General features: G+C 44.6%; 4 protein-coding genes across 8 annotated transcripts in view; 3 read left to right on the forward strand and 1 right to left on the reverse strand.

Annotated features, from left to right (window-relative positions):
- The first annotated feature begins 9,004 nt into the window (after window positions 1–9,004).
- On the forward strand, window positions 9,005–81,863 carry Slc1a1 (solute carrier family 1 member 1). 2 transcript variants are annotated; one of them, XM_021634247.2, is made up of 12 exons: window positions 9,005–9,344; window positions 46,573–46,713; window positions 61,110–61,202; window positions 62,820–62,934; window positions 64,326–64,368; window positions 65,764–65,853; window positions 69,399–69,583; window positions 70,561–70,668; window positions 72,645–72,767; window positions 73,344–73,538; window positions 78,243–78,377; window positions 80,019–81,863. In XM_021634247.2, exons 1-12 carry the CDS (start codon window positions 9,254–9,256, stop codon window positions 80,263–80,265), a joined length of 1,566 nt encoding a protein of 521 aa, XP_021489922.1. In that variant the 5' UTR covers window positions 9,005–9,253; the 3' UTR covers window positions 80,266–81,863. The 2 variants fall into 2 exon arrangements, with proteins under 2 accessions (XP_021489922.1, XP_021489923.1); XM_021634248.2 differs by lacking the exon at window positions 9,005–9,344 and adding an exon at window positions 20,509–20,587.
- Window positions 81,864–91,154: 9,291 nt separating this feature from the next.
- Spata6l (spermatogenesis associated 6 like) lies at window positions 91,155–131,353 on the reverse strand. 2 transcript variants are annotated; one of them, XM_060388103.1, is made up of 13 exons: window positions 131,167–131,351; window positions 127,120–127,257; window positions 123,796–123,844; window positions 118,800–118,841; window positions 113,842–113,966; window positions 110,570–110,647; window positions 109,208–109,441; window positions 106,739–106,841; window positions 104,112–104,146; window positions 103,181–103,362; window positions 95,986–96,031; window positions 95,192–95,293; window positions 91,156–91,965 (listed from the first exon to the last, which is right to left on the reverse strand). In XM_060388103.1, exons 1-12 carry the CDS (start codon window positions 131,203–131,205, stop codon window positions 95,204–95,206), a joined length of 1,161 nt encoding a protein of 386 aa, XP_060244086.1. In that variant the 5' UTR covers window positions 131,206–131,351; the 3' UTR covers window positions 91,156–91,965; window positions 95,192–95,203. The 2 variants fall into 2 exon arrangements, with proteins under 2 accessions (XP_060244095.1, XP_060244086.1); XM_060388112.1 differs by lacking the exon at window positions 95,986–96,031 and having other exon boundaries at window positions 91,155–91,965; window positions 131,167–131,353.
- Window positions 127,323–130,394, forward strand: Plpp6 (phospholipid phosphatase 6). Its single transcript, XM_021634258.2, has one exon. The coding sequence runs from the start codon at window positions 127,338–127,340 to the stop codon at window positions 128,451–128,453; it is 1,116 nt and encodes a 371-aa protein (XP_021489933.2). The 5' UTR covers window positions 127,323–127,337; the 3' UTR covers window positions 128,454–130,394.
- A 9,053-nt stretch (window positions 131,354–140,406) lies between the features above and the next one.
- Cdc37l1 (cell division cycle 37 like 1, HSP90 cochaperone) overlaps window positions 140,407–144,179 on the forward strand; it is a 31,939-nt gene continuing 28,166 nt past the window's right edge. For 2 of the 3 annotated variants that reach the window (XM_021634252.2, XM_060388123.1), the window contains exon 1: window positions 140,407–140,710. In XM_021634252.2, coding sequence (XP_021489927.1) covers window positions 140,579–140,710 — 132 coding nt within the window. In that variant the 5' untranslated portion in view covers window positions 140,407–140,578. The remainder of the gene's footprint in view (window positions 140,711–144,179) is intronic. The other variant, XM_021634253.2, reaches the window with a different exon arrangement.

Genomic DNA, 144,179 nt, shown 5'->3' on the forward strand with positions numbered 1-144,179 from the left:
CATGGGTGCTAGGGATGGAACTCAGGTTCTCACATGTTTATAAATATGGTTTACAGACTGTTCCATCTCCCCAGCCACCCGACCCATCCCTGCCTCAGTTAATCTAAAATCTGAGGTTACAGAAGAACTAGGCTATGTCCTGGAGGAAACAGACTGACGCCTTCAAGTTGGTTTTATTTTCCAACATTCTCTTGAGAAGGCACTTAGAGGTGTGGGGATGACATGGGTTAGAGGGAACAATTCTGTTGCCACCGTCTCAGTTTTTCTGCCGGAGAGCATGGGAAATGGAGCAGCAGAGGCCGCCACCATCACCGAGATTTATCACACCATCACCACACCTATCCACAGCCATCACAGCCAAAGTCACTCTCACCACCTCCACAGATGAGTAAACACCAGGGCTGCCTGAGGCAAGTGGAACCATTCTGTGTGAAGGTGACTGTCACAGAGGGCTTCAGTACACAGCTGTCAGCCAGTAATGATACCTGACACAGTGAATGTGAGTGAGGTCCTTCGCTGTCCAACAAGGGTTTATGAGAATGCCATCTGCACATCAAGCACGGGGTGAAGGTATAAAGCCGGGGAAGCCTGGATGTTGGTGAGCGCAGTCCCTTCGGCAAGCTCTCTGGAAGTTTCGAATACAGGTGAACATACTCCCTATGGCTCAGTACCTTCACAGGTAGCCATACACCCAACACATACACACAGCAAAGGCATGGGTAAGATGGTTCGGGCAGACCTAATTCCAACAGTTAGCCACTACCACAAAATAGTCCAAAGGTCTGTCAAGTCCATGAGGGGAGATAAATTGCAGCCTATTTATACAATGGAAACTCTTGATGTATTAAAAAAAAATCACATGTATATACTGTGGACTGAAAGAAACCAGACACAAGGATAGAGAGAATTAATATCTGTTAATAGTAAGTAGGAAAATAGAAGTGTACCTAAAGGGTTATTCTGGCCATGTGCCTAGAACAGGAAGTCCAACCCCCACCGAGATACCATCGCCAGCTTCAACTGCAGAAAACATTCAGTAACGTGCACGTATCATTGACCGAGCCAAGAGAAACATTTCTATCCTACCTTCTTCAGCCTCCCCCTTTCATCTGATCAGAGGAGGCAAGAAGGAAGGAATGAGGAGGAGAGAAAAGAGGAAGAGATGTAACCAGTAGAACACTTCGTGATTTTTAGTCTTCCGTGATTCTTGTTTCTTCACTCTTCCCAGTGACTCTGTGCTGTGCTGCTAACCTGTTTGTCTTTCCACAGCTCACTTTTAAGGTGTAAGAGAAGCAAGGAAGACTTGTGAAATGCAGACCTTGTGCTGTATTTTATAAATGAGCATAAATACAAGGGAAGTAGGACAGGGAAGCCTGGCGTGAACATGAGACCTCCACTTGATGGCATAAGAAAGTTCATGTGCTATTGTGCGCAAGGCCATCCTGGAAGCATCAAAGCTGCGTGTCAGAGAACTGTGTGTGACCAGAGGCAGATTTTTGGAGGGGTGAACTTGAAAGATTTAGACAGAAGGACTCAGTCTCCTAGCTTCCCATCCAATACCATTTTTCCATTTCCTTGTGAGCAAGCTAAAATGAGCAAATGAAAGCCCTGGTTTTATCTGGGGAGACATATTTAGTTGACTCTGTTTCTCACCTATTCTTCCAGCCCAGGGTGACCTCATTGCTGTGGTGGCTGATCAAGTATAAGCAGAATGCTGTACGGGGCTCCAGGAAGTATCTCGAGGGATGGGCACTGTATCAGTCCCCACTTCTCCATTCCTGTTTTCTGGCTTGTGGACAGATGCCTGGTACCCTGTCATCCACTTTGAACCACAAGGCTGCTTGCCTCAGCTGTAGAGCTGAAATAAAGAAAGAGCCATGGAGGCTGACAGGAAGCTTCCCTGTGGACCCCAGGCTGCCTGCCTTTAAACTTCTTTTCCTCAGAGAAATATGGAACCTGTGTATTCACAGTTATTCAAATGATCCTAGTTAGCTAACCTAGGCAAGAAGAACAACTTCCTGTCCAGCTATTAAAACAGGCAGAAATGAAATGATATGTTGGCTTAACCCAAATCATGAGAGTGAAATAAGCTAGTCCTGAGAGCACGCATTTGTAGACCCAGTGCTGAGGAAGCAGAGGCAGGAATATCTTATCGGCTTGCTGGTCAGCATACCTAGCCCACCTAGCTTTAGGGTCTTCCGAGAGACTCTGTCACAAAAACAAAAACAAAAACAAAACCCAAGATAGAGAGTAGCTGAGAATGACACCTGACATCAACCTCTGGCCTCCGGCATGTATGTGCATGCATGCCTGTGCTAACACATGCACACATACATACACACACCTACCCCTAAGTAAAATAAAATCATCTAAGTTAAACTAAATAAATTATAAGCATTATTAACAGAGACTTAAAACCAACTATTCCTTATTATCTTTGTTATCTTCTATGGTTTGCACGCCCTTAAGATGGCTTCCATTTGCCCCATCTTCCCAGGAAGTGGCTAGATAAAAGCTTGAGACTGGACATCTCTTCCTGACACCACATTTTTCCCCTTGCTGCTGCTGACCTGAGAATAGCAGGTGGGGAACAATTAATGGGGAATTTGGCGGAGGCTACATATCCGGGCCATTTTTGTTCTATGTTTTCCTTCCTTCCTTCCTTCCTTCCTTCCTTCCTTCCTTCCTTCCTTCCTTCCTTCCTTCTTTCCTTTTCTTTCTTTTCCTCCAGAGAGCTTGCTGGTCAGCATTTGTGCCAGAGCAGCACCGAGCTGGGTGAATGCTCCTCCTTGTGATAATTGTTCATGAGAGCAAAATGCTGGGAGGAAGCCAAATGTCCATCATCAGGGAGAGTGTTAAATACAGCTCGGGGACAGCCACACACTGTTGGATTCTGCAGTCAAGGGAAGGAACCAGGAAGAGGCTTCCAGAACAATGTCTGCACAGAGCAGTGTTGAGCAGAGAAAGGAATGAGGAAGAGCCCTTCACTGTGAGGGAGCAGCGGAGCTGTATTGTTCAGAGAAGAGAGGCGGGCACGGGGTGGGGCTCATAAAATGCCACCTGTGTAAAATAAACGTCGAGGGAGGGGATTATGTGGATGGAGGCCTCTGTTTGCGTTTTTTGGAGACAGAGCAACTGGACGAGCCGCACGCTTGTGCAAACTGAACCCATCTCGGCCTGCGGCGGGAGGGAAGGCCTCAGAACACCGGTGAAAGGAGGAGAAAAACTCTGCGTTCTCCCAGAGTTTTGACTGAGCTAAGCAGAGGGCTGCTGTTGTTGTTGTGTTTTTTGTTTTGTTTTGTTTTGTTTTTTTACATACTTTCCGCAAGATAGCTCAGGGCTAAAAGCTGGTGGGTAACCATGCCTGCCCACCACAGCTCCATGCCAGGTCCCCCACAGTGGAAGGAGACGTCTCTCACAGACTCTCTGACTTCCACACGGTGGCTCGCTCATGCCACGCCCCTGCCAATTAAGCAGATAAGTAAGTAAATGTCTTTCTAAAAGCGTTCATTGAATTTTTAGAAATACATTTCCAAACTTTAAAAAGCAAATAGAAAAGCGATGATCCTAACCTCATGTCAGACTGAGGGCATAATTACCCAGGAGAATGATGTCAAACACCCCCTAAACACAACACTGTGCACGCCCTCATGTGTAGGTCTTGGGGTCACAGGAACCAACGGGAAATCGAGTTTCAGCCAAGTGGGCACGTTACTAGAACTGATGTGGCTTACTAAAAGGAAAGCTTTGTGGACACAGAGGGGAGGGGAGGTAAAGTGCATGCTGCCCAGCATGAGGACCTGAGTGCAAGTCTCCAAAAGCACATAAAAAAGCCAGGCATGGCAATGTCTACCTGCGGTTCCAACGCTGTGGGTGCAGAGCCACGAGGCGCCCTTCTGAAGAAGTCAGGAGACAAGGACAGTCTCGTCAGAATGAGCCCTGTCACCAAGAGTGTAGCTGCAGGCATGCGCTTGTTTAAGACTCAGGAAGTAAGACGAAAGGGCTCCTTTTGGCTAAATATGGGGCAACTTGAGCACATGAAATATGAATTCTGGCTAAATACGAATTTTCGCATTCGTCTACCTATGACAGGTGCTCACAATGGGACATTTAAAAGGCCCTCAGCAGTCCCTATGCAAAGCTGTTAGTGCACCTGTTTCTTATTGAGAAAAACCAGCCTGTCCCGCCATTTCTATGGGAAACCTACTCCAGGGCGACCAAAGAGTCAATTCCAGGGAATGTATTTAGAGTGAATGGAAGAATCCAAGTGGGGCAGCACATGACTGTAATCCCAGCAACTCACTGAGGCCTGAGGATCTGTCATTGGAGGCCAGTAGCATCACATAGTGAGACTGTCAAAAAAAAAAAAAAAAAAAGCCACACGTAAAATCCTTGGCACTGTGCAAAAAGAAGGAATGATAAAATCAGGATGGGTTCATTGGAATGGTCTCAACCTGAAGATAAAATGCTCAAACAAATGAGAAGATGGGGGGGGGGGGCAGGAATCACAGGAAAACCAGCCGGCATCAGAGTTCTCTTGTTGAACTGCGGGTAGCTGACCAACAAACCTCTAACTTACCTGCTTACAGAAAACCCGGGGGACAGAGAATCACGTGGGCTGTCACCGTGCAGAAGCAGTCCCGAATGAGGGGGAATCGTGTAGGGCAGATAACCCAGGTGAGCCCAAGATCGGTTTGCAGTACGAAGGAGACTTTGAGACATTAATGAGCGGGGTGTGACCGCAAGGCACACACCTGTAATCCCAGCTCTTGGGAGGTGCAGGCAGAAGGAACAGGAGTTCAAGGCCATCTTTAGTGAGCATGAGGCCACTTTGTGTTCCATAAGAGCTTGCTTCAAAAAAAGAAAAAAAAAAAGTGCAACAAAAAATATTCACAGACGGTGAAGGGCACGGCTTTATCAAGAGTCTGGCGTACGTCCGTTTGGTCATTCTCTGTGGCTCTGGCAGACTTGCCCTGCAGAGGGCTGAAACGCGAGGCTGTGCAGATGTGTTTTGTCCTGTCTGTCTCTCCTAGTTAGGACCCAGGGACTCACCCCAGCCAGTGCTGGGCACAGAGCTGAAAGTGTCTGCACACGGAGGCAGCACACACATGTCCCCAGACCCCGAGTCACCGTGTCCTGCTAGGAATCCACGGAGTCCCCCAGTGCCAGCATGCAGGCATCAAGAACAAGATGGGTGGGAAATGAAAGACTGCGAGCTGTCCTCAGATTCACTACCCTGTCTGACTGGCTGTGAGTTGATGGGTGCCCTTGGGATTGGAAGGAGTAGCCAGCAGGCAGCTTCCCAGGTAGGGAACAGGGTACAGAATGGTCTCTCTCTTTTCTCTAACACACAGCCTCTTCCTGGACAAAGCTACTATCCCTTCCCCCTCTCCCTTTCTTCTTCCTACTGGGTCATTTGTGGTGAGGGTTTTTTTTGTTGTTGTTCGATTTTGTTTTGTTTTTTTCTCACTCCCCCTGTCTGGTTCACTTGCTGGAACATATTGAGAACTCTGTGGCACAGATCTTCTAGGCTAGGCTCTTGATAACCAGTGGGGAGACAAAAGAATGTGAGTGCCCCTGCTAATCATAGCACTGTTTTCCATTAGTGATCATGCATACACACACACACACACACACACACACACACACACACACACACACACGGTGGCCTGCTTAGAATTCTCCTGCAGCAAATTATGGTTCCCCCAAGTTGGTGAAGACCAGCCAGCTGGGCAAAGAGCATGTGCTTGGAAAGGGAGGTGCAGGAGGAAAAACACAATGCAATGAGCATGTCACAGTTCTTCCATGTGTCACTGGGCTTGTGCTGTACATGTGTCATGTATTATTTTCAAGAACACAAGCGACAAATGATCATATCCTCATTGTACAAACGCATCATGCCATGTTCTGTTAACTTGTTTTTGACATATCTAAGCACAGCCTTCTAGCCGCCATGGTGTTTTACACCTGGAACCTCAAAACCTGGGAGGTGAGGGTGGAAGAATGAGGAGTTCAGGGTCATCCTTGGTTACATAGTGAGTTAGAGGCCAGCCTGGGCTACATAAGACACTGTCTCAACATAGTATTATTCCCATGTGAGTCCCACACAATTTGATATTCTGAATGTTCTGAGACAGTCTTGCTAGGTGACCTAGGCTGACCTCAGATCTGAGGTCTTCCTGAGCTGGTGTCCTTTAGCTCTAGGTTCACACCTGTGTGTATAAGGCAACATTCTGCTACGGTGCTCTCATTCTCTGCCTGGTACTCTGCCATCATCCCACCTCTCCAACTGAGGCTTCTGCCAGTCTGGGTCCTAGTCATGCTGATTTCACAACTTCGCCCAAATCTTTGGATGTTTTTTTAGTAGAAATACCCAGGGCTGGAGAGATGGCTCAGTGGTTAGCACTGACTGCTCTTCTAGAGGACCCAGGTTCAGTTCCAGAGCACCCACATGGTAGCTCACACCTCTTCTGTAACTCCAGTTCCAGGGGACCTGATGCTTTCACAAAGACATACATGCAGGCAAAACACCAACACACATAAAAGTAAATAATAAATTATTAAAAAGAAAAGAAATAGGTGCAGGATTTGTTTCAGGTGAAGAATATAAGCAGGTTTTTTTTTTTGAAAAAATGTTTTTCTTAACTTATGTGAATTATACATAATAATGGGTTTGTTATAACATTTTCATACATGTAAATAATGTATTCCTATTGAATTCACATCCCTGCCACCCTCCCTTGTTTCTCTCATAATCCCACCAACACTGATCCTGGCCTCTTTCCAGTTACACTTGCTTCTATTTTCATGTCTTATCCAATGAGATCCACTGGGCTTGCTTACAGAGTAGCAACTGTTCTCTGATTTGGTCCCTGCCCAGTAGGAAGGAATTCATATCTGGTACCATAAATCCAGGCAAAAGCCACACATGGGAGGTCATAGGCCCTACTACCAAGCTCTGCTGTTGCTTTTTGACATAGATGTTTGTCAACAGCTAAATAGCTACGTTGGTGCCCACAGGTTAGTGCTGTGGTCAGCTCTGTTCAGACATCCTTCTGCAGCAGTCCTCCGTGATGACAGAAACTCAAAACTGGTCAAGAAGTTCTGATAAAATACATTACGAATTGCATAATCATCCTCAAGAAAATCTTAGTATTTTCTAGATATAAAAGTACAGGGTACAATACTTCCCGTTTCCCCAGTGTTTTCCTAATGATAAAATGTTAAAATTATACAAGTCCTAACTATGCATTTTATGACAAGACTTTTGTCCAATGGGTAAACAAGTAGGGGCTTAAATTTGAATTTCTTTGACCTCTAGTAAAATTGAAACTTTTTCGTTTTAGATAGACAGACAGACAGATAGATAAATGATAGATAATGATGATGATGTGATAGATAGATGATGATAGATTGAAAGATAGATAAGATAGATAGATAGATAGATAATATATAGCTACCTAGATGAATCATAGATGATGATGATGATGGATAGATAAATAGAAGATAGATAGTGATGATGAAGATGATAGCTAATGATGATGGACAGAGAGATTGATAGCTAGATTAGAGAGAGATGATGGATAGATGATAAACAATGATGGATAGACTGATAGATGATAGCTAGAGATAGATATTGATAGACAGATGTTAGATAGCTAGATAGACAGATAGATGATAGATATAGATAGATAGACAGACAGACAAATGTCATGCACAGCTATTACCTTACCTTGTCTTGAGAGAAGGAAGCAGAAGATAAAGGAGGTTAAGCTCAAACTCACACATCTTGTAGGTAGCAAATTTCAAAGTTTGGTTTTTATCTCCTAGATGAAATGAAATTGTTCTTCAGTTTTTCCCAGGAAGCAATGAAGCCAATGGGGCAGAGTTCTGTGGGATCGAAGATTTCAAGGGCATCTAACAATGATAAGCTCCTTTCAGACAATTCAACTTCAAAAAACACTGTTTGGAGAATCCCAGTGGTCATTAAAGTTTCTGCTTTATAATCCCAAGGTAACTTGGGTCCAGATCAAGATTAAAAGATAAGGAAGACCACAGTGTCCTCAGGTCCTGCGGCCACGGGAGGCTACCTGACCAGCTGAAGGTCACTCACGTGCTTGTGACCTCTTCCATCACCGCCGCAGGCTTCCTCCATCATCGCTGCATGAAACCATGAGACCGTGTCCCCTTATGAAGGTGAACTGCAGCCATCAAGTCACTCCCAAAGAGGCCAGGGAGAATTGGCCTTTGGTTTCTGACTGTCTTTTTCATTTCTATCCCAGTTGGTACAAAAGACTGGGCTGTCACCTGCTGCTTAACTGTGTGTGACAAAGTCGAAGTCTCTTTTCTTTAATCACTCACTAAAATTCCATGAGTCAGCAGTAAAAACAAAAAAAGGAAAAACAGTAACAATAAGGGATACCACCTGGAGGAGGAGGAGGAAGAGGAGGAGGAGGTACCATCCATCACATTAGAGAAATATAACTAACTAAAACCTGGATAAAGTCTCAAGAATTAAGGGGCGGTGTTGACATTTACTGCAGAATAGCCAACTCTAAAGCCTCTTTCTCTTTGTAAAGTATTTGGCCTTGGGGAAGGGATGGGCCTGCCCACCTTCTCACACTAGCCAGGCCAGGGTTCTCATCCTAATTACTCAGTGATGACCACACAGCTAGACCCTAAGAGTGCAATTGCTAAATTGTGCAAGAGATGACCACATCCACACGCAAGGTGTAGAATCAAACTTGGGTCCCGGTAGATCCTGTCTGAGCCGAGAGTCAGAGAATTAAACAATTCCGCGGGGACAATCCGAGACCCGCTGGGAAATTTCCCCAACCCTGCTCTAAAGTCACACCGTGTGTCTCTTCCTGTGGCTCCGGGGCCTGAGGCTCGGGGATGGTACCCTTATCAAATCCCTTGCACGTGACCAGGGCTTTGCGTCCCAAGGAGGTTGGCGTGGACTCACAGTGGGTCAGAAGCTCCTCCGGTGGGAAGGTGGGAGCCCAGGGGGACCGATCGCCCCACGCACACCTCCCCGCCGGGACGCTCCGCCCTCGGCCTCGCTGGTTGGCCTCGGCGCTGCAGCGAGCGGCGGCGGGAGGAGCCGGGCGCGCCCGCCACGCAAAACCACAGCGCTCGGTCCCCAGCGGCGGTGGCAGCGTTGACAGCGGCCCGGGTGCCAGGTCCCCGCGCCGCGCCGCATCCCGCATCATCAGCCACGCTCCCCGAGTCCCCGCCGGCGCCGGTGCCCACCATGGGGAAGCCCACGAGCTCTGGATGCGACTGGCGCCGCTTCCTGCGGAATCACTGGCTGCTGCTCTCCACCGTGGCCGCCGTGGTGCTAGGTGAGCCGCGCGTGGGGGTCGAGGCGCGCGCCCGGGTCCAGGCCGTGTGCGGAGCCTGGTGGGCACGGCGTGGCGCCAGCTGTCCGCCTTCCCCGGGCCTGGGTCCCCAAGCTCGGGGACAACCCCCGAGGGCTCCGGTTTCGCGCGAGGTAACAATGCTTTGGGGGGAGACCCTCATTTTGGTGCTCCGCGAGCTGCTCTCCCTTGCTCTCTCCACAAGGAGGAGAGGGGCTTGCAGGCTGGACAGGGGGTCTTTTGAAAACAAGGTTTAAATTGATATTCATCCTTAACTGTTCCCACGCGCGCTCACACCACCGCCGCCACCACCTTCGTCCAGACCGAGACTGTAGGAATTACAGTTCTCCGTTGGATTTGAAGAGACGTCTGGGCCTGCCGGATGGCGGAGCCCCTGGGAATGTTGGAGCCCCGGGCAGGGGGTGGGTACCTTCTTGTAGGATACCTTTCCTGTCAGATTCTTGCCTGACCTTCCGAGCCAGCAGTGGTGGCTCGCGCGGGAGGCTACAGGGTACCAGAGCTGAGAGAATTCAGCCCGTTTCTCCTCCTGGGCTACCTGCTCACCACGTTTTTCTTCTATTAAAAATAATATAAGCCGCTTTTATTTGTTTTCACACTCCAGTGTATTCAAGTGGTCCATGCTTGACAGATCGCTGGGCCGCGACTGGGTGCGTGTCTGAGCCGTTGCTCAGAGGTTTGGGTTACTTATGCTTGGAATCTCATTTTCTGCTCGGGGCGTCTGCGTAACTTGAGCTCGGCAATGCACGTCAGGGTGGGAGTCCAGTGGCTCTTCGTCCCCCAGGTGGGGGCTGCTCAGCAGGGGAGGGCAGGTGCACCTGCGAGGAGGGAAAGTGGGTTCCTAGGCAGGCTCCACCCTCTGTCTAAGCACCTCAGCTGCCTGCGCTGGAAGGGGATGGGGCAGCAGGTTCCCCTCTCTGGGGACTGCACCTTGCTCATGAGTCCCCGAAGGCTTGCTGTTGCCTGCTCCCCTCTCCAAGATCTTCCCGGCCAAAAATAAAATGCCTTCGGAAGTTAATGGACTCCTTGGGGTTCTATGGGCTCCTCCAGAACCACATGCAAAGGGAAGTCAGGCTTCTAGTAAATAAATAACATCCTGGAATTGCCTTAACAGAGGACGTTTGTGGGAGGAAAAGAGGGAAGTAGAACCCGCTAGTGTTCGCCTTCTCCGGTGCCAAGTGGTTTAGGACATTTTGGGGGAAGGCTTGTCGTTCCTCACCACATTTAAATAACAGGCCCTAACAAGAGAGTGAATAAATTCAAAGACATGGCCTTGTTTGCTTTCCCAATGATGAATGCAGAATTTCTTTTTAAATCTGTTTCGAAAGCCTTGGGGTTGACCAAAGCTTGGGTGGCCTTCCCCGTTCTGTGTGTGTACAGCCCTGGGCCCTGCAGAGATCCCAATTGGTCGCGGAGTGTTTCCCACCAGCAGTCGGAAAGAGTGTTGGTGCCCCTCAGTTCAGATACCGGCTCCCCAGGGGCTGCCCTGGAAAGGAAGCCTAGCAGTTACTCGCTGGCCTTTGGACCAGTTGCTTAAGTAATATCTTCAGGCCAAGAAAGGGTTCCCTTATTTTGCAGGCCTGGCCCTGGTCTCATGTGGCTCTCTTTCCCCACCTTTAGTGCAGGTGGAGCCACGAGAACTCGATTCTGGTGTTGCGCTTTAGCCATAAATCCACCCTTTAAAACTGCCAGTGCCCAGCTGAGGTCTTCCCAGGCTTGCTCCTCGGGAGGAGCGTGGGACAGATCGAGGCCTGCTGCCATCTGGGATGAGAAGCCTCCAGCTCAGAATATCATCAGGGTGTCCAGACAGGTGCTTGCTGGGTTCCTCCTCTTTGCTTCCTGGAGAACCTTTGGTCTGAGTGAAAACTGGCACCTCCCTTTGCTCAGTACACTGGCTAGCCTGTTTAACAAGCGGTGGAATCCCAGTCGCTAGTCCTGAGTATCTGCTAGCCCTTTCTAGGTTGCTATAACCGATTTTTCTATAACTGTCATAATTGATCCAGCAACACTATTAGAGCTCTCACAAAGTCTTCTTTTGGGAGTTTTTGACATGTAGATATTAAAAAAAAAATGTTAAGTGTAGTTAACCCCTTGGCAAATTCTTTAGACGACGTCTATGCAAGTATTTGGTCCCCCAAAATAAACCAGCAGATATGACTGTGTAAAATATTTTAGTTAGTGAAACTAAGGGCAAAGTTTTCTCCCACCCCTGCCCCAAGCAAGGTGGCATCAGTCTGTAATCCCAACATCGGGGGTGGAGGGGGGAGGGCTAGAAAGAGGAAGATGAAGAGTTCAAGGTCAGCCTCAACTACAAGGTGAGAGGCTAGCCTGAGCTACATGGGACTGTTCCAGAAGAGAGAGAGAGAGAGAGAGAGTGTGTGTGTGTGTGTGTGTGCGCGCGCGCGCGCGCGCGCGCGCTTGTACACACACTTAAAGCTTCTGATTTTCTGAGATACAGCTCTGAGGGGAAAAATAAAATTAAAGATCACTTTCATTAGAGTTTTAACAGGCCAAGGAGATGCTTTGAGATAAATGTTTGACAAATTCTTATTTGCAAGGTTGGAATTAAATAGGTAACTATCTTTGATAATTTCTGTGAAACTCTACAAGATTCTGAAAATAATATTTTTGCCTGAGAGGATCATTTTAATTGGGTTCATTGTAACTCCAGTAGGCATTCCCTGTTCTCATAGCACAGTAGAATAAGCTCAGCAGCTACAGTCAGGAGCCCTGGGCTGGAGTCCTGAATTCTACCTGGTGCTGCTTTCTAGACGCATTGCTTATTCTCTGGGGCCCTTAGTTTCCTCATCCTAAAAAACTGATCATGTGTGAGCAGAGTTGATTAAGATAACGTGGAAATACCCAGTTTTGGGCTGGCATAAAACAGGCATTCATTAAATGCTACATTGGGGAAAATCTGAATTGAAATAGGAGAAAATTAATATTTTGTTTGGGAATTGAGTCTCCGTTCTGCCTACTGTCCAGTTTATAATTTGAAATCTATAGTGATTCAAGGATTTTTACAGCATGCTATATCAGACCCAATGCCAGTCTCTATAGCATTGTTCACCTTTAGAAGAGGGAACAGAAAGAGTTAATGACTTTGCTTTACAGGTTATGGACTAATTCTCAGCTTGCTTAACAGGAAGAAAGTCAGCGGGAAGAAATGCAGTGTTCTTAGTGGAAATTATATCCAAGCAGAATTCCAGTGTGAGAAAATTCATCCACCAACGTAGGACAGCTTATAGTATTGGGGAGATACTTGTGGATTCCACATCCCCCTCACTGCAGAAATTATCCTTCCTTCTCTGGGCTTTTTTGTGGAGAAATCTTCAGTGCTCAGCCTGGGCACTCTCAGAAAAGGCCACAGATGCTGCTTGTACCAGGGAGCTATCAAGCTTGAACTGTAAAGCAATTCCTATGGAGCTCGGAGGAAGCTGTCCTCTCTCTATCTACAAACTCTGAGCTAATTCTTCCAAGTTCAGAGTAACATCCTTATCCAATGTTGTGTCTTCTGCCCTGGGGTGGCCCTGGGTCTGCCTGACAGTGTTCATTTGCATCCGGCCTTTCCTTTCCGTTGTTCCATTTTGTCATGATTCTTTGACTGGCCCCCCGCTCCAGAACAGGAGCCAGCCATAACTCACTGTATTCTAGACCCTGCTCTGCCTCTCACTGGCCTTGGTTCAGCAGGATTTAAGAGTTTACCTGCCTGTCATGGTGGTGCATGCCTTTGATCCCAGCACATAGGAGGCAGAGGCAAGTGGCGCTCTGTGAATTTGAGGCCAGCCTGGCCTGATTGAGGCCAACTTGAGAACAAGTCTGGGCATCAATACTCCTTGGATACATAGCAGGGAGGGAGTGGAGTAGGGTGGGCTAGGTGAATTCTTGTCCAAGGAAGGGGAAAGAGGGCCTCCTCCAGGCAGCCTTCAGTTAGAAGTAAAAGGGAGTGGGGGCCAGCAAGTTAACCTACTATGGCCTGGTGGAATTTGGTCAAGGATCAAGAATTTCAGAAGGGGGTTTGATGTGGACACTGGGGTGGGAGAAGAGCCTCCCGAGACCTCTGGGTGAAGCTAGGCAGCAAGCAGCAGACAGGTGCTGCTGGAGATGGGTTGTGAGTGGAGTGGAGGGTTAGTTAGATTCACTCAGGAAGAGGTTAAAGCTCTGGGGACAAAGGAACCCTTTTGAACAGGGAGAAGAAGAGACTCTGGGTTGAGGAGTGCAGAGAGGAGATACCAACCGGAAACCAGAAGAGCTGAAAGCCAAACAGTGGCAAGGGAGGATGCTCAGCAGGGAGTGGGGGAGGGAAGGGAACCTCCTGAGACTTCCTTTGGAGGCACTGGGATGGGAGAAAGCAGTGATTAATGTTAGAGCCAGAGAACCTTTTCTTATCTTCTTTTGTGGAGTTCCGAGTCTGCTTTAATTCCAAAAGAGGCAATCTTAAAAGTGGAGATGAGAAAGAGAGAGAAGGAAGAAGAGAGGGAGACAGGGAAGGGAGAGAGAGAGCATGCCTATGAATTATGCTGGGAAGAATAAGGCCCAGGACAACTGGTTGCTTGCCCACGGATTGGAGGGCCTGGTGAGGGCTTGCCCTGCACAGGGCACAGGGCTGTATGTTTAGTCTCCTTCTAGATCTGCCTTTTCTGGTGGCAGAGCCTGGCTGCCTCTTACTCTTGTCACATCTGTGGGTAGCTCGCATCATACTGCGGAGGGTGGCACTCACAGGGTCCGGAGGCCACGGTCGAAGCCTCTGCTGTGGCTGGCCGATGCTGTCAAAGTGTCCTCTCTTAGAGACGCAGAACAGATGATATCATTCGGGGCCTTAAAATAGCCTATAGCTGCTGCTGCCCAAGGACAGAGAGGTCACCTATCTAGCACGGCATCCCAAACCTTCCCCTGTCTACGTCCACCTCACAGCCTCGTTCTTCAGCCTTCATCTGAGTAATTGCATACCTTCATTTGAGTAATGCTCCTTCCAAGAGATACAAAGCACCCTCCTTCCTGTTCTGCCTTCGATAAGACCTAAGCTTCGTGTCACTGTCAGTTACACACTCTCTAAGCACTGTTTATTCCAACCCCTTTCATCTTTCAAGCAAGCAGTCTCGTGTATCCCAGGCTGGCCTCCATTCACTATGTAGCCAAGGATGACCTTGAACTTCTGATCCTCCTGCTTTCATCTCTGAGTGCTGGGATTACAGGTATGTGCCTCCACTCCTGGTTTATGCAGCGCTGGGGATGGCACCCACGGCTTCCTGCATGTCAGGCAAGCGTTCTACCAATTAAGGCACATCCCCAGCCCAGGGCATGAGTTTCTGAGCATCGCTTTTGAGTACTAGAATGCTAGAAGAGCCATGCGGTTCACAGATTCCCCTCTTTGGACACAGTGTCTATACATGCTTGCTGCTACCCTGACAGTCCGCACAGAGAGGGCTTCTCACAAAGGCCTTCCATTCTGGGAGGGCACATTTCTAGGAAACTGAGGCACTGATCCAGGGCAGGACTGTGACCCCTCCCCGGGTGGTTTGGCTCCGCAGACTCTCTGCTACCATCCGCTATACTTTCCTTCTGATTTACAAAGACTGACAGAGTATCAAGTATCAAGTCTTCTGATTTCTCTGCCTCCACATCAACCATAGGCCCCTGATGGGGGAGTCTGTGCTGCCCTTCCCGGTGCCCAAAAGACTGTCTCATGGATTTGTAGGCTCTGTACATTTATTGGATTTTTGAGTTATTTATGACTCTGAGTCTTGGGCCCACAGACACAGTCCTTGTTTGTTAAATGGATAAATGAGAACATTGACACCAGCTTCTGTTTCCGCCATTAATTTTGGCCTGCTCCATCCCCTGTGATCTACAGAAGTAACTCAGTGCAATGCTTAATTAGTCTGTATATACATCAGGCATGCTCATTTTTCTTTCCTAAAACTAGACTACAGACCTCTTGAGGATGCTCCTGTAATGCCTAGAAGGACCTCAAAACCAAAATAAGAGCATAAAATAATGCAACTGACTCTTAAAAAATCTTCATAAAGAAGTATATCTGATATACTTTTGGGGCCTTTGTTGGGAAATAAGGGCTTATATTGACTAAAAGAGCAAAGAAGACTTTATTCACTTGCTGGTTCATGTGTAGGTGGTCAATTGTCTTACCTAATGCGGTGTTCATTGAGAAACAATTGGGAATACTGGAATTGATTATTGATGTCTGCCAAGGACTTGAGAGCTGGACATAGCAGTAGGTACGCTGCCCAGTTGTCCCTGGGTTAGAGAACCTCTGAGGAGCCTTCTAGTTTTAAGAACCTTTAGGTCTATGGCCATCCAGTCACTCCTTAGTTCACCCTCTGGGATCAGAGGAGGTCCCGTGGAGGGTGCCAAGGGAGTCCTGGGGAGTATTACAGGAAGATGAAATGATGTTGGTGTCCCACCCAGGCTTCTGTGACTTGGAGGCAATAATAATAGTTGTAAGTGAGGCTGTTGCCAGGGTAATGTTCTGTGTCAGTGTCAGACGACTTCTGACAGTAATCAGAGGTTTAAAATATTCCTGAAACGCAGAATATTTCAACTCGCAAAATAAAAACATTATCTGATCTTTCTTTAAAGTGATAGGAATAGCCTAGTTCCTATATCTTCAAAATCACTATCACTACAATAGATAGTTTGATGTAGAGAAAACAAAAAAAGGCAAACTTTCTCATCTTTAATAAAGGATTTACACTTTTTAAAAAAGATTTGAGGCTTTTTTTTTTCCCTCTATGTGGCCTTGGCTGTCCTGGACTCGCTTTGTAGACCAGACTGGCCTCAAACTCATAGCAATCTGCCTGCCTCTGCTTCCTTGAGTGCTGGGATTACACGTGCCTCCATGTCTGGCTTAGAATTTGAGCTTTTAATGAAGAATAAACCCCCCTCAGTTTATGTATTTCTAGAAACTGGAGAAAACAAAATTGCTGGTTTCTGAGTACATTTTATCTGTAATAGTATATTTAACCCACAGCTAAAGAGCATTAACAAAATAATGATTATTACAATGGATTGTGTGAGCTAGGTGCTTTGGCTCATGCCTGTATTCCCAGCACTTGAAGGCAGAGGCAGGCAGATCTATCTGAGTTCGATGCCAGCCTGGTCTACAAAGTCCAAAAAGAGTCTATGACAGCCAAAGCTACACAAAGAAACCCTGTCTCAAAAAACAAACAAACAAAAACCAATGGATTTTGTGTTATTTTCTGGAAGTTTTGAGGTTGGTAGTGTGTTGGTTACATTGTCTCATTGACTTTGTAGACGGCTAAGCGCATATACACCGGCTTTCATGTACTGATGGATGCCACTTGTGTTACCCTTTCCTGAGGATCCATCTGTCTAGCATCTCTCCTCATCTGTTCTCAATATCTGCTTAAGTAGGTATGAAAGAGATTTGGTCTAAGTTCTCAAGAGCTGAAACAAGAAAATTGGGTTTTAGACCTCAAATTGCCCCCATAAAATAGAAGGAGAAAGACATTATCATACCCTTTCTACAAATCCAGGTCCCTTAAACCAAACAAGAAAACAAAAGAAAGAAAGGAAGGAAGGAAAGAAGGAAGAAAGACAAATTTGGGGTGGTGGTGGGGTCTTGCAAACGAAATTCAAGAATACAGTAAGATCATACAACCATAACCAAGCTGGTTTCATGCCAGGGATTAGAGATTGTCTAACATGTGCAAAACCAATGCATTTAATACAGACTTAAGGACAGAAATTACACGATCATGTCAATTGATGCAGGAAAATGCCTGTGACAAACTTTAGCATCCCTTTATAAAAAAAACCTCAAAGAAACTAGGAGTAAAAGGAACATCCATCAGTATAATAAAGGCCATCACACCAAACTGGTACCCAACATTATATATAAGGGGAGGAGAGTGAGAGCATTTGCTTTAAATCTGAAATGGGCCAAGGACATCTACTCTCTCCACTCATTCAATTTAGAATTCAAATTCGTATCTAGAACATTCAGAGGTGGGAATAAAGGGGTACAAATGGGAAATGAAGAAGTCAATCATCATACTTACAGATGACATCCTACACTTAGAACACCCTAAGGACTCCCAGAAAATCCTTATAATGCTAATAAGCACTTTGACCAAAGTAGTATAATACAAAAAAAAAAAAAAATCAAGTTCAAACAAACAAACCAACAAACAAAAACCCAGCAGTTTCTCTATGTACCAATAGAATAGTGAGCTTGCCAAGAAAGAACTCGAGGAAATTTCATTCACAATAGCTTTTTAAAAAAACCCAAGAATAAACCCAACCAAGGAGGTGAAAGATCTCCACAATGAAGATGGAAAGGCCTCCCGTACATACAGAGTGAAATCATTAACATTGTGAAGATGAGTATGTTACCAAAAGCAATGACAGATTTGAAGCAATCCCACCAAGACCCCAGTCTCATTCTTTGTGGAACTAGAATAACAATCATAAAATTCAGATGGAAGCACAAAAGATCCCAAATACCCCTTAACAGAGGACAGTGGTAGATGCATCAAAATATTCTATTTAAAAATATGTAAGACAGCCATAATAGTAAAACTGTCGTGGTACTTGTACAAACAGATATATAGATCAGTTATATGGATGGACTAGAGAACCCAGAAACAAACCCAGACAATCACATCTGCCTAGTATTTGACAAAGTTTGTCAAAACATACATAGAAGAAAAGACAGTTCAATAAATGATACTGAGAAAACACGATTTCCATGTGTAGAAGAATAAAACCATCTTTACAAAAATTAATCCAAAGTGATTCAAAGATCATAGTGTAAGACCTGAAACTTGAACCTGCTAGAGGCAAACACACATAACATACTCCACTATACAGGGATAAACAAGGGATTTCTCTCTAAGGAGGAACCCAGCAACAGAGTGAAGAAACCCAAGAATTGACAAATAGAATTACAAGGAATTAAAAGCCCCCCCCAACAAAGAAAATACCACTGGCCTACAATTTGGGAGTGGGGTGGATCTTTGTCAATGTTACATCAAACAGTAGTTCAATGTCTAAGAGATATAAAGAACTCCAGTGGCCAGAGAGATGTCTCAGTAGGAATGCTTGCTACTTTTGCAAAAGACTCAAATTTGGTTCCTAGAGCCCTTGTCAAGCAGCTCTCAATTTCCTGTAACTCCATCTCCAGGGAATCTGATGCCCTCTTATGGCCCACACGGGCACCCATACATGTGCACATATTCATGCTCATACACGTAATTAAAAATAATTCTTTTTTAAAATTTAGATGTTAGAAAGTGACCAGTCATCCCATCAGTGAGTGGGCTAATGATCTGAATAGACAGTGAGGATGCAGGAAAAGAGGCACCCTTCTCACTGCTAATGTGAACTCGTGCAATCCCTATGAAAGTGAGAGTGGAGACTGCTCAAAAACCAAAAAATAGAACTACCCTATGGCCCAGATATGTATTCACATATGATATTTAGACACACACACACACACACACACATACACATACACACGTGATTTCAAGTCAGCACACCACAAAGAAACATGCACATCTGTGTTTACCACTGTGCTACTGACAATAGCTAAGACATAGAATCAGCCTACATGTTCATTAACACATGAACGGATGAAGAAACTGTAAATCATATATGCACTAGGATTTTCTTCAGGCATAAAGAAAAATGGAGTCATGGCATTTGGGAAAATGGATGAAACTGGAAATCATCATGTTAAGCAAAATAAGAAAAACAACCCTTTTTTCTCTGATATGTGGAACCTCCTAGATTTAAGGCTGCATGAATGTGTGTTTGTGTGTGTGTATGTGTGTGTGTCAAACTAGAAGCTAGGTCATGAAAAGTGTGCAAGAGATTGTTAGAGACATTGCAATAGAGAGGGCATTGGAGTATTTGTGTTAAGGAAGCTGGAGAACCAACTGGGCAATGAAGGGAGCAAACTGTAGAGAAGATTCAAGGTGGGGGAAGTGAACGGGAAGGAATGGCGATCCGTACTTATGAAGATGCCGCAATGAAGCTCATCAGCATGTAAGCAAAAATCAGGAAATGTATCTTACAAATGAATCGCGTACCACATCCTGCACGTAGCTGTATCCTTTTAGCCTTAACAGCTGCCTTTTAAGAGTGCTTTGACTGTAAACTGTTACGAGTTGACATCGGTTAAGTATCTCGTTAAACGCTGTTTAATCTAAACCACAGTGGTGTGTTGTTGGCTTTGTTTTGCTTTAACTTTAACACAACTGTAGAATCAAAGTTACCCGCCTTTCAGAAATTTGAGCACTGGGCATAATAAATACAGCAAGCGCCACACGAAGGCATGCCGTGGAGAAAATTGTGCATGTTAATACAGAGTATGCTAACATTCAGAGACTAGCTAAGGTGGGCACAAAGCCTAGGAAGGTGTGAGAAGCGGTGTTGGAAATCGGCTGAGGGCTGCACGTGAGTGTGTGTGTTCATGCACACGCATGCACTCCTGATCCAGATAAAGTGTCTCCCTTTAATTACTTGGGAGGAGCTGTGATTACCTTTAGCGGAGCTGAGGCTGAAAATAGCTGTTCGAGAGAGCGGCAGCACGCTGGCTGCCAGGGAGGCAGTGTTTGCCTGAGGAGCTTCAAATCTTCCCAGTGTCACTGGAGACCTAGGGCGGCTTCAACTGTGGGGACTCAAGCACTTAGAAGGAAATGTAGATGCCATCCAGTGACCATTTAGCACCCCCCTCCCCCCCAGCAGTGGTGTCTGTTGAAGCAGCAAATGCTTTCAATGGCCGTTTGTATTTTGCACCTGACAGAAGACAGCATTGGCAACAGGGACTACGAACCCACAATTCGCTTCAGAGCCCTGAGTTTAGCGGGGTGTGCAGCTGTGGAGGGGGGTGTCCATTCAGCTGGCTGAGGGAACAGCCTTAAGTACTACAGAGAGTGCTCTGTTGTCCTTAGCACACTCCACAGTGGACACCTCTGTTGTTGGAAGGGAAGTGTTTCTGTGACTCACTTCTTTCCAGAAAGGCTGCCCAATTGATTTAGAAAGTACCTGCCTTTCCATTACCTCAGGGGGGAATCCATCCTTCCAGCCAAGGCTTCTGCACTCACACACCCAAGGGGTGGGGCTTTGGTCCCAGCTCACAGATGCTTCACTCAGCCCGCCCTGAATGGTTCCTCCCTGCCCCAGTCTGAGCTCCAGGGAGCGGCCTCTCCTCAACCCAGCACTGAGGGGTAAGGTTCTCCAACAGCTTGCTTAGCCTGAGGCGGTGGCTCCTGCACTCTCCCTCCCATCCCGCTTCTTATTCCCATAGACCCCAAGTCCAGAGGCATGATAACGTTTGCCGAGTGCTCTATGCTTCCAGGAAGGGTCTTGACACCAGCTTCTGCATGTTGGGTGCCTTCGGGGAACAGAGCTAGGAAAGCATCCCAGAGGTGGCCCACCGTTTGCTTGTTCTTAAAACTGTGCTGAGAGAATCGACCGGGTTCAGCGTTCAGGGGCTTAAAGCTATAGCATGCATTCAGTCAAGGGGAAAATCCTCAGGGGAGAGAGCTTAGGTGAGTCAAATTATTTTTCTACTACTGTGCTACTGCTTGGAAGTTATTTGGTTACTTATAATTCAGCAAAGCCAACAACCATGAGCAAAGGTACCTTACCCGAACCGTCCAACTGCAGGAAATCTGACCTTCCCTCTCCACCCACCTAGAAAACAGACTGGTTTTGCTCGCTTTTTGTTGCATGTCTCTAACACTGATTTTCCGAGTCACTTAGCCACCTTGCAGGTTTCGGGTGGGATTTCTGGAGTTCTGAGACTTTCGGAGACTTCTCCTTTGAGAAGCTGTTGTCTGTGGCTGGCCAAACGGATGCTAATATTTTACTGGGGGTTCCATTTGCCAGAAGTATGGTTAGTCAGTTGAGGGGGACACCAATTTGTGGTGAGGAAACGGGAACTCTTAAGTCTTGGGTCGTGGGGGCTAAGGACCGAGGTGGGGTTTGCAGCTGAGACTGTTTGATTCTAAAGTTTAAGTTAGCCGGTCAGCTAAGTTTCTTCCCTCTTTGGAAACCCGGATGTGTCTGATGGGTAATTGAGGACACTGTTTACAGACCCCTTCTTGACTTCCTCTTGGTTTGTGGCTGCTCTGTCTCTGGGCTCTTCATCTTGCCCTTTCATTTGGAGGGCTCCACAGTGGTTAGCCCCTTCTCCTACAGAAGCTCTGTCTTAAACGGTGAACTTTGCCAGCCGGTACAATCTTCCTCTGGGAGTTCTGTACTTCGAGGCGCCGATACCCAGATGTTTCATCCGCCACTGTCCTGCCTATTGACGGTGGCTCTGATTCCCGTTTTATCACAGGGACTGCTCTGTCAGAGGTCATCGCCCCTCTTTACGTAAGCCCTTAGAGCCACTAATTGATAGTCTCACATAATCAGCATTCACATCACCACTTTCTAGCCTGCCCTGTGGCAGAAGTCACTGATTGATGACAGCACCTTTTACTCAGCTATTTTAGACCGTGTTCCAGGCAGCCACTGTTGATCAAACAGAATCGGCGTCTGAGATAAAGGGGGGGAGGGAGAGTATAGTCTGTGGCTAGGAAAATCGATTCATTTAGCAGCCAACGAGGAAAGCAATTTATATTGAACCAGAATGGATTTCACTGGCGAGAGATGCAGGGTCAGATGGCTGTGGTTTACTACCTCAGTCTGTTGGTAGCAATACGTGTGCAAGTATTTCTCATCTAAGCCTTTGTGAGGTAGGTCTGGAGGGATGTTTCAGCAGCCCTTGACTTCAGAGAAAAACTGGAATGAGGGTGGAGGTGGGGTTCTTAGCACCACATTTGCAGCAGCTGTGAGCAGGTGTCGAAAGGTTCCTGTAGCATTAACAATATCAAGGTCATACAGAAGTTGAAGATCAGGGTCAGAGGCTTTGGTTCTCTCGCACCCGATTTTCAGATTGCGTGGAATGGCTGTCTGCTTGTCTCATTCTGTTTTCAGTTGCTGTAACAAGAACAACAACAACAAAAATTCAAAACTGGGTAAAAAAATAAACTTTATTTGAGCAAAAAAAAAGCTCTGGAAGTGGAGAGATCCAAGTGCCCAGGGCCATGAGGTGCACGTCAGCTTATGGTGAGAAAGCAAGATAAGCAGGCATGTCTGAGAGTAATGAAATAGAGCAGTGATTCTCAACCAATGGGTCACAAACCTTTTGGGCTGGGGCATTCTAACAACCCTTTCACAGGGGTCGCCTAAGACCATCTACATGGATGATATTTGCGGAACAATTCACAACAGTAACGGCATTACAGTTCTGAGGGAGCAATGAAAATAGTTTGTGCTTGGGGGTCATCACCATGTAAGGAACTGCAATAAGGGGTCACAGCGTCAGGAAGATCAAGAACTACTGCAGTAGACAGAATAACCTCAGCACGTGAGGGCCGGTTCCTGCGGCAACAGATCAAGATAAGAGAGTGAGAACCCACATGGGGAGAAAGGGACTAATCTTTTAATGACCTAGTCACTGCGTAGAGGCCCCTCCTCCTGACACTGCCACCATAGTAATGAGTTTTGGGGGGACAGACTGAATCCAGCTCATAGCAATATGGGCTGTTACATTTGGCACCTCCATCCCCTGAGGGGCTGGAATGTTTCCTTTGCTGCGCATGTCATTCAGAGGAAATGTAGTCTTGCCCCTGCTGCATGAGACACCTAAAATGTTTTTGATGCATTACAAAACCTTCCTTATCAAAGAATAAAACACATCCACCCTTAATGAGTCTCCCCACCCTGGCCCTGTTAGAGAGCAGTGGAGGCACTGTTACCTAGGCCTGGGTTCTAGTTTTCTAGGTCTGGCTTTGAGGGTCCCAGTGACCGAGCCCAGTTACTTACAGCTCCGCAGCCATTGTGGTGGGAGCTCAGCACGGCTCTGGGCTGTCTGCCGCACAGTTTTGAGGATTCTCGGGCCATGACGGAGCTCGGTAGTGAAGAGCATTGTCATCATTTAGTGATGTCTGCCACCGAGTGGGATTGGGGATCGTGGTGTTAAGAGTCCGTGTCAACACACACACACACACACACACACACACACACACACGAAATTAGACCGAGACAAGAACCAGTCTGGTCTCTGGAAAAAAAAAGTGGATTATTTCGCTGACTTCCAATACTTGGGCCTTAAGCTCAGGCCGGAGCAGCTGCCATTGCATAGAGACTATTCAAAAGTGAGGGTTGGCTGCTTCTACCACACCTTGGAATGAATTTACTTCTAGGTTCCCCTTGTCCGAGAGTCCTGCCTCTTGTCTGCTTCTGCTCCCTCTCAGTCTGGAGATAGTCTCTGTGATAGTGGTGGAATTTGCCTGTCTGTGCTGCCTGTTACAGATGACTGTGAGCAAACTCTGTAGAAGCACTAGATTTAGTTGTTAAAGCAGGTTCTCAGCCTGTGGGCTTCGACCCCCGTAGAGGTCATACATCAGTGCCTATCAGATACATTACATTACGATTCATGTGGTAGCAACATTACTGTTATGAAGTAGCAAAAGAATTGTACAGTTGGGGTCGTCACAACACGAGGAGCTGGATTAAATGGTCACAGTGTTAGGAAGGGTGATAATCAGGGCATTAAAGACTCAGGAAATCAGTTTTGTTTTGTTTTTTTTTTTTTTACCGGTAGGAGTTATTATCAACCAGGAGATGTAACAGGCTGGCTCCGCTTCTGCTTCCTCCCAGGGGGGTGGGTGGTGGGTGGATGGGGATTCCTTTCTGTTTCTTGGTTGGTTGGTTGGTTTTGTTTGTTTTTAAGGAGGGGAAGCTTTATTTTTGAGATAGGGTCTCAGTATGCAGCCTTGACTGTCCTGGAACTCACTGTGTAGTCCAGGTTGGCCTTGAACTCACAGAAACCCACCTGCTGCTGCCTCGGAGGTATGTACCACCACTCCCAGAGAATTCCCGAGATTTCATTAGACTGCAGAGATTCTGAATTCTTTCGAGTGATGGAGTTTGGGGACGTAGTGCTAGTTCAGGAACTACAGAACATATCCACATCTCCATTGGAGCATTATTAATTACATTGAACATTAGTGTTCTCTAATGATACCCTGTTCACTTGTTACTTACATTGGTTGGAGCGGTCATGATGGTTAGGTCTAGTGGTCCTTTTTCCTAACTCACATCTGACCCACATCTAGAACTCCGGAGTTACTAAAGCAGAGTTCATTCCTGACTCTTACAGTCACGCGGGTCCTGCCCAAGGCCCTGTGAGGTAAGGGAAAGGGTGGGAAGGCCACCTTTAAGCTGGCCCGCCTGTGCCGTTCTTCCAGTGACGATTACTGGCTATTGATAGACAGATTCATTGGCTAGCCTTTCGACGTGGGGTGGGCGCCTTCACCTTTGCTTTAGGAAATCCTGCAGATGCTTAAAGTACATCTTAACTCACTTAAAAATAAAAGTAACTGTTTCTGGGCTCCTGGTGGGACTGGAAAAGAATAGAGTTACAGCTTCCCACAGGAGGATGGGTATATAGTTGGCCAGCTGGCTGCTCAGGTCATAATGGCGGAAAAGAGAGTTTAAGGTGACAAGGTTTGTAAGCAGAGGTGAGAGCAGGCTGAGGAAGGTTAGGGAGCCCCGGACAGCTAGACTCAGACTTGTGAGTTTGGAATTCCTCAGAGTGGGGAATGCCAGAACTGTGGCATTTCTGGGAAGTCCAAGCTGACTGGTCACTTCCTTTCCTTGAAGCCGACCCGACCTCAGATTGTTCCTGCGTAAACTCTCCAGTTGGAGATGGCCTTGGGTTTTATTTGTAGGCAGAGAGGCTTCTTGAGATTCCAGACACATTAAATCAGTTAGAAGAAAAAGTGGGGAAAACCCTAGAACTCATTGGTACAGGAGACAACTTCCTGAACAGAACACCAACAGCACAGGCTCTAAGAGCAACAATCAATAAATGGGACCTCATGAAACTGAAAAGCTTCTGTAAAGCAAAGGACATTGTCATCAAAACAAAATGACTGCCTACAGATTGGGAAAGAATCTTCACCAACCCTTTATCTGACAGAGGGCTAATATCCAGTTTATATAAAGAACTAAAGAAGCTGAAAAGCAGCAAACCAAGTAATCCAGTTAAAAAATGGAGTACAGAGCTAAACAAAGAACTCTCTGTAGAGTAATATCAAATGGCAGAGAAAGACTTAAAGAAATGCTCAACCTCATTAGCCATTAGGGAAATGCAAATCAAAACAACCCTGAGATTTCACCTTACACTCATCAGAATGGCCAAGATCAAAAACTCAAGTGACAACACATGCTGGAGAGGTTGTGGAGAAAGGGGAACCCTCCTCCACTGCTGGTGGGAATGTAAACTTGTACAACCACTCTGGAAATCAATCTGACGCTTTCTCAGACAACTAGGAATAGTGTTTCCTCAAGATCCAGCCATACCACTCCTACGCATATATCCAAAAGGGGCTTAAGTACACAATAAGGACATTTGCTCAACCATGTTTGTAGCAGCTTTATTTGTAATAGCCAGAAAGCTGGGAACAGCCCAGATGCCCCTCTACTGAAGAATGGATGCAGACATTGTGGTACATCTACACAATGGAGTATTACTCAGCAATGAAAAATAAGGAAATCATGCAATTTGCAGGTAAATGGTGGGACCTGGAAAGGATCATCCTGAGTGAGCTGGTCCCAGAAGCAGAAAGACACACACAGTATATACTCACTCATATAGACATATAACATAGGATAAACCTACTACAATCTGTACATCTAAAGAAACTAATCAAGAGAGAGGACCCTGACTAAAACGCTCAATCCCCATCCCAAAAGGCAAAGAGGATGGACATCAGAAGAAGAAGAAAACAGGAAACAACCTAGGAACCTGCCACAGAGGGCCTCTGAAAGGCTCTGCCCTGCAGACTATCAAAGCAGACGCTGAAACTTATGGCCAACTGTTGGGCAGAGTGCATGGAATCTTATGTAAGAACTGGGAAATAGTAAGATCTGGAGAGGACAGGAACCCCACAAGGAGAGCAACAGAACCAGAAAATTTGAACACAGGGGTCTTCCCAGTGACTCATACTCCAACCAAGTACTAGGCATGGAGATAACCTAGAACCCCTGCACAGATGTAGCCCATGGCAGTTTAGTGTCCAAGTGGGTTACATAGTAATGGGAAGAAGGACTGCCTCTGACATAATCTGATTGGCCTGCTCTTTGATCACCTCCCTCTGAGGGGGGAGCAGCCTTACCAGAAAATGACAATGCAGCCACTCCTGATGTGATCTGATAGACTAAGATCAGAAGGAAGGAGAGGAGGACCTCCTCTCTCAGTGAATTTGGGGAGGGGCATGCGTGAAAAAGGGGGAGGAAGGGTGGGGTCGGGAGGGGAGGAGGGAGGGGCTTATGGGGGGATACAAAGTGAATAAAGTATAATTAAACTGCCTGCTGTCTCTTCAAGATGCTCTGCAGTGTCCTGCTTCTATATCCTTGTTCACAAAGATGCTCCTCTTAGGAAAACCTTTATCCTATCGATGCCTGAAGACATCTTCCCATTCCTCCTTAAGGGTTACCCTGTCCCTGAAACCTGTCCCAGACCTGTCTCTGAGCTGCAGAGTCTTGCTGAGTCTTATTTGCATTGGTCACCCACTCTGAGCAGTCTCTGTCTTTCTGTCCCGAACAGTGTGCCCATCCCTCTACTCCACTGCCCAGGACTGAGCTTCACACACTGTAGGTCTCTGACCCCTGCTACACTGAACTGAACCAGGGGTGTCTCATAATTATATAATTTGCTACTTAATGCCGGTACCCAGGCGGGCACTTTTTCATCCACCTTGTCCACCATCAAACCTGATCACAGCAGGCCAGTTTGTGGTGACTGGAAAGGTAGAGCGTGAGGTTGGGACTGCCAGGCGGGCTGTATCAGTTAGGGACCTGACAAGAAATTGATGGCATATTTACTCTGACAGCTTCCACCAAACAGCATTCCATCATGGGGTTATTTAGAGTCAGGCTTCATTAAGGGAACTAGGAAGGCATGGGAGCCCTCAAGGACCAACAGCTGTGGCATACTGTAATCTCCCCGGGGCCTGAACTGGAGGCTATGGCAGAGGGACTGAGTGCTGCTGCCAGAACCCTAACAAGGAAGGGAATGAAGGAGCAAACAAACACCAATTCCTGTTTCCACCATTGGGATCTACAGCTGGTATTGCTCCCTGACTAAATCCAGCCAAAACCAGAAAGCTAGGAACCATGGGAAGCTTAGCTGGCCAGGACACAGAGCTGGACAAAGAGGGGCAGAGAGTGAGCCTGCAAGACAGGTGGAGACTAAGCCACACAGAAGTGAGTGGCAGTAGGTACCATGTTTTAAGCATTTTTCAGGACACATTATCAAAGGGAAATAAGCATCAAAAAGAGAAGGTCCATGAGTGGCCGGGAAGTTATTTCCATAACACTTTTGATATAATGAGTGGCTGTCCTTAATGGCCACTGTGGGGGGAGGAGGTGATAATGGCTTCCACACTTCCATAGATCAATATCAACATGGCCTATTCTTTCCTTGACCTGCCCCATATATTTCTTTGCCCCATTTCTCAAAGGCCTTGCACCTACCTCACCAGCCTCTCTTTATTGCAACTAGGGCATATGTGTTTGGCCAAGGAGTTACTCAGAGTACCAAAGACACTGTCCGCCTTGCTTCTCACCTGTAATTTAGGACTCTTGGTTGGAAATGCCAGGAAATCCAGTTCCAGCAGGTTTCAGTCAGAAAGGGAGGGGGCTGAGAGAATATACGGCCCTCCTAACTTAGGCATCCCAAAAATGTGTTGCCGTACAGCTGTATCCCAGGACTCAAACCATCCCGGGATACAGCTGGACCCGTTCTTTCCTTGCATGTCATCTGGGCATCTCTGCACTCCTGTACCAGACTCCCTGGTTAGCAAGCTATTTCCCAATATTCGGCGCTTTCTTTTGCCGTGGCTGCACAACTAAGAAAAATGCTCTGACCCCTGTAGGTTCAAACAACACACCGGAGGGAGGCTCCCCTGAAGCTCCCTCAACCCTAATCAGGCCATAGATTTTTTTCCTCCTCAACTAAGTCCTGAGACAAAAGGAATGTGATGATTTGCTTGGTCAGATGGAGCCACTCCTTCATCCTACCCTGGTCCTCCCGGAGCTGTGGGACCCGGTGCACCTGGGACTCAGAGAGAGTTAGGAGGTGTACTGTTTTTGTTGTTTTACCTTTCCCCCTTTTCACATCTTATATTAATCATATAAGGTTAATGGATTTCCTCTTGACAATTTGAGTACATGCACATGACCCGTTTTGACCAGTTCGTCCCTGTTATCATCCACCTCCTTCCCTGGCTCCTTCCCCCTTCCCTAGTACTTTCTTTCTCCTTTACGCGTCTTTGGTTTGTTTGTGTTTGTTTGCTTTTTCTAGATTCTACATATGAAAGAAAATGCGGGATACTTGTTTGAGTCTGACTTACTTTGCTTAGCAGGATAATCTCCAGTTCTGTCTGCTTGCCTGCAAGTTGCATAAGTGTCCATGATAGCTCCGCTGTGTGTGTACATAGCATGTCCATTCATGCGCCGACAGGTCGATTCTCTGATGTGACCATTGGGAATGATGTCGTGATAAGGGATGAGTTAAGTTTGATTTTCCTTCAGGCATCTATCAAGAAGGGGTGCACCAGGTCACGAGGTTGCTCTGTTTTCAGCTTCTGGAAGGACCTCACGCTGGTTTCCAGAGTGGCTGCACTGACTCACATTCCCACCGGCAGTGGTTAGGGGTTTGTTTTCTTTCTTGGGTTTCACTGTGGCATGTTTGTGCATAGGTGTCACTATACTTTCTGTTTTCCTGTTGAAACTTTTCCTGTTTTCCTGGCTAAGGTGGAAGTGAAGGATCTCAATGTAGTTGTGATTTGTATTTTTCCTGTGGCAGAGGTCATTGCACACTTTTCCACATATTTATTAGTCATATGTATTTCTTTTGAGAATGATCTGTTGAACTCATTTGCCCGTTTATTATTAATTGTATTGTTTGGGTATTTTGTTATCTAATTGTTTTGAGTTCTAGGTTTTAATCTCCTGTCAGGTCTTATCCTATTCTTTACTCTGTTCTTGCTGTGGAAATTGCTTCTTTTGCTGTGCAAAAGCTTTTTAATTTGATGTAACCTGATTGTCAACTCTTGCTATTATTTCCTTAAGCTGTTAGAGTCCTTTTCAGGAAATCCTTTCCTGTGGCATGTCTTGAAGAGCTTCCCTTTTATTTTCCTCTAGTAGTTCCAAAGTTTCAGGTCCTATATTGAGAACTTTGATCTATTTTGAATTGATTGTATGTGTGTGTGTGTGTGTGTGTGTGTGTGTGTGTGTGAGAGAGAGAGAGAGAGAGAGAGAGAGATAGCTCTCTAGTTTTAGTGGATACCCAGCACTGCTTATTAAAGAAGCTGCCTCCAACATACTTTTGAAATCTTTGTCAGGAATCACATGGTTGTAACTGTATAGGGTTATTTCTGTGTCACCCGTGCCATTGATCTAGAAATCTGGTTTTGAGCCAGTGACACTATGGCTCTGTAGTATAATTTGGGATCAGGCACTGTCATACTGCCAGCATTGTCCCTATTGCTCTGAATTGCTTTAGCTCTTCATGGTCTTTTGTACTTACACATGAATCTTAGGATTATTTTGTTCTATTTGTGCAAAGAATGGATTGCATTGAATCTGTACATAATTCATTCATATAGATATTTTTATGATGTTAAATATGCTGATTTATAATCATGGGAGTTCTTTCCATTTTCTAGTGTCTTTGGCTTCTTTCTTCCATGTTTTTCCCATAGAAATCTTTCACCTTCTTGGTTAAATTTATTCCTAGATTTTTGTTTGTTTGTTTTGAGACAGGGTCTCTAGGTCATCCTGGCTGTCCTGGAGCTCACTATAAAGACCTGGCCTGGAACTCAGGGATCCTCCTGCTTCTGTCTCCTGGGTGCTGGGATTAAAGGTGTGTGCCACTATGTCTAGTATCCTAGATTTTTTTTAAAGCTATTGTAAATGAATTTTCTTTCCTAATTCATTTTTTAGGGAGTTTGCTATTGGTGTATAAGAAACTGGGAGGTCTAATATTAATAGCTAAAACTATAGATGCTGAATGGCAACCATCTTGACTTTCATCTGCTGTGTGCCTAGACTTATTGCCTGGCAATGATTAGTAAAAGCTCATAAGTTAAATTCTACTGAATTCTTAATGTCAGAAAAGCCATTGAAGTTACTGTTTAGCTTTTTTAACCACATCTTAATCTGCTTTCCAGAGGCTAGATGATTAGTAAATAAAGCTTCAATTTTTTTTTGTTGTTGTTCTGGAAGCTGCAAATTCCAAGATTTAGGAACTGCTTTCACAAGGCTGTTCTTGTTCATTGGAAATTTCTGTAGAATCTCAAGGTAGCATTGGCATTATATGGCAGATGCGTGCTCATAAGAGACAGACCCAAACTAGTGTTTATAATAGATCCATTCTCAAGGCAACCCTTTAACCCCGTAATCCATGAATAGATTAGTTCTTGAGGGCTGGATTCTAATGGCTTGATTGTCTCTTAGGGCCTATCTCTTTAACTTCTCAGAATGGGGATTAAACATAAAGAGTTTGGGTGGGATGTTAAAACTGTGAGAGCATATAGTTTGAACTTGACTAATTTTAGATGGAAGCCATATCAAAGTTTGGGACAGCATATCATAAAACATTCAGGCTGTAATAACAAATTTGTCATAAGCAAAGTAACATATAAACAAACTTGCCCCTCATATTTCTGGAAGTAGATTTGATATCTGGTGATGAACTCATTTTTTTGGTTCATGGATGGCACCATCTATTGTGTTCTCTTATGGTAGAAGGTGCAAGACAGCTCTCTGGGATCTTTTTTTCTAGGACACTAATTGCATTCATGAGTATCTGCTCCAATGACCTGGCCACCTTCCAAAGGTGTCACCTGCTATGCAGTCACATTGATGATTAGTTTTTCAACACACTGAATTTACAGCATCAAAAACATTTAGATTATATCAGAGGAGGAGGAAAAGTGAGCAAAGACTACAATGGAAATTTGACTCTGAAAATTTCCACACATTAAAAAATACTATAGTGCTAATATGTCTTCAGTGGAAATTCTGAATGTTTTCCACACAGGAGTAAGACAAAGATGCACATTTTCACATCTTTTGAGTGGAATGCATGCAGTGGAAGCCTTAAACAATGCAAGAGGGCAAGAAAAAGAAATAAAAGGCATAGGCAGACATAACATACAGACACTCACAAACACGCACACAGAGATAGAGATAGAGAGAGATAGGCAGGTCGTCCTCACTCATAGATGGCACAATTTTCTATGTAGAAAACTTCAAGAAATTATAAAGTAACCCTTATTACCAAATTTGCTGGTTGTGAGGCCACCAAACTAAAAGAAAAAATGTTATTCCTGTGTTATAATAATGTACAATTATAAATGGAAATGGACAATTTTAGATATATAAACTCCCAAAAGCAAAAGATTGAACACGCAGCTGACTCTAAAAAATTCCACAGGTTAAAACACCATGCACCTAAGATATTGTTAGCATTTAGGGAGCATTGGGTTGAACAGCACAGAACAGGGATGAAAGAAGTCAAGGGCCTGTGAGTAAAAGGAGACCCACACTTGTTCATGGACTGGATGACTCCAAACAAGAGAGGTGTCAGTTCTCCCATAAACCTGATTTACAGGTTTAATACGGTTTTCATCAAAACATCACCAGGACTCTTCTCCGCCAGATCAGATAAGCTGGTTCTAAAATTTATGCCAAAGTCAAAGGAATGAGGCCTAAATTACTTTTAGAAACTAGGAAGAAAACTGGGGAAATCATACTGTTATTCTAACACGGTTATTTAAACCAGTGTAACAATAATGAAGGGCCAGACACAGAATAATGAAGAAGAAGAGTGACTCCAGAAATAAACTCACAAAAATGTGTCCAGCTGATTCTTGACAAAGGTGTATTCAAAGGAGAAAGGAATTCTTTTCAATACAGGATATTGGAATAGCTGGATATTATGACATTATAGGTCAAAAAGTATATAAAAGCCCTTGACCCCAAAATTATATTTTGTAATAATAATAAAAATAACATATTAAGTCCAAATGGATCACAGATAGAAAGGAAAAGAACAAAATGTAAACTTTAAAAAAAAAAAAAAAGCATAGGAGAAAAATGGCCTGCAGTTTGGTAAAGACTTAAACACCAAAGCATGATTCTTAAAAAACAAAACGAAACAAAACAAACAAACAAACAAACAAAACCTTTTCTTTATGAAAGACACAAAAATGAACAAATAAGCGATGACCATAATGATTATTGCAGGTCACCTGCCCAATCTGTCTGTACTTGTATCCAGAATATATAAAGAGCTTTCAAATGCAATAGCAAGCAGCTACCCAACTTCCAAGTAGAGATACTTCAACAAAGAGTATGTAACAAAGGCAAATGAAGACATGAAAAGATGTTCAGCATCAGATCCACTGGGGAAATGAAAATTCCCATCTTAAGATCCCAGCAAATACCTATTAGAATGTCTAAAATAAAACACAAAGCACCAAGTGCCGGAGAGGAAGTGGAGCAACCAGAACTCCTACACATTGGTAGGCACTTGAGTGGGTTTTTCTAAACTTAAAGTTGCACTTACTATGCCCGCAAATTCTAGTCTTGGACACAGACCCAAGAGAAAGAGATACTTGTAGTCATATCAAAACTGGTACATAAATGCTGACAGTCCCATTCATAACTGTTTAAAGTAGAAAACTACTCCTGTCCTTCAGTGAGTGAAAAGATAAACAAATTATAGTGTATATCATGCCGTCTATGTGCTATACTCAAAGAGACAAGCCATCCCTGAGAACAAAAGCCACATCCCTGAGGTTTCCTGAGCAACTTGCAGGCAGCTGCAGTAGTCTCCTTTTCCCTAGCAAACATTTATTGCTTACTTAAACTAGGAAGGGACCTTGGGAGTCGTGCACATTCTGAGCTTCCTAAATCTCTGTAAATTTTATGGTCTTCCTGGGCCTCATAAATTTCTTTAGCTCCCTGAGTTTTATTACTTATTTATTTACTTATTGTTGTTGGGTCAAGGTTTTCCTGCGTAGCCCAGGCTGTCCTGGAACTCACTCCATAAACAAAGCTGGCCTCCAATTCAGAGATCTGCCTGCCTCTGCCTCCCAAGTCCTGGTATCAGAGGCATGCACCACTACTGCCTGGCCAGCATCTTGAATTTTATGAACCTCCCTCTCTTTCTAGGAGGAAATGTTTTGATTGGGAGAGTATAGCTATCACGAGGAGGTTGAGGCTCTTCAAGCACCCACATATTGAGTTTATAGTAGCTGCATGGCGATCAGGAGAGCAGGAGCAATGAGAAAGGGCACCATGCCACAGACAGAACTGAGACAATGGAGCAAAGTTGGGGGAGAGCCTGGGGTAAGCCAAGAGGCTTGCATGCTATTCTGTGTTGGGAACTGAAAGGGCTGTGTGTAGACAAGTGACTCAGCTAACTGTTGGGGTCTAGGTCAGATGAACAGGAAGTCTGATTTCCTGGAGCAATGGAAAGGATCTGCTATTTCTTGGGCACCGTCTCTGTGGCAGCCATCTACAGACCTCTCTGTTTGCTTAGAGTGTGTAGTGGAGGAGACCTCAGCCCTTTCCAACTCCAGCCACCTGCCAATGGAGTGTGTGTGTGTGTCTTCTTTCAGATGAGGGAGCTATTGTCACTCTGCTTGCATTTTCACTTCCAGCATGGGTTTCTACTTTCCCTGAGGAGAAGGAAAAGTGTGACAGGGGAGACAGAGAAAAGGAAGTTTCTGACTTCTTATCAACATCTAGTGCTCAACCCTACAGGGTCAGGGGTCATTTCTTCCTGACCTGTGACATGATGAAGATACAAGGAGGCCGCCATTTACCTTCCGCCTAAAGCTAGGAAATACAAGTTCGGTAGAGTTTGGGCACAGTTGTGTGCCTCCAATTTTTACCACATTTGCCAGGTTTCCTGCTCACCTTGGGTCTTCAGCTTCGTCTCTAAGCCTGGTCCTTGCATGCATGTCTGTTAGTCTTAAGGCTCCTTTGAGCCGAACTGAAATAAAGAGAAGTTGAGTGTCTTCCTGCTCTCAATGGAAAATTCTGTTCTGCCATCCACTGAGAATATGTCTTTAGGCCTCAAAATTTATACCCAAACTATCTCCATAATTTGAATGGTTTTCTGGGAAGTAGGAAGAAGAGTAAAAGATCTGCGTGTTCTAAGATATGAATAGTGGGCAATATTGACTTAGACTGTAAAGCGCTTCGTATGTGCATTTTCTCCTTCAGTTTTCATCTTTCCTGAATAACTTTGATGAGGTTTTCAGATGAAAACATCCAAAAGGGAAAAGATTAATGACAAAGCCAAGTGATAGGAATGGAATTAAAAGTCAGATTCTTGAATCCTCTTCCCATTATCTGATCGTTTTTATTTGTACCGGGAACTCCAGTATTTCGGAAGTGCTGTTCTGTGTGCTTTTGCTCTTGTCTCCTGTCACTCTTCAATCATAGCAAGCACTGATTAAGCCCTCTTCTGGGCTAGTGACAGGGCTGTACATAGGTCACTCTTTCATTAATGACAAATAATTTTTTAGAGCATTTTTTTCCCCAGTGCTTTGCAAGCTAACATTCTTCTTACAGTCATCCTGGATTTTTGTCGGTTGTTTTGATTCACTTTTACACTCTGGAAGTGAAAATGAATCTTAAGCACTCCCCTTGCAGGTTAGGAACCACCATCTGTAATCACACTTTTCTTAAACTCATGAGTCTCCTTTAAGCTGTTAATAAATGCGTCTGGCTTCCATCAGGGTTTCAAACTATTATTTCCAGATGGCAAGGCTTTTCAGATCTGATAAGCTCTCATACATCGTACCAAGTGGAATGAAATGCCACAGCTTTTGCAATCATTGTGTTGTTAAGATGATGATGAAAAGAATAAACAAGTTTCCTTATGTTGCTGCGATTCCTCCCACCTCAGGAAAGGCCATAGATTTGTTAAGTAATCAAGACGTGAGTGGATCACACTCGGAGTTAGCATCTGCCTTTCTTTTTTCCATTTTGATCAATTTGTTTCATTTTCATGTGTGTGTGTGTGTGTGTGTGTGTGTGTGTGTGTGAATGTGTGTATGTATCATTTTAATTGGACATATTTCAGGTAAATTACCACTTATGTATACAGCTCAATAGGTTTCTATGCGTGTAGCATCGAGAGTATCTGATTTCCTATTTTCAGTTGTGCTCTCGAAAGAAAACCTGTGCCTGTTAACGGTGCCACCTCATGGCGATGAGCGCTCTACCTTCTGTCTCTGTGCTTCTCTGTTCTGGATGTTTAACGTTGATAAGGCCACATAGTAATAGCGTTGTGTGTTTGCCTTCTTTCTTTGTATAAGGTTTTCAGGACTCAGCCAGCCTGGAGTGTATGCCGATTGGTGCTTTATAGCTTCTTCTGGCCGAATAGCATCCCCCTGTGGGGTACCCGCCCTACTTTGTTTAGAAGTTGATGGGCATTCAGATTGCTTTCACTTTTCAGCTGTTATTACTACTATTGCTGTGCGCATTTCCTGTGGGAGTCTGTGTGGAAGTATGTCTTCTGTTTTCTGGGCTATGCATCTTATACACCTAGGAGAGGACCCGATGGGTTATATGGTAACTATGATGAACTCTTTATGGAGGAACTGCCAGTATCCCACAGGGCCTGCCTCACTCTGCGTTCCCGCCCACAGTATGGAAGGGCTCCGATTTTCCCACATCCTTACACATTTACTAATTTGGGTTTGTTGTTGTTGTTGTTTTATTATCACCAATATAATGAGTGTGAAATAGTAACTTAACTAATCATTTGTTTTCGTGTAGCTATCGGTCATTTCATATCTTATATAGAGAGATAAAAATTCAAAATCTTTGCTTGTCTTGAAGTGGGTTATCTTCTTTTAAAAAAAAAGCAGACAAATCTCTATTGTGTAGAATATAGATATATATTAAACCCGGCAAAATGGTGCTATTCTCTTGCTTGCTTGTGTGCCTCTTTAGTGCCCCTGGCATAAAGCACATTATTACACTGTCTCAAAACTCCACGAGTGTCCAGACAGCGTCCCATCTATGTATTCTTTGAAATTTGCAAGCTGCATGTTCAAGTAGCCACCTCCCAGGTGGTCCTTATACTCCAGTCCGCATTTAAGCTTTAGCACTGGCTCTCTCTCACTGAGCGCTGTGGGCTGAGCGCTGTGGGCTGAGCGCTGTGGGCTGAGCGCTGTGGGCTGAGCGCTGTGGGCTGAGCGCTGTGGGCTGAGCGCTGTGGGCTGAGCGCTGTGGGCTGAGCGCTGTGGGCTGAGCGCTGTGGGCAGCTAGCAGCTTCCCATCCCTTGTGACTGGAGCAGGCGCTGCGTGCCCCGGAGAAATGAGCTTGGCTTTTTATTTTTCGTCCCCCCCCCACCCCCCACTGCTAAACCTTTATCAGGTACACGGCTTGCATATCTGCCTTTGTCGAATCAGTTAAAATTGTAAAACTTTTCACAGAGCGTGTGCTATTCGGCCACCACGGAAAGCCAAGTCCTACCATGTCTTTACCTGTTAATTTTTGGAAGACCAACAGAATTCATGCTTGAAAATAGGAACTGGGGTGAGCGGGAAGATGTGCGTTCGTGGAGGGGTTCACGTGGAGTTCTTGCGCCGAGCCTTCCCACCGCCACCTTGAGGAAGGCTGTCTCTCCTCATGGTGGAAGGTGGTTATCAGTGCTGAATATACATGCTGTGGCAGGAGAGCTTGTGGGTTCCATGTCTGGCAAAACCTGGACCTGGTGTGAGTTCCAGCCCCAGGTGTGGTGAGAGCAGAGGAAAAGACTCATGGACCCAGGATTGCACAGAATGCAATTTTCTGGAGACTCACTGACAGAAACAGTTCTGGGCACTGCAGGAAGAGGAGATCCCTGGAAAATGAGTTGTCATGTGACTTCATCCAAGCTGAACAGCCCTGAATTGTCTCAAGCTATTATTGGCGAAGTTGGGCCCCTTCCTGGCACAGTAACTCCAGAGCCTGGGGTATCACTCCACATGGCACACTAGATCCCACCATTGGCCTGCAAATTCCATGATCTACTTGTTTTTTATTGCTGAGTAGTATCCGTTGTGTAACTGTACCACAATTTCTGTATCCATTCCTCAACTGAGGGACATCTAGGATGTTTCCAGCTTCTGGCTATTACGAATAAAGCTGCTACTAACATGGCTGAGCAAATGGCCTTATTGTATGGTTGATTATATTTTGGTTATATGCCTAGGAATGATATAGCTGGATCTTGAGATAGCACTATTCCCAATTTTCTGAGAAAGAGCCAGATTGTTATACTCCCACCAGCAATGGAGGAGGGTTCCCCTTTCTCCACAACCTCTCCAGCATGTGTTGTCACTTGAGTTTTTGATCTTAGCCATTCTGATGGATGTAAGGTGAAATCTCAGGGTTATTTATATTTGCATTTCCCTGATGATTGCTTTCACTTTTCAGCTGTTATTACTACTATTGCTGTGAGCATTTCCTGTGGGAGTCTGTGTGGAAGTATGTCTTCTGTTTTCTGGGCTATGCATCTTATACACCTAGGAGAGGACCCGATGGGTTATATGGTAACTTTATGGAGGAACTGCCAGTATCCCACAGGGCATTGAACATTTCTCTAAGTGTTTCTCTGCCATTGGATATTCCTCTATTGAGAATTCTCTGTTTACCTGTGTACCCCATTTTTTAAGTGGATTATTTGATTTGTTGTTTTTTAACTTCTTTAGTTCTTTATATATTCTGGATATTAGCCCTCTGTCAGATGTAGGGTTGGTGAGGATCCTTTCCCAATCTGTAGGCTGATGTTTTGTTCCGACGACAGTGTCCTTTAACAGTGATGGAGAACTCTGAAAGAAAAACTAATCAGGATGATTCAAGGACATCGTGGTGGTTACAACTCAAGATGGCTGCCAGAAGTCAAACTGGATCTACATAGTTATCAGTTTTAGGCAGGGGTGAAGGGAGACATTGTTTCCACTTCAGAATTGCCAGGAAGAATGTTTATAGGACAGTTCTTGTCATATGGACGTGACTGTTGTAGTGTGACCTGAAGCACGAGATGGCTCAGTCAACCTTCCTTCATCTAGTCCCTCTGTCACTGGAGACTAGCAGACAAGCCTGGAGCCCCACAAGGAGGCATGATAGGGAAGGACACACTGCACCCTATGAAGGAAGCTGATGGGGAGGAGGCGAGGGAGCAGATACTACCTTATTTGGGTCTTTTACAGAGGGGCTAGCCAACTTGTTCACATGTTGACTAAGCCATATTCACAGTTCTCTTGCCTGAAGTCTGGAGCAGGATCCTTCTGTTCAGCTAGTGTAGCTTTTTGTCAGTAGTGGCAAAGATGTCCCTTATGCATGTTCTGGCTAGGTTAGGCTCACATCTCTGCCATTCCTGCCCTGGTCCTACTAAATTTGGACCTGCCTTTTAACAGGATCCCCAGGTGATTTTTGCACACACCAAAGTTTGAGCAATAGACTTTTGGTTGGGTGTGTGGGTGTATTACCTGAACAGAGGCCAAGGAGGACATCAGGTGTCTTGCGAATCACTTTCCTCCCTATTTCTTTGAAGCAAAGGTCTCTCACCTTGAACTTGACACTAGGCTGGGAGATGGACCACCGCATGGGTATTACAAGCTCATGTGGCCACACCCAGCTTTTTATGTGGGCGCTAGCATCTGAACTTAAGTACGCATGCTTGTGCGTAGATCTGTGCTCTGCTCTCCCTCCATCTGTGTGCTGCCTGTGTGGTTGGATCGGTACCTTCTAAATCAATCCTCTTCATTTTCCATAGCTTCCATGTATTTGGTCTAGTGTACTCTTGGTGCAATCTTAATTCTGACTATAGGCTATTTTAACTGCTGGATAAGTAAAAATCATCTCGATCAACTGGGATGGAGTTCTCTCCAGTTTGTCCAATGCTCCATAAGAACCCATTCCACTGGTCTACGTCAGTGATTGGTCCTACTGACTGGAGCTCCTTGAAGGAAGATGTGTATATGAGCAATGCTCATATCTGTACAGCCATGCCTGGGCCTGAAAGAGATCACAGGATTTAGTTTGGTCATTGAACCACAAAGAAAAATATTTCAGAAGACACCAAAAAGCATATCAAGTGACTCTTCTGTTTCCAACAAGAGCCTGAAAATATTATGTCAGGAATAGCCAGTGGTATAGAGAGTGATGTCACACTCAATGAACCTCATAGATCTTTTATGTGTCCTACTTTCAATTCTGGATTTTCTTTCTTACGTAAGGGCCAAAAGTAAATGTTTCTCCACTTGATTAATTTTATAGATTAAGTAAATCTTAACTTATATGTAGTCTGTAGTTAATAAATAAAACTTTATGTTTAAGTTTTATATTAAGACTATTTTGAAAAAGAATTCATATGATTTTTCATGCTGCCCATTATTTAAGGTACAAATTATACTAGGCACACATATTTAAACATTTATTAAAATTTATGTATGTAACAGTAAATTTATAGCTTAATTAAATTAATTTAGACACACTGAAGATATCTTACATTCACTTCTCTCAATCCTAGTTCTGTTGTTTTTGAGGTCTGTGGCCATGACACCCGTCAGGGCCATAACTGTGTTTGAGGATCTCATGAGAAAGTTTCTGAGGAAAGCACAGCCCACAAAAGCCAGCATCAGTTACCTCTGCATGCTGTTGGAGCCAGGTACTTTTGATTCGGTTACATTACTTTTCACTCATTATATATTTTAATGCTACTAATGACTTTCTAAAGTTGACAATCTATTGTGTCCATTGTTACAGATGAGGTCCAGGGAGCACATCGTTAGGGATTAAAGTTGGTAGAAGGAAGCAACTATGTTTGAAAGTAATGTCTATTGAGGGGCAGACAAAGAGATGAATCAGAGAAAGATTTGACAGAATGAGTCAGAGATAGTACTCTCATGAAAAGCACAGGAAAAAGAGGTGACTTAAGAGAGCAGCACAGATAGTAGAGAAGAAAGAAGACAAGACTGTACAGGAAGACAGGCAGACAGAAGAGAGTGCAGTACAGGAAAACAGTAGGGTTCATGGAGCCAGTACAATTGAGTTTGGGCAGTCCAGTTAGCGGAGTTCAGAGGCAGTTTTCCAGCAGAGCCATTCAGTGAGAAGCTGAGAGAAACCAGGTTGAATGAGTCAGCTTGGAGAGGAGTTTGAGCCAGAACAGCTAAATTGAACCAGCCAGCCAGAATTCAGAAAGAGCTGGGAAGGGTGATCTTATTTAGCAGTAAGCCTCAGAGATGACAATTACCTTAGGTGAATAAAAGTTACATTTAAATTTGGTGCCCCACTGATTGGAGAAGAAGAAAGCCCACCAATGTTGCGAAAAGAAGAGGACTTCTGACAGAAACATCACAGAGAATAGGAGAATAAAAGATACAGTTACATTGATAGAATAATGCTCTTGTTTTTAAGGACTTGAAAAAAAAAACTTTGCAAATGGAAGCCAAGATTCCTGTGAAGACCTTGTAGTGGTGGGACCACTCATGTCTTGAGGAGTGAGAAAAATAAGGAAAAGGTGCAGATACACTGCAGCCTAAGGCAAGGGAGAGAACTGGCCCTGTGTACCCTGTGCTATTGCAAGATACTGTGTGTGCATTATCTTGCAATAACAGAAGGTCCTTCTATGCTTGTCACTAATGTTCACCTCAGAATAGCTCCAGAAGGAAAAAAAAAAAGACACATTATATTAGTGCCCAGTGTGACAGCATGACTCAGTAAGTATTCCGATGATAATTATTTCCCTTTGTCAATAATACTTAGTACAAGCTCAAGTTAATTTTTGTACCAGTGAACTATTATTATGAATGTAGTGACCTATTAACAACTGTTGCAGGTATGGGCACGCATGTGTTCAGAATCTGTTTTTGTCAAATCCTTTCAAAGGAATGCTGTTTGGTTCCTAAGTCTGAGCTCAATGCAATTCAGCTTCTACCCTGGGTTAGTTTTGTAACTGTGCAAAGTAGAAACCCCTGAAATTGAAAGAGAAGGAACAGTAGGCTGAAATGATGCTAGCTGCATCCTCTACCCCATTTTTGTTGTTCTTGTTGCTTCATTGCTTGTCCAGAAAATGGACCATGAGGAAGTGGCATTCCCTGCATCTTCTCTTTCAAACTTAAGTCTTCAAATTTAAGAATCCTTAGCTGAGGTCTTGATTGGTTTCTCCTGTGTTTCTTCCCTGTGTAACGTGTGTGTGTGTGTGTGTGTATGTGTGTGTGTATGTGTATGTATGTATGTATGTGAATAAGAGCTGGACAAGGCATGGGAAGTTTTCTTTACAACTGACATTCTGGGATCCTATTTTAAATGGAGGAAATCAAAGCTTGGGTGAATTCCCAGGCTCCTGGGCAGTAGAAGGGCTCTTTGGAGTCAGCGTATCCAACTGTTGCCCCAGCCTAAGGGAGCAGTTACATTAAAGATGTTAAAGTTCACAGTTGCTGGGGCTAGAATTTGAGCTTGTTTAAGAACTACAGGCATTCTTTCTAATCTACCTTTGGACCTACGTAGGGGTTGCCTTGCACATGTTTGGGAAGGAAACTCCAGAGTAATGTCTGAGTCCATTTCTGGGGCAGTATGTATCTGGTTAACTTTTTCATCTTTGAGGATTGCTGTTGGCCTGGCTGAAGGTCTCTCTCACTAGAGAGGTCCTTACTCTTCCCCCTCCTTTGTTGGGAAAGCGTCCCTCCCAGTTGAGCTTGGCTGTAACACCCGCAGGTTGGAAGTTCTTCACAGTATCCTTGGCATTGGAGACTTTGTGTACCTTCACCCCAGCCCAAGGTTCCTGATACTTAATGTGGACACTCGTGGGCATGGAAACGGTAAATAAGAAACAAGCCAAACATCACAGACAATGTAGGCAACACTTCCTTTTGACTACTGTTCTTTAGCAGCTGGGAGCCAGTGCTGATCGGAGAGTTGGTCAGGTTGCTCAGTAAACAGAGGAAGAGGCAAGCATTTCATTCGAATGTGTGAGTCTGGAACTTTCTGTTACTTACGGACATGAGTTCAGAACACGCCTTCCTTCTCATTCACTAACACCCTAGCCTTGTATTTCGTAGATTCTCAGGGTACAGTTGTCCCAGGAATTGCTGAGTTCTCCTTACAGCTGGCACCGTTGCCCTGAACAGACATCCACGGTTACTGTAGGCCTTGTGAGGCACTTGCTGGGCTGCTGTTCTCCTGAGTCTGATGTTTCCAAATTTGCTGGTCATCAAAATACAGCATACCCACTCTCAAGTTATACCTTTTAACTGAGATTACTCTCCAGCCCCTTTTAGGTCAGGATGCCAAGATCACAGCTGTGAACCTCTGACTGCTCCCTCAGAACTTGGTGACATTTCTATTATTTGCAAAGAAAGGGGAAATATTAGGGTGCTGTGGCATTCAACTTCAAACGAGCTTGATAGAGATCTTAATTACCAAATATAACGCTGTACTTACTAGTCATTCATTACTTTCAATTATTTTCAGCTATTCCATATAGCAGCTCTTCTGTTTCTCCCATAAAAACCCATATCTGACCAAAGACTGAAAAAGAAAAAGTGCAGTTTTTTTTTTTTTTCTGTCCTGCCTGCAGCCATCTGGGGCAGAGATAATTGCGGACATAGGTCTTCACTGTTAATGCAAATGTGAAAGTTGAACATGGAGGGAGTGCTGCTCCTCCACACAGCACTTTTGTGGCTGCTATTGTTATTGGTTTCGACAATAGACACCTTTATTTTTATAAGCCAAGATTCCTTTTACACAAAAGCCCCAAATTTACCTGAAGCAAATTGTTGGTATTCTACGAAACAGCTGAGCACAGGCAATTCACAAAGCAAGAAGTGAGGGTACCATGCCTTTTACATTTATTTAAAATGTTTTGGTGTCTTAACTATTCATGAGCCTCCAATAGTAGGTTTTAACGTATGAACTATAATGATTGTATTGATAATCCAGTTCTCTTTTGTAGACACGATTTGCGAGATAGGCAGAATTTGCAGAAGAATAAACTGTAGCTAAGACTAGGGTTCTTCAAAATCCATCTTGCAATATTCATCCACTGGGGCTAGAGGTGGGTGAAGGATGGGAACCCACATTTTAGTGAAGATTCTATTGTTCCTTATCATTCAGTTCCCTGTGGTGACTAACCATACCCAAATGACTCGGGTTTTCCTAAGCTGCTTGAGTTTGTGAATTTGCATTTTCAGTGATCTCCTTTTTAAGCCTCCCTGTGATTTAGTCATTTTTTTTTTTCTTCCTTCAACTTAACATGTCACTCACCAGGGTGACTCAGGAAGAAAGAGATGAGAGTCACCCAACTCATGAATTTCTTGATTTTGAAACAGGTGTGTGTGTTGAGGTGAAGGTAAGGCAGAGCAGTTAGACGTTACTTGAAGTATTTGGAACTAGATAATAAGAAAATCTCATTATTTTATGAATGTAAGCGATCAAAGTCGTTCTTAAATCCGGCCTCCACACAGTGGGTGGTTTTCACATAGACATCTCAAGGCAAGATTTCAGAGAATCTATAACATCTCTTGTTTTGTTTTGTTTTTTTTTTCCTTCTCTTAAAAATTATAATTTATAACTAACCTACGATTTATTTCTGGAGTTTTCCATGCAATATTTTAAGACTTGAGCTTCGTGTGGTTTACTGAAACTTTAGCAGACAAGGGGCCTGGGGCTGCTGGACATGCATAAAATCCTTGGATTAATGAGAATCACGAGGGGCCTTCCTAGCCAGAAGATGCATTTGGTTGCCAGGGGAACCAAGCAACCTAGGGAGGGGGAAAGGGTTGGTAAACCAATAGTCAATGATGTAATCAATCATGCCTGCATAATGAAGCTTTCATAAAGAGCTTGAGGTTTTAACACTTTCAGATAAATGAACCAATTGAGTTTTGGGAAAGAGTGTGCCACAGGGCAGGGAAGTTCTGTACTCTTCTGACCTTCACAGGACTGTGCATCATGTCCCCTGGCCATTTAACCCTTAACGTTTGCTTCAGTTTTGGAATCTGTTTTGGCAGATGAACTGAACCCAAAGAGAGGGGCACAGGAAACATGGCCTGTGCTTGTGGTTGGCACCTAAAGTAGCACAGCTTTGCATTTAACCTGGGGGATCTGAAAATTTCTTAATAACAACCATGCCCTGTGTGACTATAATTACAAAGCTCAAAATATAAGGAGATCAGGATCAGAAACTTCATAAGAGGACTCTTGAGGCTGGGGAGATGGCCCAGAAGTAAAGGCATTTATTGCTTTTTCAGAAGACCTGAGTTCAGTTCTCTGAGTACACAAGGGGAAGCTCAGAACAGCCTGTAAGTCCAGCTCTGGGGATCTGGTGTCCTCTTCTGGCCTCTACAGACACTGCACTCGTGTGTAATGCCCCACACACATGTGCGCGCACGCGCACACACACACACACACACACACACATAATTAAAAACAAAACTACAATATTTAAACAAATATACCTGTTACAGTCTAAGAAGAGCTGCACAAACCACTCAGACTCCGGTCTCAGTCAGATATGGATGGCTTATTGAGTGAATGTACACCCAAGATAAAGCTGATTGCAATTAGGGACACAGTGGACTCAGGAGCCAAACTGTGACCTCGGCCTGTTCTTAGGGCAGTCTCTTTATAGGAAAACCAAGTGCAAAAGACAGGGGCAGTAATATACTGTAATTCCTTTTGGCCAGCTAGACAATGTACTGTCAGCTAACCTTTAAGCAGATTGATCCCAAGGGAGGTAAGTGAGGTGGTGGTTAGGGTCTTCCAGAGTACAACCAGAGCACAGCCAAGTGCAGAGAAAACATAGAACAGCCAGAGTGTAGCCAAGTATGGAGACAGCAGAGCACGAGTTATGACACCATCGAGTCACAGGAAAATATAATAGACCGCTCCAGCAGGGCCTGTTAGTGTCAGTGATGAATAACTACTTCTAGGAAGTAAGTTGATTTTTTTAACTTAATTTCACCTTATAGACAAAATGGAAGCTGAATGCAAAAATGGCTACAACTGTGTCAGTTGCTACAAAGAACAGGCCTCAACAATACTCTTGATTTGATAGATTTAGATGTCATGACTTAGAAATAGCTGGAATAATGAAAAGTACTAGACAACATCAGTGCTCCAAAATGTGATGCTTGTCAAAGTAACAGTAAATTCGTTAGACTTGGTACTGCACACCTGTGGTCTCATAACTACGGCAGCAAGACTGCAAGGTGGAAACCACCTGGAATGCATTAGAGAGACTGTCTGAAAACAAAACGAAAGGTTTTTTCCCATTAAAATCCAAAGAGCTGCATAAGCAGAGATGAATTTACCGTAAAAAAAAATCTTTTAAAATATTTATTTATTTATTTACTTGTGTGTGTGTGTGCATGCAGCACATGCTTGCAGGTGTCTGAGGAGGTGAGGTGAAGTCGGATCTCTTGGAACTGGAGTTACAGGCGGTGGTGAGACACTCCCGTGTGGGTGCGGAGAACTGATCCTGAGTCTTCTGCAAGTATTCTTAGCCACTGAGCCATCTCTCCAGCCCCCCAAATTTATTTTTTAAAAGGACTTATGAAAAAAATAAAAAAATACACTTCAACTATAAAATAGGTAGCTGGTCTCTGCTTTGGATGGAGGATAAGGTGACCTGTGAAAAGAGTTCTCGTGGGTTGCAAAAGAGGATGAATTTGGGGACGGCGGGTGTTAGAGAGTTTACTGAGCATGCAAGAAACCTGGACTTGCTATTCAGTACTCCAAAGGGAAAGGATGGAGAGAGGAAGAGAGGCAAGGTGGATAAGAAGTTAATGACGATGACGCTGACACTTCTTAGGTGAAGTGTCGTTACACTGGATATAACTGATGAGGAGGAAATAAAAACAGAATCTTCCGCGTGAAGAATATTATTTTTTACGTGTGCTTCCTAGTCACTATCTCTTGGACTTTGTAAGTCTAAACTTTGTAGACTTGGGAGAGATGGTCTAAGCAGCTTTTCTTGCCATTGAAATTTGCATTGTGCAGTACTTTTATGTCAAAATTATATGCAAGAGAGCTAAAAATGTCTCCCCTTTCTTCCCTGTTTTTTCTTAGGAATTGCCATAGGACTCTTGGTTCGAGGACACAGTGAGCTCTCAAATCTGGATAAATTCTACTTTGCGTTTCCTGGAGAAATTCTAATGAGGATGCTGAAGCTTGTCATTTTGCCATTGATTATATCCAGCATGATCACAGGTACCTTGTGTTCTCTGATTACTTAAGCAGTGCGTGAGAACCTGGCTTGTTCTTTACTAACTACGGAAAAATGAAAATGCACTAAGCGCATCCTATAGGCTTGTGTGCACACGCACATACACAGAGCCCTTGTTGGAAAAGCACAGCCCCTTGACTTGAAATGTGGTGGGATGCTCAGAATGGTATTGCTCTCTTGTCTCGCTGTCTCTTTGGCACTGATGACCAAAACAGTGGTTAACAAATGAAGCTCAAGCCTTTGTCCAACATGTGATATCTGTGAGCAAGATGCTGTTTTTAAACATACTTTGAATAAAACTCTACCTAGGGCACAGAACGGGGAAATGCGTATTTGGCCAGGGAAATGCCAGCTTGTGACCTCAGGAAAAATGCTGTTGTCCGTTTTGATCATATTTTCAGTAGCTAGCTCCTTTGGTTTCCAGTTCCAGCTCTCCTGCCCACTAACCTGGGCAGCTGCCCGGAGGGTGCTTCTCTTCCTGGCTCCTCACCCACTTCCACTCCTCCCCAGAGTTCAGCATTATTTACAAACCTACCTGCCTTGCAAGCCTGCCATGGTGTCAGCAGCCAAGAGCTGTGGGAAAAGCTTCACTAGAGTTCGCGTCCTCATCTAGGAGACCGGCACTTTGAAATCTTCACTTGGAAGATTTCTTCAGTCTTCACTTGCATATGGAAATGGTTTTTCTCTTTCAGATAATTATATTTCAGAGTTCCTTCAAAGAGCAATGAACATGCTTTTGTAGAGATTACGTTGGTTTATTGTTAATATTTTTAATGCCACGTGTCTGGAGCTGGTATGCTGCTGTGTGTCCTCTGTGCCGCTTACACTGACTTGAATTCTGGCACCTGGTAAAATGTAGCATGATGTCTCTCACTAGCGTTATGGGCTTGAAAAAAAGCAAGGTTTTATGTAACTATGCAATTAGGAGCCTTGACGTGTCCTCCTTCCAGAACTCTCTTCTACACTGTTATGGCAAAGCCTCGGTCTGTTGAGTCCTGGCATTTTAGATGGGGGAGAGGGGGTTGCTGCCTTCATCAACTGCATTTTCTGAAAAGCTGTCTCATTTGCCTAGTTCCAAGTGCCAAACTTCAGTCAGACCAGAGCCCCATGGGACCGTTTTTTCTTACGTGCTCCTGGTGTTCTTGGCTTGTTAGAAACCTAAAGAGAACATTTAATTTACTTTTATGTATATGTTTAATTATGTGTAAATATTACGTTTTCTTTTTTTAATTTTTTAAATGTATTTATTTTATTAATTACAGTTTATTCACTTTTGATCCCAACTATAGCCCTCTCCCTCCTCCCCTCCCAATCCCACCTGCCCTCCCTCTTCTCCACTTGTGCCCCTCCCCCAGCAGGGGAGGTCATCTTTCCCTTCCATCTGATCCTAGTCTATCAAGTCTCATCAGGAGTGGCTGCATTGTCTTCTTCTATGGCCTGGTAAGGCTGCTCCCCCCTCAGGGAGAGGTGATCAAAGAGCAGGCCAATAAGTTCCTGTCAGAGACAGTCCCTGACCCCATTACTATGGAACCCACTTGGATACTGAACTGCCATAGGCTATCTCTGTGCAGGGGTTCCAGGCCATCTCCATGAGTGGTCCTTGGCTGGAGTATCAGTCTCAGAAAAGACCCCTGTGCCCAGACTTTTTGGATCTGTTGCTCTCCTTGTGTAGCTCCCTTTCCTGCACTCTGCCCAAAGTTTGGTTATGAGTCTCAGCATCTGCTTTGATTCCCTGTAGGGTAGAGTCTTTCAGAGGCCCTCTGTGGTAGGCTCCTGTCCTGTTCCCTGTTTGCTCCATCTTCTGAGGTCTATCCTGTTTGCCTTTCTGAATGAGAACTGATCATCTTACCTGGGATCCTCCTTCTTGCTTAGCTTCTTTAGGTGTACAGATTTTTTTTATGTTTATCCTATATTATATGTCTAATATCCACTTATAAGTGAGTATATACCATGTGTGTTTTTCTGTTTCTGGGATACCTCACTCAAGATGATCTTTTCTAGGTCCCACCATTTGCATGAAGCTAAAGTGGTAGTGGTGGTGAGAACAGAAGAGCCATCATTTGTCTCATATAATGTTTGCTTATTTAAATTGTTGAAAGCATTTAAAGTTTGGAAGATTTCTTATAAATACCCAGATTTCTGGCATTTAAAAAAAATCAAATCTGTAAACACTGGGCCCGTGTTTTGCCACATCAATAGTGTCCTGGAGCAAGGGACAGATTTTCAGTTTAGCTGGTGCAAATGCATTGAGGACACCAAAGTCACCACTTCTCCCTATTCTGTGCCCTTCTCCTTACTGCCTAGCCCTTTCAAGCACTGCAGTTATAACTTAGAATTTTCTCCCTTTCGAAGATTCTTAAACCAGTTCTTGTGCTCTTTTAGACAATATGAAGTCTTGGGCATCTCTCTCTCAAGAAAAATATTCACATTTGTACATCTATAGAATATTTTATATGCTTCTATACAAAACTGATAAGCTGTGTAACATGGTTTGATTATTCTGGTTTATGGGAAAAGTAAAAAAAAAAATCTAATTCAGAATAGACAGCAAAACCAGAATTCATATAGTAAGCCAAAGTTTAAAAAAAAAGGTAAAACTCTATGTATGAATTACTTCAATAATAGTGTCTATATTGTTCTTGACAGTCAGTCTGGAGATGTTTTTGTGTAGCTTGGTCTTGCAAATTATGTAGGGGAGTAATTTTCAGCTCTTGGAGGCCATCAGTAGCCCAGCTCCGCCCCAACTGATAGTAGCTGATAGCTCTGCCCTGTATCTCTCCATGTTCCCGTCACCACCCCCCAGGAGCTAGGGCAAACACACTCCTCAGTCTTTTGATGTGAAACGATGAAATGTCAAAGATTTGAGGGACATCAGGGAAAGCAGGGCTGGCAGGGTGATGCCACATTTATGTTTCTAGTTGTTCGGTAAGTGGGGGAGAGTGTTAGCAGGAATGTGGGGGCTTATTTATACCTTCTCTGTTACCATATTAACTTAGAAGCATTCTGGAAGGTAGCAGAGATCATGTTCTGACATTTCCCTCTATCTAGTGATTCTTGACAGACTTTATCATAAAGTAGTATATTCTTAGAGACCCTTTCCAAGACTCAGGTGTGGAATGCTCATGATAGTGCTGTCAGAATGATGATAAACAGTGTGAATGTATGTTACTCAGGTGAGTTAGCACACTGTGACTGTTAAAGGCCTGCTAGGATACATATGGAATGGCCCATGAGAAAGTTCCCAGTATAGCACTGAACAAAAGAAGAAAACAAATGACATAGCACAAAAGACATTGGGACAGCCTGGACTTCATTATATTGTATTTGCATTTTTAAAAGTTGGCCCCAAACTGCACGATTAACAGGGTTTCTGTGAGGATAGAAATAAAATATGATCCATGTGCTTTCTCCACATTTTTGAGGTGAACATGTGCTATTTTTGTTACAAAGTTTCTTTGTCTTTTTCTGCATTTTCCTTTGTGTAAGAAGGAAATCGGAGAGTGGATGAGTTCTCTGTGTGCTTCAGACTTTGCCCCTGCTGTCCCCTTGCTTCCTTCCATTCCCCAGGTCTTTTCCCTGCCAGAGTCATGCCACCCTGACCCTAGCATACCAGTGTAAAGCTCTGCAGTCATCTTTGCCTCTGCACCCAGAGTACGGGTTATTCCATTACAAAATCTTTTCTCTGGGGCAATAGCCTAATCCATTCATGGTGTGTGTATGTGTGTGTGTGGGGTGTGTGTGTGTGTGTGTGTGTGTGTGTGTGTAGACGACAGGAAGAAGGGTCAGGGAAGCTGGGGATTGGGGGTAAGCATAGGGAATAGGTAGAGACAGAAGAACTTCTAAATCTCAAACCCAAGACTAATAGACGAAGACTTCAGGAGAAACAACAAAACAAAAATTAATCAGCCGTCAAAGTCTCTTGTTAAAGAAAAACGCGTATTTTACAGTTGTGATTTTTTTTAACATCAGCACATTCTTGGTGATGTGTAGTTAGGAAACCGTGTTTATCAGGGAAATTTGAATTCAGACTTGATATTAAATGGTATGGGGTGATCGTTAATCATTTAGTCAAGAGGTGATAATGATATACAGATATGTAAACAAAATACCCTTATTTTCTAAAGGTATATGGAAGTGTGTAGAGATAACTGACACCTCAAATTTGTTTTAAATGGGAGGAGAGGCAGAGTATAGTGACAACATTCTCAGAGACTAGGCATCATAGAAAGCCAGAAGTCTCAGCATGATGTATGTCCTGAAGAAAAAGTACCTTCCTGCCATAGTGATGATTTGTGCTTATGCCCTCTGAAAGTTCCAGTTTCTAAACTAAGTTCTGTCAAACCAACAGAAAACTTGTGGGAGAAATGACAGACCTGCCTAACAACTGTGGCCCCGGGAGAACTCAGGAACAGGTCTCCATGGCCCACAGGTTTATATCTGGGTCATGTTTCTTCAATACATTAAGTCTAGTGGTTGGAGCCTCCCACTACCAGCATGAGAAAATTTCAGCCCTTCCCATCCCACTCTGGCATTCCAGGGCACAGCTTCCTGGATGCTCTTAGCCGCCACCCAGGGGTAGCTGTGCTCTGTCAGGCTCAGCTATGAATGACACACACCTCTGATCCTGACAAGGTTTCCCTCACTGCTCCATCTAATCAAGGGGCTCAACAGTTCTCCATTAAATGGTTGAGGACGGAGCATTGCCGAGGATTTAGGCATAAACGGAAGCAGCTGACACACCAGTATCCAGACACTCCCAGAAAGGGCTCTTCAAGGGCTGAGCAGCGCTCAGGCTCAAAGGGCAGCCCTTCCGCTTAGCCAGCCTGCCTCCAAGATGGCAAGGAAGCTTCTGCCCCACATGAAAGAATTCCAACACGGCACACCTCGGGCTCAACACCCAGCATCTGATTCTAATAAGGAAAGGCTGCCTCACCACGTGGACTTCCTGTCCCAGGAAGACTTCCTGTCTCCTGAAGTCTTCCTCCTGTAACACGTGCCGTTGGAGACCATCCACCTTAGAGGAGTCTTCCTTTGCCACCTTGAAGGGTTGGTCTTTGCTTGTGAGCCCAACCAAAGTACTTAACCCTAGTACCTGCTAGGTTGTTGTCTATCCAACCAGTAGACCCTGGAGAATGTCCAGGCCAGGGTCAATCAGATTGATGTTGGCTTCTGTGCATTTTTCTCCCTCCAAATGAGGGAGAAGCTCATTCCTAACCATTTCCTGAAAGTGCTGGCAGCACACAAGGAGATGCATGGTGAGTCAAGAAATGTCCCCTGTGAATAGCTCAGGTCATCCCAAGTTTATGCCAAGCCAAGAAAACATCCTTTATCCCCCTTCCCCTGTTTCTCTCCCAGGCCACTGTGTGTGAATCCTGTGACTGAATCCATTTCCTGAACAGGATACATCACCAAACACCATTACAAACTGTTTCCCCTTCATTTATCCGAAAGCGGCAGCACCAGGATAGTGCTGGTTGAGTGACTGGGTGTGTACCTATGGTGAGATCCTCCAAGTTATTTTGACTTTGCTTTCAGAAGATTTCCAAAATATTGCCACAGATTGTTGCTCTAACTACTACATCAGGATTGCAAAATATTTCAGGTTTGACCTACACCATAAAAGGAAACCTGTCCTTTTCCATTACTTTTAACCAAGAAAAAAAAATGGAGGTCTTATATGACCTTATGGTTTTAGGCCAAGTGTAGTAACTCAATCCTGTAATCCTAACATATGGGAGGTGGAGGCAGGTGAATCAAAAATTCTAGGCCAGTCTTGGCTGCATACAGACACAGTCAGTTTGAAGATATTTTGGGCTACATAATTTGTTCTGTATAAAAACAGAACAAATTAACTAATGTCTTGAAAAGATGCTGCAGAGCTGAAGGGATGGAGGAGAGCAAAAAGAAACATGTTGAAGAAACTCAAGAACCTCACTTTTTACATTGACATTCTTTACATTTACATTCTTGTAAAGCACCGTGCTATTTTGCCTAGTGAAGGCATTCTTTGTTATGTACAAGCTTTATTATTAAAAAAAAAAAAAAAAAGCCTTAAAAATGAAAAAGCAGGGACTGAAGAAATGACTCAGAGGTTAAGAGCACCGGCTATTCTTCCAAAGGTCCTGAGTTCAATTCCCAGCAACCACATGGTGGTTCATAACCATCTATAATGAGATCTGATGCCCTCTTCTGGCCTGCTGGCTCACATGCAGGTAGAATAGGGTATAAATAATAAATAAACAAATCTTTTTTAAAAAATGAAAAAGAAAAAAAAAGAGCATCACACACAGCAACTAACCAGACCCCAGAGCCTACGCTCTTTTAAGGCTATCCACATTCACTTTCTCATAGTCTGCTGTGGGCTAGAAACCGTCTCACACCCATTTGAAAGAATTGTATCAGGCCCCTCTCTCGGACAGTGTTTGTTCAGTTTTAGGCTGCAAATTTGTATTAACCTAACTGCATGAAAACTGACAAGAAAACAAACACACTTACAAGCGGGTGAATTCCAGCCACCCCTGTTCGTGGAACCAAGGACTTCGATAGTGAGGCATGGGTGTTTCATGGTGGCAAGAAGACTTGAAGATGCAGGTCCCACTTTGCTGTACAGCTTGGTACTTGCCGGTAGCCACTGGTTGTAAACACAGGTGGCTGAGAGCTTGAGTGTGAACACATCAAGAAGAAAATAAGCGTGTGTGGTTTTCCTGGAACTTCAGCAGTTTATTATTACACTCGGCTTTTGTATGAAATCCCCATTTCAAGATGGTTTAGAGACTGAAAGAAAGCCCTGTGCTGGAGAAGGCAAGGAAGTAGCCCAACTCAATGAAGTCCATGAATAACATCCCAGAACCAGGGGATGTGATTTGAATGTCCCCTTTCCCCTCCCCCAGCCTTGTTTGGGAACTTGGAAATGAGCCTGTACAGCTTTATAAAGATGACTTAAACATCTCCCAGAGATCATCAGTGACACATCTTTGAAGCCAGAGGAGTCACTGTATTAATCTGAGTCCTATAATGCTTTCCACACGAGGGACACATCCTGTAAATCATAGCCTTCCCATGAATGTGCTGCTTGCAGAGCAACAAAACGAAAAACGGCAGATAAGTGACCCCACTTCAGTCTCTTCCTAAGACACTGAGCTACAGAGCATCTGTCTCACATGACTGGCCTTCTTCTGGAGCTGGAGCTTTCAAAGCTCCATTTGATGGTAAGAAACTCCCTCAAAGGAGGGTGAAATACTGTAGAGATATTAGGGACCCTCCAGTGTTCTAAAATATGGACCTAGGAGGCCATTAATTCTTTCTGTCTTTAGTGAGCCAGACTCTTCGGCATATCCACAATGAAGTTAAGGCTTATCCTTATAGGAAGGATATTGTAATGCTCTGTGGGAATAAGGCAGTAGAGGCAACACAAGAAGGGATTTTGAAGGAAGGATGGAAATGAAGAGAGAAGAGAAGGGAGGTCCATACAGAAGGGAATGAGAAAAACTCCAGCATGTCAGGATAGAAGAAAGACTTTAACCAGATCTTGAGAAGCATGGGCAAGGGAGGAGTAAGGTGGGAAAATACATGTAAGACTTCATATAATTCACGAAGGGCTCCGACAAGCCAGCAGAGACAGGAGGAGAGTTATGGCAGTGACTTCGACCTGTGTAGTCGTCTGCAAATGGACAGCTTGAGCAAACTCCTGGTCAGGAGGGATCCATAGATAAACAGGACCGTCAGACCTGGGAGCACCTTGCCTGGCTTTCAACATGGATTCTGCCATTCACTAACCATGAAACCTGAGATACATCATCGCTTGTGCTCAACTGTAAGAACTGTGTCCTGGCGCTTTCTGTCAACTGTCAGAGGTTTCTAGAAGGTCCCTGAACTGGCGTCAGCAGTTATAATGGTAAATATTAGGATTCAGTTAAACACACGTGAAGTCATGAAAGGTGTCATTTGAGAAATGCAACCAATATTAAAAGACTCTACCTACAGATTGTTAAGAATCACCAGCATAGAAGGAGTTAGCTACCAATTGTAGAGAATTAGGAGCTGCAAAGGAGGAAAATACAGTTATGTTGGCATTAAAGGTTACTTTTGTGCCTGCTTTAGTTCCCATATGACGACATGGAGACCTATTACATTTATTATTAAGCTTCAAGCACCATAACTGGGCAGATACCAATCTACTCTAACCCGAATATGCTAGCTTTGCCTACTTACCAGCCATGTGCCCTGTTACCTGTCCTCTAGTCTCGTCCTGACCTCTCCTGCTCCATCTTTGCCTTCATGGTGACTCCTCCTCGTGGCTACCTCCTGATGATGACCTTCTCCCACTCTCCTCTCTCTCTCCCTCACTACCTGGGATTCCCCAACTAGGAACAGAAGTCCTGCCTATTGTCTCCTCTGCCCAGTCATAGGCTATTCAGCTCCTTTATTTACCAATCAGAAATAATTGGGGAGTAATTTTTATACAGCATTGAGGCAGGAGATTTCTCAATAGCAATGACAGTACCAGTTAGCATTTAGCTCACTTCTCGTTCAGCAATTAATAATCAAATATACAGAGACACACCTCAATACAATGTGAATGTAGGTCACCTATATAGCATTACAAAATAAAAATCATCTCACTGAGCTGTGCGCTAGCCATTGCTGTAAATACACTTGCCTGGATGTAGGGAGAGAATAGTTGAGTTCCTCAGGTCCTCTATACCGGAGGTTCTCAACTTCCCTAATGCTACAGCCCTTTAATACAGTTCTTCATGTTATGATGACCCAACCATAAAACTGTCTTTGCTACTTCATGACTGTAATTTAGCTACTGTTATGAATTGTAATATAAATATCTGTGTTTTTCAATGGTCTTAGGCAACCCCTGTGAAAGGTTAGTTAACCCCCAAAGGGGTTGCACCCCACAGGCTGAGCACCATGCCTGTGTACTGTGTTGAATGCATTCATTGAGTGAGAAGCCTCATTAAGAGCTTGTGGGCGATTCTGAACAACCAACCGCAACCACCAATGCCATTATATTCTGTGATATGGAAAAAATGCAAACAGCACTGACCTAAAGAGCTATCCTTTCATCAAGGATAGCTGGCCCACAAGCTCCCAGGGTGCACCTGTCTCCTCTACATGATTCTGGGTTGTAGACTTGTGCCACCATATTCCTCTTTTCTTGTGGATGCTGATAATCCAAACTCCAGGCTCCATGCTTACCTAGCAAGCCTGCTAGCCACTGAACCATCTCCCTGGCCCCACTCTGTTTTTTGACAGGCTTTGAGGCACTGAAAGTAGACCAGATGGCGGGGGCTGCAGAATGACTTTAATGCCATCTGAGGACAAGTTTATTTTGTTACCTTCACAGAATAGCGTAGTTATGACACAGCCCTTTTTAAGGGAGTTCTTTGTGTGAGCGTCTTTAAGAAATATAGACGCCACAGGTGAAGCGTGCACACAAACAAAAACTATATTCTACGTAACCTCCTCTGCCTTTGCCCTTTTTCCAGCCCAGAAGTATGTCTTGACAGCTATGACCTCCAGTGCCCTAGATTAAACAAATGTGATTATATCCAGGCTTGTTTTCCCTAGAGAATTAAACAACAACAACACAGTTTTAAAAATGGTAACACGTTTGTTTACTCCCTGTTGCAACCCTAAGAAGTGGTGAAGTAGGCGGGGCTTACCTCCAGCTGCAGAGATGAGGAAACCGGAGGTTGGAACAAGATCACATAAATCACAGGACAGCACCTGGGACTGACGAATTCCGTTCTAGAACATTCTGCTCTAGAACATTCTGCTCCCCGGAAGGCAGGGGTAGACGACCACGTGTAAATGTGTTAATAATCTCTCTCTCACATACATATTATACTGGGGGGGAACCTTGTGGGGTTTCTAGTCTACTGGAAAAAGCACATGTTGAGGAGTCCATTGATTTTTATTTTTGAGTGAAACACAATCGGGACTGGATGCCCAGCATGGTCACGTGTTACCTGGGGAAGGACCCTGAGGAAAGCACTTAAAAGCCAGATGAGGAGCTGGGGGAAAGCAGGTGGGGAGGCAGGGTATGAGTGAAGGCTGTGAGGAGTTCGGTGTGATGGCGAAGAGGCTGAGGGAGGGAGGCGCAGAGTCAGTCAGGTACATGTGCAGGCTGGAGACATGTCTGTGGGGGCCTCCTCTCCCAGGGGAAAGATCTGCTATTTTATCTTCAGTGCTGCTGGAGGATAATACTGGACTGTGAGTTTTTTGACATTTTAAATGACGCGTTAAAGACTGTGCAGTGGAGGAGGGAGGGAGGAGGGATGGGTGTGAGTGTGCTTCTTGAGGGTATTTTGTGGCTCGCTGGTTGTTGAGGCCACAGTGGTAGACACCAGCTCCCATCTCACAGGCTGAGCGAGCCGAGGTTGTTCAGGTCACTCCTCACTCTCAGCTTGAAGGAGAAAGGTGTCTTTAAAGAGCACTATGTACATGAGGGAATCGAGTTTGCCAACAAAGCCCGTGCTTATTGCTCTTTGCGCAGCTGGGCTCTGTGCTGGTGGCGGAGCTAGAATCACCCACACAGTGGGTTAACTCCTGGGTAACACTGAGCTTGGATGCTGCATCCATTCAGAACCCCTTAGTGCTAGCAAATGCCTGACTACGGTGACAGAGTTAATCTTGACACCTTGACCACAGGTACAAAGACCGTCAGGAGAACTCCATTCTCAGGTGGGCGGCAGCTTCGTCAGAGAGCCCTCTGAGGAGTCTCTTGTCCTCGGGTGTTTATTTTTAAAGCTTGCTATTGTCCCCCCCCCACACACACACACTTCCTTTGTAGTGTTCTTATAAAAAAAAAAAGCTCAGATGATTATTCCCCTGGCCGGGTGCCAACATCCCGGCTCACTCCTTTCAGCTTCCTGCTGAGGTAAATAAAGAAAATGTCTTTTTCCTAAAATAAAGAGCCAGCAGGTGCCCTTAACTTCGGAGGACAACCTTGAGTTTCTAGCTCTGTTTTCCGGGCCACAGCCTCCACTGTCTCTGGCCAGGAAGGGCCATCCTGCCCTGGGCAGTTTCTTCTGTCCTGGTGTCCTCGGCTGGTGACACCTCCGGCTCCTGTGAGGACTTTGTCCCAGGACTTCACGGAGCATCTCGTTATTAAATAGCATGGAGAACTTTCTAACCGGCCACAGCTCTGGGTAGCCTGTCTAAACAATAACAAACAGATAAATTTCATGGAAGTAGGAATTGCGAAACGAATGTCTGAGCGACTCTGGTGAAGTGAGAGTATAGGAATGAGGAAAAACAAGCTGAGGGGCGCCAAGAGGCTAAACATGTTCATTCGTGGATCTTTTCATCAGTGACAAGTGTTTCTTGTTGGCAGCCCTGGGGCCTGAACCAAGCCACGATGTGCAGGACGTTTCTGAGGAGACAGCCTGCTCATGCAGTGGGCCCTGGAAGCAAGCCGTGGGAACTGGGGATAAGCTGTAAAAGCATGACTGTCTCTGTCCCGTGGAAAGACGAGTGCAAACGTTCACAGAGTACTTTATTTACTACGGGGACGATGAACGGAAGAATAAGAACCCCGGGCTTGGACGACTAGGGAACCGGCATGCAAGAGAATGTAGTCTGTTTCCTAACCCTCTCGACTACCCCTGTGATGGCAAGGTGAAGAGGGTTCAAGAAGTTCCCTTAGTGGAGTTAAGTCTGAGTTTGTTTCCTTGGCATGACTGAGTGCCCACTCAATGCTCAGCAGTCTGGTAATGTGTAGAGAGCACACTGTGTTGTCCATGCGATGGTCGTGAGTCACATACGGCTCCCTGAACAGAGATTAATTTCAATTAAGTAAAATTCTAACTCGGTGCTCAGTCACTTAGACACCTGTCAAGTGCTCGCTGGCCATCTGTAGCGTGAGGCTACTTCAGTGGACAGTGTAAGAGCGGACAATTTCTGCAGCACAGGAAGGAGCGCTTGCTTGCTGCTTTGGAATTTCCTAGCACATGGAAGGAACTGGTGTGTCATGCTGCATGAGAACGTGGTCTTTGGGGTCAAACCTGAGTTGGGATCTTAGCTCCACCACTTACACCCGGTGGCAGGTTGCATGGCCCATCTGAGCCAAAGCTTTATCCTCTATCAAAATGGATGAACGATGCCTACCTCACTGAGCTAAAATGAGGATTGAAGGGTATCCGTGATCCCTATGCAGTCATTGCTCAAGACGGTGTCTGTTGCCGTCCTCATCATCTTCCTCAGATATGAGGGATTTATATTATCCAGACAGACATTTCATAATCATAAAGTTAGGTCTTTGTTTCTGTAATAGTTTTGAAGATAGAGCTGTTTTCCCTATATTCCTTCTCTCTATGGTAGTCACCAATTTCTCGCCAGTGATGTAAGTCTTCCAGAACCTGGGTTTGGGGACTGTGGTACCCTCCCCTTTTTGATGACTACAGTAGTAGGGAGTAAGCCACATATACACTATGATTATTGACTTTAGTACGATTTCTGTTTGACTAGGAAACATGAATGACTGAGGCAGATGAGAGAAATGGTAACAAAATTCTTCCTGAGGGTAACAAGAGAGTTTCTGCAGCGACTTGGGGTGTATCTATTTAAGATATTTCCATCAAGAACCCCATTATTATAAAGCCTTTTGTTGCCAGCTGAGTCCTGAAGTCCAAGCTGAGGCGCTGAACTCATGGTGGTGAGTGGTATTTCATTTCCTGGGAAGAAGACACAGAGAGGAAAGGAGAGGAACCAAGGAAGAGTTGGCGCCATGTGGGGTCCCTGCAGACACCATGAGCAGCAGTGTCAGTCCAGGGCTGGCAAGAAGGAAATTTGGTTCAGCACAACTCAGGAGCTCATGTTGCTTCAAACTTTGAGAGTCTGACCCAGAATAGGTTCTTCTAGGCACATTTAAGCATCATACAATGTCCTGGTGATAATTCACTCAGTCCCTGTGCACAGAAAAGTTGAAAACATGACTATATTGAAACTCCTGTAAAGTACCTGTAACATTTTCCATAAAGACAATATCATCCATTTTTTAATTATAACCTTCAGCTCTGTTGGGTATATTTTTTTCTTCTTCACTGTTGTAATTGTTACTTTTGAATGCCTTACTGTTAGAAAAATAAGTTCTCCTCAGCACATCAAACTCCATCCCACTCTCCGAAAAGAAACCAGACTGCCTCCAAGGTTATTCTTGTGTTATTGTTGTGAGGATTGCAGTCTTTCCCTGGAGGTTGGTGAATGGACCATCATAACATCTTGGATGGGTGCTGAAGATGCCAGGGACCTTCTCCACCAGTACTGCCTTCTAGATGGGCAGCCACAGCCCGAAAAACAGTGTTAAGAGTGAGAAAGTATTTGTTCTGTTTTCTTAACAACAGTGACATCCTTGTAGACTTTTCCTGTACATCAGGAAAGTGCGAGGAGTGCAACCCTCCGGTCACTGAAGAAAATGGAAAGCTAGGTCTCTCGTGGTGTGAAGAACGCCCCTGAAAGCAGCCTGTGCACCCTGCTAGCCCTTCGGCTCCCATGTCTTCCCTTTGGAGTTGCCTTGTAACAGCCTCTTTCCTTCTCCTGCCGCCCCGGACTCCAGGCTTTGCACACAGTTGTGGGACAACTCATGTTAAAACACAAAATCATTTTCCATGGTGTTCCTTTGGCTTAAAATAGGATTCTCAGCTTGGAAGGCAGGCAGGGTAGAATCGAAACTTCCAAATGACAGCTTGCTGGAAAGTTTCTCAATCTGTCCCATCTCCCTCTCCAAAACTCAACTAGAGAACGTTAGCTGACTGCATTTGCGTAAGCAACTTTGATGGAGGGAAAGTGCTTCTAGCAGGGACTGGTGCCTCCTATATGTAAGACAGCTATCCTTTCAGACCTACCGCTGAAGACCAGGCAACATTTGCTCATTTTATTGCAGCTCAGACTGTTTGAAAGTGGATCTAACAACGTGGCCACAAAGTCTCTTAACTTTCCAGTGCCGTGAAAACCATCTGTATCCTGTGATTTGCATGAGCGTCACGGTACAATAAGATAATTAACTTGGTTCGAGATAAATGGTTCCTAAGGGCCGGGTTATCTCTGCTTTTGAGCGATGTTATGTAAAGATCTTGACAATGCTCAGCTATCTCTTGTAGAAGGGGGAACTCTTTCTTATGACCAACCCCAAGAAAACCAGAGGCCATGGCCATGGCCACAAGCTGGGCGGGGAATTTGTGTCCCACGGGGCTCTCGTTGCTGAATTCTGCATTTGCAATTTGAAAGTGTTTGCTGCATCTGGTAAAGTCGTGGGAGACACACCTCAGAGCTGTGGAGACAGACTCGTCCTCTTTGTTCGCATCCCTAATGCTGCAAATCTGCCTGTCTACCTCGACTGTGACCTGCCCCTTCTCCCCTCTCCTTTCAGGTGTCGCTGCGCTGGACTCCAACGTATCTGGAAAGATTGGCCTGCGTGCTGTGGTGTATTATTTATGTACCACCATCATCGCTGTGATCCTAGGTGATGCTTATTTCCGCCTCCTTCTTCCTCTCTGTGAATGTAACTCTGTGTCCAAAAAGTAATTGGGCTTTTTAGAACACACGTTTTTAAGCCGGAAAGTATACTGTCAAGTCTTTTCTGCCTTCGAGTCTGCATAACACATTTACAAAATGCAATACAAGCAGAATTTTGAGAGAGAAAGTGACATTTCTGTGTCCTGTTAGTATCATTGGGTAGAAAGAAGAAGGCCAAGAGTTTATATAACCTTAAACCAGGTAATTGACTTAGAGCAGTAGAATATAATTAGAAGGCCTTGAATGTCTGGAAAGCTCTCCTGCAGAACATATCCTTCAGGGGTAGGATGAAGACACAGGACAGTCTGATGAAGGTCAGACTTTGTTGCACCCTTTCCAGGCAGGAGGAAGGAAGCATGCTAAGAAGAAAATGGTGGCTGTTCCCACCACCTTTAGCATGGTCTTATGTTTGAAAACTTGGTCCAGTCTTTTTAACCAGCACAACGTTTTTAAAAGGATGAGAGCACAGTGTGAGGAGAAAGGAAGGAAAGGTTCTCCAATACTACAGCCAGCTTGACCCCGGCAGCCCAATTTAATGATCTGATAAATGGTTGGATGTGGGGCAGTTTTAGAGGTAACTGATCAGGCCCAGCCAAATGGCCTGGGTGGTGGGGTCGGGAGACTGGTGCTGGGGTTGGGAGACTGGTGCTGGGGGATGAGGAGGGTACTGAACCCCACTGTAAACCAAAGCCACTTCTCAAAGGGCCCTGAGCAAGACAGGCATACAGGGAAAGTAGCAAAAGGAAAGCAAGATGATAGTCAGTGGGAGACCACAATTCAGGCTCTCATGGCTGGTGGAGAGCGCCTACTGGCAGAAGACGGAGTATTCTGCATCCCAAAGCCCTACCCCCTCCCATTAACATTCCCTTCTCGTGGAAGAGGAGTGAGAAAGAGCACCAGGATATCTTTCTTCTCTGCTCCCCTCCAGGAAAGCCATCTCTGGCGCCCACATCTTTCCCATAGCTCCCCACTGCTGCTTGTCCACCTCAGGAGATGGGCGCTCAATGCCACCATAGTCTACAGTTGTGTGCTCAGATGCTGTAGCATGGGGACAATTGCCAGCAGCAAAATGAACCCTCCCTGAACTCCCGTCCTGTGTCTTCATCTTACCCCCCACCCCCGAATGAGAGCTTTCCAGATATTCAAGGCCTGGCTAAAGCAGGGCCTTTTTCATGTGACCCTTAGGAGAGTGGCCCGTATCTACAGGTGGAGAGAACAGAAAGGCATCAAACAAATGGAGTGTCTTTACTTCCAATCCTTCTGTGGCAGATTTTGTAGACTGAAGAACAGCAGAAAGACCGTTCCCATCACCAGATAGCAATTCTAGGATGACGCTCCTTCATTAAAAAGAAAAACAGGAAGACATGTTACCTCACGTATTCACATCAGGTGGGATCTGAGCTTAAGGTAGCAGTTAAGACTTAGTGTCTTGTTTGGAACTTGGGGCCCTCCGTGTCACAGTATTGCCTGTACCACTGTGTCAGTTGGTTCTCTGACTGCCGCCCCAGGGTACCAGATGCCCTGGAAGGTTTTAATTCCCTTTGGACACTGTCCTTGGTCACAGGCATTGTGTTGGTTGTGAGCATCAAGCCTGGTGTCACTCAGAAGGTGAATGAAATCAACAGGACAGGCAAAACCCCCGAAGTCAGCACAGTGGATGCCATGTTGGACCTGATCAGGTGAGTCTTGCCGACACTTGACTTCCTGGGTGTGCTGTCTGTATAGCTGCCCCGTGGGGGATTTAACGCTCCGATGACTCAACATTTGTGTGTGCGTGTTAGATGGATGTATGTGTCATGCACATCTGTGCAGCTCAGAAGACATCGCCAGCTGTTGGTCCTCCTGCCGTATTTAATACAGGGTCTTTTTTGTTGGCTTTGTGCTGCGTATGCCAGCGTAGCCGGCCCTCAAGCTTCTGGAGACTCTCTGTGGAGATTACGAATATAGGTTACTGTGCCCAGCTTTACGTGAGCTCTTGGGATTTGAACTCAGCTCTTTACGCTTACATAGCAAGTGCTTTGCCCACTGAACCATCGCCCCAGGTCCAGTATCTTAACATTTTTAGTAATTTGTAAATTATCACACATCTTCATTTTGCCATAAATCCTACAAATTACATAACCAGTACTTTCTACTTACCAAGCACGGTTCAGAAAGCAATGCATAGAATAGGGTCCTGGGTGAGGACTTAGGATGGAGAGAGATGCGAGCAATACCCCTGTTACATAAAGACGCTGGGCAGAGCTGAGTGGCCACTTCTGAAGGTTGCTTAGAGAAATTCATATTTTTATTGTCCAGAGAAACCCTCTTTTCTAGAGCGGTTAGCACCACAAACAAATTATTGAGTTGGAAGTATCAACTCAAGCAGAAACAGATATGAAAAAGCATTACAGGATATGCATGTGCTGGGCAGTTTCGCAGTGTATGACCATGGTCGTCTCTACGTGTGCCAGTGCATTATACTTTCACATGATCACGCTGAATTTGCTGAATGACAAATGCAGCGTTCGAATCACTGAGTTCCACTCCCGTTGAGTGGAGCAATCAAACCATGAAGAATTGCCAAGAAAGCTAACCAAGTACTCAAATGCTCCAATTTTTCTTTGTGTTTCAGCTGTCCTCCCATACCTAACTTATCTGCAGAAAATGCAGTTACTTAGGGTTCTTGAGTCTCCAAGGCTGCAATCTAGCTCTTTGTAGGATTCGTATGTCTTTTTTTCCCACCCATATCTCATTGGTTTACATATTTAGTTTGGTAATTATGATAGAATTTGCAGATAGAATTAAGTATTCAAGGACAACTACAGCAGACGATTATAAAAATGGAAGGATACAGGAAATCCAGTACCTGCCTCGACTGTGGGTGTCCATCTGCCTGTGCAGCATTTCCCCGGGAACAGCAAGGGTGTCTCTTAAGTAGTGGTTGGTCAAGGGAGACTCCGGAGAAACGAGATCAGTCTTAATTCAAGGAGTACCCATCCTATGCTCTTCTCAATTCTATGGATTTAGAGAGTTGACCAACGCAAAACTTGTTTCCCTGATATAACTGTGCCTTCCATGTCTCCAACAGGAACATGTTCCCTGAGAACCTGGTCCAAGCCTGTTTTCAGCAGGTAACATTAAGAGCTTTGGTTCTTGAGCTGCTCCTATGTTCCCATGACCCACTGTGACGTCCTTGTCAGTTGTAACAGTTTTGATGGAATTAGCCCATCAAAACTGACAGCAGAAAGTACACCCATAAACGGTGGGGTTTCAGATGACTCCCGTCTTTTGGGCTGTAGTGAAATACATGCCACAACTGACCGTGTTCCCTTCTCGTGTGTACTCTTTCCCTCAAGTAGAGAAAAGCAAGAACCAACCAACGTGTTCTGTTTTATTCGTTTGTATTTTGGAGAGCCATGCTCTATCTGTAAAGAACTTGGGCTTCCTGTAGATGCAGTACAGTGGACAAAGAGCTTCCCTTCGCCTCTTTCCCTCCCCCCTCATCTTGACTATCTGTGTCTAACCCACACCGTGGTGGCCGGCCCACCCAGAACTGGCTTTTTTCCTTAACCAGTCGTTGTCTGCTGCTGGTGCTCTGCAGCAGAGCCAGGGGTGTTTTAGATTCTTTTCCTCATGAATGTTAACCATTGTCTTCATGCCACTGAAATTTGCTTTCCCGTTTATCTGGGCTCCTTAAGACAGCTGAGTGGATCACAAACTGCTGTATTCATTTACATAAATTACGCAGACAGAGACCTCTATATATACTAATAAAGATGGCAATTAAGTTGCTCTTCACAAACCCCCCCCACTAGGAACAGAACCACCACTATTTAAGGGGTACCTTTGCAGCTCAGCCACAGTGGTTGTTTGTAGGGTTCAGACTTGGCACAGATTCTGCTTGGGGGACCTTTGTTTCTTGTATCGAATCTAGTAGCTTTTTTTCCCCTCAATCTACCATGACTGAGGCCTCACAGAACCAAACAGGACTGAAGGGAGAAATTCAACAGAACACCCACTTACTGCATAGCCTGGAGGACTGCTGGTTTGCGCACAACCACCCAGCTCCACCTTGCTCAGCACTTATTAGTCATCTTGACTATTTTTGTCATAGTGCTAAGGTTATTTTTCCAGATTAAAAATGATTAATTTGTAAAAACAAAAATGGTTGTCAGGACCCTCCCTGCCTGTGAAGGCACCTGCAGATAAAACCTGCTTCCTTTTACATTGTTTCTTCATTCATTTTCTCCTGTCACAAAAAAGGAGAGAACATTCTGGTATTGTTGAAAGGCAGTGGTGGGAGTCTGGGGTTTGGGCTCTTAGATCCCATTTGTAATCCCTGTGCCTCCTGGGAAGGATCATCAAAACCCAGAAGCAACTGAGGCACCATCAATAGAATCCTTAGGTGACAGTTATTTGACCAAAATAACAACCCTGTGGTGTAGCCTTGGATGCTGAAAAACAAACAAACAAACAAACAAACAACCTTTTCCCTTAGTGTGCCTTTGTTTTTCTCCTGCGTGCAGTACAAAACCAAGCGTGAAGAAGTGAAGCCTGTCAGTGATCCTGGGGGGAACTCGACAGAGCTATCTGTCTCCGCCGCCATGATGTATGAGGTACCGTCTGCCACCCACACCCCCTCGCCAGCTCGCAGGTGCCAGTGTCGAGGGGCAGGAGAGAGAAAGGTGGTCAGCCTCCATTAAATACACAAACCCCAGCTGTGTGTTTACTGCTTCTCCAAGCATGTCTGTGGCCCTAAAACCATGCTTGCACTTCTCCGTGGTCCCTCAAGAGGGGTGTGAAATTGAGTCACCCACAGTATCTCAGCTCCAGACTGAGGCTGGATGAGGCTCCGATACAGCTTTTCATTATGGGGTTTCACTCAATAAACAGCCATTTTTGGCATCTGTCTTATCCCACTTTTATTCTTCTCTTGTGCATTTTCTTGGGGATTTTGCTGCTGTTTTTCTATTATTATTATTATTTTATTTTGTCCTGTACTGCACTGAGCGTCTCTTGCCCTTGCTCTTTAGTTACGGGTGAGTGGTGAGTGGTACCTGGGATTGAACCTTGGGCCTCCTGCGGTACAGGCAAGTGCTCTCTTTGCCCTGCACTCTCTGTGTTTAATGAGTACTTTGGGATAACAGCTGTACTTGCAGGTCCTCACACACTCTCACACACTTTGCTCATAATCACCTCCATTATCTTCCCTGTTCTGTCCTCCCTAAGAGCCCACCTACTCTCATATGATAACATATTTATGTGTGTGTGTCACTGTACCGCTAAGCTGCGTCCCAGCCCCACAGACTTTTCAATCTAGAGTCCATGCATAAGAGAAAGCCTGAGATAGTTGTCTAACATATTTTGTTTCAGTTCCATCTGTAATTTTTTGTTCCTGTAAATGACATAATTTCACTCATCTTTATGGATGAATCAGATGCCGCTCTGTATATACACTGTATTTCCTCCATCCATTCATCTGGCAGTGAGCACCTAGGCCAAATCTTTGCGGCTGTGGATGCTGCTGCAATAAACATCAGTGTGCTCTGGGGACTTTGATGCCTTTGAGTGTGTGCCCAGAAGTGGTACTGCTAGATCGTATCTGCAATGCCTCTGCCAACCCTTAGCATTCACTATGTGTAGGATGGCATCTCAGTGTACCTTTAATTTGTATTTCCCTGATGGCGAAGGATATCATATGCTTTTCATATATTTGTTGGCTATTTGTTGACTTTACTATATAAAACGAACAAAGGCATAATTAATAAAATGCTCCATAATGTTTCTAAGCACAAAAATGCTGTGATGCACTTTGCAAAGAAAATGCATGTTTTGAAAAGGCTTTACTTGGGCATGTCACAGTCCTGTTAGCGGTGAATTTCATGCTAGTGAATCAACAGTGTATATAGAAAGCCAGACGTCTCCGAACAGAAATACACATGAAACAATGCCGTACCCTGATTGTTTGGCATAAGCAGTGTGACTAGGCTAGTGTACTTCTTGGTGTAATATGAAGATGGTATTCGTAGGGGCTGTGTGGAACATGGCTACCAGGAATAAAGAGCATCAACTACTCACAGAAAGAAAACGATGAGCCTGGTCACTGTACCTTAGGCCCTTCATACACTTAGGCCCCTTGGGTACTGCTTGAGGTTTGCAAGGCTGTAAACACAGAATGAGGCCTCTGGTTCCTTGCTTGAATCTCCCTGCCTGTATGTGATTCTGAGTCCAGACCATTGTGGACTTCAGGAGGGCCTCACGGCTGGTGAGTAGCAGGTGCCTCTCTAAATGGGGTCCAGCACCACTCTAGATCAAGAACCACCAATGTCTGTGCAACAAACTCATGAATGTTCCGCTGAGAAAGAAACACAGTGGCCTTTTATCTCCATTCAGGATAGACCTCGCCACCAGAGGAGTAGACCATGAAGTTATCAAGAAAATCAATAGGCTTTGAGATCTATTAAGAGTTCAAAATTGGAGAATCAAATTTGTGGGTCTGAAGTGGCATGTTATCAGCTCACAGTAGACTTCCAGTCCCAGACAGAATATTTGTTCTGTGTTTGAGGCGGGAAAGGGAATTGAGGTGAGATGGGGGGGAGGTAGGGAGGGAGAAAATAAATGACTGATTTATGGAGAAGAATATTCAATCAGCTTAGTAATTACATTAAAACTGGCTGTGATAGTACATGCTTGTAATCCTGGCACTCAAGAGGTTAAGGCAAGATCCTGGGCGACTGAGGGAGTTCCTGTCTAAATAAACCTGTAGAGATGGCTCTGTGGTTAAAAGCACTTGCTGCTCTTCCAGAGGACCTGAGTTCAGTTCCCAGCATCCACACTGGGTAGCTCACATTGGGTAACTATCTGTACTCCAGCTCTAGGGGACCTGATACCCTCTTCTGGCCTCTATGGGTACACACACACACACACACACACACACACACACACACACGGACAAATAATAGCAAATAACCAAATAAGCACAATTTAAATTCAGTAGGCCATCATTGGCTCTCTCTGTGTCCAGACTTCTTCTGAGTTTTTCCAGCTGGCCTCCCAGGGTAGGAGGCTTTCTTCCATCGAGATCCACCTTTGCTCTTGCTCCTCATTCATGTCTTTTGATAAGATCCCCCAACTTTCTGAGCGCACTCTATATTGGAGTTGCAGAGGCACATTGGGAGTAGAATCGTGGAGGGACACGCATGACTCCTGTCCTCAGGCAAGGAGGGACCGAATGTCATTATCAGAAAGACCAGGATGCTTTGGGAGCATTAGGGGTCAGAAAGGATGAAGACTCATTGAAGCAGGTGACAGAGGCCTGGTGCATCACAACTTCTGCCTTTCTTGCATCTTTCTTGAACATGCTTTCTTGGTCTCTTGGGTACCTACCCCTCCCCTAGCTTTCCCTAACGTCACAGACAACATTCATGCCCTAGAGTCTGTGTGACACTTGTAACTTAGAGTGGGGCTGTGTGGTATTGGCTGCTCAGGTTTCTCCCAGCTCGTCTGGTGTCTCCAGCTGCATTTTAAGGCCTTGCACCATAGCCTGTGTGGTTAGAACATTCTAGCTGTTTCCTAAGCATTCCATCATAAATAAGTACCTCGCTGGCCCGTCGGCATAATTCTTCACAGACCTGGTCTGCCCCACACAGATTTTGTTATCTCTTAGTAAATCTCATGCTATTTTTTGCTCAGAATGAAGTGATGAAATGATTCATAGTCTCAGATGTCTGGCCAGTTTTCATCTCTTTAAAAATCCTGTTGGTCACATCAGACCAAAGGCAGTGATGAATGTCCCTCAGCTTCATTATCAGGAGGGAACAGATGGTATAATGTCCTTGAATGTTCATGCTGGTAAACACATGTAGTTCTTGCATTATTAATTTCTATCTTAAAAAAAAAAAGTCTCCAAATGTAGCTAGTGGTTAACCCTGAAAAAGGCCCTGATTACAAAATTCATAAAAATTTGTAACATTGCAGCATTGGGATTTTTCAAAAGACATGTGCACAGATGGGCTTCTTAAGAAGAAAAAACGACCCCGTAAACTTCAGTGGGGGAGGGAGGACAAAGCATTTCATATATAGGCATGCCTGCTGTCGTATTTCTTACATCACTCTGATTTCCCTTCATGCCTCTGTACATTTTCTCGGTTTTGATCCACAGAACAAGACAAAGGAATACAAAATCGTGGGCCTGTATTCAGACGGCATCAACGTCCTGGGCCTGATCATTTTCTGCCTCGTCTTCGGACTTGTCATCGGAAAAATGGGAGAGAAGGGGCAGATTCTGGTGGATTTCTTCAATGCGTTGAGTGATGCGACCATGAAGATCGTTCAGATCATCATGTGGTGAGCTGCCCTGACAGGCGCCATTTTGCTCCACCCGATGACGACATCTCAGAACTGGGAAGAGGAGGCTTATGTTCCTCAGTGGGTCCTTCCTAGAGAAGGCAGACGTTTAAAACCAAGACTGGAGTATTACTTATTTTACAACCTACTCGAGAATTAGTCTAGTCCCGAAAGTCTATCAGCCATTGGCTCCTGCCTCAGAGACCTAGAGAGCAACCTGCAGCTACTCTGCATTCCTGTCAGCAGGGATTTAAGGAGGTTCCTAGAGTATCTTCTTAGGCCCTTGAAGTTCAAAGTGTCACAGATGTGTTAGCATGGGCATGACCACATCTGCATCCAGAGACCCTGTCTGTCTGTCCTGCTTCTGAGATACCCAAAAGCTTAGCCTTCCTGGGAGACTTCTTCCGCCCCTAGCTCATGTGGAATTGGCTCAACATTTTCTAATATAAATGGTAGAAACTGACAGTAAGGTATCCAGTCGGTAACAACCAAGGAAGTCATTTAGTCCCACTAAAATCTCAGCCTCATCATCTGTAAGAAAATGGGATAATAAAAACCACCCCCAGGGCTAAGGGAAGACCATTAAGTGAAATGATGCGTGTAAAGCACTTGCCCAGCATAAGACGTAGATAAACAGAGCTCCTTAGATGGGGCTATGGTGGCCCCTAATCAATGATACCTGAGAAGCAAGATGATCATGGCGAAAGAGTTTGTTCACGTGACGTGAGCAGCTACGAAAGTCAGTGGGGTCTATGTGTACCGTATGAGGGTGGCACACGTGCTTCCCGGCCTCCCTCAGCTTGGGGGTGCCAGACTCGAAGCTGAGCCCTCGGCTTCCTGAGGTACCCTGCGGTCCTCCCAGTGGAGTGCACACATGCACACCGAGCGTGCCCACGCTGGCTCGTTCCCTCCCCTGCCACCTGTCTGAGAAAAGCCTCTGATGACTGCATTGTGTCTTTCCTGTGCTTGCTTTCTAGTTACATGCCGGTTGGTATTCTGTTCCTAATTGCTGGGAAGATCATAGAAGTGGAAGACTGGGAAATATTCCGCAAGTTGGGCCTTTACATGGCCACTGTCCTGAGTGGGTATGTCCGACTGAAGAGACTAAATGGAATTCCCTGCATAAACGTTAGGGTTACTATAGGCAGGCCAGAGTGCAGCTTTGGTTAGATGTGGCTTTTCGCCCATGTGCAGGAAAGATGGGGTTTGAAGATAAGAGAGCAGGGCATCCAGGCTGCCCTTTAACAGCTGTACCGTAGGTGGACAGCGCTCCACTAATTGCCAGCTCCTGGCAGAACAGCTTGGACCAGACTTCGCCACAGCCGTCACTGGTTGGGTTTGCAACAAGAGAAAACTCATTTGTGGGCTCTCGGGGCTAGCTCCTGTCGTCTACTTCCTTAAGAATGTAAACTAACCAAGCCGGCAAGCAAGCATGCCGCCCACGTTTCCTGAAGCTGAAAGAAACTAAGAAGGACCTAAAGAAATTAGGAGTAGGAGGGCTGGGTTTGGATCTGATGTTCCTGCTAGGCAGCTCCCACTGTGTCACCAGGGTGTCACAGTGCTGGGGAAACCATCAGGCTATTCAGTAAGTGTTTCGGACCCTTCAGAAGCCATAAAACAACAGGAAGGTGACAGCATTGAGTCTGTTGCATGTTTCTTACAGCCAAGCTGTTGGCTTCGTTAAAAGGGTGGCTGGGTGCGGTGGCACATGAGCAGAGGCAGGTGGATGTCTGTGAGTTCAAAGCCAGGATGGTCTGCTAAGCGAGTTCAAGGACAGTCAGAGCTGTTACACATAGGAACTCTGTCTCAAAAAAAAAACAAAAAGACGAAAAGAGGGGAGGGGTTCCATAGGTTATGAATGGGGTTTTCAAACACCCAGCCCAGGAGAGAATGGTCCTATCTGCTGAGAATATGGAGCAAGAAAATGGGTAGATGGCACTGATTTGCTTCCCGCAGGCCAAACATCCAGCCTGAGCCATCTGCTCCCTTCTCGGAACCTGACTGCATGGAGACGTTCCCACGGCACAGCGTTAGTTGTTAATCTGGTGCGCCAAAACACAGCTTTCCAGCCACACAGAAGCAGCCTGGTCCTACAGCGTGAGGGTCAGAGTTGAATTGCAGGATCACAGAGAGAAGAGAGGCAGGGCTCCTACCTTCTACCAGCCCTGCCCTGGAGCTGCTGAGACGGGCAATACCAGGCTGGGGAGGGGGGCAGTGATGTGGCTGTCTGGGATAAGAAGCCATTTTAGTGGGGTTCTGTCGAGTTCTTGTGTTTTGTTCTGCTCGTGTTTCTAACAGAAAACTAAATGCCACGGCTAAATCTCTGCACTAAGAGGACTTCCTCCTCAAGATTCCTGTTTGTAGTGAGCCCTGCTTAGTCAGTCTTGCCTAACTGAACCATCAGCTTGCCGTTTGCGTGTATTCACATCTGCTAGGGAGACTCATTAGTCAGCCCCATTGAGGGTAACCTATGGATTCCTACATTAAACATGCTGGAGGACGGGAATGAGGTTCATTCCTGAAGTACATGCTTCTCCTTATTGTAACTCTTGGGTAGCAGACACCATTCCCAAGCATGGTCCAGAGGATGGGGCGGGGTGGGCTGTGATGAATGCTGTAATAGGTTGGGGGCAGATGTGACCTTGAAAGGAGATTCAGTTCAGCCAGGGAACATGTGGGTGGGAAGGCTTCCTGGGGAGGAAGGGATGTTTATCTAAGAGGATGAAAACTTCCGTAGAAGGGGGCAGAGAAGACCATCACCTCGCACATAGTGGGAATGACTGCAGGGATGGAGCAGATGACGTGACCCCCAGTGAGCTTGGAAATCCAAATTCATCCACAGAATTTGCTGATAACTTTGACAAGGTGTTTCATTCGCTGAGCGAGCCTTGACATCCCCATCTGTGGGGAATGGGGATGTGCACTCACTGTCAGACTCCCCCTGTCTCCTTGGGTCTTTGTGGAAGTTTTAAAGATGTCATAGTTTTAAAAAGCTGATAGAAGGGCAGGATCAAGTGTGAGGACGAAGTGGAATTAAGACTTTCTCCCCTCTTGCCTGCAGGCTTGCGATCCACTCCGTTGTGGTTCTGCCACTGATCTATTTCATAATCGTGCGGAAGAACCCCTTCCGCTTTGCCCTGGGCATGGCGCAGGCTCTCCTCACAGCCCTCATGATCTCGTCCAGGTAACTAGAAGAAGAGCGTCTGGGGTGATACAGATGGACAATGCTCTGTCAGCTCTTGTCACTTGGTGAAGAGGACTCTGGCTTCTGGTTTTGACAGGCACCGTTGAGAGATGGTGGCTGTATTCTCTGTCTACCCCCTTGAATGTATTTCTCCATCCTTTTGAGTACTTCCTACACTCTCTCTGTGGCCTGACACCCAGGCAAGATTCTCACATAACTGGGACTAGTGGTAGGCATAGCACCCTCTGATTCCTGGACTAGCCAAAAGTACCAGCATACAGGCTAGGAAGGACCAGGGTTCAAATCCCAGAACCCACATAGTAGCTCACAACTGTCAGTAACTCCAGTTCCAGGAGATCCAACACCATCTTCTGGCCTCTGAGGGTACCAGACACATGGATATACATTCAGACAAAACACCCATACTCATAAAATAAAACTAGAATAAAATATTTTTTTTTAATTACCAGCATGCTTTGGGAAATTTTGTTCACCTTCTGGAAGACAGGGATCTTTTGGGGTGGAAACTGTGGCCAGGCATTCTTAGACCTAAACTCTTTTCTCTTGATCCCACAGTTCGGCCACCCTGCCAGTTACGTTCCGCTGTGCAGAAGAAAAGAATCAGGTGGACAAGAGGATCACGAGATTCGTGCTGCCCGTTGGTGCCACCATCAACATGGATGGCACTGCCCTCTACGAGGCCGTGGCCGCTGTGTTCATTGCACAGCTGAATAGCATGGACTTGAGCATTGGGCAGATCATCACCATCAGGTGAGGCCCGGTGGCACTCGCTGCTTGGACTGCCTCAAGCAGACACGATCCATGAAAGGAGACCAAAGAGGACCCAGAGATGGAAGGCTCTATTGGCTTATAAGTCCCTGCCCAAGATGAAGACTGAGGGTGGGGGTGGGGGGTGGGAGAGGCAATAGACTCATGGTACACAAAATTCCTGCTTCATGACGTGGATAGCTGAAGCATCTCTGTTCGGCTCACTGTGGCCAGCAGGCGCCTGCAGTGTCAGGCACAGATTAGACACACAAGACTCAGTGAGTGCCAGACCCTGCTCAAACGGGAGCCCCTGGTGGCTAGTGGCTAGGTACCCAATAAATAAATGCTGGGTCTGTGATAGGCCTCTCAGAAAATTGATTGGGGGTCATGGGGGGGCATAGTGAGGGAAGAATCATCTATACTGGGTTAGAGGAAGGAAGGATTCCTGGAGGAGGGAGAAGCAGCCGTGAATCTTAGATGAGGAATAAGAATTTAGCAGGAAAAAGACAAAAGCTGAGAGCTCAGAAGTCTCTCACGACTTACTCTCAACACAGTGCCCAGTGTGGAGGGTCTAGTATAAGGTTTATCATGTCATGAACAGGTTTGTGCTTTAAGGAGATAATTAGCAATATGATGGGAGGCTTGGACAGGAGCAGGGATCACAAACTAGAAGATCAGTACGTCACCAAATGGCCTACGCTGGTCGTGCCTGAGAGTTAAGAGTCAAAGAGCCATCCATCATCTGTATTCAGGCCCCTGGGCAGCAAAAGGCTGGGTGTTTGGAGGTAATCAGAACAAAAGAGCAGCAAGGAGAAAGCAAGGTTTATGCTTCTTGGCACATTGAATTTGAAATGCCTTTAAGAATTCTAGGGGCCGGAGAGGCAACTCGGTAGTTAAAGAGAACTAACTGCTCTTCCAGAAGACCCAAGAAACTACCATGTTAGGTAGCTCAAAACTGCCTTGAATGCCAGCTCCAGGAGATCCAATGCCTCTGCCCTTCCTAGGTACCCGTAATTATGTGCACTTGTCTGCCTGTGCACATGCAAACACAGCTGAAGTAAAAATAACTTTTAAAACACCAGAAACTTGAAAAGAATTCCAGGCGCAGACACAACTGAGCATCTAGCTCTGAACTATGAACCCCAGATCTAGGGTCAGCAGCTTAACAATGGTCAGAGGAAATATGGGTGACAAGCCAGGAGTGTGTGTCTGAGCCCCTCAGTAACACCATGATTAGTTGTCACTGTGACCTTGGCCAAGCTGCTTGAGTTCTCTAAGCTGTTTTCTCACCTGTAAAATAATAATAATGTGCACAATTTATTCAAATATTACAAATAGAGGGTGCTTATAAAGTCCGGTACCTACAGTATGTCCCCAGTAAATGTGAGGAATGGGTGACTTTGTGTTGAGTTTGTAGAGGAAACTGAGGATGAAGCCTCAGAAAATCCTATTAGAGGTAGATGGAGGGAGAAAAGGAGAGAGAGGGGGAGAAGGAAGGGAGTGGGTTGGGGAGAAAGCTGGCAGTATCATGGCAACCTGGAGACAAAAGGTTTGTTTACACGGATTAAAGTCCAGCATCTGATGCCAAAGAGAGTTCCAGACAAGCGAAGCCTGAAATTGATTAAGGAGGTGGAAGAAATGATACTGGTGAGTTTCGCTGCAGTCGCGTCCTTAAGACAGCACTAGGTAGCCACCAGCCCTGTGTGGCAGTGGCTGGCTGAGCTGCGTGGCTCAGACATGGAACAGTCCCATAGCCGCCTACAGGCATCTGTGCTGGATCACGCTGTGTTTGCATGACCCACTGGGATTCTAGATGATCCCGGGGCCGTAGTTCAGGTTCAAGTGTCCTTTTACAATAAAACCGGGCCAGCTTCATTTGTGTTTCATGTGCATATGGACATATTCTTGGGTAATTTTATGAAGTGTTTGTAGTGTGCTTCGATTTAGTCTATGACCTGTCATATGAGATCAGGTGTGTGTTTTTTCCACTTACATTGTCACATCAGTCTTAGAGTTTGGATTATTTAGGATGTTGGGTTTTCAGATTAGGTGTTGATGTCATCATGGTGATCCTAACGAGGACTACAGGAACAGAGGCCTCCTCTCTGCTGATTTAAAGAGTGAAGAGGAGAAGCAAGATCTCAGCATTCAAAGGCTGGGTTTTATTGAAAGCAGGAGCGAGTGTGCACGAGCCCGTGGGCACAGCACACACACACACACACACACACACACACACACACACACACCACACCAAAGCACACAAAGAGACAGTTTCCTCTAGTAGTAAAGAGGATCCAGAACCAGAAGCCAGAGTCTGAATTTTCCTGGCAAAGCCAAAACTTTCATATGTTGGAGGGTAGGGTGGGTTCCCTTTCTCCCTCATAATTGACTGGTTTGGGCTTTTGCAAGGGATTGAGTAATACAGACCAAAAAAAAAAAAAAAAAGACGAAAAAATAAAAAAGCAGCAGAGCAGCAGAAGCAGCAGCAGCTGATAGGGTCCTACCATTGGAGCCCCTCTACCTGATTTAAAAGTCAACACCAGACAGCTCACTCTTGAAGGAAAAACATCAAGACTTTCTCAAAGAGGAAGAAGGAAGTCGGCCATCTTAAATGTTTATGGGAAAGTGTATTCATCTACCCGGAGCCTCTTTTCCTTGTCTGCCTGCCTACCAGAGAACCGTCAGACTCTGGTCCCTCAGTGAGCTCAGCTAGCACTGTCGTGTGGGTGGCTGCTGTACCCTCCCCTCAGCAGCGTGCCTGTGGCTGCCAGCGGAGCAGCAGAAGTGGTGTGGTCTCCGTGTGTCGCACAGACGCCGTCATGATCTCTACAGGGTTTGTCCACACAGAAGCTCTGCAGAGATCTAGTCCCTCAAATCTAGGCAAGGAGTTGAGATTCAGAGAAACGCTTTGCTGAAGAAAGCGCTGGTGGTCAATTACCAGAGCTAGGAACATGAGCCGGATGTGTCTGACGCCAAAATCGGAGTCCAGGCTACCTCACCGCCCAGCCTCCAGTCCTGCTGAGCCCGGGTGCCAGGAGAGCGCTTTGGATCTTGGAAGCGGAAAACCCTTTTGCTGACTTGGGGTGTGTTTAGGCAGATGGATAGGTGTTTATATATTTCCCCTTATCTGAAGATGGAATGTTCCGAATGTCAAATGACAGAAGTTTCATGAGCAAGGCCAAGGCTCAAGGGCAGTTTTCTCTGCCTGAATGGATTCTGAAGCCCAGCCTCAAGCTTGTTAACGTAGTTAACCATGACAAGTTGAGGCCTGCAAGGGGGATCAATGAGCCTGTACACAGATTGCTTCCGACAATGAAAACCCATTGATACATTGTTTAATTTCTTTTCAACCAGCATTGAAATAAAGCTGGATTTTTCCAAAAGATAGCTCTAATGGGTTATGTAAACCTAAAACTTTGAGGTGTTGGTCCAGCCCCCGAATTAAGTCACTGTAAACTGGCAGCCAGAGCCACTGAAGGCAAACACTAAAGCCACATACTAGGCAGAGAACCTGGCCTGCTGTTGAGCCTTGAGCAACATCTAAGAAGGCAGCGCCGGGCAGATGAATGGGCAGCAGAATTGATTGTCTGAGAATTCAGAGGCCTTTGGGACCCAGGGCAATATGGATCTGTGGCTAGACCCGGGTTTCATCTCATTTGAATCAGCAGTTTCTGCACCTTTGCCTTTCAGCCGAGCCGCATCTGGAAACGGTACTTCACCCTGAGGGTGAGGCCACAGCTCCAAAAAGCACTGTGGGTGTCCCGGCCTGCTCTTTCCATTCAAAGGACTTTCGGGCCACGTGAGCCTTGCTTTCTCCAGAATGGCCCGATTAAAATAAACACACCACTGGTGAGAAACTGCATATTGCCAGGGGGAAAAAAAATCCCTATGCCCTATCCTGTGAGCTCAAGAGAGATCTCTTCAAATACGTGGTAATGGGGTTTATCTGGCGACCTACTCAAGACTCCAGATCTCGCTTCCTTTTGCACCAAGTGCATCTGCTGGCATGAAGGAGCAGTCAGGAATGCTTGTGCCTTGGATGAAGTCACGCAGTTTCTCAGTTCAGTGCCTTAAACAGATGTTTTGGGAAGGCAAGAGTCTTGTCAAGTCCAGAAATGACATAAAACCTGTGTAACCACTGATTTGTCCCTTTGCCTTCACCTCTGACATCCTTGCTGAGGATGTCTACTCTACTCACCTTCCCAGGCAACTGAAATTCCTGGCACATACTAAGTGTTCTATACATGAGCAGCTGAGACCAAGGAGGAAGCAAGCAAGTGGAGAGGGATCTGACACCTATGAAGGCATTGGATGCATAGAGAAAACCTTCGATTAAAAAACAAAACAAAACTTGCTTTAAAAAAATTGGTAAATTCCTGCCCTGCTTCCGAGTAACTGCCGCAGTTCTGATGTCCCTTGATGCTATTATATACTTCCTTGCTTTAGAGTGATCTGCCAAATGTCCTCCTGCTGTGACATCCTGTTTATGTATTGAATGGAAGGATGGAGGGATGGATAGATGAATGGATGATAGGCAGGCAGGCAGGCACACATCACACATGCATGAGACAGGACTGGTTATATAGCAAATGAACTTTAATGGTCCAGTAACCTAACAGTAACAGCCACGGAGCCTGTGCCAGGCCTGAGGCCTTGATGGGAGAAATGCATGTCTAACCCTTTCCTGCCATTGTGTTTTGGCAACAGCATCACAGCCACAGCTGCCAGCATTGGCGCTGCTGGTGTGCCGCAGGCTGGCCTGGTGACCATGGTGATCGTGTTGAGTGCTGTAGGCCTGCCTGCTGAGGACGTCACCCTGATCATCGCCGTTGACTGGCTCCTGTGAGTTGGAATCAATCCCCCTGCCTCGATGATTGGGCAGGCAGCTTCCTAGCCACGCAGACTCTCTGTTGCTGTGCTGTGCTGTGTTGTGTTGTGCTGTGCTGTGCTGTGCTGTGCTGTGCTGTGCTGTGCTCCTCGTGATGCCTAATGAGCCATCTGTTGTTGCTTTCATTTCCTTTTGGCAAGGCTGCCTGGTAACATGCTTAAAATGAACTCATCATAACTCCAGCAGGGGTTCTCAAAAGCCAGTGAGCCCAGTCAGTTCGTGATACACCTGCTGACACTTGAGGTTAGGGGCTGGTGTGGGACACAGTGGAGTGGAGGAGACAGGGCAGGGCCTGTAGCCATCCCCAAGTATCCCGGTCCTGAGTTAGCTGCCTAAACGAGACCTCTTGCTTCCAAATCACTGCAGCTTTCCGAGCATCTTTGGCATCCTCTGGGCTGGTGACAAGAGCAAAGGTTTTGGCATACACCTGCTTAAATCTTCTTCTGGTGTCTTACTAGGTTTAGGATCTTGAGCATGTTCCTTAACTTCTCTGAGGCCTGACTGCACTATTTTCGAGATGGGAAAAATTATGCCTACTTGGGTGTTTTGTTGTAGGGACCAAAGAGGATCATATGAGCCAAGTGTCTAGAAGGGTGCCTGGCAGTCAGTACCTGCTCAACAAAGGAAAAGCTCTATTGTGATGGCGACAATGAGTCATACCACTCACCCCAGACAGCTCTCTTCTATCACACACACACACACACACACACACACACACACACACACACACCCATACATAGAACAACTGTGTAAGATGATGCCTTCTTGACACCCAAACATTCAAGTGGAGTGGCCTGGTCTCTGGCTTTACTTTTGATACTCATGTCTATAAATGTGTACCTTCTAGTAGCAAGGTCTGGCCTGTCCTAGGCCATCAGAGTAAGTGTATCTCCACACTGAACCTCATTTCAGATTTGAGTGAGACCAGGGTTGTGCAGTGTATAAACTGCAGCTAAGATCAGAGAAAGGGACGCAGTCATGCTGTGGAGGTTCCATGCTTGTACCTCGCTTGGAAGCAGTGACCACTGCACAGAGATGGTCATGTCAGGCAAAGGAAGGAACCAGACTGACTTGAACCCCTACCTTTCCTAGAAGCAGGGACTTTCACTACTAAGATGAGGACACCTGGAATTCACTTGCGGCCCACATACTTGGTACCAACTACCGCAACCAAATATTGAAACTGCCTCACCTTAGCCAGAAGAGAGCCCAGGATACCATGGCATTATCCCTGGGAGACCACAGGACAGAAGTCAGAGCTCCAGTCCTTATGAAGTCCAGAGCCATCCTGAGAACCCTCCATGTGTCTCTGGAGACCCCAATCTTGTTTGGGAAGAAAGGAGGGAACTTGAGGAGACACAGAGGTCATTGCTCCTTACAAGGAGCACAGACCAAACCAAATGAGCCCATTTTCTCATTCTGTCCCTTTGGGAGTCACCTGCTCCAGGCCAGTTGAGGCATCGGGCGAGCCAGGAGGACAGCTTTCTGCATGGACTTATATCTTAACTGAACATATCAGAACCTCTCCCTTCTCCATCCATCAGAGAAGGGAGATGAACTCTGGGCCCCTTCTGAGTCTCCTCTCTCTTTCCCAGGGACCGGTTCAGGACCATGGTGAATGTTCTGGGTGATGCGTTTGGGACCGGCATTGTGGAAAAGCTCTCCAAGAAGGAGCTGGAACAGATGGACGTTTCATCTGAAGTCAACATCGTGAACCCCTTTGCCTTGGAACCCACAGTCCTCGATAACGAAGACTCAGATACCAAGAAGTCCTATGTCAATGGGGGCTTTGCAGTGGACAAATCCGACACCATCTCCTTCACCCAAACCTCACAGTTCTAGAGGCCCAGCTTCAGATGACTGGGATGATGAAGGACAACTCCACAGGAGCCATCTCTTAGCAAACTCCAACACTGAGGAGAGAGAGGAACACTGAGAGTCAACTGTACATTTGAGTTTGATAAACAGACCTCCAGATTATTTTCTATATTTGGCTTTATAGCCTTTGTTCTCTGGGTTGGGGGATTTGGGGGAGGGTAGACTGAAAGGAAATTAAGAAAGTTGTGTTATCAGGATTTTCTAATTCTATAAAACAAAATTTTGAAGTATATGAAGGAGCAACTGTTGGGATTAGGTAATAGATATGGAAGAGAAATTGCTTTCTCATGCACAGACCAGTGTTTGGGCTTTTTAAATAATATTATTACTGGCTACAAATTTTTACTCAGGCTTTCTATTGGTATGACTTCCTTTGTGTTCTCACTTTTTATAGATTATAATGCATGTCAAAAACCCTACCCAGTTAATGTGCCAAATTTTTCCATTTGACCTCAACTCCAGCCACTCTCAAACTACTCTGGAAAAAAAAAAGGCAAAAAGGATCAGCATAGTTCTGCAATAACAGTTTTAAGATAGTTAAGGGGTTTAGGGGGAAGGTAAAGGGTTTTTTTTTATTCAGTGTACTGTATTGGAATGCTGGTAGCTGTTTAGCCAGTGTTCGGTATAGAACTATATGTATATGTGTGTATATTTATTATTTTCATATAATTTTCAAGACAGAGACCAATAATGAACTATTATCAATGTGAAATAAGAAACTTTCTCTTTGTACTTGAATCAAAACTATAGTTCCAGCCTAGGTGTGCTTCAGAGCTCACCAGAACACTGTCTGGAGCTCTGGGATGAGAAATCAAGTTGCTGGGTTACTGTGATTCAGCCCTAAAGTAAAAATGTGTTATGGTGAAAACCTAAAGTGGCACAGCCATTCTTTTACAACTTCCAGGCTCAAGGTCCCTCGGTGTTGGCATGGAATAAGTGCATTTACAAAGACAACACTCCCAGTGGCTGGCTGTGCTCAGATCCCCATCGAAGGCTTCGTTCTTCAAGTACACGCCCACCTCACAAGGCTGCCACTTTGCTGCCCTTGGTCTTCTCTGACCACCAGGGCCAAAAGAGCCGTGTCAAGCCATTACGTACGTTGTTTCAAAATGGGCTGCCTAAGGTGAACAAGGCACATTGCAAGGTGACCAAGCTATCTCTATACTGTATTCTTTTTATCTCTTTTTTTTTTTTTTTTTTTTGAGACAGAGTTTCTCTACATAGTCCTGGCTGTCCTAGAACTCACTATGTAGACTAGGCTAGCCTCAAACTCACAGAGATCCTCCTCCCTCTGCCTCCCTAGTGCTGGGCTGAAAGGCATGTGCCACCACGCCCGGCTCTATACTGTATTCTTACAGAATAAAACCCAGGCCATGAGCTAATGGTTCAGGGGAAATGCTTCAGGCCTCCTCCTCCAGAGAGGACTGTTCTGAGAACCTTGGCCTTTCAGCTTAGAATCCTCTGCCTGTCTTTCTCCTGCTAGTTTCTGAAGATAACTTATTAAAAGTCTATGCTTTCTGCCCTCATCCTGTAAATAAAGCTCTACAAAAACTTGTACTTAACATCGGAGCGAGGTTCTTAATAGCCGTGTTTCTGTGGTGTCCTTCATCACCTTATAAGCCAGAAATTGTGCCAAAGATAGCAGGCAAACGAATGGTTAGAGTGGCCACCTGCACCTCAGAGCTACAAGAAAATGACACTGAATTAGACTAAACATCACAGTGGCCAATGACTGAAATCTGAAGTCCACATATCTGTATTTGTCACAGGAAGTAAATCTAAATCTAAAGGAAATTGACTAATGGATGCTTCTGTCCCCTCATCAGGTGACTCTCATTAGCAGCACTTGAGACAGCAGAGTTCAAAAACTTACACAGGGGCCATCATCCTTGAAACCAGCCCCTTAGCACACCGTGCTGCTAACTCATGAAAGAGGCCATCTTCCATTTCCTTCCCAATAAACATTCTCCACACTTTTACTTCCCTGTATCTTCCTGCCTCTCATCTCTTCTGTTATCTTATTGACCTGGGTAGGGGTGGGAAGGTGAACTGTGGGCCAGTGCTAGAAACTCTGTGAGATCATTGGTCTTGAAACCAGAGGACACTGGCTGGAAAACTTTGCCACCCTGAGAATGAAAGGGCGGGACTTGAAGAAAACCTACGGATTCTTCATGTTCACCAGTAAGGACTACAAGGTTGAAGTACCAGGCCGTTATGAATAGTTGGGCTCCTGCTTTGTGGCTGAAATGAAAACAGGGTTTTCTAGAAATCGCTATCATGGGAGACAGCTGGATCTCAATAGCGTGCCGACTTGGTTCACTGAAGGGCCAATCCCGCCCTCTGAGACAGGACTACCAGTTAGGAGTGCCTGGATCCGGAGTGCCCTTGAGTGAGAAGGCATATTCCCACCTGTGCACCCAGTCACCAGCAGGTTCTCCAGCAGAGCACTCATCTGTTTAATAGATATCAAAGGGACAGACAGTCTCCTGGGTCCCACAGAGGAAAGGCAGCATAGAAATATAGAAATACAGGACAGAGTCTTGATTGCAAGGCAGGGGTGGGAATATTCCCAACAACACAGTGCTAGAGAACCAAGTTTGGGACAGCTGGTGGACCTGAGCAGAGCCCCCCCCCCCCCATGAGCTTAGCCTTTGCTGAAATTATACTCACAGAGAGTGTCATTACCAGGAGCAATGGGTTACTTTAATTTTTGGTCAGCTCCCTGGGTTATTGGAACCCACCTCTGTTCTTATGGGAAACAGTGTGACCTGCTGATCAGGAGAGGGGGAGAGAGGCAGTAGTGGCTTTGGGGGTGGCTAAGAGCCTTCCCTGTGTGGCAGGAGGGAAGGGGTCCTGCACAGCCTTAGCAGCTCACTAGAAGATAATGGACAACCGCACTGGCATTCTGCATTTGTAAATGCCCAACAAGAAACCATAGAAGACATGCAGTTTGTGGGCACACAACTCCAATACCCTGTTATCTTTGTGATACTTTCCAGTAATGTAGCATGTGTGCCACCCAGCGCCCCCCCAAAAAAAACTGGCATGAAAGGATAAGACACTTTCCTGGGGTCACGTCAGGGACAGAGGTGGGGTAGCAATTCAGTTCCAGGGTCAGTGTTCTTTACTGGGCACTGGCCGGCAGCGAGGGCCAGCTGTGCTGGTGCTTCACTCTAACTCAAGTCTAGGGGGGCCCAAACGTTTGGAGACATTTAAGAATAATTGTAGAGTTCTGCTTTAGAGCATAATGCCTATAATTAAAAATATGCTATTGCAATACCTTAAATTTTGCTAAGAGGGTTTTTAGCATATAAGAAGGTAGGGAAGGAGAAAAGAAGGGAAGGAGGGAGAGAGAAATGGAGGCTTGCTTTGGAGGTATTAAGATACAGGTGACACTGGCTGTGTAGATGGTTACATGAAGTTGTACACACTAGTGACAGCTCTTTGCATGACAATCATGCCTCAATAAAGTGATTTAAATAAATAAGATCCTTGCTAACACCAAGTGCTGACCATAGGCAGTCACGGAGCTAAGTGTTTTACATGTATGATCATATCTGCATTTTTTTAATACTCCTCGTATTACCCTGTTTTGTAGATAAGGAAATTGACCTACCAGGGTTTTAAGGATTTGCCCAAGTTCACCCAGCCAGGACACACACACACGATTCTAAGTCTTTTCCTAGCTATCCCGTTCCAGGGTTTCCAGGGGCCTGCAAAACTAAGGCAGGGGTGCATGATAGCATCCTGTCTCCTCTTTCAAAGATGTCTGTGCTTTCTAATGTCATCTAACATGCTGCAACCAAATTACTTATTCAAATTCTTTCTCCCCATTTTCCCATTCTGGTGATGGGTAATTTAAATGTCTGTGATCCTCCTTTCTCCTAGTGGCTTGACCTCCCCCTCTTTACAGATGACTTGATAGCATCAATATCCTATCCCTTTCCAGCCAAATGACCTTTAAGTGCTTTGATGAAAGCCCAGTTGTTCAAGAAGGCCTATCTGTTAGAGGCAGGCAGGCAGATACCAGAACAAAAACTGAAGCCCCGTTTTCTTTCCCTTCTCTTTCACACTTTTTAGGCTGTACATCAGTCTTCTGCCTTTGTTTCCTGCAGCTGGCTAAAGTCTTAATGCCCTGCAGTCCGCCTTGCACTCACACACCTCTCCCAAGCCTCCAAGGTAACCAGGGTCCTGTCTGCAAAGTCCAGTCAGTCTTTTCCCCAGTCATCCGCGGTCAGTGGTCTGCTATTCTCGTCACCTGTATTCTTCAAGCTCCCTGCCCCCGCCTCTGTATTTCCTCCTTCTGCTCCTTATCATCTCTGCTTCTACTAAACACACAAGGGCCCCTTGAATACTGAGGGGTGAGTGAACAAGCTTTGTATCATTCTAACAGAAAGCTATCCACTGCCATAATTATCACTCGACACAGATGATTATCAAAACTATATAGCCACACAAAGTAAGTGGCTGTCGTTTCAGTGGCCTCTATGTCTCCTGCCCTGACCTCCCAGCCAAACATCACATCCCATTTCCAGCTTCTAGTGGGTTTTTAAACTAAATTTACTCCATGCTAACCACAGAACCTTTTCCAGAAGTTTCTCCTTAACTGGGTATAATATTTCCAGAACACAACCATTATTTCCTTCTTATCTTAGGGTGGAAACAGTTCTTCCTGATTTTGAATCCAACGGACCTGAGTTGTAAGCCTGTTGGCAGAGGTTAGCTCAACCATGTGCGCCCCTCCGCTGTGGGCTTCAGTGGGGAGCCCGTGAGTGGACCATGGGTGACTCTGAAGTTGCTGCCCAGGTTTTTGCCCTTTGGACAATAATGGAACCTGAATGTTCCTGCATTTCCTTTTCCCATTAATCCTTGCCTAAACAACTTGTATGTTAATAACCCTCTAAATCCTATTTACAACAATGAAAACTTCATAATGAGATCAGAAAGATAAACAAAGGCCAGGTTTCCAGTGCATGTAAATCCCTGCTCAGCCATTCAGTAACCCCCCCCCCCCCCCGTATTCTGCGTATTTCCTATCCCAGCTCCCCTCCTAAAAAGAGTATTGGAAAAATCCTTTCCCGAAAGACTTAACTTGACCTCCTAGTCACTGAGTTCATCTTGCCTCATGATGTTTATCTCACGAAAACCAGAGATAGAAAATGAAAGACCCTGTGTCCTGAGATCTAGCTACAAGGCGATTTATTCTCTTAACAATGCTCTGCTCTTCTTATATACTTCATGTTTGCCCTACAGCTCAGCCAAGGCTACCGGCCCCACTGCCTGCTTAGAGGAATGGAATCCTGGCCCCCTCCACACACGCATACACTTTGAAACACCCTTAAGATGAGATGCCTCTTGACTTCCTCCCACCTCCATGCTTAACCAGCCGCTTCCTGAGCACACTCAACAGAAAGTACTTGACTTTCTTACCTCTTAACCTTAGTGTCCATGGCACAAAGTTTAAAGGCCCAGGGCTAATATCTAAGACGCTTTAGAAGATGCCCCCAGGGGACAATGGCTCCTCTCTACACAGGCCACTGTCCTCTCTCCAAATGCCTCACTTCTCCCAAATTTCTTTCTGATTTCTTCTTCCTGTTCTTTAATGTGCAAGGAAATCTTGGTCCAGTGTTTCTTAACTCCTGGAACATAGAGCAACAATGGTGCTTTATCACATGATCGGATTTTGCCTTGTTGATATGAGACCTGGCTAAAAAGTAATGAAACTGAGTTCTACATGCCTCCCTTAAATCAGTATCACTAGTTTATACTCCTAAGCACAGCGCAATCTAGCCACGGGGTCATCGGTTGGTTTAGATTTGGATTTGGGGAACTTGAACATTTCACAGGAGACTCAGAACAAGTTATATGCATGGTCCATCTCACTCCAGTTCCGAGCCACCAATATTTCAAACCCCACTACGGCTAACAGTCACCAGTCTACACACAGTCCTAGCTTCCAGTACCTTCTGAGAACTGCGCTTAGACCATTTTATTCACTAGTAAGGATAAGAACTCCAACAGGAGACAGGTCATATCTTGCACCCTAACTTGACCCCACAGGCTTCAACACTGCATTTTGTGTCCAGCACAGAGTAGGGACCTGTTTACACTCAGTAAGGAAGAAGTGGTGGATTCCCCACAAGGCTGTGGTAGGCGGCTTGGTTGTCAAGGCGAGGGCAGCTCATGACCCAGTGCACAAAGCATGCCATCATAAGCCTGGGCTGAACTTCGCTTACGCAAAGCCTGATGATCTTACATGAAGAATTTTCACCATGAGTCAGGCCCTTCTGCCAACAGCACCTACTGCTTACATTCTGTTCCTGGAAGTCATCCCACTAAAACAGGTGTGATCTTTATCCCAGTTCAAAACACGCATCGACGCGTCAGTTCCCAAAGGAAAAGGAACAGGAAGGCTTATTTTGAAGGAGGTGGGGGCGGAGGCAAAGAAGTTCCGAAAAATGCTATTTACTAACACAACAGTTCAAGGACAGGAAATAACAGGGAATGACTCTTGTTGACCCAAGAGGTGGCTGACTTCATTCTTAAGACTGTCAGGAGACCTGAGTTACCCCGTCACTCTGAAATATATGATGAGTTCATCGTTTTTCTTAGCCCTCCGGAATCCTAGCCTTGGGGTCAATAAGGCTCCTGTGACAAGCAACCAAGAACTAAGAGAAAACAACAGATAAACCATGTAGTTTGGAAAAGACAGACCAGGGTTTGAAAACTGGTTCTGACGTTAGATTTTTTTCTGAGACTTCATGTCCTTAATAAGAAAATGGGGGGAAGTGATGCTTTCCTTAAATGATTCTAAGAGATGGAAATAATAATGGCTAACACTTGATGCTTTTGTGCTGGGCAACGATTTAACGTGCTTTTTAAATGAGTCACCTGCATTTCAACATGATGAAGCAGAGAGTATCATGGCCTCCACTTCAACCAGAAGGATGCTGGGGCATGAAGAGGTTATATTATTTGTCCAAGGCCCTGGCCTTCAGTGGCAGAACCTGGAAGTAAAACTAGGGGCTCAGTCTTCACACCTGGGTTGATGTGCTCATGAAAAGTTTTGGACACAGGCACATGGCAAACAGAGATGCTAAGCAAAGGAATGAATAGATAAAAGCAGATTAAGGGGCACACGAAGGAAAAGAAAGAAGCTTTATTGCCTTTTTTTGTGGCTTCCCTCTCACCTTACATGGCCTGGCTCAGGGTTGTGTTTTCTCTGGACTCTCCCAGATGCCCCTTCCTCTGCCTCTGCTCTCCTTTTATCTACAATAAACTTTCTCCTCCACCATGCCTAGAAGCAGTCATGTTCTTTTCCTTTTTTATTCTTGTTTTCATTCATCTGGTGCCAAAACTGGGACTAGTCATGTCTTTCCTGTTTCTTTTTTTCATTCAGATGGCTCAGTGCTTATTTTGTTCAGTGCTTATTCATTCAGATGGCTCAGTGTTTCTTTTCTCTCTCTCTCTCTAATTCAGATGCGTAACAGCGCTTGTTTGCAAGCATGATGGCCTGAGTTAAAACCCTCAGCACCCACCCTAGACATAATGATTTTCTTTGGGTTAGATGAGAGACACTGTCTCAAGAGAATAAGGTAGAAAGCAATGAAGGAAGATATTTCATACTGTGTTCTGGTTTCTGAAGGAATATTCATGTGTGTGCAGAATGGCACATTCACACGCACGCACCATGTCATGTATATCAGAAAACAGAAGAAATCAAATAAACTTAAGAAAATCAGATAGGGTATTATACCTGGAGCAACAGTACTTGGGAGGCTGAGGCAGACGGCTCATAAGTTCATGACCATCCTAGGTAAACAGAGAGACTCTCACTCAAAAAACTAAGAGCTGAATATGTGGTAGAGTACTTGTCTACCAAGTTCAGTACCACTGTTAGAAAACAGAAGGGAAAATGTGGACTTTCAGAGATGTTGATGGAGCATTCTAAGAGATATAGACTCACAAAGGAGAAATCTCTGGGATTGGAACCACTCACTCTGTAGCCATTTGGCCTACATGTGAACTTGTCTGGGTTCAATTCCCTTCTTCTGAAGGTGAAACCAAGAATAGGTTCTTCCCTATGATAAAGTAACTCTACCACCATAATTTGGGACCTCCAGACCCAGTGCGGAGGGAAGAAGGATCCCAGACCAAGGAGCAGAAGTCAACATTCTTCTCATTGTCAGCAGGACAATTAAGAAAAGAGAAAAGGTCCCTAACAAAACCTGAAAACCCACAAGTGGTGCTGGAATGGGTCCCCTAATCAAGGAGAATGGTTCCATCTGGCAGTGCTAGAAGGTTTGTGGGTCACAGCATGGATTGAAGGTAAGCCCAGTTTGGACCATAGCAAGTCCCTTTAAAGGAGCCTGGGTCGTGCATAGACACACTGAGAAGGCCCAGCATCCAGGGAGTAGGCTGACCTCACATAGGTAACTACTCAAGCTCCTCAAGTTAGCACCTAAAGCCAGTTTAGGGAAGACATTATCCTTCATTCCCTTCTTTTTATCTCTGTTATAAATGAAAACCTATAGCTTCAGACAGACAGGCGAGCAGAGAAAAATGGTGTTAATGTTTAGAAGCTATTTAGAAGGCCCAGGTTCAACAAAGGCTACTGTCTCTAGCATCCTATGCAAATTCAACCACCATGAAATGCACTTGTAAAATATAGTCCCAAATTTGTCAGAACTGCAACCATGAGAGTCAAGAAAGGAATTATAAACCAAAACGTGACAGGAAGAAATTCTTTGTCATTATGTTTAAGGACTATCCCAGTCACTGTTCTACTGCTATAGAGACACTATGACCGAGGCAACGCTTATAAAAGAAAGCATTTAGTTGGGAGTTCGCTCACAGTTTCAGAGATTCAGTCCATTATCATTATTGGTGGGGAGCATCAGCCCACAATGAGCTAGAGCAGTAGATGAAAGCTACAACCTAATTCATGGGTCAAGAGAACATTGGACTTGGCATGGGCTTTGGAAACCTCAAAACCCACCCCCAGTGACACACTTCCTCCAAGAAGGCCACACCTCCTAATCCTTCTATTCCTTTCAAATAGTGTCACTCTCTGGTGAGTAAGTATTAAAAAATATGAGCCATGACACAACTCTTCCCATAGTAAACCAACCTCCCTCAACCCCCCCAACCCACTACAAAATTATCTATGCTGTCATATACTACAAAAGAAAGATACCTGAACATAATTCTTGCCTCTAAAGGGCACCTCAAAGCTTAAATAGTTCCTTCAGAAATAATAAATTAAAATTAAAATAATTTAATCAATAAAATTATCTGATCAGAAAATGAGAAAAAGCTATAATTTGTTGAGGAAAAAACAAAACAAAACAAAACTTTATATAAAAATGAGCATTTTAGCTACCTGTGGTGGTGCATGCTTTTAATCCCAGCACTTGGGGAGGCAGAGGCAGGAGAAACTTTGTGAATTTGAGGCCAGCCTGGTCTACAAAGTGAGTCCAGGACAGTCAAGAATGTACAGAGAAACCCTGTCTTGAAAAACAAACAAAAGACTCACTCACCTCCCCCAAAGCTCCATCTCCTAAATCTCACATTTCGAGTTTAAGGACTATCCCAGTCCTTAAGGACTATCTTAGGATTTGTAAGAAACACATTCAGACTCTAACATGTGAGGTAGAGGAGGGATAACAGGAATAAAAGGATGAGGGAAGACAACATGCTTACAGCGCCTTCCGTCTTCTTGTTCTTCCTGTTCCCTCAGACTGCATAAGCATCTCATAAAGGCCCCTGCAGATGAACTTAACATCTGGCTGGGCGGCACTACTTAGGGCATTTTTATCTTAGAAAAACGCTTGTAGAAGATTTTGTTTCTGATCTATATTTATTAAGAATTGTTGGGAGGGGAGATAGGGAAAGGGAATGGCTTACACTATAGAAATTAACCCCGCTTGCAAATCCATCTTACAAAGCTAAGCTTTAAAATGAGTCCTGAACTCTCCAGATGTTAGTATTCTTTTCCTTGAACTTCTAGGGACTTGGCTGCCGTTCAAGCTTAACATGAAAAATGATATACAAAATCAGATTTATCAAAAAGAGAAAAATCAGGTTGATGGCCTTTTTCCAGTTGATTTATCAGTTTATTTTCCAAAATAACCAACTTGCTGTCTTATTTAAGACATTTAAATATATACATTTAAATTGAACATTGAAATGTATATTTATACTTCAAAAATTTTTTTATTTATTACAGTTTATTCCCTTTGTATCCCAGTTATAGCTCCTCCCTCCTTTATCCCCTTTCAATCCCACTCTCCCTCCCTCTTCTCCTCCCATGCCCCTTATCCAATCCAATGATAGGAGAAGTCCTCCTCCCCCTTCCATCTGACCCTAGCCTATCAGATCTCATCAGGATTGTCTTCCTCTGTGGCCTGGTAAGGCTAGTCCCCCGACTCAGGGAGAGGTGATCAAAGAGCCAGCCACTGAGTTCATGTCAGAGGCTGCCCCTGTTCCACTTACTAGGGAACCCACTTGGACACTGAGCTGCTATGGGCTACATATGTGCAGGGGTTCTATGTTATCTCCATGCATGGTCCTTGATTCAAGTATGAGTCTCAGAAAAGACCCCTGTGTCCATATTTTTTGGTTCTGTTGCTCTCCTTGTGAAGCTCCAGTACCCTCGAGGTTTTTCTTTCGTAAGATTCCCTGTATTCTGCCCAAAGGGGAACCCTCCTCCATTGCTGGTGGAAATGAAAACTTGTAAAACCACTTTGGAAATCAATCTGGCACTTTCTCAGACAATTAGGAACAGTGCTAGCTCAAGATCCAGCTATACCACTCCTAGGCATATATTCAAAAGAGGCTCAAGTATACAACAAGGATATTTGTTCAACCATGTTTGTAGCAGTTTTATTCATAATAGCCAGAATCTGGAAACAACCCAGATGTCCCTCAATTGAGGAATAGATACAGAAATTGTGGTACATTTACACAATGGAATATCACTCAGCAATTAAAAACAAGGAAATCATGGCATTTGCAGGCAAATGGTGGGAACTAGAAAAGATCATCCTGAGTGAGGTATCCCAGAAGCAGAAAGACACACATGGTATATACTCACTCATAAGTGGATACTAGACATATTATATAGGATTATCATACTAAAATCTGTACACCTAAAGAAGCTAACAAGAAGAAGGACCCTGGGTAAGATGTTCAATCCTCATTCAGAAAGGCAAATGGGATGGATATAAGAGGGAGAAACAGGGAACAGGACAGGAGCCTACCACAGAGGGCCTCTGAAAGACTCTATCCAGCAGGGTATCAAAGCAGATGCTGAGACTCATAGCCAAACATTTTTATACATTTTTGTTACAATTTTTAAAAAATGCTTTCCAAATGGAAGAGCTCCTGACATAGTTACATTATGTTTTCTATATTTCATGCTCAAAATAAACACAACAGAAAATACAAATTCTCCAGGCGACAAGTGAATCAGAGCCCCAAACAGAATTTAATCAACACATCTTACCTTGGGCACAAAAGACTGAGAATAAGGTTTGACTTAACGGGGCTTGGGCACCAGTAACTTGACCCAGACAACAAAGAATGTTGTTCTCTTCTCCAAGGATGTGTCAGTGTCTCCATGACTGAACCCTTTATCCTTCCTCGTTTTTCATTCATGTTCCCCTGTGAAATTTAAATATCACATCTACATGTGGTGTTGAGAAACAGGGGAATAATTGACACAGCCAAGGAGAAAACCATGAACTACCCTAACCTTAGAACCAGCTCAGCCTTGGAAGGGACTTTTCTCTGAGCCAGTTCCCCTACATCCCTGGTTTAGAATAAGGCAGGCCATTTGACCCCTTTGTGTAGCAGCAGAGCAATGGCCCTGCGAGCCTCTCCCTCTCCATGCTCCTCCTGGGGGTAATGGAGTCCTCAGTCCACAGCAAATGTGCCCGATCCTGTTGGATCTCATTAAGTGGGAGTGTTAAACACGCTCCTATCCATTGCTCTGTGAATTCCCCATCCTCACACAACTCAATTCTACTGTAGAGATGTCTGTCTTAAATGTGCACATAATCTCCTGAAAAGCAGTTCCCTGTGGCCTTCCCAGGGCTGGGCACCGCTGGGGTTGAACTGGTGCAGAATAGAGCCATAACCCTCAGGAGGACTTATGGAGCTCCCGGGGACCTAAGGCTCTTTGAAGCCTGTAGCCTAGAAATTTACTGCTGTGCACCTTGGGTGCACAGGCACCACCTGTGTGGTCTGGGAGATGCTGACGGGACATCCAGGATGAAGACCAACCATGTGTTTTTATCCATTACATCAGTCCCCCACAAGCCACCAAATGACAAGTCCCTCAGATGCTGGTTCCCAAATCTAGATGGAAAATGCTGACTGATGGAGCTTGGGCTCTGCCAGATAAGGTGATTTTGCTTTCAGCGGTGATGGTGATGGGTGTAAAGGATCTCTGGGATAGGTGAGGTTAAAGCCCATAGCCCCTATTACCTCAGGAGCTGGGGCTCTGGGCGATTCCAGGATCAGAAAATAGCACTTCGATTTAATTTAACCTATTTTTCTTCTTGCCATGCTTTACTTTCTTGGTGTTCCTGAGTTTTACAAGAAGCAGGAGGCTACAATTTCCCCCTATCTGAGGAAATTCTAACTTGACTACCATCTATTTAGAAGCAGGACAGTGAGGCTGGCTCCTGCTCACTCCTCCTGAGGATCAGCTCCGATGAAATCTGGGAGCCAATGGGAGACTGCAGCATTCAGTGGGCTGCAGCTCATATCTGTGTTCAGTCCCCCCTCCCCCACCAATTCCATGCACAGGGAATGAGGTCCTGACACTGCCTGGGGACTGGGACCGCCTTTGGAGCTCAGTCATGACACTAGACATGGGCATCAGCTCAGCAAGGACCAAAGCACAGGAGCAGGCATGCCTTTAAGAGAACCTGGGGTACCTGAACAACTTGGGGAGGTCATGGGATTGTTCTGTTTGTTTGTGGGGGGAAGACTGTGTTTATTTGGTAGGAAATGTTCTCATTTTAAAGTTTCTCATTTAAAGCAAAGGCCCAGTTAGCTCCAAAGTTGCCTAGTGCTTGGTCTTGTCTGGCTTTGTGCCTTCCAACCTGGAGACCCTTCCCTAGTTCTGTCCTTTGGGATCCTTGCCTCACTAGGAATCCAGGAGTCAAGAAGCAGCACTCATCAAATGACGAGTTTGGGAAATGCCTATGATCATTTTCCAAACCTTGAGTGGGGACTCTGTTATGAAAGAAACCCATTTTCCAAGACAGAATTGGTAATGGAGAATTGGTGGGAGTCTACTTCCTTCCTTCCTTCCTTTCCCTCAGATCAGTGTCCAGATGTCAGCTTTTGAAACTTGATTTTACATAGAAACTCAATATAATTTGGCATTTGGTAATTATTTGTGCTACGTTCCGTGTAACAACTTAATATAAGCATAGAGAATCTTGCAACAAGAGATTAAGTGGACTAGAATCCACCCTTTAATCTACCAAGCAGAACGTTCTCAAGTAAAGCCTACGGGATGGGCAATTATCGAGATGTCCTCCTTCCTCTCTGCTGAAGGCAGAGTGCCCTGCCAGCCCCAGGGTGAGGTTGTGTGTGCCCTAAAGCATAAATGACCCTCAAGCCAGACTTTCAGGAGCCTGACAGTGGGGAAATCTAGCAGGCCATCCTATTCTCCTTCATTGCTTAAAGAGGCCTATTCCTTTCTGATGAGCATAAGATAGAACATGATCAGCCCTGGGGAAGCATTCAATGGCAGGGCCCACTGACTGCCTGGGTGCCACACGGCTGTCCTTTGCACGTGCACTTCGTCCTCAGCCCTCTTCTGCCATGCTCTAGCTTTGGAAAGGCAAAAGGATGATGATTCGGAATGTGGTCTGAATTCTACTGTGCGCCGAGACAGTCTTGGCCCTACCTTCAAAGAGAGAACTTAGTAAAAGTACCCTCCTCATAGGGCTGTTGTCAGAATTCAACATTAATTTATTTAGTTCATGGGATGTACCTGGCCAGCTCTTGACCCTATGTAGGAAACACATAAGGAAGAGCGTAGAGCTGTCAGTCAATAAGATGGCAGGATCCAAGTACCCCTTCCTCAGTCCCATCTACAGAAATCCAACTTGCAACTCACAGGCAAGCATGGCACTTTTGAAAGAAACGCAATTATTTGGGGCATGTATTAAGGAGGGAAACTAAGAGAATACATAAGAAATGATGACCATCACCCTCTGGCCACCTTCCCATTCTCGAACTGCCTCAGTACCTCCATCAGCATTCATATAGAAGTGCAGTTGCTAAGGACCACGCTGGAGGGTCAACAGATGTAAGGACAGTAGCGGGTGAGTATGGGAAGGCAGGACCTTGCTGAGGTCCCAAGGCCAGTGTGTGTGACTGGGCTTTCTTGTACTGAGCTAAGTCCTGGGCTTCTAGCTATTCTAAAAGACTGATTTTAAACATTAATAATACACTGTGTCAGCTCCTTCCTAAAGAAACAGGCAGGGTGCCAATGAGTGTGTGTTAGAAGAGCAGGGAAAATCACGGAGAGCCACAGACCTAAGAACAAACAGAAGGGACTCCATTTGAGTTGGGAAGTAGTATTCCAGAAAGCATGCGGAGGCCCCAAGGCAGGACAGAGGCTTTGGTCAAGGAGCTGAGGGAAGCCCAAGGGTCCCCTACATAAATACTCAGGGAAGGTGTGGGACAAGAAGATGTGAGAACTAGCAGGCCCCTGCTATCAGTATTCCATGGGGTTGGGGGGGCACACAGTTCTCAGAGCTCCTCCCCACCTCCCCCACATTTCCTAGCTATTCAGTGACAGCAGGAGATGAAAACTGTTTTTAGAAAACCACAGTAACAAACAGTACTTGAGCTGCTTACTTACATGATAGCGTAGTTAAAAATATCTCTGTTCAGACGGTGTGTGTTTCATCAGGGGGTAGCTTGGCCTTTCATACGTATGATCTCTTTCAGAGATAATGTCTTCCTGTGAAAAAACAAAACAAAACCATATCCAGCAATTGCATTAACCAGGACGTAATGGAGATTCGTAACAGCCAGACACATGGCTCTTCTGCCTAAGCCTTGTGGCAGAGGCAATTCTAGAAACTGAGGGTCCTTTGGCTACTTCACTGAAAGGCCTTTAAATTCAGCTCAAGATCACTGAGCTGCATGTCTGCAGGAAATGCCAAGTGCTAGACACATCTGCCATAGACCAGAAACCCTTTCTAAGCTCACAGGAAACAGCAAGCAGCCAAAACCACGTTATTAAACTCGAAAAGCCATTGTTGCAGATCGCGGCCCTAAACAGACCCTCAAGTAAGTGCTTTCTTCTCTGGGCTGGAACGGCTGTGGACAGAGGATGAGAGAGCATGCTTGGTCCATTGGCCCGCTCCCGGGACCGATGAACGCTGTGCCAACGAAACTGTTCCCATTAACCTCCTCTGCCCCTTCCTCTGGAAGCCTGCCCTGACACCCTCGGGAAATACCCACCTGGTCAGGCTCATGACACCACGTTCTCTCCTGGGCCAGAGTCAAAATTTCACATTGTTTCCATGGTCACTTCCCTGATGTCCGCTTCCCTCGCTGGACTTCAAGTGCCAGTCCCCACAAGGACCTAGTTTCCCCAGAAGCCCTAACCTTTGAGTAAGCTCTGTGGGATGTCAGAAGGCTACCTACCCTCTCACGGATCGTCTTCCACGAGGACTGAAAACAAGGCTGGAACCTGCCCAACAGAGTAAATGGAATGGAGCATTACACAGCTACTAAAAAGGACGCTGACTTAGAGTGCTTAAAAATAAGGGCTGGAACCTATCCATAAGCTAATATGTCAATATGCAAAATGGTACACCGATGATTTTAATGCTGGCATCAAACTTACACCTGAGGAAAGTCGGAACACAAACAACACAGTTCAAATGAGCTGTGCTTGGCGCCTGCCTATGGCCAGTTCTTCTTTGGACTTTATTGGTTTTCAGGGAATTCTCTAGTGAGCAAATCCTGCTTCTTTACCTTCAAATTGTATTTTAAAAACTTAATCTCAATTGTTCTTTGCCACAAAGACAGAGAACATTTTACATCTCATCTACTTTGGGCCACTCAGAGCCCAAACTTAAGCACAAACCTGACAATGTCTTCCAGCTTCTTACACAGAGTGCTTCCCCTCCCTCCAAAGATCCCCAGAATCCTCTGTGCAGAATGATGCTGCCTTCCCATGCAAGCCTCCATTTTTATTAACTCCCAACCACTCTCCTGGGATGAACCCCATTGCTGATTTCTCTGGGAGTCCTTCCGGAACCTCCAACTTATAGAGAGGTCAGCCGACCTGTGTGTTGTTCATTTCACGACACTTGTAACCATGGACATTGACCCTGCTGGTTAATGTGTCCGCTAGAGTGAAACTGGGGCTGAGACTCTGGTTAATATCTCATCCCAGACTTAAGTATGGAGGCGTTGCCATCCCAGCCCTAAAGAGACTGAGGTAGAAGGATGTGAGTTTGAGGCTAGCCTGGGCTATATAGCAGAATCCGTCTCAAAAATACAAAAGTAACACTCATGTCAGGCCACAGTTGGTACTGAATACCACAGTAGAATTTAAAGAGTATTGTTTGAGGAGCTGGAGGGATAACTCAGTAGTCAGGCACATTTGCCACTCTTCCTTGAGGATGTAGTCTCAGTTCCCAGTACCCACACCTTCTCCCTCGCAGCTACCTTTAACTCCAGTGCCAGGGGATCCACTTCTGGCCTCCACAGGAACATGCATGCACCCAGTGCACAGACACAATAACATTCGGGCCCACAAAATAACATTGTTTGAGTAGTGAATTCATATCGGGGTGAGCATTGAATCCTACATTATGAGGTATCACTAAGCGAAAGCCATACACAGAATTTTGATGAAGGAAAGCACAAATACCATTTCCTTGAAATGTTCGAAGAATTTTACCAATTCCAGTAATTCTCTCTGATAATGTTTGAGAAACATTAGAAGGGCACACATATTTGTGATGTTAACAAGGATGATGATAAAGATCATCTAGAGAACTGTCCATCACCTGACCATGAAAGCCTGGAGCGGTTGATAGCTCAGCTATGCCAATGGCCACTTGTGGCTCCTTGTGTCTATAGTTCACCCTCATTGCTCTCCCACCACACCCTTCTCTAGAGCAAGCATGTCACACTGGTCTCCGGGAACTTAAGGCCCAGAGTAGGACTGAGTTTACAGATCTATTACCAACCTAGGAAAACAACAGGCAGCAATTGGCTGCACCCCCAATGCATGGCTGTATTTCGGAAAAACACCATATACACAATTTCTGTTCTCCCTAAGAGTCATATGAGAAATACAGCAAGTCTTTAAAAACAGCCTTCAGCTAGATACATGGGCCTTTAAAATACTATAGCACACAGGTAATAGAGCTGTATCATCACAGCCCCCTCTGTGATTCTCCTTCTTCTCACTCACAAGAGGAGCAGGGCTGCGTGGTAAAGGCAGGCAATGTGTGTTTGCTCCAGGTGTGGGCAATGGGAAATGGGCTGTTCCTCTTTCCTTTGCGACTACATTCTTCACTCTGGTCTTCAAAAGGCTTTGCACATCTTCCATTAAAATCCTGAACTGAGAAACCTAAAATTAAATCTACCATATGACCCAGAAATACCAGTCCTGGGCATAGGCTCAAAGGACTCAGTATCCTTCCTACTCCACAGACACAGACAACATATGAAGGAACAAGAAAAATGTGTTACATGTAAGCCATTGATTTGTGAGGGGAAAATGAAATCATGAAATTTTCAGGTAAATGCCTGGAACTAAAAAAGATCATACAAAGCGAGACAACCCAGACCCAGAAAGACAAATGCCATACACATGTTCCCTCCTAGCTCCAAGACTGCAGATGTAAATGAGTAACCACAGAAACCAGCAGGTTCTAAAGGCACTGTGGGAAGCGGGGAATTTTTGAGAGGGGAATAGGATACAGGTATTAGGAAAGGGAAAGGGGAAAATGAGAAGAGCGGCTCTGACGGGGACGGAGGGAGGGAGAGTAATGCATAAAGAGAAAGAAGGATGGATAAATAGCATCGAAGGTTATCTGAAAAAGTCTCGAGGAATGATTATTTTATATTTGCCTAAAGCTATATACAACATATGTGTGTGAGAGAGAAAGTATCTTAAATGAAGTTGTGCCACTTGGGCCAACAATTCTCCCTACAAAAACAATATACTAACAGTACCAGGCATGAGAAACCTCCTTTTGACTGGTTGCTCAGTGTAGCCCAAATGACTCCCCAAACAATATATACCATTGACATTGCCCTGGGATTCCTCTCAGACGCTGATGGTAAGACCCTGTGACTAAAGACATTGAACATTTAGGACACAGGACTTGGCTTACTTGAACTGGCCTTGAGAGCACCATCCTGCGGTCTAGTTTACATACTATCGTAAGGTACTAACTATGTAAGCTGCCAAGGAAGGGAGGCAATTATTAGTCGTACCCAGCTATGGCATGTGAACCACAATGATCAGCACAGCAAGGTATCCATAAAGGTGTAATAGCGCCACTGTCGTGTTGGTGGTAACCAACAGCTGCTTAAGTGGACGGAAGACCTACTCATCAGGAAGGAAATCATGCCTACTACCAGAAACCTAGCCAACCACCTGGGGCTAATGGGGTTAGGACTCCTAAAGAAAATCTGCTACCGTCACTTTGCTAAACCAGCATAATTCTTTAACTGCATTCTAAATCTTATCCTTATAACCACAGATAAGTGTAGCCATCAGCCCTCATCAAAGAGGCTTCTCGCTACAGCAAATAGATACCATCACAGAAAACCACAACTGGACACAGTGAAAAGATCAATGGATTGTGGAGATCTCAGCTGCAGTGGAAACATCTGTAGTCTGGCTCCTGTATCTATGTCTCGGGGAACATTTCAGAATAGAATGCACATGCATGTATAATAATAAAAAAAAGAAGCTATCAGCTTGAGAGTGTGGAGGACATGGAAGGTGTGGGAGGGAGGAAAGGGAAAGGATAAAGTGATGAATTACATTAAAAATATAAAAAGTCAATTAAATTTTTAAAACATTGGGCTGATTACAGAATGGGAGAAAAAAATGCCAACAATACATCAGGCAGGGGGTTAACGTCTAAAAACATAAAGATCTGAAAAAAAAAAATTAAAAGCATCCAGTTAGTAAATGGGCTAGTAAACTGAGTATCATTCTCAAAACACACACACACACACACACACACACACACACACACACACACGTGGACAATAAACAACAGAAAAAAGAGTTCAACATCCTTAGCCACCAGGGAAATGCAACTAAAACCGCTTTGAGAGTCCATCCTACCATAGCAGCGCCAGCATTAAAACCCACAGATGACACCATATGCTGATGGTGGGGGCAGAAACTTAAGAAGCCACTATGGAAATCAGTGTGAAGTTTCTCAAAAAATTAGAAATAAAAATAAAAGTGGACCTGCCGTACTGCCCCACTCCTGGGCATATATCTGGCGTTTCCTCCATCAGCGCCCCACAGAGAGATCTGCACACGCGTGTTCACCGCTGTGGTACTTACAACAGCTTGGGATTGGAAGACGCCTATCAAGAGGTGAACAGATACAGAGGAGTACGCATGTGTACCACATACAGGTGTGGAAAATATCCACAGTGGGACTTTATCCTGCCACAAAGAAAACAAAATCCTGGCATCTGCAGGAAAATGGATAGAACTTGAAATCATTACGTCATGCAAACAAAGTCAGGTTCACAAAGACAAACACTACGTGTTGTTGTTTATGTAGATCATGAAACTAGAAAGGAAACTATGCTGGATAGTTTTATGTTGACTAGACACAGGCTAAAGTCATCTGAGAGGAGTGAATCTCAATTAAAAAAAAAAAAGCTCCATAAGAACAGGCTGCAGGCAAGCCTGTAGGACATCCACTAAGTTAGTGATTGATAGGGGAGGGCCCAGCCCATTGTGGGTAGTGCTGTCCCTGGGCTGGTGGTGCTGGATCCTATTTAAACAAACAAACAAAAAACAAAACAAAACAAAACAAAACAAAAGCAGGCTGAGCAAGCCACAGGGAGCAAACTAATGAGCAGCACCCTCCATGACCTCTGCATCAGCTCCTGCCTCCAGGTTCCTGCCCTGTTTGAGTTCCTGTCCTGACTTCCTTCGGTGATGAACAGTGATTTAGCAGTATAAGCCAAATAAACCCTTTCCTCCCCAAGTTTCTGGTCGTGGTGTTTCATCACAGCAATTTAACAACACCAAGTAGGACAGAAGTCACGTAGAAAGAGACCTTGAGGCAGTAGATGCTAGGATGAGGGTGTAACAGAGTGACACAATCGCACAAGCACTGTTGCGGGGTAAGGAAGGGACCAGTAAGGAGTAAAAGTGGTGAGGGAGGAGGTGGAAGTTTGGTATAAGAAAAACAAAATGCATTTGTGTGTGTGTGTATGTGTGTTCGTGTGCACACACGTGCATGAGTATGCATGTGTACTTTTACTCTGTGCTAGGTTGCAAGTTGTCAGACAACACGAGAACTGTGTTACGTGTTAGTCTCCATGACAGGCGTGGTTAAACAGATTATCAATCCTAACACTCTGTCACACACTCAACTCCAATCCCAGTTGATGCTGTTTGCCTCAGTAAACACGAGGCAGTTCTTACGTCAGCCAAAACTGAGGGTCAGCCGGCTAGGTACATGGAGCTACTCATCAAAGGGAGGCCGAGTGGACATATAAATGCCTATGTCACTTGACGTGTTCAGAAGCAGCCGGGCCCTCCCTTTGCCCTCTGTGGGAGTTAACTTCCATCTGCTCTGCCCTCCTTTCATCTGGACTACTGCTGAGGGCACACCATAGTCTGTGTCATGTTAGGCGGATGGGGCCATGCTGACCAGATGTCTAGTGTGTCAGCCCTAGAGAGTAGAGACAAGTTACGATTAGGCACATGTCAGACAGCTGCCCAGGAATTTCGGCGTATTGTAGCGTCGGAAAAGCCTGCTGTACTAATTCTAGGAGTTAGGAAGGTGTGTGCAAACAAAACACACAGACAAGAACCGTAGGCTACCCCGGTCCCCACACAGAGCAGTGCTGTGGCTGAAGGCAGGTGGGAGAAGCCGTCCAAGCCATCTCCACTGTGCCCAGAAGCTTAAAGGAGGAATACTGCTGAGCTCACATACCACACAGAGACAAGTGTCGCTGGCACCACCACCAGTTCCCACGCTGAATAACGTCCCTCACTGCCAACCTGAGAAGAGCACGCACCAGGAAGGGAAGGAGACTAGGCCCAGGACTGGGATCATGTCGACTCTGAGCATCTGACTTTGGCAAACCTGGTGTCTTAAAATCTGCTCTAACACTTTCCAATGCAGTGAATAATCAAGCAATTGACCATACATTATTAGCTTATTCAAACCTAATTTTCTTAACTAGTTTAACATTTTAATATAGTTGTACTATATCTTAAAAAAAAAAAAACTAAGAAATTGTTGCTTTCTTATACTACCTCAAAATCAAGTATAATTCCTGTTAAATTTCCAGAGCCATTCAGAGACTGTGTAATGTAGATCCCTCTGTGTGTAGTAATTGTGGCTTCTTGGGAAGGGAAGGTTTAATGCTCATCATGAACAATGTAGAGAAAAGCTGACCTGCATGTGCTTCTTTCATAGCGGCTGCCTGGTTTCCTCCAGTGTCCCTTCCATGCAGTGAAGGTAACTGACCCCTCTGCTCGCTGATTTGCCTGAGTGTCATCTACCCAAAACATATGGCATTCGCTAACCCTGGCAGACATTGGCAAACTAAATGTTGATTTATTACATCTGAGATGCTGGCTGGCAAATACAGTCTCCTGCCTCAGCTCTACAGACAAAGTAATATGCAAATGTCTCTTGCTGCTTGTAATAACGTAAACAACCCAAGAAACTAGTCTATGCCGATAAAATATGCACATTAATGGTGTTTATTGTTGACTGGTGGAACACAGATGGTTTTTACCATTCTATTTTGTAAATGTATACCTTGTAAAATGTCTAGTGAATACTTTCACATTGTAAAACTAAAAACTTCAGTTTAAAATTTATGAATGAGTCGGTAAATATTGTTAGTTTTGAGCTCTTTTTATACCAACCATCGTATTTTGTTTTGTGTTTGGGATGTGTGTGCATGTGGGTGTGTATGCCTGTGTCCATGTGTGTCTGTGGGTTCGTGTGTGTGTGTGTGTTTTGTGTGTACCTGTGTGTGTGTGGCAAAGGAAGGAAGATGTTGGGTGTCTCTCTATCACGATCTACCTTATTCTCTTGAGACTAGTTCTCTCTCTGAATCTGAAGCTCACCTTACTTATTTAGTCATTCATTCATTCATTCATTCATTCATTCATTTTTGTAGGCTAGGCTCTGTCTTCAACCCCACCCAGCCAACCTACCTGCACCAGTGGGACCACACCCAGCTTTTTCCTGTGGGTGCTGGGGTTCTGAACTCAGGCCCTAACTCGTGTGTGGCGAGTGAGCAGCTTTACTCCCTGGGCCATCTCCCCAGCCTGTCCTTCTGCTCTTTGTAGTGCTAGTTTGCTTTGGTTTTTCTTTTTGACAGTACTGGGGGTTGAACCTGGAGTCTCATGCATACTAGACAAGTGCTCTACCATGGAGCTACACCACCAGACCCACACCGGGTATCCCCAAACACGGCTTCCCAAGGAAAAGAGGCTAGCGGTACTTTTTGTGCAGGTTTGAAAAGGGATGGTGACGCTCATCAGCTGAAATCTCCAGCAAAGCAAACTGACAAGGTATTCGGGCTTTCTTCCTGACAGAACACTAGAGTCCTCAGACAAGGGGAAGGTGCTGCCTCTGCTGACCTTTCTTGGCGAAGAGGCTGATCCACAGGGCTGGTAGGTCTGGATATCGGGGAGGAGGTAACTGAAGTTCCTGGGTAGAAATCAGCGTCCCCTTGGTGACTGAACCAGGACCTTCTGGACTTGGTTGAATCTAGAGGTGACTGACTCCTTAAGACAATCCGTTCATCTGGCTCTCTGATAACCTGAGTGATAACATGCATTATTCTCCACTTGCAGTTTTGGTTTTGATTTGCCTAATATAAAGCTAGGGGTAGGCTAGAACAAAGAAGGGAAACTGAGATACAATAACAGAGTACCTGGCCAGGGAGCTCCCGTAAATAAAAGAGGGGGAACTCCTTTTAAACTCCTCTCAAGGTAGAGGAGCCTCAGGAGTCCAGGCCAGGGGGACATGGCCAAAAGGCTCTAATTGGCAACAGTAACAAACCAAAGTAAACTCACACTTGGAACACTTTGATTTCTGAGGGCATGGACTTTTCGGTTCCAGGAAAGATCAGATTTTTTAAACAAAGTGTGTCTGTGCTGTACACATACAATGCAGCATACACTTAATTTCCTCCACTACATCTCTCTCAGTTTATAGCATACGATCTAGAACTTTCAGCCTGACAAACTGACCACGCTTGAGGACACCTTTACCACCTCACTGTATAAAAGTAACTGATTAAAGGAAAGCAGCATGGGTCACTGGTCCTAAAGTAGGAATCGCCCTGTGTAACCCCGCTCTTGGTAATGGATCACCCAAATGAACGAAGGGGAGCAAGCCAATGGATTCCCCCTGTGATGCAGACAGTGGAAGCTGCGTACTGGCCTGCATAAACCACCCCCTGAGCTATGCTGCCCTCGCAAGCAGCGCAAGTAGGAACAATCCCTCCCCGTTCATAGAGGCGGGAGAGAAACCATTTACAGATGCCACTGCTGCTGCTAAAGTTACCTTTATGTTTGCTGCAAAGCTGTCAAGAGAAGATGCTAGAAGAAAGAGAAACAGTATGAGGATTGTTATTACCAGGTAGCCATAAATCCCACAGCACAAACAAACGCCCCCTTGTAAGTTCCAAGATCACAACTGAGACTCCCTTGGGGCCCCGCAATTCTACGGGACCTTTCTGTCTCCCTGTGGTCCACAGTCAGGTTGTATTTTCAGTAACAGTATAGCTGGAAAGGGCGTGGGGGACAAACCTGACAAGAATTGTAAGTTCAAGACCCTTTCACAGCCTTAAAGAGAGAAAACCTATTTGCCCAGGTGCCCAGAGCTCAAAAGAAGGCAATGTGGGCTTAACATACAGTTTCTATGCTCTGCCTCAGGAGTCCTTCTTGGTTTCTGGAGAAGTCTTTACATAGGAGCTCATGAGGATACTTGGGCAAGGTGACCATGAATGCGAAATCAGTCCAAACAATACGTCAGAGCATAGAGAAACATAATGCGTCTAAAGCACAAATCACTTAAATATTTATGAGGCAAGTACACACTAGTGAGTGGCAAGGATGATCAGAGAGTAACGGCCTATAATGTCCAAGACCCTAGTTCCAAACAACACAGAGCATTGCAGTACTAAAATAATGATAATAATAATAGTCCCAGAAGTAGTAAACACACGTGGAGAAAACTAAAAAGCAAGTGGATTTTTTTTCCCAGGTTTAATGACAAACTAGTCTCTGGACTCCTCATACCCTTTACAGCACCAGCTGCAATAAGGAAGAAAGAAGAGATTTTTAAAGCTCGATTTGTTCCTTACCTGGGTACACTCACCTCTGTGTGCACACGGTCCTGGAAACTCCCCACCCTAAGTTGAGCGAGGAATCAGCAACACTGAGTGCCTTGCAGATACAGCTACAAAACTCTCCTGAGGCACCGGAACCCCTTGGGCACAACCCTGCACTCGGCATGCATTAACATCTGCATTAACATCTGTTCCGCTTTTGACCCCTTGTTTCTTAAAGAGCAATCCACGGTCCAGCAGCATGAGGACCACCCAGAAGCTCGTGAGACAAGGCCCCAGGCCCCACCCCAGCGCTCTATCATGACCTACAGTTCAACAAGAGCCCCAGCTTTCTCAGAGGCACAGCTGCTTTATTCTCCCATAGGCCTGGAGGTGGCCCAGGCATGGGAATGGCTTGACAAGCCACAGGGATCCCAGGACCCAAGTCCAGAGATCTGCGCTCCTGGAGGGTATAGCTACACTAACAACTTGATGTGTGACCTGTGCTCACACTGTAACCTCTGCAAACTTCCTCACCAGCCAGGATCATGAAACAGTAAAGCCCAAGACAGGCGTGATGTATGCCCGCCACCAAATGCAAGCCAGCACCAAGCTCGACCGTCTCCCCTGGAACGAACATTTGCTGTTGCTTGTGTTCACTGGGTCAGGGAAGACAGCGTTGCTTTCACAGGCTGCACCAGTGATCTTCAATTGCAGGGTTTAAATTAAATGTCAGAGGTGATAAAGCACTTCCGCCTCCCAACCCCACACTCCGTCCATGCTCAGCTGTGCTCAGTCGCTCTGCTGTAAGAACACTGGCCTGAGGTACCACAAGCCATCTGCAGTCCCATTGAGGGATAAACTACAAAGCCGAACACCGGGAACTCTCCTGTGAGGGCGTCACAAGTCAGTCCTACCAAGAGGTGACAGCCAGCCCTGTCCATCACCAGTCCATCACCAGCCCTGTCTAGACTTAGAACTCCAGGCAAGCCACCATGACCTTCAGTAGGGACAGACACTGTCAATCAATGTGTAGTCCAGAAACCTCAATGGGAGCAGAAGGTGTCCCTTCAGGACCTTTCAGGAAACCTCCAAATGAAAACCTGCGTTCGTAAGTCCACTAAGACATGATTTATTCCTCTCGTTCCCATTCTCCCACAGAGTAACAAAATCCACCGCGACACTTCATAGCATTACTATACCAATGGTGGCATGTCATGGCGTTACTATTGACGGCTAGTGAATTCTCTGCGGGTGTACTGCATTTTACAATCACTCACTTTTGATTTCTAACACGCTAAATGTGAATAGCCACCACCCAGGTCAGCCGCAGCTCTTTCGAGTCCTCAGTATGATTTGCAAATGCATGCGTAGGATCCTGCAATCCACAGCTCAGAAGATGGCTGCCCCCTAGCCTAACTGCTTCAGAGAGCTAGCGCTCTCTGCACTAATATGGAATCTGCTCAGCAAGTGCCATGACCCCCATCAGTCTCTTGCCCCTCTCCCATCAGAAAAAAAAAAAAAAGGCAAACCCAACAACGTATTTGCCATCAGTGACACCTTTGCAAGGAGTTCAGGCCAGGACAAAGTGGTTGTTGGTCGGCTTTGCCGGCCTAACCAGTGGCTGTAGCCACCTACAGTTAATCACAGCACCCAGCTCTGGCCCCTTCAGGTACTGAGGGCGACTTGAAAATACACTGCTTCTCGGTTGCCTCTGCCCCATGGGGATGCCGCAGCTGGAGAGACCTTGAGAATCAGGCCCACAGCTCCCAGTGTAACTGCAGTTCCTCAGGGAGAAAGATGCTAAGTGTGAGGCACGGGCGCTCATTAGGGGAATGTTAGTGACAAGAAACTCGGTTACCTCTTTTCAGCGAAAAATCAAAGTCTAAAATCTTCGATTTTCTTCTGGACTTCTGTGAAAGATTTGTCAAATTATTTTCACCAAAGGGGTCTTGGTTGTCTACCTGAAAGTGAAGGAAACATGTCAGACCCACCTACAGTAACATGGACATCCTTCTCGTTACCCATGATGCCCTCCCCACCACCACCACTGACAGAGATGTTTGGAAAATAACCTAAATCACAGTCTCCAAGTATGTTATGGTATACTCCACAGAAGAAACTGTCCACCGTCTCCACTGACGCCACATATAAAAGGGCGTGTGTGAAATGTGAGCAGAGGGGACTGAAGCCAGGCACAAATCACGTTCGCATAACAGAGAACGATGAAAAGACAGAGTGCAAAGCTCCTTCTGTCTCCTGAGTGCTGCGATTACGGGTGTGAGCCACCAGCCCCACTGGGCCTCCTTTGAACAGGACAGAGTATTCTAAAGTCAATAGATTGGCCAGATCCCCCTTCCAGTCTACTGTCTAGATTTTTTTAAAACACAGTAACAATAACTACTCTCTTACTTAAAGTGACAGTGCATGTTCTCCTAAAACAAATTTAGTCAACATGATCTGCAAAAGCAGGTCAAAACACTTGAAAAAGAGATTCTTCCACAGCATAAAGCTAGACTGAAATTCTCGTTTATTTTTTTCAGTGAGGCAGGCTACTACATTAGCTTTTATTGTATGCCAAGAAACAGACTGACTAAGTCTTCTAATTTAAAAATTTTAAATGTGTATGAGTGTTTTCTTTGCATGTATGTTCAGGTACCACATACATGTGTGTTTGTGCCCTCAGAGGCCAGAAAAGGGCATCAGGTCTCCTGGAACTGGAGTTACAAACAAGAGTTGTTGAGAGGGTGCTGGGAATTGAACTTGGGTCCCCTAGAAGAACAGCCAGTACTCTTAACTGCTGAGCCACCTCACCAGACACAAGTTTTCTACATTTTAATGTTTCAATTAAGGATGTCTCATGTGTGATCAGAAAATCTGACTAATCAAGTATGTAAGATATTCTATAAAAAGAGCTTAGCAAAATACTAAAAACTGCAATGATTTGTTAAATAATGGAATGTCAAGTTTTCACTCCCTAAGAAATCTAGCCATTAAAAAAAAAAAAAGATTAATTACTCGACAGTGACAGGGACTGCATCTTATAAGCATGTATATGGAATAGAATGAACCACACACTGTCTGAAATACGCCAGCCACCAATACTTCTATAGAGCCATATTTAGTGACAGGTGGTGACACTCCTGTCAGGCATCTTTACCAAGACCCCCAAAGAGAAGCAGTCACTTAGTATTTCTGTGTCTATGCATAGTCCTTGTTTGTAGATTAGGTAGTCCACACTTTCTAGCCAGAAAGCTCAATTTTACCTACAAGCAAACTACACACAACCATTTCAAGAGCACCTTGGCTGAGACTAACCCTAACTCACAGCCTGTATCAAATGCACACTCACCATTTCAAGTAATTTTAGGTCAAAATGTTGACCTAAAATATCAACATTTCATCAGCTGCTAACATTCTGAGGTAAGTCACTAACTAGAATATGGGGTAGAGATCACAAAGAGTATGAAATAACAGGAAATGATACACAGAATTACAGCTTCATGGAAAACATGAAAGCTATGTATACAAACACTGAAGAAAATGAATTAATGATTTGTGGCTGCTGTGTGTGTGTGTGTGTGTGTGTAAAATCCGGTAGCTTAAATTTTCCTGGAACACACTATGCAGCCCAGGCTATAGCTTGAAACTCATGGCAATCCTCCTGCCTCAGCCTCCCAAGTACATCACAAAAGCACATCACCACGCCTGACATTAGATATTATTATTACACTAACGGGCTGATGTGTAGAGTGTCTCTCTTTGATAATACAGTAATTAAACCCAAATTTTCAAGACAACTAAGAGGACCACAGTGACTAACAATCCCCACAGCTTCTGGTGACTAAGACTCAGATGCCTCTCACTGCTCCCCGCCCCACTGACATCCATCCCTGCTCAACGTTTGGCTCCTGAGCACTAATCTCACTGAGAAAGTGAAAACTGCTTCTTCTAAGCAGAAGGAGCTTCAGTCTGGATTGATGCACCTGGTCAGCCAGTCATTGACTGTCACCTTCCGTTCCTGGCAGCTCGCCCTCTTCTGGGTGACGGTGAGTCGCCATCTACAGGCAACATCCCCCATTAACAAATGTTCAAAGCTAAAAATGGCGTGATGGGCATTTACTGAGCAAGTGCTCCCGGAGCTGCCTTTACGGGCATCCCTAACAATGGCACTAGAAAACGAAAATCATTTAAGGACGGTTATTATTTGTTTGCATTCCCTCTTCAGTAACTGCTGCCCACTTGCTTGCACGGCTCAACAGTTCTTTCTCCCACTCTTATCCATGTTCCTCACATATCAGGCTGCTCCGAAAAATCACTTTGAGCTCACATGTCTAACCACAAACGGAGGCTTCCTTTCTCCTGGAAACTTGAAGCTCTTTTTCAGTTGAGTTGGCTGGTGGAGGAGAAGACGCCTGCGGGAAGGTGGCGAGTATTCCTGGAATTGGGTGCCTTTGGTGAGTCGGTCGGGACTTTTCTCCCTTGCCTTCATCTTCTTGTTACTTGTGGGGACTCTCTGTCCATACAGTTTCCACAAAGGCCTGTGTGGCTTACAGTTTTCTTCCTGAGAGCAGAAAACAAAATCAATCAAACAGAGATTTGCTGTTCTGTTTCACTGTGTTTTCTGTTTTGGGGTTTTTTCCAGTGCTGGGAATCAAACATCGGATGATTTCAAGCGCTGGGAATTGAGCTTGCTTGCAAGGCGCTCTACCTGTGAGCAATCCCTCCAGCCGAAAATATTCTTTTGATTGAAAAGGAAAAGATAATGCACTCAAGCCTATAACGTCAATTAACTGAAAGTTTTAAAAGTAAGATTGAAGACTGCCTCAGATTTATAAAACAAAATCTTTAAAGAAAACCATTTTTCTATTTAATCATTTAGTTACGTTACCATTTAGGGTAACATAATTAGCATGCATAACTTTCTAAGATCACATACTTTAAATAATAACAGGGAGTTTGATATTTATTAGGGGGAAGTTTACAAACAGTAGATATGCACAGACATACTCTGAGCACAGACAGACTACAGACACGGGAAGTATGAATCACTCTATATACGTGGGTCCAACTATATGCACACATTCAGTGCAAAGAACTGATTGAAAGGAATTAAGTGTTTCCATGTGTACAGCAATGAAAGCATTTCTAATGGTTTAGGGGGCTGTTGCAGTTTAGAGTCAGTCTCACCATGTAGGCAAGGCTGCCCTTCAGCCTGTAGCCAGCTCCCACCTCGGCATCCCAAGTGCTAGGATTACAGGGATGTGTCACTGCCACCAGCTTAAAATGGTTTTTAAAATTAAAGCTAGTTGTCTCGGTGAATAAACAACCATCTTAGCCGAAATCCCACTAGCTCTGAGTGAGGACTCTGCTGGGCTCCTCTTTGTTCTTCCAGCTGTTCTGTTTGTTATGTCTGTTTGTGTGGGGGGGGGAGACAGCTAATGGTCTCATATTCTGTTTTTGACATCATCACTTGACCACCAATATACAGCAAACATACTCTAACGTGACAGGCCGAGCAAACTGTCTAACTACAGAAATCAAACCTAGCAAAAACTGCCCAGGTTACTGCATGTTCAGTTTTCCTTTAAATGTAGCAAAAATGACTTCAGACTAACAGTCTTTAAATTAGGGTGGAGGTGGGGGGAGGGGTTCCTGGCATTTCTATCATCGTCCTTTCGGTTATACTTACAAAAAATCTGTTTCTCTGCGGGAACACACATTCTCGGATGGCTGTCCTTGTAGAAAACTCTAGTTTTGGAGCGATGCCCTAGAAATGAGGCAGCATAAAGAGAAGCAAAGAACATTACTAGAAACAATTCTCTCTCCCATGTCATTGTCACTGGGAATCTGCCAAGAACCCAAGTGTCCCGTAGTAAGCACAATCAGAATACTTTCTTTTCCGAGACAGGGTTTCTCTGTGTAATGCTGGCTGTCCTGGACTCACTCTTAGACCACGCTGGCCTCGAGCTCTCAGAGATCCACCTGCCTCTGCCTCCCAGAGTGCTGGGATTACAGGCGTGTGCCACCATGCCCAGTAGAATACAATCTGTGATAGAAAATAACACGTGCTTAACCCGTGGGTTGTGACCCCTTTGGAGGTCACATATCAGATGTATACACTGCAATCCACAACAGCAGCAAAAGTATAGTCGTGAAGTAGCAATAAAATAATTTTATGGTGGGGGGTCACCACAACACGAGACACTGTATGAAAGGGCCGCAGCAACAGGAGGGTTGGGAGCCACTGGGCTAAAGGCCTGTGCAATGTGTACTCCATGCTAAGCCGAGGTCTAAGTGAACTTGGAATGCATACGCTCATATTCCTACAACCCTGTGAAGTGGATCCTAGTAAAATTTTCACCTGGACATGAGTAAGCTCGGACACAGCTTAAGTAGCCTGTCAGGCTGGCCTTGGCAGATCTGTTGACTGGACCCAGACACCTGGGTCCCAGTGTCCAGGCTGCTAGCTACTCTATCTAAAATATGGAAACATAAAAATGAGATTAGTGAGGAGGAGGAGCAGGTAGAGGGTCGCCTTCATACTTACTTGCCTTTGCGAACTTGCTTTCATCTTATGTCAAACATTTACACTCATCAGGCCTATTCTTAACTGTTACATGTCTGTTTTGGTGTGGTGCTTTATCATCTGAATGACTGGTGAGATATAAAGTGAAAAAAAAAAGCTGGGTGGTGGCAGCACATGCCTCTGATCCCAGCACTTGGGAGGCAGAGGTAGGCAGATCTCTGAGTTTGAGACCAGCCTGGTCTACAGAGTAAGTTCCAGGAGAGCCAAGGCTACATAGTGAAACCCTGTCTCTAAAAACCAAAAGAAAAATTCCACTAGAGTTCTATAGTGAAGAAAATAAAACTAATTGTTGGTGAACTGATAAGAGACAGCAAGCAGGTAAAGGGTTCGCCTGACCTTTACAGTTCACTCACTCTCATTTTCCACAGGGGTAGTAAAAACCAGGAAGAGTGAACTGCACTAAATCTAAGAGGATTAGCATCCTGCCTGTGGCTAACATAAATCCAAAGCACAGAATTCCTGTCCACCACGCATACATCAGGCTCCGTGAGCCTGAGTGTAGTCCCAATGTACATACCTTCCCCTCCATGCCGTGGGGAAGGGAACAGCAATCCCTTCCCAGGGTGACAGAACATGACCATCCATGCCGTGAGCTCAGCACACACCGTGAGCATCAGCTGCCAACGAAGCTCTGGCAAGTGGGTCGATTTTGATTAGTGAAATGTCTCAGAGGCACTGAATCCCTCTATCTTTTTATAAAATTTTGATAGAGTTTAATAGACTCAATTTCAAGAACTGATATTTTTTTCATCTGATGCACTAGGGTATTTCAATGCTTTTTTTTTCTGATTTTTTTTTTTTTTTGAGACAGGGTTTCTCTGTGTAGCCTTGGCTGTCCTGGACTCACTTTGTAGACCAGCCTGGCCTCAAACTTGCAGAGATCCTCCTGCCTCTGCCTCCCTGAGCGCTGGGATTAAAGATGTGTGTGCCACCATGCCCAGAATTCAATGCATTTTTAAAGATGATAATCGCCTCCATTTATACATAACTACAAATAACAACTTCTTACAGGTTAGTCCTTCTATTATGCCCAGAGCATTCAACAAATTGACACTTGGGAAGAAAAAAAATAAGTGTTTCTCCTTGTTTTGATTTTGAAGATGGCATTTATTTAACTGGTAATTTGAGGGGGGAAGTTAATATAAGAGTTTCCTCAGCCTGGTTGCCCTTAACTTTTCTTCCCTTTGAGATTCTAAAAGGCAACATGCCAATAACGTGACGCAAGGAAGGTGAGCATCGCACAAGAACCATGACCTAAGTGATACATGGAGATGATGCTGAAGAATGGGGGGGAAAGTAGTTTAGAGATATTTGCCAGACCCTGAAAGATGATGGCGGGGGAGGGGAGGATGTTTAAAGGCACAGGCATTGGAATTCTGATTAGGACAACTGATGAGTGTTTTGGAAGCACTGAAGGAATGGAGGGTCTCCTGATTACACTCTGAAGAGTGTTCTTGGCAGAGCAGGACAGTAGCATCTCATTAAATGATAACAGCAAGACAGTGCAGAAACAGAAAGCTTAAGTATGAATTGTGATTTTTTAATAATTCCTAAAGAGGTGGCCCTTCAAGTGGATGTCATCCAATAGACATAAAATGCATTTAAAAAAGAGAGCGAGAAAGAAGTGGTGGTTTCAAGGACAGAAATCACAGACCATAAAATCAAAAAGAATGCATTGAATTTGGGTTTGGTAAATGCCTCCAAATAGATTATCAGTTGACTCTCTCCTACGGCACTCTCGGTTCCTTGATGATACCAGCCTCCATCCATTCCCCTCTGCTAAAGAGAACAGAGTATCAGCTCTGGCTAATTTGAAAACTGTTAGAGGGAGAATACAAATGCAGAAGCTTGCTGGGCAGTAGTGGCGTACACTTTTAATTCTAGCACTTGGGAGGAAGAGGCAGGCAATCTCTGTAAATTCAAGGCCAACGACAGCCAGGACTACACAGAGAAGTCCAATCTAAAAAAAAAAAAAAAAAAAAAAAACTGTAGAAGGTTGAAGGCATAAAACAAATGTGAGACAATATCATTGCTGTTGCTATTCTATTTGGTGATAACAGCTATGACCAAACAGATCTTGCTGTCAATCTGCAATAAGAAGTATTTGAAAGAGGAACCGTTTAGGACAGCATGTGACAACTGAATATGGCAAAGATATATCTCAGTTAGATAACAAAACTACCAGCTTTTAGATCAACAGTGGAAGTCAGTATAGTTTGGTATCAGAAGCTGGGCAGCTGACCATGGATGAGAATAGAATTCAGGTAAATAAGCAAGACAAAGCTACCTGCCTGAGGTCACCACTGTCAGGAATAAAATGTTCATGCCCCAGAACTTCTCTCCCCAAAGAAGGCCCAGTGGGGAGGGTTACTCACTGGAAAATCTACAGCTGTCTTCATGAGCACCTCCCTCTGCATGCCGAGGTGTGAGGATGTCAGCTTGGGTTCAGGGAAGAGAAAATCTCGTGTGTTTTCTTCATAGTAGGCCAACTCTTCCCACTCTAGAAGGAAAGAAGAAAAGGCATATGTAAATATATTCTACACTCCTTAGGCTTAAGAAGATAGATGCTCAGGTGGTGTGCTGCCTCGGTTTGTGCTGGACATGGAGCTGCAGGGTTTGATGTTTTTTTCTGCTTTATTTTGGTCTCACTTTGATCACTCCTTCCCATACTCTGATCCTTCCACTTTTGCAATGGGAATGTTTATTATTTTGTGCCATTCTATGTTGGAATTGTACAACTTGTTTAATTATTATTTTATAGGAACTCATAGTTAAGACTGAGTCTCTGATGCAGACTTTGGACTTTTAAACTGTTGGAATTGTTCAAGACAAAGGGAACTTTTGAAGATGGATTGTGTTTTGCACTATGAGATGACCTTGAGACTTTGGAGACAAGGGATGGAAGATGATCAAAGTGGCATGTTGGGGTAAGCATGGAGATACTTAGCGGTTAAGATAGCTTCCTGCTTTTCCAGAGGGCCCCAGTTTAGTTCCTGGCACTCATGTCAGATGTCCCACAACTGCCTATAACCCCAGCTCAAGAAGATAAGACCGTCCCTCTGGCCTTCATGGGAACCCACACACCCACAGCATATATTCACACAGATACACATATATACACAAATAAAAATAATAAAAATTTAAAAGCGATGTGTTTGGAAGACTGGAGAGGTGACTCAGCAGTTAAGAGCACTGGCTACTCTTCTAGAAATCCTGAGTTCAATTCCCAGCAACCACACGGTGGCTCTCAAGCATCTATAATGGGAGCCCTCTTCTGTTGTGCAGGCGTACATGCAGATAGAGCATTTATATATATATATATAAACAATATATAATATATATTATATAAACAAATAAACTTTTTGAAAAAATGTTTGGATATCAAGTCGACTAGAGTGGAGTTGTTCATCTATTATCAACTTAATGATACTATCTGGGAGACTGGCATCTGGTCATGCCAGAAGGGTATTATCTTGGTTAGGTTAATTGAGGTAGCAAGATTCACAGACTGTGGTTGGTTCTATTCGCTGGACTAGGATCGTGGACTACATGAAAAGAAGGATGTAAGGTGAACACAAGCGTTTATTACTCTCTGTTTCTTGACTGTAAATGCAACAAGACCAGCTGACCCCGTCTCAGCGATGGATGTAACCTTGAATTATAAGCCCCAATAAATCATTCCTTCCTGGGTTGCTTTTGTTAGAGATTTTATAACAGAAAAGTAGCTAAGATAAGACTAAAATGGGGATTAGTTTAACTAAATAGAAGATTAATTTGGAGGCTATAAAGTGTCTTAAAACTTACTCCCGAGTGTGATCATTTTTCAGAAACTCAAATCACTGCCAGTGTGGAAATGGCAGCACATAATGAGATGTTACAGAACCTGGGTGATAATGAGCATGCTCGGACTGCCTAATCTTATAGGCCAAGTAACACACCTGCCCTAACTCCAGCTCAAGAAGATAAGACATCTGATGACACAGACAGTGCCATCATCAGTGCCATCAGTGAACAACTTCTTCCCCAAAGGAAACAAATGACACCATACAAAAATAAAACTCTAAGGTGTGTGTGGTGGCACACACCTTCAACCCCAGCACTCAGCAGAGGCAGGTGGATTGCTATGAGTGTGAATCCAGCCTGGTCTACAAAGCATATCCAGGACAGCCAAGGCTGCACTGTCTCGAAAATAAAATAAAATAAATAAAATAAAATTCTAGTAACAGTAGCAGTTTGAAAGCTATCGTGTGCTTCTAGAGCATGACAGTCAGCACCATGCTTCCAGACAGAGTAGCTCACTGGGTTCTCCTTGGGACTGAGAGTTTGCCACACCTGCCATGATGCCATATGGCAGTGTGGGCACTCAAAGCCAAGTCTGCAGGTGTTCCCTTACTCCCCTCTAGTAATCATCGCTAACTGTGGTGGAAAACTGGCCTCGGACTCAGCACACGGGGGCCCAGGAAAGGGAGACTTTACAGCTGTGCTGAATATACACGCCCTGCCAAAGAGAATGTAGTAAACCTTGAGCCTTAGGAGGTTGGTAAGGGAAAGCACCAAGCTCACAGTCAAATAGGATTACACTGCCCCCCTGTGTCCATCACTTTTTCACACCTCTGTAAACTGAAGAACCAGAGGGGGGGGTCTTCCTTTATTGAGAGGGAAGTAACTGGCTCTCTTTATTTACTGCAGTGAGCTGTGCGCAGATCAGAGCATCACCGCTCTCCCCTAACCTGATGGTCAGCTGTCCTCTGTATGTCTGAAGCTGCTGTGAGAACTATCAAACAGGACTATACTAACTGCAGCAAACCAGAGTGAGCACTGGCCAGCTGTAAAAGAACCGCTCTCTAAGAACCAAAACGGTCCACACGACCCTACACAGACTTTAAGCAAGTTACTTTCAGTACCAAGGACCACTGCGGCTGACCTACGACACGTTGGCGTAATTAACTGATTTATTTGCACAGCGTCTGACACTGAGTGAAATTGCTATTTTCAGTAACTCAAACTGAGTGCCACTAAAATGACAATCTGAAATTGGGGGTCTGTGGACACAAAGGAAGCAGAATAAGGCTCCCATTTGGCATATGACTAACTTGTGAGTTGCTAACGGTAGGCATGCTGTCGGCTCAAATATTCCCCAGTTGTCATTTTTAAACAACTATTTTTATAACCTCACAGATAGATATCTGGTCACATGAAAGACATGTAAATCTTAGCATTCAACACGGTGAGACAGGAGGATCATGAGTTCAAAGTCAACCTAGGCTTGACTAAAAGAAATGTAATAGTCCAAAACACGTAAGATTCTAAAATGTATACACAGTAGCCTATGAATAATACAGATAATTGTATATAGGGGCTGTGTGTGTTATGTTAGAGTTAGGTATATACGACAATACATTACACAATAAGTGCATTTTTTGAAAGTCTGAAAAACACACACAGCAAACTGTCATAAAATATGTCAGGAATTGTTAATGAACGGGTTCTTTTTACTTTTAGTTTATATAATCGTGTGTTAGTTGAAATTTTTACAATATTTAGATATTGGGTTTTTTTAAAATTAGTACAAAATTAATTAATACCAAAATAAACATGACCCTATTCTAGTAACATAAAATGTAACTTGCCAGTTCACAGGATTATATGTTTAAACATAAAATTGGGTTAAGCAAGAAAAAGCTTATGGAAAAAAACCTCAATGGCCTGGTTTTAGCCTGTCATTTTCTTTCTTTCTTAAAAAAAAAAAAGCCATTCACTGAAAATTTCTGAACAGCAGATACAGCAGATAGGAGGCATTGCTCTGTATTGTCTACCAAAACAAGTAATGCTTGAATGGATAGACTCATGCTATCATATTCAAGTAACTATCCCTAGATTCACACCATCATCTGTATCTGGATGTCTATACCTGAACCTCTGGGTGCATGTTCAGAGCACTTACACCGACATTCACACCATAAGATTCAAACCACAATATTCGAGCTTCTATGTACAGACTCTGACCATAATATTCAAGTGCCTATCCCTAGTTCATACTGTAATATCCAGGTGGCGATCACTGGATTCACACTGCAGTCACTTGAGCACTTATCCCTATAGTCTCAGAGTGCAGAGTTCTTATCTATGTCCAGGGTGACCTTTGCTAAAGAACCAGAGAGCAGACGCCTAGCTGTACACCCCTCTCTTGGGCCCCTGGCCTGCCCCAGGGATATCCAATTATGAGTAGATCCACAACCTTTATGCACACCTTTAATCCCAGCACTCTGGAGGCAGAGTCAAGTGGATCTCTGAGTTCAATGCCAACTTGTTCTACTGAGTCAGTTCTAGGACAGCCAAAGCAAAACAGAGAAACCCTGCTTAACAAAGAAAACAAACAAACAAACAAACAAACAAACAAACAAACAAAATGACCATGACCAGAAGGAAAAAACAAAACAAAACAAAAATAAATCATGATATGGGAAAAATTGAAACGTTAAGAAGAAAAAAAATAAACTCAGGATTACACATCAGATCTTAAAAATAAGGGGTCATAAAAAATGATAAACCATATCTAAACAAATTAATATACAAGTCCAAAGTCATAAATTCAGATGATAATGTCCAGCTTAGTCAAGACAGGAGGAGCAGGTACCCTATCCTCTACTGAATACAGTATTAGTGGCACCTTACTGGGAACCAGTTTGTCCCAGGCTCACAAGGCACAATTCAGTCTGGGAATTCTAGTCTATAAATACACTAAGAGAGGAAAGAAAAACAATTTGCCAGGTTATGTGAAAGACAAAGAGAGCATAAATAACAATTTAAGGACAATAATACTATGGAAATGGATAGCTATTGAAAATGACAAATACATTAACTATAGACCCAAGGTAAAAACCAAAACCCCGAAATACTATGTAAGTGCATAGTCCACAGCCTGGGAAGACACACAAGGTTATGAGATTGCATGCTTGTAACCCTAGCTGCTTGGGAGACTGAGGCGGGGAAATTATGAGCTCAGGTCTGCCTGAGAGATTTGGGGAGACTTTACCTCAAAATTAGAACCTTTTTTTTTAAGTTAGGAGTATAGCTCAGTGGCACAGTGCTTGACTAACATGTCTGAGGCCCTGGTTCAGTCCTCAGAAACACACACACACACACACACACACACACACACACACACGCAAATAGATGAAACTCTTTATACCTATCAAAGATGACAGTTTACAGCATATTATCAGAAATTATTCAGTCATAAAGAAAACTGAAATCCTATCCCCATTCTTTCGTGCTAAAGGCCTTCAAGATGAAATTGTTAGTTTGGAAGTGTGTTTTGCTAGCATATTACCTGGAGATGATAGCTGTATTAATTCAAATCTGGTTAGGAAGCCTAAAAAAGAAAAAAAAAAAAAGGATTACTATTTCAGAAAATTGTCTTAATAGCTGCTAAATTAAAACTACCCTATCTCATTTATACTATTGGTAACAATAGTATATTTGCCTTCTGTTGTCACAGGTTCCCTATGCACAGATTCTACAACCATCTTCAACCAACGACAGACAGAAAACATTTAAAAAGTAATGGCATCTGTACTAACATGCGTGTTCTTTTCTCATTATGCTTTAAACAATGAAGAACAACAACTTTGTTCAGCTTCTACAGTATACAATATAGAAATAATCCAAATTCTGTGGGCTTTACACATGCGCGTGTAGGCGTGCACACACATTCACACATGGGTTATAAGCAAGTCCTACACCATGTTTATGGCCCTTGATCACCTGTGTGTTTTGGTGTGTTTTGTAAAGGTCCTGGAACAATTTTCTCAAGGAGACCAAAAAACCAAAGAACAAGCATAATTTAAAGTCAATGCCATGGCAACAACAAAACAGGTTTGGATAAAGTGAGGGAGGAGAGCGAAAAAGGCTGAGCTACAAAATTCGCGTTTTACTTCCTAGAAAGTGTGTAGCATTTTGTCTCTTAAAGGAATGTTCAGGGCTGAAGAGGTGGCTCCGTGTCAAGAGAGCCCATTGCTCTTGCAGAGGACCCAAGTCCTGTTCTCAGCTCCCGTGTCAGGCAGCTTATGGGAGCCTGTAACTCCAATCCCCTCTACAGCCTTTGTGGGCACCTCTGCACACACATGGCACATAAACACGGGTAAATAAAAGGACGTAAATTCATAGAGTACTCTAAGAGCAATCTGCCTTTTATTTTAGAGCCTGAAGAGCCAATTATTATTCATCAATGGAAGAGTTTAGCCTGCCTGAAAAGCATGCTATATGACTACACGCATGTGACACAAAATATATTCGACTCTGTTCCTTGAGTTTAACATGGTTTTAAAGAGGCCATCGACAACATCTATAAAGACAAAACTGAAGTTTAACTCTTGGGCCAGGAGGGATGATTCAGCAGGTTGAAGCATGTGTCAGTCAAGCCTGATGAGTTGAGTTAAATCCCCAGGTCCCACAGAAGCAGCAGATAACCAGCTCCTAAAGGGTATCCTTCGACTTCTATGTGTGTACTCACACTCACATATCTCACACGCACACACACACACACACACACACACACACACACTGTGGAATGCGCATGCTCACACATTCATCACACATATAACAACAACAGTTTTAAAATACTGAAGAAAAAAAAAACTGAAGAAGAAACTAGAAGATGAAAAGACCACCCATGCTCACATGGATCGACAGAATATAGTGGAAATCACTATAACAAATTATGATCTGCAGGTTCAGCTCAATTGCGATCAAAATTCCAAAGACATTCTTCACAGAACTATTCAAACGGAAGTGTGTGTGCATGTAAGTGCACACAAAAACATACAACAGGAAGAGCAATCCTGAGCAAAAAGAACACTGGTAGGGATACCACAAAGCCTGATTCAAGTCATACCACAGAGCTACAGTAACAAAACAACATGGTGTTGACAGAAAAAATCATATCAAACAACACAATAGAATGGAGTATCCAGGAACAAGCCACAGTTACAACCACCTGGTTTTTTAGAAAGATGTCAAAAATATATACCGAAGAAGAGACTCTTCAGCAAGCAGTGCTGCCAAAACTAGAGCCACAGATAGAGAATGGAGCTATAGTCTTACCTCCTGGCCTATGCAAAATGCGACTGTTAGAAAGGGACCAAAGAGCTTACTATGAGACTGAGGCTGTAAGGGAAAAACACAAGATACAGGTAAAGGCAAGGAGTTTCTGAAAATGACTCCAACAGTGCAAGAAGTGACACCAAGAACTGACAGACGAATTGCCTGAAATCAAGTCTTCTGTGCAGCAAAGGAAATAATCAAATAAAAAGACCTAAAATAATTAAATAAAATAATCAAGTGAAGAGAAATATTCGTTAGCTATGTATCTGGCAAAGAATTAAGATCCAGAATGTATAAAGAACTTCAAAAACTTACCACCAAAAGTAAAACAACCTAATTAACAAACGGGCTAACGAAAGGAATACACAATAGTCAAAGACAAAGTACACATGAACAATAAGTATATAAGAAAGGGCAGTGTGGTGGCACATACCTGTAACCCAGCATTTAGAGGTAGAGACAGGGGAATCAGGAGGCAAGGCCATCCTCAGCAACATAGTGAGGCCAAGCTGACCCACATGAGACCCACATAACTCACACGACCCACATAAAAATGGAGGAAAAAAAATCAACATCCTTTGGCATGAAGAAAACCCAAATTGAAACTACATGAAGATTCCATATCACCCTAGTCAAATTAGATATCAAGAAAATACAAAATGTTGGTAAGAAATCTGGGAAGTGGGAGCCATTATACATTGCTAGTATGTATAATGTGAACTAGTCCAGTCAGTACAGAGATTTCTCAAAACACTAAAAAGGAAGTATCATCTGGGCCAGCTATATTGCTTCTTGGTCTATATGCTCAAAGAACTCAGGGCAAAATACTACCCGAGATATCGTCACCAAGATACTCACATTTACTGCAGCACTATTCACACCAGCCATAGAATCAGCTTAGCGGACCCTCAGCAGATGAAGAAAACACCATGGAGAATTATTCACACTGTCTTGGTTACCTTCCTATTGCTATGACAGCACACCCTGACCAAGGTGACTTATAAAAGAAAACAGTTGAAGAGGGGTAGAGTCCATGGCCATCATGGCTGGGAGCAAAGCAGCAGGCAGGCACAGTGCTGGAGCAGTGACTGCGAGTCCACATCCCTACCCACAAGGATGATGCCGAGGAAGAGACACTGGTACGGCACAGGCTTTTGAGACCTCAGAGCCCACCCGCAGTGACACATCTTGTAAACGGGCCATAACATCTAATCCTTTTCAGGTAGTTCCACCAACAGGGGAACAAGCATTCAAATGTATAAGTGTATTCTCATCCAAACCACCGCACACACAAAGAAGAATAAACCTAAGTTACTAGCTGTAGAAAAGAGATGTCATGCAAATCATCATATTAAGTAAAAGTCAGACGAATATTAGATATTTTCTCTCATTTAAAAGGCTTAGGTTTCTTTATAAAGAACTCTCATAACTCGGTTTTGGAGACAGACCATCCGATTCAAAGTAGGAAGATAATACGAGTATAGCATTTCTCTAAAGGACACTCAACATCATTAGCTATTGGGGACATGCAAAACAATGGTGAGAATGCACCTCAGACCCAAGGGCTTCAACCTATCAAAATGAGAGAGAGAAACAAGTGTTGGCCAAAACATAGGGGGAAAAGAAAGAAACCTCCAGGCACTGCTGGCTTAATGCAAAACGAGTTAGCTGCTCTGGTAAGTAGTGTGGGAGGCCTAAAAAGTTATTAAACATATCCTAAGTTACTGTGATCCAGCAATCTCACTTATATGAGTGTTTGCATATGTTTGCATGTATGTATATATGTGTGTATGTGCATGTCTATGTCCAAGAAAATTGAGAACACATTTCCACATAAAAACCTATATATAAGTATTCACAGTATCATTATTTACCATAGTCTAAAGAACAGAAGCAACCTAAATGCCCATTAATTGATGACTAGGAAAACAAAATGTGGTTAACAGAATGTTAAAGAATGAGGTATTGGCAAATTCTATGATATAAATGAACTTTAAAAACATTATGCTAAGCGAAAGAAGCCAATCATAGAGGATCATATACTGTATAGTCTCCTTCATGTGAGATATCCAAAATAAGCACATCTCTGCTAACTGAGCATGGTGGTACACGCTGTAACTCCAGCACTGGGAAGACAGAGAAAGGAGAGAGAGACTGGCATTTTGCATTTGATAGGATACTAATAGGGGAATAGGTAGTAACTGCTAGTAGGTATAGTTTCTTTTTTATTAGAACATTCCTGAAATGTTCTAATCAAATGATCTAATTGATTGTTGTAACAAAATCCAATTACTGTTTATAATAACCAAACAGAATAATGTCATTCAAAAAAATCATATCTAAGGCTAGATGTGGTAGCACATGCCTTTAATCCCAGCACTCAGGAGGCAGAGGCAAAGCAGATCTCTGTGAAGTCGAGGTCAGCCTGGTCTACAAAGGAAGTCCAGGACAGCCAGGGCTACACAGAGTAACCCTGTCTCAAAAAAAAAAAGAAAAAAGAAAAAGAAAGAAAGAAAGAAAAATCCTATCTATAATATAAAATTTTGTTGGTTTTGTTTTTAAAGACAATGTCTCATATTGCCCAAGCCAGCCTCCAGCTAGATATATTATCAAGGTTAACCATGAACTCCTGATCCTCTTGCCTCTGCCTTCTAAGTACTGGAGTTAGAGTCATTCACCACCACACTGGGTTTCATATCAATATTGAGAAAACAAATTTATAAAATTAAAAATAATGATTCAAGGTAGGTGTGATGGGTGGTCAGGGGGCTCAGGGGGTACAGACATACAAGCCTAAGGACCTGAGTTCTACCTCAAGAACTCATGAAAGAAGGAGGGAACCAACTCACCAGAGTTGTCCTCTGTCTCAAGCACACCTTGCACAGTAACACCGGTATTCATAGACACACAACAACAATAATAACAATAATAATAATTTAAAAGTTTGGTTGATAACATAAGCCTATAATTCCTGTACCCTGGACAGTGGAGGCGGGAGGAAAAAGTTCAAGGCCAGACTAAACTACATAGCAAGATTATCTCTCTAAAACTGAATCAAACAACAAATAAATCATGGACCAAATTTCACCATATAAATTTTCCTAAATGTAAATTTTGATCAAATAGAAATATCACACTTGGAAGCAGCAGCATTCTGTGTCTGTGCATTACACACGTCTTTTTGTTTTGCTTTGTTTTGTTTTGTTTTCCTCCTAAGTACCTACTTTCTAAAAGTTCTGCAACAGCTCCAGGATCTACTGCATTTTCAAACACCTATAGAGAACAACAGGGAAAAGAGATTTTCAAAGTTATACTAAAAGGTTTTTCTAGAAACTGTAGTTTATGTTCTTCCAATTCATTAGCATATATAAAAATCAAGCCATATAATATTTTAGGATTCAACAGGAACATTTTTTTTAAGAAGCATGTGGAAAAGAGTACAACAAACATGTGTAGCACAGATGAAATATAACTGCCAGAATGGTAAGTGCAAAGAAATTCGAGTTAGCTAAATCTATCACGCGCTTAAAATGCCATCAGTTTGACCTACTCTCCAACCTTGCATCTTGCATCAACCTGTCTGGAGTGCACAGAAAAGCATTCTGTATACAGCAGGTGTTCATCAAGTGTTAACCAACCAGATGACTCCTCTGCCCACGCAACTGGTTGTGCTAAACAGGAAGACAAATAGAAATTTTACCCATATGTAACATCAAAGGCAAGTAGTGGCCAGATTGTGACTCTCTATCATCAAGCACAGGATAAACATGACTTTCTCTCCTTTAACGCTGCCAGATGTACATACTTTGTTCTTGAAACAGAACATTCTGAGTCAACACAGAGACAGAACAGGCCTCCAGGACCTTACAAAACCAAACGGTTTTCAATAGTTCCTCAGTCATACCTTTAGCCTTTAAACTTCTGGTTTAAACGTTTAAAGTTAAGCATGGTTCAAATTCTGCCAGAGGTTTCAGAACGAGGTCTCCTTTTGAAGGCAAAAATGGACAGTGTTTTGCCGGCTTGCATTTCCTAAATAAATGTGGGTAACGTTTTTTTCTAAGCTATTTCAATACATCCTTCCATTTCTCACTGCTATCAGTTGAACTGTGTTCCTGTCAAAATTCACAGGTTGATGCCTAACCCTAGTATCTCAGAATATGACCTTACTTCCAAATAGGGTCAATATAAACATGCCTAGTTAAAATCTGAATGAGGTCCTACAGTAGGTTGGGCACCCAACATGATTAGTGCCTTTTTTTTTTAAAGTGAGTATTTGAGTACCAAAAAAACCCCCATGTTTTTAAAGTTAAAAATAAAATTAATTTACGAGTGTTAAGCAGGGAAAAATACATGAACCATACAGCACTCAGAAGGAGCGCTATTACAAACCAGGAACAAAGTTTCCTCTTCTGTCATGCAAAGCCAGGAAATCAAATATAGTTGACTGGTTAGAGTGCACAGACCCAGCATAGATCACCTGACATTTCTGATTGGTGAAGTGTCTGCTCTTATTTGCCAGTCCACACATGTTTCCTTTTGACTTAAAGAACTGGAGCGCCTCTGGCCTAGTTCCCAGAATGTTTTTAAATCTGTGTGCATTATAGAGAATAAATGGTTGTATGGTACATATTGGAGTTATAATGCTATAAACCGCTGGTTCTCAGTCTTCGTAAGGCTGTGACCCTTTAATACAGTTGCTCATGTTGTGGTGACCTCCAACCATAAAATTGTCATTGCTCCTTCATAACTGTAACCTTGCTAATATCTGTTTTCAAATGGTCTTGGGTGACTCCTGTGAAAGGACTGTTGAAACCCTCACAGACTGAGAACCACTGCTATAAACCAAAGACCGAGCCTTCCATCATACCTCAGTAAGTACCACGGCCCTACCAACATTCTGCTCCGACTTCTGCCCTCCTGTGCTATGAGACAGTGTGTTGTTGCTTGTGGGTTACTGTTATCTGCCGGCTCTAAGAATCCAGCATATCTATATGTAAGGGTTTTCTTAGTCTTGGGAAAATGGGACTGATCTTGGGGAGCAAACAGTCAGCTTGGTCTATCCAAATACAATGGCTCATGGAGTTTTACAAATAACTTGTTTACCCAAAAGCTTTTAAGTTATTCAAATCTAAGTCATACGAGGAGCTATAGGGAAAGAAAATGCTTTTACTACTGCTACATGTATCTTCAGCTACAGAATGGAACAGATTGCAAGAAAGCTGCAAGTAGGAGAACCTAGAAGATGAGCCTAAACAACTCATTTTGTTTTAGAAAGAGACAAAAAAAGTGGTTCCATGGTATGCTTAACTAGTAATCTCAAGCCAATGGCTTTTCTACACAGCTGTAGAGAAGCAATAAAGTGTGAGTCTCAGACATTCTCCTTTAAAAAAAAAAAAAAAGAAGGTCAATTTCTCAAGGTGATGCTTGCACTTTTTTTTTTTATCTATGCCTTCTAAAAAAGTATCCTAGAAAAAAAAAAAGTATCCTAGAAGTCTTCTGTAGGGCTAGAAACTGATGAGTGGGGAAAATGTTGGGGGGAGGGCACTTCAGTTTCAACACTTGCTTTTCTTCACATCCATCACCTATATTCAGCCAGTAGAATCATCTGGGCTCTGACTGTGCTTTCCAGGATAACTATTTGCTCTTTTACCCAATCAGATTAAAATATGCCAATATATTTCAATGAATAGGCTGCGATTTTTAAAGATGTTACAATCAATCTTCATCCTTTCTCCCATCCGTGGGTCAAAAGAGATGGGTGGGCACCAGCTTCCAGACCTTTGGAAGCAATGTGGCACAGTCTTCCCTCTGTCCCCAAAGTCCACTTCTGTGACAGTTTGGGCAAAATTAGACTCACTAAAGACAACTACAATTTCAACTCCAAATCCAATTCCAAAACTTTATGATGTTGGTGGTGATTACAGAGTAATGAACAGGCTACAGTTTACGGTGGTGGGAAGCGGTGGCCAGTGTTTTGACTGTATTTTTTTTTTTTAAACCACGATCGCATTCACTAGACTGGAATCTAGCCCTTACTACTTCTGTTTTATAATACGTATATGACTTAAGAAAACAGAAAATATGAACGGCTTTCTTGTTTAGTTACAGGACTTCTGTTACCAAGTTTGACTGATTTGGTTATAGTTTTTAAATTATTTTTCTGGGTTAAAGAAAGTTTTCCCTAAGGTCTGCAGTTTATATTAATAGCCCCTTTCATAAATGTAATGCAACTGTCTCTAACACCTCCAAGAACATTCAGAAACGCTCTCTGCTCCAGTTAGAAAATGCCATGGGAGTTCCAAGAATAGAAAGCATCCACTAGGGCATTTTAGCACTCGATTGACAGAACTTGGCTCAGGCGTGCACAGCAAAAGTCTTTCAAACTGTCGTTTTTTTTGCCTCAAGACCGCTCGTACTTTTACACTGCGTTGAACTGCCTTAAGGTTACTTTTTAAAAGAGGGGAAAAAAATGTGCAAAGCCACGATTCTTTATAATAACTATTAAACTGGCTTCAGACAGCAAAAACTCACTGAGAAGTCAAGATCACCTTTTCAAATCTCATGCTCTGTTGAATCGCAATAGGGAACACAGAGGGAAAGCAGTCTGTCTCCAGGTACTGATTCAGGAGGTAGACTCCAAGGTACACATCTTCCTTGACCGGCAAGAACACTCCCGGGCAAGAAATCTTTAAAAGAAGAGGAGGACAATCAGGGTTTGTTTTTGTGCAACGGGGCCGTCTCTCTCCTGGCCTCCCACAGCTCTGAAATGACCCCCATCGCTGCATCCTCCACCGGCCCCTCCAGGCACCAGCATCCTCCCACCTCTCCTCAAGCTGGATGTCCCGGTTCCCTCCCACGTTTCCGCCAGGTGTCACAATCGCGCTGTGCGGCGCCTCGGCCCGCCCTCCGGGATGGCAGTGCGGAAGCGGAAGAGGCTGCCGGGCCGGGAAGCCTCTCTCGTGTGTGGCCGGGTCCCCGGGACGGGCCGCCCGCCGCGATGCCGAGCCCCCGGAGGACCATCGAGGGACGGCCGCTGGGCGCCTCGGGCGGGAGCAGCGTCCCGGGCAGCCCGGCCCACGGCGGCGGCGGCGGCGGCGGCGGCGGCAGGTTCGAGTTCCAGTCGCTGCTGAGCTCCCGCGCCGGCGCGGATCCCGCCTGCGCCCGGCTGCGAGCGTCCGACAGCCCGGTGCACCGGCGCTGCTCCTTCCCGCTGGCCGCCGCGGGCCCAGCGCAAGTGGCCCCGGCCCCGCCGCCCGAGGACGACCGCATGAACTTGAACCCATCCTTCCTGGGCATCGCCCTGCGCTCCCTGCTGGCCATCGACCTGTGGCTGTCCAAGAAGCTGGGCGTGTGTGCCGGGGAGAGCTCGGCCTGGGGCAGCGTGCGGCCCCTGATGAAGCTGCTGGAGATCTCGGGCCACGGCATCCCCTGGCTGCTGGGCACCCTCTACTGCCTGCTTAGGAGCGACAGCTGGGCCGGGCGTGAAGTGCTGATGAACCTGATCTTCGCCCTGCTGCTGGACCTGCTGCTGGTGGCTGTCATTAAAGGGCTGGTCCGCAGGCGCCGACCGGCCCACAATCAGATGGACATGTTTTTCACCCTCTCGGTGGACAAGTACTCCTTTCCCTCGGGCCATGCCACGAGGGCCGCCCTGGTGTCGCGGTTCATCCTGAACCACCTGGTACTGGCCATTCCACTGAGGGTGCTGGTGGTACTGTGGGCCTTCGTCTTAGGTCTCTCCAGGGTCATGCTTGGGCGGCACAACGTCACTGATGTGGCTTTTGGCTTTTTGCTGGGCTACATGCAGTACAGCATTGTGGATTATTGCTGGCTGTCACCCCACAATGTTCCGCTCCTTTTTGTACTGTGGAATCAGCAGTGACACCATCTCATTGATTGTTGGCACCAGGAGGTCTGAAGGTTTCCACCTTCGAGGATTTTGACCTAAGCCAGAGCCATCCAGTTGCCCCTCAGACATTTCAGGCACCTTTGGGAATTCTGGAATCCCACTGTCTCGACATGTTCCTAGGCCGGAGCAAATGCTGCCTGTTACTGAACACAGCCATACCAGAGAAAGAAAGTTTATTGTGTATGTATTCACAGCTGTTTTATCAGGAAGACAACTGCAGAGAAATCAAGCTGGCTGATTATATGATTGCTATTTATTTAAAGTTGACAGTGTTAATTAGAAATACTCCCCCCCCCAAAAAAAACATTGTTATCACTTGTAAACTGAATTTTAAGAGACGTGAACTTCCAGATAAACCATGTGCTATTCTCACCCTTTCCCTGCGGCAGATTTTAAACAGTATTTTTAAAGTTTAAGGCAGATTTTCCCAGATTTTTCTCTCTGAACATGTGTTGCCATAATGGAAGCTTTTTCCTTATCCTGATTCCTTAAGATCCTCCCTCTGTGGGTCAGGTTGTATGAGAAGAGGGTACACGAAGTCCTTGCCTTTCTTCTCCCTATACCTCTCAAAAGGTCTTTAGAGGGTTACTTTCCACTACTCTTTAACAGTGTCTTTTGGCATTCATAGAACAAAGCAAGACGTTGAAGAAGACATACTCAAAAAAGTGGGCTTGTCTAAGGTTCCCACAGAAATGTAAGTATGAGACTACTCATTCATTCCCTAATTCTGTTGACAGCCAGGAGCAATGCATACCAGGGGTCCACGAAGCTGAGCTGCTGGGGAATTCGGGGGCGCTCAGTAGAGTCTGGAAGCAGGCAGAGCACAGACACCAATGGCCAGGGGCAGGAGGCGAAGCCCTGCTGCTTATCATCTGCGGAACAGAGCAAATGGTCCTCTGCTAAGTAAAAAATGGGAAGGCGATGTGATTCTCTTCAGTGGCCTGCATAGGTTTCTGTGTGTCCCGCAAGGATGGCGGTAGGCTGTCATCCTCCTTTCAGTTCCGCTTGGTGGCATCGAGCACATTTTAGGTAACAGTACTTAGCTAGAAATTCTTCGGGACAGCCTGCTGCCCTGCATGAGCGCTGGGTCTGACTCCTAAATTTCTGTTTACATTGAAAGCTGTTCGTTCATGGTGCCTCCCCCAGTTATAAGACCAAAGATGACCAAATAATGTGGTAGCCTCTGATTACTGTCTGACCTAAAAAGACCAAACAGCGTATTGCTGTAAATCTGTAAATGCTGCTGTGTCTGGGAAGAAAACCTTTAAGGAACCTGTGGAAGTGATGTCATCAGATCATCTTAATGGCCAGTTGTTCTGGCACTTATAAATAGAAGGGGCTGTGGACTATGATGTAACGTTCAAGGATGTGGATGGACAGGACCATGGAGTAAGGCCGCGATAAACAGGTTCTCACTAGGTAGAAGCAGGACCTTTGAGAGTGGGGGTCAGGCACACCAAGAGGAACAGCTCCTTTGACAAATAAAACAAGCATTGCATTCCCACACACCCTTAACACTGACTACCTCTTCGCTTACTAGATCTGCCCAGCTGTGAGGTTCTAAGTGGTCTGAGTGTGTTGTTTAAACTTTCGGAGATCAGTTTTAATTAGAACATTCAAGCCTGACATTTCAAGTGGCAGTGTTTGCTCTTACAGTGTTCCCAAGTCGGATAACTGAGGGCCTAGCTTCTAGTTTCTTGTTAGAAACTAGAATTCTCTGGAATTCCTTATTTTGTTTGCTGGGGCCTGAGTTTGCTAGCTTTTAAAGTATAGATCAGATCAATTTACACAACTTCATGAGTAATCCTAAATTCTCTAGAGTAAAAAAACCCAAACAATTTGTTAATCACTTGTATACTGTGAAGGATGCCTTTAAAAAAATCAAAATAAATTAACTGGTAATGTTGAATGACACGTGATGAAATCTTTTTTCTGCCTCACTGGGCTTCTTGGGATTCCTTCCTTTTCCTGAGCACTTGAAATTGGTAACAGCTCAACTGATAACTGCCAGCAAAAATAGAACCACCTCTGCATGCTCAGTGAGTTTGCTGGTTGCCTGACATACGGTGCCCGATTCACATCGACTTGTAACTACGGCCTAAGCCCCTGGAACGGGGAGGCCAAGCTCCATGCCGGTCTCATCCTTCCTTCCTTGTAAGTGGGAGGGCGGGAGCGTGAAACAAGAGGGGTGACTGACTCCCAGAGAAGCGCAGAGGCACCGTGCGTGGCCCTGCACCTCAGTTTAGAAGGAGGTGGATTATTACAAAGTGTTTATTGTCAGGTTGAAGTTAGCAACTCAAAGCTAACGTGAACAGCTTTGATTCCTAGAGGCAGAACATTACCAAAAGTGGAGCTGTAAAAATTATATATTCTTTGGTTACTTTAAAAAAATTTTTTTTCAAATCCTTTCACAAAGTTTTTATCTTTAAATCGAAAATCCTACCCGAACCTAAGTCAGGATTGTTTTGAAGAAGCTAAGGGGCATGTTGGTTTTGGAAAAAAAGGATAAAAGACGGAACAGATTGAACTGAATTAAAGCCTGAAGAGGTCCAAGGGAGACAAATGTGCAGAATCTTTGGGATAGGTTGCCCTTCTGTCCAAAAGCCATGGCAAAAGTGATGTGTGTGGAGTAAGCGGAGGAGATGGAGAACATGGGGTTAACGAGGCCGGCTCGCAGGTGTCTTACCGCCCGGATTTGGAGCTCCACCACCACCTCCAGAGGCATCCTTCCCTGTGTGGCCGAACGAAAGATCCTTTTCTGCTGAGCCGTGAATCGATTATTTCTTAGTTTTCATCAAGGTGAGTGTTTTCCAGAAGCTTCCCTGACACAACCCCCCATCCTTTTGTTTCCCCCTCAGTCCCCAAGCCCAGGTCCCTCCCACTGTGACGGGTACCTCCACCGAGCTCTGGAGTGTAAGCTTCCAGAAGGCGGAAGCATCAGGTTGCTAAGGACTCTCAAAGGCTCAACCTTCTTCCCTGGAACTCTTGAGAGGCCAAGGAGGCGCAGGCGCGCTTACGCTCTGCTGGCAATCTGAGGTGTTGTCAGCCTCCCTGGTGGTGGCTAGGCCCAGTGACTGTCTAAGGGCCTGGGAACCTGTCAGCAGATGCCAAGAGTTGTTTGGGTTTTTGTTGTTATTTTTTTTTATTTCTGTCTTTCCCTGGACGCACTATGGCCCCAGTTATTGTACTCAAATATTTAACAGTTTCTATCCCCGAAGCAGAATGAGCTCATAGCTATGTCCTGTGACCATTTCTATTTAGCATAGTTACCTGTTCCCTAAGGGACTGCCTTATTATTAAATGTCTCCTTCTTTGCCCCAGAAATCATGCTCACCGTCAATAAGAAATTGAATAGTGTACTGAATTACAAGTAGGTCATTTCTAAAGAGACTTAAGTTAGGAATCTCAGGCCTACGAATGAAATTGTCAGCTCCTCTTCACTGCACTGGCCGGCCTTCCCGAGTAGTTTAAGGCAAGCATTGAATTGCACTGTCTCCCAGGGGCTAGCTGTTGGATTTGCCAGAGCAGCAGTTACGCTATAAACCAAGTGACGGCAGAGTAAGCGTTCTTCACTGACGAGAGAAATGACATTTTCCCATTATATATAATTTTAAAACAACTGCAGACAGGAGGGGAATGTGGCTGTTTTAGCCAATCCAAAATTTTCTGGAAGGCCAACATTAAAAAAAAAAAAATAAGTCAATACATAATAGTCATTAAAATTAGGGCTGGACCCTGTGGTTGAGTTAGTAGTGTTTGCCTAGTGCTCATCAAAACTCTCTTTGATTCTTGTCTGCATTCCTAGCACTGGAGAGGTGAGGCAAGAGAACCAGAAATTCAGAATCAGCTAGGAATATCTAATGAGTGTGAGGGCAGCCTGGACTACTTGAAACCCTGCCTCAATAAAACAGAATTTAAAATATTGTCTTGATACCTTACATGGGGAATCTCTGTAGTTGGAAATGGTACAGGAAGATGTCCCTAAAAGATAAACCGCTGAACATATTCCCTTCAGTAGCTATAGTTCATTTCTCTGTAAAAGAAACCACAGTGTAATGAAGACTTCAGCACTACATGTATACCCAGTTCCTAATCGCTCTGTGCACAATGACATATGGAGGTGGGTGCCCAGCTCTCAGATGACCAGAGCACAGATATGTCACAACAGCTGACTGGTATAAGACCTGTGATACTCTTCACACGGATATCACCGATGATAATACTAACACTGTGTCAAATTTATAGTTACATTTCTAGAGGTAAAGTAGGAGGGAGGAATCCATTCTCTTTGAAGGTCTAAAAAAGAGGTGGGCATGTTGCGTGTGGTCATTTCATGGCCACAGTCATTCTTTGAGGAAGATGTTCTATGTGTTTTACAGTTTCGGGCTCTGAGGCCAAACAGCCTTTACCCCAAGGCTACATAACCAGCCAGAACACTCATATCGAAGTCCAGGGGCCCTCTACCTCACTGCCTCCACAACAGTTATTGTGGAGGTTATTGTTATTGGTCCCTGGAAACACTGTCCCATCTGCAGCTCCTTGTTTCTGAGTCTGTCCACCTCTTGATATTATCAGACTCTGTTGATATTGCTAGCCTCAATGGAACAGAAGAACCCCGAATTCTTCTGATTTCCCTTCGACTATCTACCACTCTTTTTGTCGGTGTTTTCTCTCCTTTCCCTGGCAAACTAGTATTTTTAGACCCCTGTTTAACTCACTGTCTTTTATCTAGGTGACACTCAGTATAAACACTGATAATCACATCTACAGAAGTTTACACATGCCACCCAGATCTCTCTTTAGCTCTCTAGAATTATTTTTTCCCCCACAATGGTCATCTCAGATTCCCAGATGCCACACATGTGGAAGTTGCTACGTGTGTAATGTCTGAAACACAAGTTTGCAAACTATTTAATCAATGATGCTGCCACCTCAGCTGGAGACTGAGCAAAAGCCATTCAAGGATTGGTTTGTCACCAAGTTAAGTCAAAAGAATGGCTTCATCTCCAATGTAGGCACCTGCACTGGGTTGGATTTTCATAACAAACCTAGACATATCTGGGAAGGGCTTTCGATTGAGAAACCTTCATAAGACTGGCCTGTGAGCAAGCCTGTGCGGGTATGGACTTGATTAACAATTGATAATAAAATCTATCCCACAGTGAAATGCACCATCCCTGGGCAGGTAGTCCTGAGTTGTTTAGGAAAGCAAGCTGGCAAGCAGTGTTCCTCCATGACTTCTGCTTCAGTTCTGCCTCCACAATTCTGCCTTGAGCTTCTGCTCTGACTGGCCTCAGTGGCGGAATGTGACCTGAGAGCTAGAAGATAAAATAAGCACTTTCCTCCCCAAGTTGACTGTGTACAGAGTGTTTTATTATGTGAAACCATATGTGAGGAAACACATATTAGTGGGAATGGAAATAAATATAATGTATGAGGATTCAATGTTTACTATAACAAATTTCTGTATCCCCAAGGCCTTAAAATTTTATTATCAGCCAGGCATGGTGGCATACACCCACCCACACATGATGGCATTAATCCCAGCACCAGGGAGGCAGAGGCAGGTGGATCTCTGTGAGTTCTAGGCCAGTCTGATCTACGGAGGGAGTTCCAGGTCATTAAAAACAAAACAAAACAAAACAAAAAAACCTTTCAGTTGTGTGGTTCAACAGGCTAACTTGTATCATATTGGGCAAAAGTTTAGGTGACAGGAGGGTATACTCCTGGTACCTTTTAGTTCTGTTGCATTTCCAGCTTTTGTGGGTTGCTAGTATTCCTTGCTCCCTTCTTCCATCTTCAAAGCCAGCGATATGAACGATATCAAATCAAGTGTTGCTCATGCTGCCTTTGTTTTGACACTGATCTCCTTTTTTTATGATCATTGCGTTTGGCTGAAGGAAGGTTTAAAAGCACTTACTGCTCTTGCAGAGGACCCGAGTCTGGTTCCTGCCACCTAGAAGCTCTGATATCTCTGGCCTCACTGGTACTGCATTCATATGCATGTACCCACACACATACAGACATATACACATACAGACACATACACATACAGACACATACACATACAGACATATACACATACAGACATATACACATACAGACATATACACATACAGACATATACACATACAGACACATAATTTTTAAAAGGCATGTGCACACACTGGGACCACTCAGAAGATCTGGTTAACAGCCTTATTTTTACCTGAAACCTCAATATCCCCTTTATTATGTAAAATAGCATACTTTCCGTCTCCATAATTTGGATATGGACATCTCTGAGGACCATTAATCCGCTTACAATATACAGCTTCTCTAGAAAGTGATGTGATAATGTCTATCAGAATTTTTAATTTGGTTCAGTGTTGCTGCTGCTAAGAATTTATCCTGTGGATATACCTCATAAAGAAACCACGAGGATATATGCTACAACATTAAGATTGAAAAAAAAAAAAAGAATCAACCAAATGTTCATTAAGTGGAATCATATTAAAGCTGATTGATACTAAGCGCCATGAAAAAAGATGAAGCAGAGCTGTGAATTTTATCAGTAAACAATTTCTAAGAAGAGAAAAATACCTCTAATAGGCTTCCATTTCAAAGAGAATGAAAATACACCAGTATAGGTATTCCTGGGGCAAGGCGGGTGGCTCACTAGAGAAGCCATACGGTATACCTTTGGAAAGAGCTTCAGATAGAGCGGGCAAAGGGAATCTCTCTTTTCATTTAATACCCTTAGGTGCTGCTAAGCAGCATTTTCCCCAACAACTTCCACTACTGAATCCCAAAAAACAAAACAAAACAGAAGAGAGAAGCCTCAACACCTAGGAAAGAGCAAGAGCCCTTGCTCTGACAACGGTTGCGGCCGTAGCCTGTGTGTCACACGTCACAAAAGCGCCCACTCGAATGTGTCTGCCACTTCCACTTCCAGGGCAAGGGATGGTACCCTGTGGACCCCAGGTGTTTCAGGAGGCCCACACCCTGAAACAGTAAGCAACCTTTCCCGCATATTTAGACATGCGTTGTTCCAGAAGAAAGCCGGCTGCTTTCTTCAGATTTCCAAGGGATTATTAGTCACATGGGGTGATCGGGCCACTGCTGAGGGCTAGGTGAGCTCTCTAACATCCGGTTAGTTCCCTGTGTAAAGCGTGTGGAGTAGGGGGCCACCTGGGATGTCTAACAAAATGTGTTAGGAGAGAGGCCTTCTCTTCTCCATCACAGTTACACCTTCTTATGAAAGCTAGATGTCTCTCTGGAGACAGCTATATGCCATAAGAAGTGATTGAAAGACCTTTAAAGTACTGTTCTAACCCATTTATTTATGTCCGTATTCCGTGGGCTGATTTGTTAGGCCCCACAGTTCTCCATGCCAGTGAATTCTCCTCTGGTAAGCGTGATTAATGCCAGAAGATTGAGTTTCCAAAGTGAGCTATTATCAGTGCAAATACTGATAATAGCAAATGAAAAATACCTGCTTGAGAGAGAGAGGGGGAAAGAGAGACCAAGATCGTGAGACAACCTTGATTTTCTCAGCAATAATGCATTTCATTTCCAAAACACTAATTTTATTGTTTTTGTGCATAAACCCAGCCTTAGGATAGAAAAAAGCCCTTTATCTTATATCCATCTTTTCTCAATCTTTCTTTAAAACATTTTGTTTTGTTTTTTTTAACAATTCAGCTTTCTTACAGTCTAATATGTCAGGAAGAAATTGTTCCTTTCTTTTACTCTGAAGAAATAAATGAACTGCACCTGGCTCTTTCCTTGGTTTTAACAAATTGTATATAGATGAAATTTATATCTTAAAAATGGTTAACAATTGCACCCTTTAGGGAACTGCCCAAGAAGGATCAGGTTGTTCCTTACCTATATGGACCCACTGAACAGCTCTAATTTGTTTGGATGCAAAAAAGAAAAAAGAACAGTGGTCTCAAGCCAGGAGGTGGTAGCACAAGCCTTTAATACAAGCACTTGGGAGGCAGAGGCAGGCAGATCTCTGAGTTTGAAGCCAGCTTGGTCTACAGAACATGTCTCAAACAAACAAAGAACAGCAATGTCAATGTCAGGCAGAAACTGGCAATTTGAATATTACTTAAGAATACAGCATTCTCAGCCAGAGCTATAAAAGAGACCCTGCCTCAAAAACCAAAGCAAACCAAACAACAAAAAAGAATACTTGGTTCTCCAGAATTTAACACCACCACCCCTCCCCCCCACCCCTGAGTTTTGAAAATGCTTCCAAGGAAAGAGCAAATTAAAACCAAAAGGCTTTTAACAACCTTGAAGCCGTTTGGGATCTGAGCCTAAACATGGGCTGTATTTAATATAACTGCTTTAGTATTTGTGAACCAGACTAGTGCTACACTCTGGCTTGATCTGGATTCACTGACATTTGTGGATCAACAAATGATGACACCCAAAGTCTTCCTTGAGGACAGTGGCTGGAAGCTTGTACTATAACCTCTGCAATTGGAAAGTCTTTTTCTTTTTTTTTCCTTTTTTTTTTTTCATAAAAATTAGCTTGCTGATTAGTAGGCAAATTACAACATAATCCAATTCGTAACAAATTTTATTTTCCAACATAAGAATATAAAAGAGTATGATGAAGTTCCAAAAATGTTTTATTATTATTTTTTTAGTATTTAGGGCTAATGAAGTGACTCTGTGGGTCAAGGCATTTGCCACCTGAACCTAGCAACCTGAGTTCAATCACTGGAGCCCACCCCTGTAACAGTGGAAGGAGAGAACTCATTTCACCTTTAGCCTTCACTCTTGCACATCTTGGCATTCACACAGAGAGAGAGACACACAGTAATACATATATTACTCTGCCTAGGCACAAGATTTGTGCCTGAAGTCAGCAGTGGTTCACAGAGGGGCTTCTCGTACTGCTATAGATTCACCCCTTCATCACCTGAAACGCTAGCTGATTTCACTGATGCGGAAGGCTGGGGAACCTTTGGCACATGTAGCCTACTAAGGGAAGTGGGTCTCTGCAAGTGGGCCCTCTAGGTTGTCTGTGTCTCTGGTTCCGCCCAAGCCATCCCGATCTGCCAAGACGTGAGGGCTTCCAGCTTCTCGGACCTCCCTCCATGTGCCGGCTCAACATGATGGACTGTTGCCCCTGAAACTGTGAACCAAGAGAAGCCCCTAATCCCTGAAGTCCTTTCTGTTGGGTATTTTATAACAGCAATGAAAAGGCAACAGAGACTTGTCAAGAACATACCTCTCTATGTCCCCATTCTGCCTTCTTTTGCCTTTATTTAATCCTGTTTCCATCCATCCTTTGTCATTTCCATTCCTTTGTGCACTGTGTATGCACTGAAAACTACTGTTTATCAGGCTCAGATCTGAGCAACACAGGTGTGAATAAGAAACCACCTGTGGCCATGTGGAGTTTACATTCTAGTGAGAGAAGAAATAATAAGAACAGAAAAAGATGGTATAATGAATAACAAGAAAAAACATAGAAAGTGGTAAGGTGAAAGTTCACACATTAGAAAGGGGGGTAAAAACCTGATTTAGGCTCAGTGGCCAGGCTAGCCTCCCTAACTGAATGATGTTTGACCTATGAGAAGCAGGGAGGGAGTGCGTGGCTTTCCCCAGGTTTTACTGCTTTTATAAGTTTGGGAGCCTGGGCTTGTGAATCTTGTAGCTTGTGAAACTTAAGCTTCTGAGTCCTAGAATGTCCTTCCTTTTGGGGGAGAAGGGAACACTTTATTATTATTATTACCATTATTATTTTAGTTTTTCAAGACAGGGTTTCTCTGTGTAGTCTTGGCTTTCCTGGACTCACTTTGTAGACCAGGTTGGCCTTGAACTCACAGAGATCCACCTGCCTCTGCTTCCCAGAGTGCTGGGATTACAGGAATGTTTAAATTTTAAAGAAATAGTTCACATTTGGAAATTAAGTTTTAAATATTTATAATACATTTAAGCAGTGATGTCCAAACTGCAGATAGACAATATGAGGCTGAAACAGGGGCTAAGGCCAAGGCTTAAGTTCCAGCGTGGGAACTGTTAATACCCGGATGTTATTTAAAGCGACAGTGATTGACAAGATCCTCCCCTCCCCCAACACACATAATCTAAGGATTTCTGAAATTAGAGGTCAACTGAAGAGAAGGAAAGAAAGGAGAGCAACTTAGAACTTACAATGAACCCTGCGTTGGCAGAGAGCTGGTTTCCTTGCCAGGCACCACTCAAAGCATTTTGTGGTTTCAAATAAATAACGAGGGGGAAAATGTTTTCATTTTCTCTAGACTGTTACACTTTCCACCTTGACACTTTATACTTGGCCTCAACAGGGGTTGAGTGAAATGCTTTTCAGCTTTTAGTTATGATTATAAAGCTATAGGTTCGGAGGAAAACCTTCCATCAGCACAATACAAGGCTAAATAGTGAAAGGCTAAGTAGGTCCATCCCTAGCCTATATATCTTCTAAGAATTTTACATACATACACATATATACATACATGCATACAAACACGTTGCCTTTATAAAAAAAAAACCCATAAGTTCTCCCTCTACATAATCTAATTCTGCAACTCAACTTCCTTAATTCAGTGCCCATCTATGCAGCCCAGGGTGGTTGTAAACTTGATAATGGTCGTGCCTCAGCCTTTTCCAGGATTACAGACCACATCTAGTTCATTTAGAGATATTTCCGTATCAGCACACTTAGATCTACTCTTCCATCGCTTCTATTTATTTATTTATTTATTTTTCTTTTACCACCCCAAAACATCTTTGTAGATAAATCGTTGGATATTGCTTAAAAATACTGTTGGATATTTTCCTGCTCACGAAATAGCAGAACTGACGCGCATAAGCTTCCAATGTCCCAGAGCATCTCTGGCAGCATTCTTCTCCTGTGTTGGTCAACCATTAGGATTAACCAACCTTTCGAGTTTGCCAACTGGGCTAAGGCAGATAGATAGCTCAGTGGGTAAGAGTGTTATTCGTGCCCTTAGTTCAAACACCCGGCAATCATGTAAAAAGCCTGCCCCTGTAACCCAGCCCTGTAAGAGGACTGTGACAGACGGCCCATGGGGCTTGCTTGGTGCCAGTCTAGAGTTCTCCAAGCTCAGTGAGAGATCTTGTCTCAAGAGAGTAAATAACAGTGAAAAATGATAGCTCTGGACTACTCCTGTGAACCTCCCCCCCCCTCTCTCTCTCTCACACACACACACACACACACACACACACACAGTTTGCCAATCAGAGGCTGGAAGACTGATGTTCTGTTGTCTTATCTGATTATGAGTAGACAACAGGCCTGATAAACATACAGGCTGCCAAGAGTCGCCAGATCTTAGAAGTCCGTTTCGCTCTCCCTGGTTCTGGAAATTGAAATCAGGGCATTGAGTGCGCTAGGCAAACACTCTATACCATAGGAGTACATTCCCAGTCCCTGGGACTGTCTCCTAAAATGTGTTCTCCATCCACTGGAGAACATTCTCGTCTCAAAAAAAGAAAAGGGGCAGCGAGCGCACGGATCTTCACGGTTCTACAAGGTACGAAAAGACAGGAAGCCCTCCGATATGTCTACTACCTGTCTCAATTCTTCACAAACGTGTTCGCTCCAATGTTTTATTTTTAGTGTCCTCCTCCCGCTGTACCAAGGTTTGCAGAACTGCCTGGTCTGCAAGCCTGGTCTGGTGACTTGAAGTTAGAGGAAAGTTGGCTCTGCTTCCTAAAACGCTCCCCTCCGACACCGGCCTAGACTGCTGCCCACGGAGGAGCTGAAGTTTTGGAAAAGCGGAGGAACGAGTCGGAACTCGCCTTGACCGCCAGGGCACGAACCCGCACTAACCCTAGCCTCCAGAGCCTTCACCTCCAGACCTCCGCCCTGAGCTCACAAGCGGCCACGCCCGGCCACGCCTACCGGAAATGACGCCGCGACCGGCTACTTCTTCTTCCGCAGTCCGCCGGAGGCGCGGCCCAGGCCTGCTCCGGGCGTGCGTCGGCTTAGCCGGCGGCAGAGGGATTCTGGGTAACGACCGTGCCCTGCGGGGTGGCTGGCTCCGCCCAGCAGGTTCCACTCACGCCAGGGCCGTTGGCGGTGGCGGTTGTCCTGGCCTGACCAGCGGGACATGGAGCAGCCGTGGCCGCCGCCGGGCCCCTGGAGCTTCCCGAGGACCGGCGGGGAGACCGAGGAGGAGAGCGACGTGGACGTTTCCCCCTCTTCTTCCCACTATCCGCCGGCCCCGGACGGCGGCGCCCAGGTGAGAGCGGCCTGCGTCCGGCGGGGGAGTCGGGGGCGGGTGTGTCTGGGGAATGTCCGCGGACATGGCGGGGGAAGGGGGCGGGTGCCCGACGCCAAGCCACCGCTCCCGAATCGTCTTTGGCGAGAGCGGAGGCGGCCACGCGTGCGCCCCCGACCTCCAGGTCCGCACACGCTGGTCCCCCCGCCTCGGCCAGAGCTTCCCCGCAGACCCTGGTGTCAGCTCGGGCTGGGTAACGTTGACCCTTTGTCCTCCCGTGCGTGCCTCCCCCCAGCCTCTCTTGCAAGCTCCAGCCACTCGGTGCACAGTTGACGGGAACAGTGAGTGATTGTGCCGCCGCTCTCACAGCACACCGAGTCCTGACATAAACATCTCACGTGCTCTTTCCCACGCCGGCGTCTCAGCAAATTCTGTGAGCCTCGCTGTCGACGCTGGTACACACCTCCGTTTCGCGCAGTCGTGCTGTCTGCGTTCACAGTTTCGTTCCGCGTCGGTCTTTCCAGTGAATACAGACAGCCACGGAACTGGCTTTTCTTTCAGACTTTCACCCGAAGTTTCCGATACTACTTGCGTGTTTTTTTTTTTTTTCAACCCAGCTTTTCTGCCTCAGAAACTGCCAAGGTTTCCCTGAGAGTGCTTATACACATCACCTTGTCTTGACTTCTCATCTGGGTGTGTTTTGAACCAAATCTCAAGAGCACAGACGAAAACACTAATCCTTGTCAATGAAACTGATTGTAGACGTCTGATTTCTAGGTGTTTTTGCAAAATGTGGTACAGCAGTGTAACAATTAATAGCAGTTTTTTTCCTGAATAAAGATGACCAGTTTAAATTGCCTGCCGACAAGTGTATGATGATGGTGTTTGTCAGCCAGCTGAATTAATTGGGCTCACACACAGTATGCTGTTTCATAACCACAGGCTGTGTTCATCCAACTGGTCATAGAGAAAGTGAGGCAAAGTGAGGGTTGATCAGTAGTCACCTACTAATTATGGCTCACTAGTGTCATCTGTGTATACATAGTATCACAGATGGAGAAAATGAACAATTGCTGGGGTCAGTTGAAACAGATGCGAGAGGGAAAACCATCTCAAGAATTTCAGTGCGCTGGGGTTGAATCAGACCCAACCCAAGAAACTCGGTATTTAAAAACTACTTATTTCACCTGTGCATTTGTTTAGGCGCTGGGGCTTTAAAAGAAGCTTCTCTTGCCATCGTTAACTGAGATTTCCCCAGGTTGTAGAGAAGGATAGTGGCAGACTCCCCACTAGAACTCATAACTCCTAGTCCAGTGCTTTTGTTTTTTGTGTTTTTTTTTTTCAACTTCTTCACTGCCTATTTGGAGAAATACTATAAAATTTTATTTGGATGAGAAGGCCTTTAAATGGTGATAAAATTTGCAAAGTCATTACTACTAAGAACATAATTATTACAAGACTACTTATGTGTCTTGTTAGCCTAGGACTTAACTTTGGGGTTGAAATATTTAAAAAAGAATAAAATGTTTAATCAATCAATGGGCTTTTAAAAGCCACCTTAAATTGCTGGCTTAATTTTTACCAAATATATATGAGAGAGAGAGAGAGAGAACAGAGAGAGAGAGAACGCTATCTCAGTGTAACTCAGTATAACAGTTGCCTTTTGTGTGAAAAGGCAAACCAGAATTTGGAGGTCCTATTTGAGAACTTTTTACATTTTTTTTATTTCTTTTTTCATTAACTTTTTTATACAATATATTTGGATTATTTTTTTCACTCCCCAAGCTCTTCCCAGAGCCTCCTCACCTCTCTATCCACCCAACTTCATGTTCTCTCTCTCTCTTAAACAACAACAAAAATCTACCCAAATGAAAATCAAAATAAACAAGCAAAAGACCAGTAAGACTAAATAAATAAAGTAAAAATAATTTTAAAATGCTAATATGAAACAGAAACCCACGGAGTTCCTTGTGTGTTGGCCAACTACTGTTCAGCATATAGCCTGCCCTGGAGCCGGTTGATGACATTCCACTGAAGAAAAGTGGTTTTCCTTTTCCAGCAGGTATCAGTTGCAAATTGCTTCTTGGTTAGGGGGTGGGGCCCATGTCTACCTTCCTATCAGTATTGGGACCGGCTGGCTTGCTCTTTGAGAACTTTTGATGTAAAGTTGCACCAGTACACTTTAATGACAACAGTTTCCTTGCAGAGTTTTTGAACATTTAAATTATGTCCTTCTAAACTTTTCTATGAGCATGGGTTAAAATAAGACCTAATCTGGGCTCAAGATGTGGTTTAGCAGAGAGCACATGCCTGACATGGGTTCACTTCCCTGTGTTGCTTTTATTTTTATTTTTTTGAAGACTCAATTACTTTGTCATCTCAATGCTTGGTGGGTAGTATGACCAAATAGTATATGGTAGTCTATGGAGAATAATTTAAATATAAAAAAATTCTTAGAGTCGGTTTGATTTGACAGATATTTGCTTCTTTATAATTAGAAAGTGCAAGGTACCCCATTTATTCATAACTGCACTTCTTGCTATAACTTTGTCTCTTACAAATTTTCTGGCTCTATTTTAAAGTATCGTTGCTTTATAATTTTTTAAACAATTGTTTTATTATTTTATGTATATGAATGTTTTTGCTTGCATGCATGTGTGTGTACCCATGTGTCCTGCTGCCTGCCAAGGTCAAAAGTGAGTGTTGGATCCCCTAGAGCTACAAATGATTGTGAGTCACCATGTACATGCTAGAACTAGAACCCGCTTGTCTGCAAGAGCAACAAGTGCTCTTAACCACTGAGCCAACTCTCCAACCTCATAATTTTTCTAGTGTATCAGGAAGTAAAAATAAACGTTTCACGTGGTTATTTAGAGACATGGTGGTATCTGGTCTGTAGGAAACAGGATAGCAAGTGTCCACATACACCCTGTAAATCTTGAATGTGCCTGGAAACTCAGAAAGGAGGGCATGTTTACTAGCTGCCTCACAACAGTTTGTTCAAGAAGTAAAGATGATTCATGTAACAGTTATTAAATTATAGCTTCATACAAAGCTGGGAGTCAGAGAGAAAAGCATGTATTATGTTAAAAATACTACTATGTAAATGTGTGTACGTTGGGTTTGGAGAGAATAGATGAGAAAAGAAACGGTGTAGGGATTGGGCAGGAGGTGGATAGAGGCAGAGGGTAGTCAATGAAAAGGGCGAACAGGGTCCTGAGGGTGGGAAAAGTAAGCCAGTAAATTAAAGCAACTGGAACTGAGGCGTCCATGCTTCATGGTAATGAACTCTTAAGAATTAGCACGACCCCCCCCCCTTTATTGAAGGATTACTCTAAGAGAATGGCTAATAAAAACGTGGGATTGTATTTTTACAGTTGAGATATAAAATTAGAAAGCCTTGAACACTGATACAGGTATGGGAACAGATTGAGAACAACAATTCTCAGTAAGTAGAATGAAGTTATGCATTTAACTAGGAGATGCTAAA

Source organism: Meriones unguiculatus, chromosome 1 (assembly GCF_030254825.1).
Source record: "Meriones unguiculatus strain TT.TT164.6M chromosome 1, Bangor_MerUng_6.1, whole genome shotgun sequence".
Lineage (NCBI taxonomy): Eukaryota > Metazoa > Chordata > Mammalia > Rodentia > Muridae > Meriones > Meriones unguiculatus.

Bases quoted from the DNA above. Each gene is read 5' to 3' on its own strand.
- Slc1a1 (XM_021634247.2), top strand. From the start codon at position 9,254: ATGGGGAAGCCCACGAGCTCTGGATGCGACTGGCGCCGCTTCCTGCGG. The intron at 9,345-46,572 runs GTGAGCCGCGCG...GTTTTTTCTTAG, and splicing joins CGTGGCCGCCGTGGTGCTAG to GAATTGCCATAGGACTCTTG. The intron at 78,378-80,018 runs GTGAGTTGGAAT...TCTCTTTCCCAG, and splicing joins ATCGCCGTTGACTGGCTCCT to GGACCGGTTCAGGACCATGG.
- Spata6l (XM_060388103.1), bottom strand. From the start codon at position 131,205: ATGCCTCTGGAGGTGGTGGTGGAGCTCCAAATCCGGGCG. The intron at 123,845-127,119 runs GTGATCTTGACT...TGTTCTCTATAG, and splicing joins AGAGCATGAGATTTGAAAAG to GTGTTTGAAAATGCAGTAGA. The intron at 103,363-104,111 runs GTAACTTTAGCA...GTTATCACTCAG, and splicing joins GCTTTGCAGCAAACATAAAG to GTTATCAGAGAGCCAGATGA.
- Plpp6 (XM_021634258.2), top strand. From the start codon at position 127,338: ATGACCCCCATCGCTGCATCCTCCACCGGCCCCTCCAGGCACCAGCAT.